General features: G+C 43.3%; 8 protein-coding genes across 17 annotated transcripts; 5 read left to right on the top strand and 3 right to left on the bottom strand.

Annotated features, from left to right (window-relative positions):
- Nucleotides 1–11,248: 11,248 nt before the first annotated feature.
- Nucleotides 11,249–25,421, bottom strand: gpat3 (glycerol-3-phosphate acyltransferase 3). Its single transcript, XM_063478925.1, has 13 exons — nt 25,155–25,421; nt 22,478–22,650; nt 22,299–22,365; nt 18,207–18,495; nt 17,711–17,785; nt 17,545–17,634; nt 17,356–17,449; nt 17,107–17,222; nt 16,519–16,574; nt 16,330–16,415; nt 16,102–16,230; nt 14,938–15,017; nt 11,249–14,354 (listed from the first exon to the last, which is right to left on the bottom strand). Exons 2-13 carry the CDS (start codon nt 22,619–22,621, stop codon nt 14,225–14,227), a joined length of 1,356 nt encoding a protein of 451 aa, XP_063334995.1. The 5' UTR covers nt 22,622–22,650; nt 25,155–25,421; the 3' UTR covers nt 11,249–14,224.
- Nucleotides 25,422–25,434: 13 nt separating this feature from the next.
- Nucleotides 25,435–29,577, top strand: abraxas1 (abraxas 1, BRCA1 A complex subunit). The gene is made up of 9 exons (XM_063478927.1): nt 25,435–25,602; nt 26,541–26,631; nt 26,716–26,752; nt 26,830–26,896; nt 26,964–27,160; nt 27,912–28,031; nt 28,108–28,192; nt 28,277–28,388; nt 28,956–29,577. The coding sequence occupies exons 1-9, from the start codon at nt 25,522–25,524 to the stop codon at nt 29,204–29,206; spliced, it is 1,041 nt and encodes a 346-aa protein (XP_063334997.1). The 5' UTR covers nt 25,435–25,521; the 3' UTR covers nt 29,207–29,577.
- A 639-nt stretch (nt 29,578–30,216) lies between these two features.
- Nucleotides 30,217–31,616, bottom strand: mrps18c (mitochondrial ribosomal protein S18C). The gene is made up of 6 exons (XM_063478928.1): nt 31,503–31,616; nt 31,355–31,407; nt 31,194–31,277; nt 30,874–30,931; nt 30,738–30,797; nt 30,217–30,339 (listed from the first exon to the last, which is right to left on the bottom strand). The coding sequence occupies exons 1-6, from the start codon at nt 31,561–31,563 to the stop codon at nt 30,263–30,265; spliced, it is 393 nt and encodes a 130-aa protein (XP_063334998.1). The 5' UTR covers nt 31,564–31,616; the 3' UTR covers nt 30,217–30,262.
- Nucleotides 30,938–45,610, top strand: helq (helicase, POLQ like). Of its 4 annotated transcripts, XM_063478921.1 has the most exons (19): nt 30,938–31,053; nt 32,578–32,778; nt 33,022–33,583; nt 33,689–33,867; nt 35,426–35,626; nt 35,701–35,773; nt 35,877–35,974; nt 36,414–36,512; nt 36,674–36,819; nt 36,903–37,142; nt 37,300–37,441; nt 37,890–37,994; nt 38,482–38,683; nt 39,186–39,343; nt 39,435–39,533; nt 42,897–43,070; nt 43,179–43,292; nt 44,624–44,758; nt 44,957–45,610. In XM_063478921.1, the coding sequence occupies exons 2-19, from the start codon at nt 32,602–32,604 to the stop codon at nt 45,038–45,040; spliced, it is 2,988 nt and encodes a 995-aa protein (XP_063334991.1). In that variant the 5' UTR covers nt 30,938–31,053; nt 32,578–32,601; the 3' UTR covers nt 45,041–45,610. The 4 variants fall into 4 exon arrangements, 3 of the variants coding, with proteins under 3 accessions (XP_063334991.1, XP_063334993.1, XP_063334992.1); XR_010094347.1 differs by lacking the exons at nt 30,938–31,053; nt 44,957–45,610 and adding an exon at nt 43,522–44,529 and having other exon boundaries at nt 32,258–32,778; nt 44,624–44,729; XM_063478923.1 differs by lacking the exons at nt 30,938–31,053; nt 44,957–45,610 and adding an exon at nt 43,522–43,629 and having other exon boundaries at nt 32,258–32,778; nt 44,354–44,737.
- A 699-nt stretch (nt 45,611–46,309) lies between these two features.
- hpse (heparanase) lies at nt 46,310–55,069 on the top strand. Its single transcript, XM_063480305.1, has 12 exons — nt 46,310–46,536; nt 47,468–47,598; nt 47,836–47,964; nt 48,036–48,209; nt 48,597–48,768; nt 49,249–49,296; nt 50,177–50,270; nt 50,353–50,459; nt 50,789–50,903; nt 51,267–51,391; nt 52,255–52,401; nt 54,075–55,069. The coding sequence occupies exons 1-12, from the start codon at nt 46,310–46,312 to the stop codon at nt 54,232–54,234; spliced, it is 1,629 nt and encodes a 542-aa protein (XP_063336375.1). The 3' UTR covers nt 54,235–55,069.
- A 2,693-nt stretch (nt 55,070–57,762) lies between these two features.
- ppp3ccb (protein phosphatase 3, catalytic subunit, gamma isozyme, b) lies at nt 57,763–78,519 on the top strand. 2 transcript variants are annotated; one of them, XM_063478929.1, is made up of 14 exons: nt 57,763–58,365; nt 63,222–63,419; nt 63,663–63,787; nt 67,503–67,614; nt 67,694–67,839; nt 68,529–68,668; nt 70,259–70,336; nt 70,470–70,564; nt 70,679–70,804; nt 70,895–70,972; nt 73,302–73,386; nt 75,281–75,378; nt 75,998–76,024; nt 76,833–78,519. In XM_063478929.1, the coding sequence occupies exons 1-14, from the start codon at nt 58,314–58,316 to the stop codon at nt 77,015–77,017; spliced, it is 1,545 nt and encodes a 514-aa protein (XP_063334999.1). In that variant the 5' UTR covers nt 57,763–58,313; the 3' UTR covers nt 77,018–78,519. The 2 variants fall into 2 exon arrangements, with proteins under 2 accessions (XP_063334999.1, XP_063335000.1); XM_063478930.1 differs by having other exon boundaries at nt 57,764–58,365; nt 76,842–78,519.
- A 1,200-nt stretch (nt 78,520–79,719) lies between these two features.
- Nucleotides 79,720–94,098, bottom strand: dmtn (dematin actin binding protein). 6 transcript variants are annotated; one of them, XM_063478931.1, is made up of 17 exons: nt 93,723–94,093; nt 89,665–91,341; nt 88,865–88,913; nt 88,439–88,519; nt 87,540–87,683; nt 86,821–86,877; nt 84,966–85,074; nt 84,591–84,635; nt 84,376–84,510; nt 84,187–84,284; nt 84,000–84,105; nt 83,851–83,906; nt 83,331–83,376; nt 83,067–83,074; nt 81,898–81,963; nt 81,327–81,407; nt 79,720–81,045 (listed from the first exon to the last, which is right to left on the bottom strand). In XM_063478931.1, exons 3-17 carry the CDS (start codon nt 88,871–88,873, stop codon nt 80,932–80,934), a joined length of 1,155 nt encoding a protein of 384 aa, XP_063335001.1. In that variant the 5' UTR covers nt 88,874–88,913; nt 89,665–91,341; nt 93,723–94,093; the 3' UTR covers nt 79,720–80,931. The 6 variants fall into 6 exon arrangements, 1 of the variants encoding a protein (XP_063335001.1); XR_010094352.1 differs by lacking the exons at nt 79,720–81,045; nt 81,327–81,407 and having other exon boundaries at nt 81,913–81,963; nt 82,917–83,074; nt 89,665–89,703; nt 89,922–91,341; nt 93,723–94,098; XR_010094349.1 differs by lacking the exons at nt 79,720–81,045; nt 81,327–81,407 and having other exon boundaries at nt 81,913–81,963; nt 82,917–83,074; nt 89,665–89,763; nt 89,922–91,341; nt 93,723–94,098.
- A 1,738-nt stretch (nt 94,099–95,836) lies between these two features.
- Nucleotides 95,837–101,030, top strand: pbdc1 (polysaccharide biosynthesis domain containing 1). Its single transcript, XM_063480881.1, has 6 exons — nt 95,837–95,955; nt 98,753–98,818; nt 98,994–99,053; nt 99,345–99,485; nt 99,583–99,694; nt 100,578–101,030. Exons 1-6 carry the CDS (start codon nt 95,917–95,919, stop codon nt 100,667–100,669), a joined length of 510 nt encoding a protein of 169 aa, XP_063336951.1. The 5' UTR covers nt 95,837–95,916; the 3' UTR covers nt 100,670–101,030.
- Nucleotides 101,031–106,594: the final 5,564 nt, after the last annotated feature.

Consider the following 106,594-nt stretch of genomic DNA (forward strand, 5'->3'; position numbering starts at 1 on the left):
GATGGGAATAAACCAGGTTTCATAGAAAGGAGAATTTTTCTCTCAGGTTTGCCGTGCACCACCCCGACATCTTCCCTCGCCACACTGTGTTGCGGTGGGAGGATTGTTTGGTGTGGACACGAGCGCTCGGGCTCCTCCAGTGGGGGGGCGGATGAGGTTGTTTGGGAGATGAGATGATATGTGGTTGTGTTTGTCCAGAGCTGAAACACAGTCTGATATCATCTCTCCGGCTCCCGGGCAGCTAATGTGATATTTGCTGTTGCCCTGGCCCCCAAATCCGGTGTCAAGCAGCAGATCTCATCTGCGATGTAAGACAATTTCCGCATATCTGAAAAGACAGTTTCTCCAGTCAATAGACTATAAATTGCACTTGGAAAATGGGATCATCTTAACTAGAGGTTATTCACTTTCCTCCCTGGGTGCAGAGGCTAACCCCTCCTTTTTTAATAATTTGTATGTTTAGATGTTTGGTCAATCTACCTTGCACTTGTAATGTCTCATCGGAGAGCCCATCAATCAACTCCATCCTGGCAGAAATCTCCTGCCACAATATTACACGTTATTAAAAGGATGATCAGAAGGCAGCTGGGTGTGCGCTGGCTGAGGCCCTCTTCTCATTTTCCGAGTGCACGGCCCCAGAATAATCTAGTGATTTATCCCCCACCTCCCTCCATCAACAAGTGCTGCAGCTCTGTGTCTTCAGCCATGAAACGCTGTTTACTCCAACCTCCAAGAGCCACAGGTATCATCATCTGTCCTACATGGAACAAAGACTTGTTTCATCTTCATTCAGCTTCACAGCAGCTGCTGTCAGGTGCTTATCTTACTGTTAAAAACCCTCAAAGCCATCATTAATTCTGACACTTGTGACTAGAAAGTGACCCACTGTCATTATTTCAGCATTTAATTCAATTCAATTCAATTCAATTCAATTTTATTTATATAGCGCCAAATCACAACAAAAGTCGCCTCAAGGCGCTTTATATTGTACAGTAGATAGCACAATATTAAATACAGAGAAAAACCCAACAATCATATCATATGACCCCCTATGAGCAAGCACTTTGGCGACAGTGGGAAGGAAAAACTCCCTTTTAACAGGAAGAAACCTCCGGCAGAACCAGGCTCAGGGAGGGGCGGCCATCTGCTGCGACCATTTAGCATACCTGCTGTATACCTGAGCATCAGTACGACAACAAGGCTGACTCAAACACGACAGCGGTGTGCCAGGAAGGCATTGACACAGTCTGCTATCAGTTTGTGACTGAATGTGCTCAGGTTGGCAATTAAATGCAATCTGTTTGTGGTAATACAGCGATTAACTGAGTAATCTGCAAAAAGCACAGCTCTGCTGCTGTCTGCATGCACAGAAATTCACACCTTTACAACCAAAGTCCAGCCGGGACCTCACTGATGTGACTCATAAATTTCTAAATAAATAATGACATAGCGGCTGCAGGACAGCAATTTAACTGCAAAGTGACGACCTGGCTGTTATACAGGAATACAGCAAGACTACTATATAAGATAAGATAAGATAAGATAAGATAAGATAAGATAAGATAAGATAAGATAAGATAACCTTTATTAGTCCCACACGTGGGAAATTTGTTTTGTCACAGCAAAAAGTGGACTGTGCAAAGTTATATAGCAAAAATGAGAGAACACTGGAATAGTGTGATGTGAATATGCTGAGTCCAACCCCCCATTGTAGAGACGCATCGCAGACGAGTTGCGCTCATTAGCGCAGTTTTCAGCCCTTTAGACACCAGTCGTGTAAAATCTGTGTGAATATTTTGTGCATTAAAAACATTTTTATTTTGCACCAACTGTGCAATTTCAATTCAATTCAATTTTATTTATATAGCGCCAAATCACAACAACAGTCACCTCAAGGCGCTTTATATTGCAAGGTAGACCCTACAATGATACATACAGAGAAAAACCCATTTCACTGGACATATTTGTTGCATTTATTTTTTCAAACCAAGCTCAAGTTTACAGAGCTGACTACTGCATTTGGGAACAAGTGCTCTCACAGCTCAAAGTGTCCACTGGTACTGAATAACTAACGATATGGAATCGGTAAATGATCCAGTGTGACCTCAAGGCTAGCCGCTGCTACGGGTCAGAGGGCGCTCTGAAGGGATTCTTCTGCCTCCTCAGGTGTGGTCCCACCTCTGCCAACAGGAGCTCAAACTGCCCCACTGATTCCTGAAACATGGACAAAGTGGTGTAATGGCCTTTACATAGACCGTGTTTATAAATTAAATGTCATATATTCTCTGCGATCATCATTGATGTGCAGCTTAAAATCTCAGCATCTAAATACGTAAGCCAAATATTACTGAACATGCTGAAGACCTCACGTTGGTAAATATTGCGATTTCCTCTAAAGCTTTGTGAGCTGACAGACGAGTTTAAGCTAAGCCTGACCCCATGTTTCAAAGACACTTGAGGGAATGGTCTTTACAGGTCTTTACTCACAGCGGCGCTCGGCTCCATTTTTCTGCTCTGACAACACAAGTTAAGAAACGCAATATGACCGTAATCATGGGTGATCCATAACCGGTAATTTCTAGAAAGATTTACGACCGATCTAACAAGGTTTTCAGTTAAACCGCAAAATATTGCTTTGATTAGTCAGCGTTAAAGAAATTAATGTCTTTATTTAAATGAAAATAAAGCCTTATCACGGTGGTATTTAAATAAGACAAACGATGACAGGACTTAAATAATGACTCTGTCTTTATGTTGGCCTTACATTAATATTGCTTTTTTATCTCCATCCAGGATATTAATAATGGAATACTGTGGGAATTAATACTTTTGATCATTAAGAGCTCAGAGCTGTGTGAGAGGGAGAAGTAAGCGCTGGGGTCGTCATTAATAACCATCATAAAACACTGAACCTGTGGCTCTTTGGTGCCTCATTGCTGATGATTGATCATGAATATTAATAACACCAAATGGCAAATAAATGGCATCGTTTAAATGCTTCATATATTACTTATCGAGGAGGTGCTTTGCACAAAGAGGTGCCGTATTTCATCCAACAAAACCGTCAAATATGCAAAAGAATATTTTACAATGAAGATAAAGGGGCAGGAAACACCTCCTCCCGACCACTTTGTTAATACTTAAGGAATTTAAAATATTCATTTGTTTTTGTGGACATGGATTCGAATAATAGGAAAGGAAGAGTTTAAACTGTTGGCTTCTTTTTAATATTTTAGGTGTTGGAGCCTTAATTTCAGTGTTTTGGCTGCTGCCATCTAGGCCTCTGAGAGAGTGACAATATTTAAATACCTGTCAAATGACATCTAAATAATCCTATAATTTCACTTGCCAAAACCATGGTTAACCTCACAGCAGCCATATTATTGGTCCGATGATGTCAATAAAAAAACTCCAAACGGCTCCAACAGGTCGAAGCTAGCAGACAGCTAGAAGCTACAGCCACCTGTCAGTCAAAGAGGCCACGCCCTTAATAATGCAAACTTTAAACCATAATGAACACACTGGTGACAAAAACAACACATTTGTTATGACGTAGGAAACATTTTTGCTTTCAAAAACAAATTGTTGTTTAAAGTAAATAAAAAGTAGGAGATTGATGATGCGCTGATGGAGTAAAAATGGATTTAAAAAGTGAAATCAAAGATGATAAACCTTTTTTATCAACTGATTTTCATGGAAAATAGAAATGAATAAAAGCATTTGAAACAGAAACAGAACGATGTCCAGCAAACAAGTAAGATCAAGTTTTCCTTTAAATTAAGCTGAAGTGATTCAGTCTGATTTAGATTAATATCAATCAACTCAAAGCTATAAGTTCGTATTATTTTCCAGATCGATTCATCTTTATTTGGGTTATGGTTTTGACTTTAAAATTCCAGGAAATGTTTTGACTATAAGAAAATGAAAACGCTCTTTCCTTGTAAAACAACAGAACATGTGACTTGCTGATGTTTCTAATGGAGCTGATGAGGGAGACAAATACAGTTTGTAACCCGACGTGATCGAAGCGTCGCGGTGAGAGTGGACATGAAGAGACTGTATCATCAATATCCTGATCACACACACACACACACACTCACAGCTGTGCGCAGGCTGACAGGAAGTGGTCATAAATAATCTAGACTAAGCACCATGAGCGCGGCCTTTACCTCCCTCCTGCACCAGCTCAGATATCGAACATGACATAATTCTCTGTAATAAAACCAAACGTTCACTTCATAAATTTGCATGATTTATATGGAAGCTGCAGAATGAATTCAGCATCATAAATATGCAAAAACATGAAAGCATTTTAATTTATTCTCATGTGATGGCGGGACTTAATTACTGATTGGTTTCCCTGAGCTCGCGCTCATTAGGAAATGTGCGTTAATGAAGTGAACGCCGAGCGTCTACCTTTTTATCCTGTGTGCACACAGCGGCAGTGAATCTAACTTCTCATACGCTTCCATTCTTTGCAGCTTTATTTAAACGCCGGGGTCACACAGCGGGCGTACATCTGACTTTAGCAGCTACAGCGAGGTAATCAGAGTCCTCTCACGCCATCGCTCCTCCTCCTCACTCTCCTCGCACACCTTCCTGGCTCTGTACAAACAGATACCTGTCACGTATGAGGAATTGGACCGCTCCTTAACGGATTATTTACTTTTAATGGGCGGGGGGGATGATGAGAAAAGCACTTAATATGTGCTCACACGAGGCGTGATGTATGGGGTCATCGTATCGCCGGCGGCACCGCCCCGGGTTGCTCGGCTGAAATAAATCTGGGAGGCTGCATGGCTCCGCGCAGCTCTCCGACCTCAGGTCTGCGCTTCTCTCACTGAAGCACAGAAAGGCTGGACGTCAGGAGCGCGTGGTCATGGACGTCAGTTTGCATCAGGCTATGACGGAGGCAAAAATAAGAAATTACAAATAATACACATCTGCAGGCTAAAATATGTCAGAGATAACGCAGAAATAAACATGTTTACGGCCTGATTTGAAAACTGGTTGATAATTTCACCCTGCATGACACCTGTACAGGTGTTTTATTTTCTACTTGTTTAAATTCACTTTGGTAAATCATCTGAAGATTTTACATGGTGTCGGATACAAAAGCAATTCTCAAAGCACAAAATGTTTTCATCTTTCATAATTCCGGGGACGGTGGGTTCATAGCTCACCTGTTTAAATTGTATAAGGCTGGAAGTTTGTATTGTTAGGGGCGTGGCCTCTTTCACACAGGGGCTGTAGCTGCTAGCTGTCTGCTAGGCTAGCAAAATACTAACAACCCGTCCAAAAATCTGAGCTCCAGTTGGTGAGTGAAACTCTGAAAAAGCATTGCGGCACCCAAAACTGAAGCTTTAAATTTTATATACATATATATGTGAGTGTGTATAATTCAACAAATTCTTGTTTGTCATGAAGAAATGCTTTTTTGTTATTTGTGGTGTTGTCCCTCTATAATCATCAAAATAAACCGCAACATGTAGTTTATGAAGCATACTTGTAAGGAGAGCAGTGTTAACATGTTAGCTAGCAGCTGAACGTCCTCCTGTGGATCATGTATTTAAATGTAATAATAAAGTAAAAACCAGCCGGGATATTAAATATGTATATGAAAGGTCTTAGATGTGATTACAGCCACATTAGAGTGAGTTATAAAGCATTTATTTTGTGTGCATATTGATTTTACAGTTAGTTCCTGAGCTCCTCTGCTTCTTTCAATCGCTGAGCTGCTTCACGTCATAAATAATGGACGATCCGTTGCCGCCGTGCCGCACAGAGAAAGCAGCTCTGCGGAGTTAAATGATCTGAGGCAGGATGAAAAGCACACAATGAGCAAGAGGGAGGGTTAAATGGCCTCCCGAGCGTTTGCCGGTGGGTCGGGAACTTTGAAGCGTCTCCTCACAAACTCACCTTAAACTAGTGTCCTGCGGCAGCGGCCCCTGACCCGGCCCCGCGCTCCCGACATGATTGCCTTTGTTCTGCGCAGAATATTTAAATGGCGCTCTAAAGCGGCGAGGAGCGTGCGGGTCTAACGAGCTGCCGCTGCTAAAGCTGCAAGCGGTGCAGGGTCACAGCTCGCCGCTTAACAAAGAACAGCGGTGCCACAATGAGCCGCACCGCACATTCACTGCAATTTAGCTTGAGTAATAGATGGGGGTCACGCCGGGTCACTTTCAATTTCCACTTCAGGCAGGGAAAAATGAAAACAACTCATTTGCACATATCTGAATAATTCAGTCACTGAGAAGCGGGAGAGATGAAAATAGGAGGAAGAAGAAAGAGACAGTGTTGCACGTGGCGCGGTAATGACGGCCGGCCTCGTCGCCGCCGCCGTCGCCGAGCATAAAGGCTAATGATGAATCCGACGGAGGATATGAATCCAGATGTAAGAATAAAGCGGCCTCGTTCAGGAGGCTGCGCTGCCTCTGCTCAGCTTTTAAACTTATCATAAATGTATTAAGATTGCAGCGGGCCATGAAACAGCTGTAGACAATTAATCTTGTGCAAATCTTATCCGAGGAATTGGTTTCTGCAGAGTAACATCTGCTGCGAGGGGCGATTATTCATGGGTGCTGCCGCCGCCGTGCTTCTTTATGCATGGGGCACAATCATTGCCAATGAAGTAAAAATTTATAGTTTTCCCTGTTCAGTAAAAATAACATTCAGCAGCATTAAAACATCATCCATCAACATTGTCCAGGGGCCCGGGGCCATCCCAGGCAGCCAAATTAAAAAGTATTCATTTTGCAGAGAAGTTGCAGAGCGTGCCGGCTGATTTTTTTTCCCCCCGCTCTGCATCGCTGCTGCTGCTCGGAGGGAGATTGGAGACGTGGTGGGGTTGCCTTTTTTTCTGGTTGGTGGAAGAGGGAGAGATGAACCTCGTTCCCCCGGAGACGTGATCAGGAAGTGCGAGCCGTGATGGATGACAGTCGGTGTGGACGTGCCAAATATGAAGTTGGGATAAAAATGGAGCAGCGTGATTTTCTTTGAAGGTTGTTTCTGTGAGAAGTCTCCACGTTCAGTGTCATCATCACATTTCGTGTGTATGAAATCACTCAAACCTGAAAAACACTCCCTCACAGCCAGCCCACTCATGCTAGATAGCAACTTTATTTAACGAAACAAGGGGAAACTATAAATATTATGAATATGTAAGGTACAGACGCTCAGAGTATCAGGGAATGAACAAATTTGGCTCTTTTTCTTTTAGTCCTCACATCGCAGAAATTCACTGGGTAAACTTTAAGGGCTCATGTCAGCATGTGGGACAGGCAGCTGCTCGGAAATGAAAGGTCTCCTCCTACCAACATTCAGAGACCAGTCCCCGTTTCTGTGCACCTCTATTAAATATCCTGAAATTATTGCATTATAAAAAAAAAACGTTTAAACACGTGGGGGGCAATGACTGATGTTTCATGTTTCCTTTCCTCTGTTTCTGTCCATGCTGGACTTTTTTAAGCTCACCTAACATAATTTGACCTCAGATGGCCTGAACCAGTAAAATCATGGGATATGGCTTAAGTAACAGAAATATATGAAAAATTTAAAAAGTCTAAAAAAGGTTACAGGTGAGACACTAAAACGAACAGGGAGAAGATGGAGGTGGAACTGTAACTTCTAGAGGGAAGAAGCTTTTTATGACTTTATTTGGGGCAAAATCAAAAATGTTTAACTGTTTTAATCACATGTGATTAGTAATCCTGTGCACTCTGTTTTTATGACCACTGAAACTGAATAATGCTCCAGATGATTCCCTGGAGGTGCTGAGTGCACAGACAGCTTCTAGAAGAGTTTTAAAATCTTAAAAACAAGCGAGATGTTCAGGCATTCAGTGTCTGAACGCCAACATATTCAGAAACCAATGGATATTTGACTGTCACAGGAAGGGGCAGGTCTGACTGTTAAACTGCTTACTCATTGGTTAATTACTAATAAGTGGCATGAATGAGATTTAAAACGTAGATTTTCATATGTATGACCTAAAACGGGTGATGACCTCAGCAGCGACATGTTTACAGAGGTCAGAAAGACCTTACCTGACTGACAGGTACAGACAGGAAGTCTTTTTCATTCTTCACAGGTTCTGTCCTTCTGCTTTTTTAATGTTTGAGTTATTTTAATTTTTGTTTCCTTTCTTCTTTCCCCATTTGGTTTCTGATCATTTTTTGGTGATTTCTGTTTGCCTTTTTGTTGCACTGGCACATGTTTCAGTTTGTTGGGTTTGTTTTTTGAGTGTTTGGTTTACTTTAGGGGGTTTGTGTAATTTTTTTGGTCAGTGCGTTTTGTGTCTAACTTCCTTTTTTTTGCACATTTTGGGAAGTCAGCAAATACACTGCCACGGAGTCTTCACGAGTCAGGTTCATTCAAAAACACGTGGAGTTGTATTTTATCTGCTTATTGCTTAACCCCATGAAGCTTTTTCATGGTTAACAGCTGACTGTAAATGCTGAATAAGGCAACTAAAATGGATTTTCATGTGTCATTTGAAGGAACATCAAAAGTTGAATGATTTGCTTTGTGCTGCCTGTGGAGTAGATCTGAAGTGAGACGGTAAACCTGATGTAACACAGCGTTTTAATGCCTAAAACTTTACAGAAAATGTCGATAATGACCGAGTGCTGCAGCAGTCATAGGACTGCTACTGTAATACGAATGGGCCGAATGCAGACTGATAGAGATCCTCTTCTTCATTCCCCAACTGTTGTAATCTCACAGATGGCAATATCATTTACAACAGAGGCTGCGAGCTGGAGCGGCGCCAGACGCTGTCTTAATTCAACTTTGATCATCTGTAACTCTGGCTGCCTGTCACTCGTTTGAGTTTTTAAACAAGGCAAAGCAAAAAATATTCAGGCAATCAATCCTTATAGATGTTTCCGGTAGTTATTTGGAAAAATAATTAAAGTTATTGATCAGTGGAGAGTAAAATGGGGGCGATTAAGGTCGAGTTACATGCAGAATTACCAGAGGACAAAAGATCCAGAAATGCTTGTCAGACTTGCTCATACAGGTGAAACAAAGCCACCTGAGGGGGGCGCTGCAGAGCTGATCATATAACAATACTTTAAAAGCGAAAACTAGAAAAAATTAAATACATGACAGTTTTGACACACTCCACTAGTTTTTTTCTACTTTTGTATTTGTATGATGTCATACAGAGCGGATAGCCCTAATTTGGTCACCCAAGGCACAGAAGGCCCGCCCATTTCCAGTTACCAGGGGCAGCCAGTCAGGAGAAAGTCAGTTTAAGAGGGAGGAGCTAAAACAGCTCGTTTCAGGTTAGGATGAACTGAAAGTTTGCACTGAGATGCAGTATAAGATAAAGATCGATTATTTTGAACTGTGAATCCTTTAAAACTAGCCAGGAATTAAAATGCAGAGCTGAAGTCGACCCACGGTAAAGTAACCTATTTGAATCAACTTCCACAGAGAGGTATGAACCATGTAAACTTTTTCACTATCAGATAGTACCTGTAACTTTAGTGATTCACATGGTTAGTCAAGCAAAAAAAAAAAAAAAAAGAGCTTTCTGTTAAATTAGAGAAGCAGTAATGTCATCAGTTCAAATAAAATATCCACAAGCAAACACACACACACACACACACACACACACACACACACAAAACATGTTAAACAATCACAAAAATACCAAAGACTCAAGGCCCAAAGAGGCCTAAAATGATCCAAACTATAGGAAAAAATCCCACAAAGACACAAAATGAAAAAAAACTAAAAAGTTCCAAAGACCGATGAGTAAAGGTAGACCCCCTCCCCCCAAAAAACACAAAAAAGTGTAAAATGAGGGCAAAAGGATGCAAAATAGCATCTTAAAGGTTCTACATCACTACAAAAACATGCACAGACCCAAAATGTCTTAAAAATTACCCAAAGCATACAAATCAACTACAAAAATATGAAAACATTAATTAAAAGGCTCAAAATCGTTAAAGAAAATTACATTAATAACATTTAAAAGGCCCACGAAAAGACACTAAATCACTCAAACATAACTGAAAAGCCCTAATAATGACCAAAAACAGAAATGGGGATGCAGAGAAACTAAATGATCATAAAGACACGCAAAATCTCTGAAATGTACTCAGAGACTTAAAAATAAGCCAAAAACAAACCCAGTGACCTGAAATGATGAAAAAAAATGACAGCATGATGGAGAACAGTTTTTTTAAAAAAGACATACAACAGCAAACATGGTGCAGGAGTGTGGTGTCTTCGTCAGTGGAAATAAAGATGGCGGTTTGTAAGCAGGCAGTCAAAGTGGAAAAGGACTGAAACTGATCTGAAGCTGGACGTCCCCCTCCATCTACCTGCCGTGGAGCCTGGCCTGCGTGGAGGAGGCGGCCATGTTTAAATCTCGACATGTATTGTTGGACATGACACGCTCAATTTATCATTAGTTGTGAGGGAAGAACGGATGAGTACACTTTCAATTTAGTTCCGCTGCTTTCTCCATTCATCACGCCGCTCTCATCATCCATCATCTCCACCACCGCCATCCACGGCAAACACACGTTCATAAGTTTAATGCAATTAATCTTCATGCTAAGATAATTTCATATTAATGAACCACGGCATTTATTTGATTATTGCTTTGATGAAGTCGATGGGCCCAGCGTCGCCGCTGAGCGTGAAAGTGGGAAGATTTGAAGTGTTTCCTTTGTGTCGGCGCTCTGCGGAGGTTTATGTGCGTTTCCCAGCGAGCGCCTTCTGTCTTCATACAACAAGCCCTGAGAAATTGGAAAAGTTGCAGCAATAGATAGGAGGTGACCTGGAAACAAAAGCAATCAAGGATAGAGGGGGATGTGGGCTCCGCGGCGGCTGCCATCAGCCCGCGGTTCAGCCGCACTGTCAATAAAAGAAGAAATACCTTTTGAGGCATGAGGCCGAGGGCAAAGAGGAGTCTGCAATTTCACACCTTCATGTACCCTGCCGGAGGACATTTTTCATGCGACTCCACCTCCTCACTCAGCGAGCGCCGTCAAAGCCTCACAGCAGATTGTACACATAACAAACACAGAGAAGGGGATTGGACGAGGAGGACGGCCGCCGTATCAACGCATGACGACATCATTATTTCCCAAACTAAATAAGCTGGAATTTAACCACAAATCAATCTACTTGAAGAACTTCAGACTCAATTGTAGCTCAATCACAGCAGCAAGAAAAAAATCAATTCTGACCAATTAATGCCTGTTTCATTAGAGTATGCAAATGAGAGGTGCCGTCAGAGGCTCGGTCTTACATTTCCCCCTAATGGACAACGCCGACACTCACAGGAAGCTGTCACGGTCTGCTCTCGGCCCACTTTCATTTTAATAATGACCACTCAGACACAACAACAACACAACAGCTACACAGAGGTACAGAAACGACCCGAAACGGCACCAAACCTGAGAAATTACTTCAAATGATGCAAAAAAACATTTTACAGAAGTAACATTCAGTAAGGCCAAATGTCTTTAAAGGGACTCTGTGTCCAAAAGAAGACACAAAATATAACCACGGACATAAAATATCTTCAACAGTGACACATCGGTAATGAGTGAACCCACAAAAACAACCACACAAACTGAGCACAGACACAAAAAAATCTTCAGGAGTCCAATAAGACCCCATCGTACTGAAAAATACAATTAACCCAGTCACACTCCTCCAGGTGTCCCTGTCACTGAGTGAAGGTGGAGGGGACCAGCATCACTGTGGGCAACTCCAGAGGAGACATGTTCCTTCCCCACTAAATAGGCCAGCTTTCATCCACTCCACCTTCCCTGCAGGGCGATCCTTACAGCTGGTTCAGGGTGAGCCAACCCTGGCCTCGCAGGGGAAGTCCTAGTCTCACCAGATGATGTCCCTGATCCAGGTGAGGGTTCTGGGTTTTCTCACAGGACCAGTTTGGGAGACTCAACCAAGTTCAAACTGCCCCCATTAAAACATCATGGAGGGACTACGCGACTGATTTTTCTACTTTGTAATTTTTGTACTATTTAATTTGGTTTATTGATATGGTTTTTAATAGTTAAGCAACACATTTTTTATGTTTTGTCATGCTGTGAAATGTAGAAATACTACTGTGTGCAGTAATTTGAGTGTGTCCATATAAAATAAGCATAAATAACCACAAAATGAAAATACTCATTACTGATGTGAGTAGCAGTAACTTTACCTCTGCTTATAATGATCTGTGCAGCAACTGTTTTTTCATACCTAATGATACTATGACGTACTAATAATACTGTAAATAACTGTGTTATGAGTAGACTCTCCGTCTCTGTACACTTTTACTTTTCTCATAGTTAACCTCAGAAAATGAAGTTGTCACTTTATTTTCCACAGAAATCATGAGAATATTGTTCCCATGATTTCTTTCATACCATGTGAGGCTCTGATATCCCGACGTCCTTTCCCGGCTGCGTGTCGTACCGTACGTGTTAAAGTGGGGTCGGAGCGAGTCCGGCTTCAGGAATCGATCGGCCCCGGGAGCTGGACCGGACCTCGTCTGCATCACATCCATCAGAGCGGCGGCACAGAACAGATGGCAGAACGATGTATTTAAAGGCATTACACTCGAGCTAATGGCGAGTCTTAGAGGGAACAGTCATTTACCCCTGTGAGTGGTCACTTCCCAGCACAGCGTCATTTAAAATGATGTCCGCCGCCCGATACACTCTCTTGGATTCAATTTGGAAATGTATTCATATTTACTCAGCGTACCTGCATTGCATTTGTATGGATCAGTCGGGGTAAACGTAAAACTGAGCAAATTGAATCAACATATTGGGACGGGGCGTACGTGGGGGCGTTAGCGAGCAGCTGGGGTCAGTGCGATGCCTTTTATGATGTCCCTCTGAAATCTATCTGAATCACATTAAATTGGATCTAAAGATGTGCAGACACATACATCACAGTAAATGGTGGTGGAGCAGCGCTCGCCAACAATCCCACCTCAACAATCGGGTTATGGGATCGGCTTTAGATCCTATTAATAATTCACAATCTTGTTAGGGGAGAACAAACATTTCTGTTCAGGCTATTCCAGCTGTGGGATTGTTATTCCAGGCGGTGGTGGCGGCCTCGGCGCAAGCACAGAGGCTGTGAAATGTAAGCCTGCCGTGTGTGGAAGAATAACTCCATGCTATTTCACAGTCTCTGCTTTCTTTATTAAAGCGCCGTCACAGTAAACACACCGCCCGCCCGCCGCCTCCCTCTCAAGGCGAGGACCTCAGAGTCGGCTCTGAAGGACAGACGCGGCCTCACGTGACTCATTTAACCTCCGCTAACAGGTGACAAAATATTAACACACGTGGAAATACTGGAGTAAAGTAACCTGAATACTTCGAACTCGAGTCCATTTCGCAGTAACCTTTAAATCTTTTTCCTCCCAAAACGTTTTGTCATTTATGTTTGTAATTAAAAACATTTTTGTATTATTCCAAATAATAAAATAATTACATGGATCCTAAATATTCTGATTATTTTAATAAAGAAAGAAAAGGTAGATTGATCTCTCACCTCAGTGAGGACCTCATCCCAAAGGCTGGGAGCCCTGCATTACATCATCTCTGATGTGGGCAAATATAAAAATAATCATAAAAAAGTTTGATGTTTGTTTAGTTTTCCCTCTGCCTTTTTCTTTCTTTTCATTTTACGGACTATTAAATATATATATAGGTTGTAATATTGTAATAATGTTTACTTTCTTTACTATGTCGATTTCTGTTTTAGACGTTTCTCAGATTCTTTTATTATTTTTCTTGTTACTGCAGAAGGGATTTGTTGAAAAATGTGGATTATTTATCTGTGTGTGTGTGTGTGTGTGTGTGTGTGTGTGTGTGTGTGTGTGTGTGAGGTTTCTGGTGTGTTGTGTGTAGACACACAGATGAAATTTTTCTTCGTCCATCTGAAAAATAAACAGTGAGCAAAAGTGTCAGTTTGGTTCAGATGTTTGTACAAAAGTTAAAATCAGACACAGCGATGATGACGTGATAAATCATCCTCATCTGTGTGATGAAGAGTTCAGTCCTGGCAGCCGACGATGATGATGAAGAGGAGGAGATGAGCAGCTGGATGGGTGATTGTGTTGTCTCATGCTGCCTCCTGCTGGTGGAGATGCTGTCCTGCACCCACAGTCTGATGTGGCATTCAGGTCTGTCCTGTAAAGTCTAAAATCAGACGACCGAGTTTTGCTGTGACTGATTGTTTATGATTGATCGTCTCTGCGGGTGTGTGTGGCACTGATGCCGTTCTGCCTGACGATGACCCTGCTGTACATCTTCTGCTGCTCTTCCTTATACGCGTCTTTCACCTTCCCTCGCTTTAGGCTTCCGTCCCTGAAATGGAGAAAAAAAAAAAATCAGGAAGGAAGTTTTCACTGAGAATCTCAATCCTGCAGTTTAAGTTTTTTTCCCACACGATTAACAGGAACTTCAAAATAGATTGAAAAACAGCAAAAGATGGTTTTCGACACAGAATTGATGCTTAAAAATGTTGTTTTGCAACTTTATGGATCATAAATATCATATAGTCATAACTTTGGGACTCAAACACGAAAAACTACTCATTAATTTATTATTTACAGTGCGTAATCATTTGCTCGTTAGTTTTATTGAGTCGTGCTGACACGTCACTTTAAATGAGCCCTTTTCTCTGTGAGCTTGCTCGGCTGAGAGAAAATAGTCCCTGCTGCTGAGGTGAAATCCTTCAGCTCGCTGTATGTGAAAGCAGACGTCGCCACGACTGACACCTACAAACCGGGACGAACAAACTAAATCTAATGTTCAGTGTTTGGATCAGAACAAAGTTGTTATTTCATCATTTAAAAAAGTGTTTTCTATCTTTAAACTGTTCTAATGTAGATACAAACTTCAAGTGTGATGTAGCTGAGTAACTGTACTGAGTAATCTGAGTACTCACCATGCTAGGTCAAGCAGTCCTCCCCGACAAGCAACGGCAGATTTCACTCTGTTGGCAAACTGGACTGCATCCTCTCCATCCTGAAAACACACCGCGGTCATGTTAGCTGTGATCACATGACTCTCACCATCTGTGTGTGTGTTTATGCTTCGGTAACACTGCTTTTAAAAGCCCAAATGGCGAGCAGCACAGCATTTAACTCCTCGTCTTCATCTGCAGAGCTGTCATCACCATCATCACCCTCCATCAAAAGAGACGTTGGAGGGCGATGATGATGATGCTCAGGTGTTACAGCGTCACCTTCCTGACACAGTGAAGCAGATGCTGCCCCAATCAGGTCAGAGTGGGAATTACAGCATGGGCAGATCACTGAAAATCAAAGGAAAGCGCTCAAACCTACAGACATCAGGCCTTCAGGAAGTCCAGACTAACTCTGAATGAAACAAAATAATTTACTGGGTTAACCCTCTGGGGTCAACAGACACTTTCTAAGGATAGTGCTCGTTATAACTTGCTGCTGAAAAACAAACAAAACAAGAAAAAAAAAACTTTTCCTATTGGTGGAAAAATGTGATGTGCTCCTCGTCTTATAGTGGACAGAAACTAATTTTTGGAGTGGCATAAGTCATTTGTGTGGCATCTTATTGTGAGGGTTATAGAAAAAACGCCTGAGGCACTGGCTGCATTTTTAGGTAAATGGTTGTATATAACTTTGTTGTTTGCAACTCTTGTGCATAGGTTTCTAAACAGTACAATTTCTATGCGCTTTGCACTTTGTGTCTTTATTGTGTTTCTATTTGAGGCCTTTCAGTATTATTGTGTGTGTGTGTGTGTGTGTGTGTGTGTGTGTGTGTGTGTGTGTGTGTGTGTGTGCGGTTCTCATCAGTTAACAGTTAATGTTTCCTATATTAGTGTCAAATGATTTATGCTCAGACATTTGGTGATGTAAACGTTGGTGGGAAGTTTGTTGGTCACAAGCAGAACGTCGATCAGCTGATCTTTTCTACCTGTTGTTTCCTGTGAGGTCATGTGACGGGTGACCCCTGATGGATTAATCAGTATGTGTGTGAAAGGTTAAAGGCCAAAAATATAGTTTAATTTCCCCACTCGTACTTCAGATGCCTCCCTGGGGTGTTTCTAGAGACGGTGACCTCCGAGGCGTACCTGTATGGTCATGGGTGGGAGGTACCACACATTGACGACGACTGCCCAACTGGTCATGGTGCGCAGCAGATAGCTGACCATGTTGTACTTGCTGCTGTTCCAGAAAGCATCACCGAAGCGAGGGTCGTACTGAGACACAAAGGGAGTGAAGGTGAGTCAGGTTCTCAAAGCCGATTGGCTCAGGTAAAACATTCTGTGGACTAATCGATCATCGTGCAGCTTTGCTACCTTGATGGCGATGGGATGGATCGTTCCTCCGATCTCAAAGCTGCCCTTCTTAAACATCATGACTGACGTGTTGTTGATACAAGTTCCTGTTACAGAGACACAGACAGACATTATCCCACCATCAAATCATGATTATCATTACCACCACCACCATCATCATCACCACCACCATCATCGTGTGACGCTGACCTTCAGGAAATATAAGGATGGGAAGTTTGGTCTTTGCTGCTACGTGAGCTCTGAGCCTGCAGAGAGGAAGCACACGTCAGTGAGTCATCAAACACGTCTGCATCAACACTTTCACTAAACAGCTGTAATTACAGATGTTCCCATTCTCTCGCTGTTTGACTGTAATGTGGTCATGTAGCCTGAGTGTGACCCTCGAGCTCGAGGCTGTGGTGAGCATTTAGTTCACAGGAAGTGACCCTGGACCAAATCAGCTGACTCATCAAAGCGTTACGCCACACGGCCACAGCTCGCCGAGGAGACAGCAAGGTAAACATCAACAGTTGATCATCAGCAGCTCGGCAGAGGATGAAACACACGCACAAACATACACACAGGCTCCTGATCCACCGGCTCTGACAGGCAGAGCCACGCTGAACTACCTCCTGAGCCAACGGAACAAATTAAAGGTCAGGGTGCTAAAAATGTGTGATCATACGGGCCGCACCCAGCTGTTAGTGATGTCAGAGCATCTCCACCATCATGGTTTGGAGCAGAAATAAAAACGTCTGACTCTGTCTGGCAGGTGAAATCGTTTACAGTCAGCCTCACCTGCTGGTCACCGCGTGGCGGTCTTTCATCTCCGACCTCTCAAACCAAACATGAGGGCACGACCTCACCATCGACCTCTGGATGACCCCCATCAGACCTCCATGAATCTGCCCCACCTGAGGACAACATAGCATCAAGACAACAGAACACACACACATGTACAAACACACAAAGGCACACCGACAAACACACATAAACACACACCCACGCACGCACACACCCAAGCGCGCTGCTGTCCACGACACTTACCATGGCATAGCAGCCGTCATTGGCCAGGATCACCACATCGATGGGCGTGGTGTGATTAGCCACGCAGATCCCTCCTTTCTGAGGTCGGTTCTCTCTGCAGAAAGAAACACGTGCTCAGATCGACAGGAAGTGCTCGACAGGAAGTGCTCGACAGGAAGCGCTTGACAGGAAGCGATGAAATGGACTGACTTGTTGTGGTAGCGGATGGTGGCCGACAGCGCCCGGGCACAGATCCTGTAGCAGGTCAGGTGGACAACTTCGCTCAGCCAGTACTTCACACTGAAACAGATGCACATGCTCAGTCTGTGCCTCGCCGAGGCAGTCACCAAAGGTGTGAACCGTGGAAGCGCCATACCTGTTCTCAGGCAGAAATCCAACCAGAGTCGTTCCGATCACAAGCCACGAGAGGCCGATGATGGCCAGAGCAATCCTGCAGAGACATGAGGAGGAGAAGGTGAAAATCCCCCTGATCAGAGCTGTCTCACTTTTATTCACTGAGAAGGCCTCAGAGAGACAGTAGCTCTGTCACCTGGTTTCTGAATGATGGGTGTAACCATACAAACTGCACATATACAGACTGCACTGCGGTGATGATGGTTTGGAGATAATTACAGCTAACTGCACATCTATTATCTGTTTTCTCACCAGTGATGTGTTACAGTGAGCAGCACTTCCTGTTTATTAGTTAAAAGCAGAAGATGTAAGCACTGGAGTGACCTGAGAGCACTGAAACGTGCCTCTGGCTGAATTGCTTCACCGCTGTGAGAGCTGCTGTTCCTGTTGCAAAGGCCAAGGATGCTGAAATCAGCGCCTCCCCGGGTAGGTGAGAGGTCGAGCTGTGACACACTGACCTGAGAGGGAAGAGGACACAGTAGCGCACGAACACGCCGATGCCCCAGAAGATGGTGAGGCGGAGGCTGATGTAGCGGAAGTTCTGGTTGGTGCGGGTCAGGAGGTTCCAGGAGGCCAGCTCCTCAGAGGAGAAGCGCTGGGTCACCTGGTCGTCCACGATGCTCTCCAGGCCCTTCTTGCAGAAATACAAGGCGTCACTCAGAGCAAACTCACCGCCTTCCAGAGACCGAGAACGCCGCAACTGCTCCATCTCCTCCTCCATCGAGCCCTCCGCTCGCTCGATGATCCCTGAGTCATCAGAGAGTTTCAGAAATAGTTCAGCAGGACCAGAGTTTAACAAAGACACAGTGGAGACGAGAGAGGAAGGAACAAAGAACAGCGCCATGTTTAGTCTCACTGTCTTTATTTGAGCATATATCATGTATTTTCATATGTTTTATCACACTCCTCCTGTCTCTGTGATTTTCTTTTAAAAGCCTGTGTGACTGTCTTGATGCATGATCAATCATCCAGGTAAGCAAATCTCAATCGTTGATTCTGTTCATCAGGATTCTTCAGGGGGAGAAACATTTCATCATCATCCAAGTGATTTATTCAGTCTCAGCTGACTCCAGGTTTCCAACCTTTAAACAGAACATTTGCATACTAACTGAAACTAGCACCACTGGTGAAAAATGGGCTGTGAGGTCAGTTTCTTGGTCATTAATATGCAAATTGTCATAACCATTAATTAACAACTACTGGTCAAAGACCATTCACTGAGAAGGCTCGTCTAGCACAGCATGAAAAGTCTAAGACCAGGCAGCAAAGGAAGTCTGACTTACTTGTTGCGTGTCAGAAACCACAGCAAATTATGGAGAGAGTCCTCAGCAGCGAGAAGAGAAAAGGATGCCACACCGAGGATGGGGACAAGTGGGTGAAAAATTTGTCTAACAGACAAGTCGCCCAAGCAGAGAAAAACATCTTTGCAAAAGGGCTGAACTTTGCTGTGACACCAAGACAAAATCCCAATAGTGGAACTGATCACAGCCCCAGAAACAGCGATTCGAAACAGCAACATTGCAGACGTGGAAGCAGAGCAACTGCGGACAAAAGTTGCGGCCTGTCTCAAGAATGCAAGTCCCCAGCATCCAACATCAGCATGGAGGAGAGGAAGGCACTCACATCACTTAGTAATGACAACAACATTATCATCCTTCCAGCAGACAAGGGTGGGTCCACAGTTTAGCTAAACCATAAAGACTATGATGACAAAACACTTATGATCCCCTGAAACAAAACCCAGGAAGTGGTTACAGGAAGAGGGTGAGAGATTGTCTGAAGCAGTTAGAACAAGACAATGCTAGTGACCGGACCTCATACCACAGGATATACCCAGGGGAATCTACACCAAGTCTGTCAACCCGCTGGTAGGCAGCTCTGAACACCACAGCCAGAATACCTTGGATTTTGTTGAGAAGGTGAGAGATGTCATTATGGAGGCAGATGAAACAATGGCTTCACACGTTGTTACATCTCTCTTCACTTGTGTTCCAGTCACTGAAGCAGTGGAGGTATTTTGTAAGAGATTACAGGATGACCCCAACCTCAGCAACAGGACCACTCTCAGCACCAACCAAGTGTTTTTCTGTTTTTTGCTCTTGGAACTGTGCCTTCATTATACCTATTTTGCATACAAGAGTCAGTACTACAGCAGAAACATGGGTGTGCCATGGGTTCCCCAGTGTTAACCAATTGGAGGTAACTTGTACATGGAAGCAGTGAAAAAGAGGGCTCTGTTATCCTAGCCTGGAACATCACCAAGTCATTGGTTCACATATGTGGATGACAGCTGGGTGAAAAAACAAATCTCAGGACGTACCACCATTCACTGATCACATTAACTCAGTGGTAGCAGGTTAGCCTTCTTAGACTGAAATTTCCAGCAGTAATGGAAATGTGCAAAAATTGTTCCACCCCAACGATTAGGTCACCCAGCACAAACAGATTACTATAAGATACATGGTAACGTATTGAGAGGATTGGCATTATTTATACGTCGGGGAAACCAAACAACCTCTGGCTAAGCGGATGGCACAACAATGAAGAGCTAACTCTTCAGGCCAGGACTCTGCAGTCTATTCACACCTACAGGCCAGTGGACACTCTTTCAATGATGAGGATGTACACATCCTGGACAGGGAGGAACGCTGGTTTGAGCGCGGAGTCAAGGAGGCCATTTACATGAAAAGGGAAAGACCATCTCCAAATTCGAAGAGGGGCCCTAAGGGTACATCTTTCACCATCTTACAATAACCATTGCAGCCTCCAAAAGTTGATTCTGTTCATCTGGACGTAGCGTTTTGTGGGAGAAACGTTTCGTCACTCATTCAAGTGACTTCTTCAGTCTCAGCTGACTGCAGGTTTCCCCAATCTTATAAACAGTACATGTGCATACTAACTGAAACTAGCACCACTGGTGAAAAATGGGCTGTGAGGTCAGTTCCTTAATCTTAACCATTGCAGCCATTCCCCAACTCTCTGTAAATGCTACTCATGGTCATAATAATGATCATGAAACTGACCTCACATTGTTCATCAGTGGGCTGGTTTCAGGCAAATTTACTGTTTATAAGATTGGGGAAACCTGCAGTCAGCTGAGACTGAAGACGTCACCTGGATGATGATGAAACATTTCTCCTACTGAAAACATCAACTTTTTGAGAACCAGTGTGATTGTTTCTATGTCGCTATGTGTTTTCATGTGTTTTGGGGGTCATTTTGTTTTCTGTGTGGTGGTTTTGTGTCTCTCTGTAGTTGTTTAGAGTCTCATATTTGTTTTGTTGTTGTCATGTTTGTGTGTCTTCCTGTTTCCATGTCTTTGTCCTTGAATTAACCCAGAGGGACCTGAATGACCTGGGTTTTTTTCTAACTTTGGTCACTTTCCTGTCCTTAAGGACGTTTGACTCTGTGTGAAAGGTTCTTGTATTTATTTTATTTTCTTTTTCTGATCTTGTGCCTCAGGAAAAGTTTGCAGTAAATCTGTGAGGCCTACAGGCTGTTAAGGGTTAAACCTCTGACACACAGCAGCAAAGCAGCAGTACCTGTGTTTGTTATTAATGTGTGTATTAGTGTGTGTTAAAGTGTGTGTTATTGTGTTAGTGTGTGTGTCTGAGTTTCTCAGGCTTCTGTTTGACCAGTGTTATGTAAGCAGCTGTTGCATCATCATCCTGAGACGAGCCATGTGCTTCTCTCCCTGACCTACAGCCCAACATCAGATGCTGCAGCTGACCAATAGGAAGCCCCCACCCTCAGCGCACAGCATCACGTGATCTGTGCTTGCAGCCCAAACATCCAAACAGGAACAGGAGCTGAAACACCGAGCAGCAGCACAGAGGAATCTCTTTCTGCTTTTAAAGTCTTGTACGCCACATCAGAACGGAACAAAAGTTTGATCAGTCATGAGATCAATGGGATTATTGGTTTATTTAATAAATACAGTTTCAATTTGACCAAATGTGATCATTAAAATGTTTATTATAGCGATTCACTGTTTAAAGCCTTAAAAATCTAATTTTAGTTTTTACAAATATTATTCTAATGTTATTAGAAATTATTTATTGTAAAAACATTATTATTTCTGATTTTTATTTCTTTTTTCTTTTTTTCAAAGTAATTTTTAAAAATTTCATAGTAGTTTATATTATTTCTTTTGACAATATCCAACAGCTTTGTACCTCATATATTATAAATATATGTATATATATTATGTATATATACATATATATTATAGTTTTTTAGTTAAAGTGTCTTTTTAAAATTAGATTTATGTAATTATATAAAAATGTTGTTATAAAACATATATACATGACATATACATAATTTTATTTTGATGTTTTTTATTCCCTTTTAAAATATTTTTCCTGTTTTTATTATATTTGTTATTGAGGACGATGAGTCTTTATCTGACAGCTTTTGCTGTCTGGTAGTTTTTACATAAATGTGAATAATCAAGCTTCTCTGATGATGTATTTCTACGTCTGATCATTAGTCATTATTTATTGATTCACTGACTGACTGAATGTTTTCTGCTGTGATGCGAGCGGACTCACCATTGGGCAGCGGTGCGGGTACACTGGGCTGCTCCTGGCGTCCTCTCTGGATTCGTATCGTGGCCCACTGCAAAGTTATTAGGACAGATGACCTCTGACCCCACTCTGCCACTGCTGCTCATTGCACAACTTTACACACATGTTGAGCATAGACACGAATTCCTCTGAGGACAGCTTACCTCAAGGAGTTTAACCAGGATCTGGATGTAGACGCTGGTGACACCCAGAGAGAGGCCGAACATGGCGGGCAGCGTGATGAAGAACACGACTACGAACATCCACAGCTGGAAAACAGCCACGGCCACGGTCCACAGGTCCTCCATTGCTGACAGCTTGCAGGTCACCTCATCATCTGCAAACAGGAGGTTAAAGGAGGCGTTACCATCATGTTCCCCTGAGGACGAACCAAAAACACTCTGACCTGCTCCCCATCACCTCCACCACAGTCAGCATTCCGTCCTTCTCCCCAATATACTTTCATTCTTTGACTTTCCAGAACAGAAGTAAATGATCATTGAATAGGAACAGCTTTATTCATTTCTATGCTGATGACAGTTGTTTACTAATCAGCTCCTTCTGCCAACAAAATTCTGTCTAACCTATCTACGGGATCTTCTTCTAAACATTTTAAGCTCCAGATTCTAATTCTGGGACCTCCTATTGCTCTGCATGATTCACAGCTCAAATTAATCTTTCTTTAACCTATTCTGGCCCCTCACTTCAACCCCACAAAAAAGGGGGGAAAAAACATTAGCTCATCAAGCTTTCTTCTGATTGGATGGCCATCATACAGATCCAAGAGTAGAAAAAACGGAAGCCATTTAACAGTTAACAGAGAAAATATTCACAATAATAGATCAATAATAAAAACTACCTGACAGGTAGAGTTTGATTTTCCTGAATTTATAAAATTGTAAAAAGTTTTTAAAACTATTATTTCAAGCAAAAACGTCAAAGAAAAATAATATGACATATAATACATAACAACTTTAAGGTACTTATGCTCAAGCATTTCTGCTTTTGTATTATTCTATAATACTCCAAACCTTTTCAGTTATGACTGTAAATTTATTTTGGGAGTTTTTATGATTATTATCTTTCTTTCTGACCTGCTTTTAACTAAATGTGCTAAATGTGCTCATATGTATAGAACAAAGTCTTATACATATGAAAAAATATTTTAATTCATATTACAGATGTTGCTGAACTGAAGTTATATTAATAGAAATGTTTTAGGTTTGTGTTTGTTTGTTTGTTTGTTTGTTTTTTTACCAACAAAACATCAAATATTTGATTGAATATAGGTTAAAAATGTGAATTTCATATTTGTCTGCTTTTAAATGAGAGTTTTGACTATTGCGTGAGAAAGACAAATAAAGCATTTCATTATATCACAGGCTGTTTTAAAAAACTAGTGCACATATTTAACTAATGCTTAATTAATACTAGAGCTGGGCGATAGAACGATAACGATATGTATTGCGAAATAACTTTTTTCGATAGAAAAATTAAACTATTGCGAAAGACCTCATCTCTCTTGCTCTCTTAAAAAAGAGAAAAAAGAAATCAGCCAATCCAAATTAAGTAGCGCAGAGCCGAACCAATCACAGCCGCAGCGTCACGTCACGTGACTTGTTACGTACAGCACAAGTGCCAAGCCGCACATGTGTATTTGTTTGGGAAGCAGCCAGCCGGAGAAGGGGGTGGGGGGCCAGCCGCATGCCGCCCGGGTAATGGAGGAAATGAGTGTGCCGACTAGAGAAAAATCAACCGAGGGCATGACCGAAGGTTACCGAAGAGAAAACAGATGATGGTTCCAATTCCGGAGAGATTGTCTAACGGAAGGGCCATAGAAGTTCCGTAGTGTGAAGGTATTTCGGCTATTTCAGAGTTATAACAGAGTAGCGGGCACTGTAAATTGTGCCGAAAGCAAGTCTGGAAATACAATAAACCGGTGCATGCTCAATCTCTGACTGAAAGCGCTAATTCGTCATTCGGCTTTTGTCAGACTAAAGTTTATTGTTAAGAATGTGCTGTTAGCATCTTTATTTTAAAACTGTTTGAAAAGCTAAGCTATACAACAAGGAGAGATTGAGAATTTCCTTTTAGTTCTCAGTTTATTTGATATTGACAAAAGTTAGTCAATTTTGTCTGTTCTTCTGTAAAACAAACTAAGATTTATTTTTAGAATTAATATTTTGTTTCTAAGTGGAATTGACAATTTAGTAGTCTGTTTTGTTTGTTCTATTTTGAAACTTAAACGCTGCCTTTTGTGTAGTTTGCAATATTTGCCTATTTATCTGAAAAAGTCTCATGTTCCTTAAGTACATCTACCCTGTTGAACTTATTATGGGAAATAAATATTTAAATTAAAACAAGCTGCTGATTATTTCACATTTTACTTATGAGCAAAGGCACATTTAAATCTTACAAATATAGTTATTTGGCTTATATCGTGATATATATCGTTATCGCCTGAAATGAAAAAAACATATTGTGATATGAAGAAATCTTATATCGCCCAGCTCTAATTAATACATATTAATGTGTTTACAGCCCTTTTAAAACACATATAACCCTTTAAACTTGTAATTTAATGTAATATAAACGCAACAAAATTTAATTGAGATAAAATTTAAAATGAGAAAATGACCATTTTGAACTCAGAATGAAATCAGTTGTTAACTACAGGTTCATATACTGAGTATAAAACAGTCACTCACAGCAGTAAATGAAGTAGTTTTAAAACTTTAGCAGAACAATCAGTTTAGCTGTTAAAACAACAATAACAACAACAAAGATTCAAAAATATGATTATTAAACAGCCTGCGGTGACTCTGGAAGTTTAACTCTTACCTGTAATCGAATATTTGTACGTTTCAAATCCAAAGTACCGTTACAGGAGTGAATTACTGGAGCTATTGTTCGGATAAAGGAAGTTAGACCCGTTAGTCCGACTATCTAAACTGAACTAACCCGGGTTACCGGGACAGGACCCCCACAGAAGGCCGTGTTTCAGTGGAAGTGTGCCTGGGAGCGAGGAGCGGCGAGTGGGTCTCTATCGTGCTGCTGTCCGGAGAAACTGAACCTTCAGCCCGCTGGTTTTATGGTTAGCTCGCTAACCAGCCCGCTCCTCCTCCAGCGGAGCCTGCTGCGCACGAAAAAATACGCAGCGTATGACTGCGCGTATGTGACGCGTCTGTGTTTGTGATGAAACGGCATCATGGCGGAGCCCACTGTCCGCTTGCCCGGGATCGTTTTAGCTTCCCTCATGTTTCAGCACGTTAACAGTGACTCCGATGTGGTGAGGAGCTCTTTTACTCGTCATTAAAACTGATGAATTCTTATTGACCCTTTGTGGGTGATTATGTAGTATTATTGTTAAGGAGGAAAGCTAGCAAATAGAGCAGACGCGCCAGGTGTTAGTATCAGGCTTTAAAGTTGATAAATTCGTATTTATTAGTTTAATTATTCGGATTTCAGCGTGTCGTTTGATGCAGCGAAGAACAGTTTGTCGTCTAAGTGAAGTCAGAACTCCCCCTGTGGTGTTTCTTCAACTTTTAAACTAGCTAACCGCGCTCAGGTTCCAAACAAACCGGACTCCATTCAAAAACCTATTAATTTAAAGGGAAACCAGGTCCTGGTAAGAAGTCAAACAGTGTAAAACATATTAAAATGCATTTTAATATTCAGGGAGGTCTGTAGGTAAATTCGGTACATCCATGATCCAACAAGGAACGATTACGCGAGTCGAGTTTTGCATGAAGCCCGAGATGTTACTGCTCCTTTTCAACCATTCCCGTCGGTGCACACCACACTCCATTCACAGATTTTAGGTTTCAATGTAAAACTGATTATTCTCGTGTATTCGTGCACTTTTAAACAGATCCCCAAATTAACGATGATCTGTTGGTAAATTCGGCATATGTTTAATCCAACTACTGAATCTTACTGAAGACATAATTTAATTGAAAAAATTGGTGCTCAGTTCTCGTCCACCACCATGTTTCAGAATACACCAGACTCCATTAAAAAATGTAAAGTTTAATGAAAATGTCTCCTGATAAGAAAACGTTAGCGTGAAACATAATCAAATACATTCAAGTATTCAGGGAGGTCTGTTGGTAAATTTGGCATATATTTTAATATTTATGTAAAAATACTGTAGCTGAAATGATTATATTCAGTAAACAAATGCTTATAGATGTAGGGTTTTTATATCTGGTTTTATTCATCCATCAGGAGGGGTTGATCCTCGGAGAGAGCAGGTTTGACGAGCAGGTCACCATCAGCGACTCTCAGGCCGATCACATCCACATCGAGGAAACATACAGTAAGTGCATCTCAATGAACTGTATAGTTACACGAGTACTACAGTTACTGGTACACTTTTAGGAATGTCTGTTTTCTCTGACAGACGTCCAGAAGCACATCGCCTGTCACAGACTGAACACGTGAGTGATGCATTGTGACGTAATCATGTCATTGTGTGTGTGCTGTGTTCTTATGTAAAGGTGTGTCTGTGTGTCAGTCTGTACAGCAGTGATGGACAGGTGAATGCGGAGGAGCTACACAAGCTGCTGGCAGAGAACAAGCAGGTGGGTGGGATGGGGAGAAGGTTTCAGCATGATGCGATCATGTGATTGACGTGTTTGGCTTGTGCAGGAGAGCGTGATCGGCTGGTACCGGCAGCGCAGGAACTCAGAGCAGCAGATGACCTTCAGAGAGAAGCTGGTGCACGAGAACCTGAAGAGCGCTCTCTCCAACCCTCACATGATCTTTGTGCTGCTGACTCCCACCAAGACGACACCTCCAGGCTCCACGTACAGGATGGAGTACTCTGCCTTCATCTCCCGCAGCAGGTGGCGCTCTGAGTATACCTGAATATCTTTATATCAGCTTGCTCTCTAGCGTTCTCTCTAAATCCTCTACAAAGACTCATCAGCTCATAGATTTTACCCAAATGTGGAGTTTGTGTTGTGGGAGGTTACTCCTTTAGTGACATTTGAAATCAGTCCACAGAGTTAGCAAAGGTGGGCTTTTTTTTTCCTTTTTTTTTTTTTAAAGTTATTAAATTAAAATAATCTACCCCGGGACTCCAGAACGATGCCCTGAGGAACACCATCAGAATCTGAGACTGCCAAACCTCTGTCTGCCTGAAATTTCCACATGAAACCTCTTAAGGATGATTTTTACTGTTAAAGCTGATCAACCAGATCACTGCCACCTGTTTGTGTTGGATGAATGTTTCTTAGTTTTATATAAAAAGAAAAGAAAAAAACCTCATTTTACTCAGCAGGTGCTGGCAACTTAAATATCAGAAGAAACTGAGTGTGAATGAAGTGATGGTAAAATGTTGTATAATTATTAAAATGCTCCAGTTGGCTTTTAAAGTGAATAAAAACAACTGGGAGGCATTCAGGGACACTGGTGAGGCTTTAAGGTCAGTCACAGAGGTCTGAAACATCTCAGCTTTGGGTGAAGCAATCAGGTCAGTTAGAGGAACGTTAAATGAAAACAGGTAGGTGGAGGCGGGTGGACAGCTCGGTGTTTCCACGTTTAACTGACTCGTGTCTTTTCCTTATGGTTTGTGTTTCTTCTTCTCCTGTGGAGGCACTTCATGAACATCCCCGTGCTCATCACCAACCTCGGCCTCCTCGAGCAGCTTTCTTACTGGAAGGTGTCAGCGCCGTGCTCTGCAGCCGGTTACAGCCTCACGATGAAGAAACACGGGTATGCCCCACCCACGCTGGCACGTTTACACCGTGTCCGTGTTTCTGCTGGCATAACTGAGATCTCTTTGTTTCAGGTCAAAGTTCTTCTGCTCCAGCGGGCTTCTGAAGGAGGTGAACGAAGTGAATAAGATGAACGACTCGCTGCAGGCGGAGCTGCAGGTGAGCAAAATTGTCAGAGCACCTGAACTTCCTGCCACCTCACTTCCTGTTTGATTCACTCTGCATCCTTCTGTTTGTGAACAGAAAACGTGCAGAGACGTGGAGGAGAGCGAACGCCTGGTCGAAATGCTGCAGACGGAGGTGTCAGCCCTGAGGACGAAGCTCAGAGAGAGGCAGCAGAGCGAATCAGGAAAAGGTTTCAGATTATTTTATCTAATCTCACACAGCAGCGGGATTAGATGAATTTACAGTATCTGCCTCTTCCCGACACCAGGCACAGACCAGCTCTGACACCAGAGACACGTCTCAGGATCAGCCCAGCATTTTAAAAACACTGCGTGCCACAACGCAGAAACTCTTTCTGTGCTAACATGTGGACAAGGAAAACTGAGAGTTAGTCTCATAATGTCAAAGGTGTTGTGTGATTTGTGGGCTTTTGATTGGCCAGTATTTCGTCGTGGTTAGGTCTATATCACTGCGTGTTGCTTTGGCGTGCTCTCCACAGACTGTGAAGTCGCTCTTTGCATTTTCATGGGGAGAATTTTTAGATTTTTTCATATTTTAAAAATTCTAACAGTTAGAAATTAAAATAATAATGATGAAAATTTGGATCGCAGTGATAACTAAAGTGGTAGGTGAAGGTGAAAACCCTGACAGGAGAGGAAAAAGGAAGTGCCAGTTTAATGTCTTTATTTAAAATCACGGTTGGCTGATGACCTGCAGTAAAAAAGTTTCTGAACTTTTGCATTTTCTCTGTGAACAGAAAGCGCCGCCAACCCCGGCGAGCCAAGGAAGAACCTGCTGCTTCAGGAGGCCGTCAGGGCGCTGCTCGCCTCCTCGCCGCTCTTCCACACTCAGACGCTCACGCTGCAGGGACTTCCTGTTCCTGACCACACAGACGACATTTCCATAACGACAGCGAGGGAGGCGCCACCGAGCGCAACAAACTGTCGTAAAAGGTTGAGGGAAATGCTGCCAGAGAAGGAGAGGAAACGCAGGAGGAGCAAGAGCTGAGTCCAGGATGTATCCAAGTTCTGTCGGATGTTTTTGGAACCGGTCTGTTTAAAAGAACTGTTATTGATAAAGTTTGTTTCAAAAAAGGACAGCAGTGGTTCTTTTTACCTGAGCAGGTGTAAAGTTCAGACTCTTCACGCTCAGATGGAGGACTGGTTTGATTTAGGCTTCCAGCTGTGACACTTTGGTGTTTATTCCAGATGTTTGGTTTTAGAGTCATCGGGTTTTTACCTTCTCTTTAGTTTCAAAGTTTTTGCCTGACCTTTAGTTGATCTCGCGCTCACGGTTTCACACTGCGTTTTATTTTTCACTGTAAAGGATGAAGCGTGCGTTCCATTAAAGGTCTGACCGTGTGTGGTCATTCAAGTTTATCTTCAGACTGCAGCAGAAATCATATAGCTCTGAATTACACAAACCTGCCTGTTTTTATTTTCTGTTTCATATAAATCAGAGGAGTCAAACATGTGGCTTGGGGACCAGAATCAGCCCACGACAGAGTCTGGTCCAGTCCAGGTGGTGGTGAGAACTCTAAAAACTGATGAAATGCGAGAAGTTTTCTCCCACAGCCGGTCTCACCGGCTCAATGAGGCCAGCTGATCGGCTGATTGTTCTCCATAAACACGAACCTTCTGGGTTTTACCGGCTCTGTATGAGGCAACGGGACTTCGGAGAGCCCGGGTTACGTTGGTTCACACATTTTCCTTGTTTTAAACTCCAGTGACACAAACTTTAAAAGAGAATCCAGGAAAAGAATATTTCAGTCATTATTTTATAGATATTGAATATTTTATAGACTCTGTTTAGTGTGATGCTTGAAGGTCTTCAGATGATGTCACAACCTTTCTGTTTTCAGAAGGTCCAAATTTAAAAAACAAAAAAAAAAAAATTAGCAAGTGTTTTTAAAGTGTTTACACTCCTTCACATTAAGAAACCGTGCAGAGGTGTTTACTCTGATGAGGACACGCTTCATGTTTGAAGCGTTGGCTCAAAGAAATTCACCGACAGCAAACTGACAGCAGAGAAACTTTATTTACACAGAAACACAGATGTTTCACACTAATCCAGATGTTTGATTCCACAGATGTTAGGGTCCTTCATGAACTGTGGATGTTTGTGCGTCACTGACATGAAACCTGCAAACAAAAGTTTATATTAACGGCTCACGTCTGTAGCTCAGCTCAGAGGGAAACGCTTCTTATATAATTATGTTAGAAATGTGGCGAAAATGGGAATATTTGGATTATATTTGTTAAAAGGCAAAAATATGAAAAAGAGGAAAAATGCAATAAAGCAGTTCATTAATTGGGTCATCAGATATTCATTTACTAAAAAGTCAATGTGAAAACAAAATATAGATTCAAATTCTGGATAGAAAAAGGAAAAGCTGGATGGAAAAGCCAGTAATCAGCCAAAAGTTTTGTGTCAAAATTCAATAATTTAGTCTAAAAACATCCGACAAAAGTCGGGATTAAAGTTGAGATCATCAAATGATGAAACAGAAGAATTGAAAGTTAAGATGCTGTGAACGTACCCATGGACTGAGCCTTCTTTATCGCCTTCGACACTTCTTTCTGCTTCCTTCCGCATAAACCTGAAAAAACAGAAGGAGGTGTGACCCAACCTGAAGATGATTTAATCCAGATGACCTGTTTTGGGCGAAGACTCACCTGTGATGTGGCGGCCATAGATCCTGCCCGTGTGCGGCGAGATGAACTGAGAGAGCAGCTGCAGGGCGACAAACTCAGATTAATCCACGACTGAGACTCAGTCTGACTTGGGATCAGGAGATCCTGTCACACACTTGGAGGAGCAGAGCTGCTGCTTCAGGTGTGCACCCAAGCGCAAAGGTCAGTCAGAGGTGAAGGCCTGATTTCTGATAAGCTTATTATAATCTTCCCGGTCACAGATATTCTGACAATAATATCACTCAGCGTGTTTCTCATTATTTAATCTGTGGTGAAGAGCTGTTTCTTCCCGTTTAACTCACCTGGATGTTTTTAAAGTCCACCGTGACGTCACAGAGGACGCAGCCCTTCTGGGGCTCTCTGTACGGGTTCTCCATGTTCACCAGCTGAAAAACACAAACAGATCTTTATAACCAAACTGAAATCAGCGGCGAGCATCCATCAGCCTGCACTCAGCACCCACCCCGTCCTCCGTCCGTCCGGCTTCATCTGCTGCGGCCGCGAAGCTCCGCACACCTGCAAGGGAGCAGCACGGCTAGACTTAGCATTTGCACCAGTAGGATTGGAGTTAAACTTTTATTTTTGTAATTAACGTGTTACGCACAACTCACCTGTGTTTCCATAGCGACACAAGACAGGTTTCCACCTCTGCAACTCCCTCAGACACAACATGTTGACCTAACACGGGACAAGAACCGCTTCCGCTGCAACTGAGAAATACTTCCGACCACTACCGCAAAGGCTGTTTGTGACTTGGATATATACTGTGACTGGACGATGTCACTAAATTTAAAATATAAACCTAAAAGAAGTATTCTGTCTGTTTTTAATATTTCACGGATTTCCACAGTCTAAATGTTTAATATTAATGAGATATAACGCTTCGCTTTGAGTTTTTTACGGAAAGGTTTAATCGTTACTCATTTCAAAGATAAACCAAATCAAGATAGAAATCACCCGGAACACATAAAGTCTTAGGAAAAGCAACCCTAAGCCTCAGATTAGCTTTAGTTTGTGCCACTTGTCAGCTTGCTATTAAAGTATGTTAAAGCGGTGTTGCAGTTTGTCTTTGAAACGTGACTGAAACCACGTACAGCTGTCCTAAAACTCCTAAACTATCCGAGGGGCAAACATCACATCTAATTACCGTTTCAAAACAGACTTACCCCGTTTTCAGTCGAAACTCAATTTTTCATCTATGGCGTCTAATTATTAAGGTTTGATAAGATTTCATTTTTTAGCATTTAAAAGCTAATCGAGATGTTTAACGTTTTGACACTTTTTGAACGACTGTAACTCAGAGTTAGCGCTTCGGTAAACCGAAAGCGGAAGTGATGGTGGCATTTCTCTCTCACTCCAGGATTAATGATAGTTATTTTGAATGAAGGATTCGCTGAGCTGCTGTAGATGCGCGTTTAGTGAACGTTAATTATTACTGGTGGTGTTCAAAGTTATTCCATGGACACAATTTTATTTATTTGAGCTTGTTTGTGATTAATTTGTAGTTTTTGTAACTGAATGCTGGCGCTTGCTAGCTAGCTGCTCACTGAGCCTGTGTGGGCTCTTTGGTGTTTTTAGGCCTCATCATTTAACGTCAACTTGTTTAAGGTGGCGTTTAAATGGCTGCAGCAGCAGGTTAGTGAAGTATGCGACAACTATAAGATGTTTATTGTGTTTCACATGTAGCCGCAGGGGTCTGCGCTCACAGGGATGAACTACGGAAGGCTGGAAGTCAAAATAAAACGAGTCTGTCAGAGGAAGAGGGCGCGAGACCACCTGAAAGCTCACCTGACACCTACCAGGAAGAGGGGAGGGGCTGTCTGTTCCCCGCTATGCAACTCCAACAGGAGGATCAGCAGCATCATGGCTGAAAGCAGAGCTGTGGAGGTACATCTTGCATATTGACCAGCAGGGGGCGACTCTCCTCAAGTCTGATTGCATTGAAGTCTGTGAGAAAATGAGCCTCCTTCTCACCTAATCTCTGAGCTCAGGGAACACCTCCCCGATGTGTTTAATGACTCAGTTGGTCATAGAGTAATCAGCCTTTCACTGGCAGAAAGAAAAATGATGCCCTGATTGATTAATAACCTGTTTGAAGTCCACGCTGATGGTATTCTTTTTTCTTGGCAGTACTGCAGCGACAGCGAGGATTTATTCGGCGACTATGACAGCATCTTAGGGGATTCGTCTGTCCTGGCAAAACTGGATGATGCCGAGCAAAATGAAAGGCTGCGAGGGGCGGAGCAACAACCAGAAGACGAGGATGTCCTCTCAGACTCCATCCTGGACGGCCTTGGAGATGAACCCTTCGAGGACCTACCGGCCAGCCAGCTGCAGTTTCAGGAGGAAGTTCAGGAGAAGGCGAAGAGAAGCCGACTCCAGGACAGAGACAAAACCTCAACGCCTTTCAGAGGACTAGCAAACGGAGAGGGTCCACCCAGGAGACCAGCCGGAGCGAGGAGGAGTGTTGCCGACCAGCTGAAGAGGACGATGCTTGGCAACGCAGCGGCTCCTTCTGCCGTTTCACGGACAGCGATGCTGAAGGAGGCGGTGGTTTCTGAGGAGATAAACGTCGCCATGCAGGCCATGGAGACTGTCTCTGCTGACATGCCTGACCTTGGGCCATTCTTTGGGCTTCCAAGCAAAGTGAAGGAGCTGATGTTTAAACTGAGAGGAATCCAGAGTTTATATGGTGAGATTTTTGTATATCACAATAAAATTGAAATATTGTAGTTTCTGCACAGAATAAGTCAAGTGAAGACATTTACAACCGGTTTTGTTTTTTGGGTTTCTTCAGACTGGCAGCAGACGTGTCTGAACTTGGACTGTGTTCAGCAGAGGAAGAATCTGATCTACTCCCTTCCCACCAGTGGTGGGAAAACTCTAGTGGCAGAGATCCTTATCCTCAGAGAACTGCTGTGCAGGAGGAAGGACTGTCTGTTCATCTTGCCCTACATATCGCTGGTGCAGGAGAAGGTACAGAAACCACAGAACATCAAAACATGTCAGAAAACTCTGTTTTGTCAATAGAATGCATAAATGCTAGTAGATGCTACTGAGCTGCTAATGGGTAATAGGCAAATGAGTAAAATTGATCGATGTTGTTTAATGTTCTGTAGAGAAACTTTCAGCCTGGGATTATTGTTGACGTTACTCTCACTCCTGAATACAAGCAAATGGTTAGCTAGCTTTTGGTTTCAGATATAAAAGTATATCATCTGCATAGAACTTGACATCAGAGGATAATAATATTTGTGTTTGTGGAATAAAAGAGGAGTAGAAGTAATGACTTTCTGGTTGTGTGGGATAACAAGCTTTGACTTAAAATATAAAATGATGAAACTTCATAAAACTTCTAAGCATAAATTTTTATTTACGCTTAGAAGAAATACAAATAGAAATCAGAAATAGAGCACTGTGGGGTGATACGAACTGCCATGGTAGTGTGGATTATCGATTTCCTTATGAGTTCTCATTGGCTCCACTTTGAGAGTCACCACCATCTTTAAGCACCATATCAAAGACATTACATTCACGCAATTTAATTACATGCAGTGTGGTCAAAAGTTTGTGCATGTTGGAGGTATTTTCCTTCTTTGTTGTGATCAGTGTTTGAGTCATCACTCAAAAAAGTAAAGGAAAAAAGTTATTACACTGAGCACTTTTCTTAAAAGTAATGCAGAACGTTACTTAATCACACCCAGGAGAAAGATATCCGTTACACTACTCGTTACTTTACTTTCATGTTACTCTGTAAAATGATCTGGAACACACTGTCTCATAATCACCAAATAACAATGTGAACTACAGACTACAGCCCCACACACCAACACAAACCCCTATCTTGATGAGGACACACGTCATCTTTCTCTTAGTATTTAGATGTGAACACAAAGCAAAGATGAAAACCAGCACAAAGAGGCTTTAAAGCGGTCGTCATGGTGATTCTATGCCACTTTAGAAACATGAACAGGTAGAAACGGCGGCTGCAGCCTGTTGAAGTTCAGCAGTGGCTGTCTTCAGCACAAGTGACGGTTCACTTTATCACAGTGCTGGTCTGGGGTCTGCATTCACTCAGCTTTAAAATCGCTCTGGGCTCTTGGTTAGCTTAGTGTTAGCATGCTGTCTGTGCAGGTGCTTGTGAAGAGCTGAAGTTGTGTTAACAGTATGATGCAGTTTTTTCTGTCCAGGAGCAGTCTCCACTTTACCATCACACTCTCATCCTTTTGTGCAATAAAAATAAAAGTCATATCCATCTCCACACTGAAGACTGCACCACTATTTTCCTCTGGCACACAAACTGAAATCAGCTGATCGTAGTGAGAGTGCAAGAACCGATAAGCAGGATCCATAGGCTGACAGACTAATGATTCCAAGGAATTGCACTCTCAATTTCTATCCCTAATCATATCATTATTATATTTATGTTCATAAGAAATAAAAGAGGATCAAAACTAGAGCCTTGTTGGACACCTTTCAGAGACATTAACAGCCTTCGTTTTGAACTCTTAGGGAGTACTTTTCGCTTTTCCAGGTGCGTGGTTTAGCAAGCTTTGGTCTGGAGCTGGACTTCATGGTGGAGGAGTATGCTGGCAGCAAGGGCAGGTTTCCTCCCGTGAAGAGAAGAAACAAGACATCCCTTTACATCGCAACCATAGAGAAGGCTCACAGCCTCGTCAACTCTCTGATAGAGAGCAGCAGGCTGGATAACCTTGGACTGGTGGTGGTTGATGAGGTACCTTCCAGTTTGGATCAAAGTTGTTTTATACGGCTGGAGGACATTTAACTGAGATTTAGTTCCTTCTGCAGCTTCACATGCTGGGTGACGGCAGCAGAGGGGCCATTATAGAAATGACTCTGGCCAAAGTTCAATATGTGAGCAGTAAGTGTCTCCTTATAGTCTCCATAACTCAATCCAAACTTTAAGTTAAAAACAAACTTCTCGCTTTTTGGGTTGTTGTTTTTTTTTTGTTTTTTTTTTCCAGAAACAACTCAGATAATAGGAATGAGCGCCACTCTGGGGAATATCAAAGACCTGCAGACGTTTCTGAGGGCTGAAAATTACACGAACAACTTCAGGCCTGTAAGTGATTGCCTCAAAGCTGCACCTGAACCTTATAAAACTGCTATAAAACCCTCGAGTGAACACTGACCCCAACTTCCTGCTTCCACAAGAACTTGCTCGAGCATAACACACAGATTAGTCCACCGCTGAAAACAGTTCCTGACACTGAGCAGCTGTTTGAGGGGCTCACTGAATGTTGTTAAAGTTGCTCATTAACTAAAATCAGGTCTGTGTGTCATGCAAATGCAACTCTCAGAATTAGTCACGACTTATGAGCTGCACATATGAAAATGGATGTGGATGAGCTGGTGATAGTCAGAGGAGACACTTGTGTTTCAAGATCATCGCATGGAACTGCTGGTTTCTATCAGCGGGGCTTCTTCCTGTCTTTTAAACTCATTTTGGGAGTTTGGGTAAATTGGCGCTCTGTGATTTATTATATTTTTATTTTTTCCAGGTTCAGCTGAAGGAATTCGTCAAACTGCACGACACCATCTACGATGTGGACCCAAAAGAAGAGAACTGCTTCAGGTTCTCACGTCTTCTCAATTTTAAAGTAAGTAAAAAACATAATTAACTCTAACAATACAGTGGAGGATCACACCAACACGCCGTGGCCACATTAATAGGTACAGGAGACATTTTTCCTGCAGTAAATTAAAGTTTAATGTCCTCCTCCTTCGTTTCCTTGGTGCTTGGTCTTTCCCTTTCCTGCAGTACTCGAGCACGATGCAGAAGATCGACCCGGATCACATCATCGCTCTGGTGACCGAGGTCATCCCAGCGCACTCGTGTCTGCTCTTCTGTCCCACCAAGAAGAACTGCGAGAATGTGGCGGCGATGATCTGCAAATATCTGAAAGAGTGAGCAGCAGCCACCGGGTAACTCCTCCCACTCTGCCTCCCATGCCGATCACTGACTCAGAAACCTTTCTCGACTCTTTCAGGGACTTCTTGCGGCACCGCGAGGAGGAGAAGGGCGTCCTCCTCAGAGAGCTGCGGGACAGCGGGAATGGCTCGTTGTGCCCGGTGTTAAAGGTCACCGTGCCGTATGGCGTGGCGTACCACCACAGCGGGCTGACATCCGAGGAGAGGAAACTGGTGGAGGAGGCCTACTCCAGCGGGGTCCTCTGCCTCCTCACCTGCACCTCCACCCTAGCTGCAGGGATCAACCTACCTGCTCGCAGGTGAGCCGCTCATTAAACAGCGTTTTCTCCTTCCTGTCACAGCAGTCAGGAGCTCACCTGCGTGTTCATGTGTACATATCAAAGCTTATGCACATTTGCTGCTGCTGAAATGATCTGACCTCTGTTTGACCCCAGTTTGACCTCTGTTTGCACACAGAGTGATCCTGCGCTCGCCGTACGTGGCCACGGACTTCCTGAAGAGGAGCCAGTACAAGCAGATGGTGGGACGAGCCGGCCGAGCGGGGATCGACTCGGTGGGCGAGAGCATCCTGATCCTGCAGGAGAAGGACAGGAACATGGTAACCAGAGCCGTGAGGGACTCAAACTGATGTCTGATTAAAACAGTGAGCCTAAAAACTGAAGCTTTCCAACAATCTTATGTCAAAATACTTTTCTTAATCCTCAAATATCTGAAATACAGACCTGCAGGCATAAAATCTGTTTTAGGTTATTAAAAAAACAAAAAACAAAGAAACATTAAATTAAAAGAATTAAGAGGTTTAAAAGCTTTATTAAATCATTGTGTGTGTTCATTTGAGGTCAGCAGCTGCACAGAAACCTATGTAATGTGTTAAAAACAATAAAATTAAGGTGGATATAATAACATAACAATAACTCTTTATGACTTCTCCACCACCTCCAACTCCTGCTAAAACAATCTGATCAGTTTCCTGTGAGTTATGACAAAATAAAAGCATTCAGTTAAACTAACAGATGTCAGATAATTCTGCTTTTGTGTGATTTCAGGCTAAAACACTGGTGTGTGCGCCGATGGAGAGCTGTTACAGCAACCTGATGCATGATGATGGAAAAGGCCTCCTGAGCCTCGTCCTGTCCCTCATTGGATTAAACGTAAATCCTTCTAATTCACTCCAAATCCGAGCAGATTAGCCAGCAGGCGCTAATCTCTTTTATCTCTGCATTATTATTTAATATCAAATGGTACCTCTTTAGGGTATGACTTTCTTTTCGCTTTTATTTTGAAAAACTAAACTGAATTAGTGGTTCATAAAGAAGCAGCTGATTTTTCTGTATCAGTGAATCTGTCGGTAATTCTGGTTCATTCTAGCTAATTCTAGGTTTTTGTTTCGTTTGGTTTGTGTCACTGATGGCAACATTGTCTAACGTCCACAAGCTTCCAAATATTCAGTTCACCGTATATAATGGATCCAAATATTTCCATATATCCATGTTTTTGTTGCTGAACTGGCCAATCAGGATGCCTGATCAATATTTTTACCTGCATGGCGACATCTCTCGTATCCCAAGTTATAAAAATAATCAGATCACAGCCTGGTTCAGCTGGTGCTACTGTCTTTATGACTCGCGGTTTCTGCAGATCACATCATCCATGGAGCAGCTGCAGGACTTTCTGCAGGGAACGCTGCTGTTTGTGCAGTGGCAGCAGCTGTGTGTGGGGAGGAGCCTGCTGGAGGCAGTGCAGCAGTGCGTGGATGTCCTGAAGGAGAAAGAGCTCATCACAGTAGACTCGCACAGTCAGAGTCTGCGGGTCACCAAGCTGGGAAAGGCTACGTACAAAGGTACCCTCGGCATACCTGTAGGACTCCTTACTTCCTGTCACATGACTCAGGACGTCATGTTTAATCATGATTCTGAAAATCAACAATGAACACAGAGTTGCAGAGTTTTGCTCCTGTTGGCTCTGCATGATGTTATAGCGAGAGAAATCCCTAATATGGTCATCTCAGACACACAGGACGCACCCACTTATGTTCATGAGGGGCAGCCAATAAGAAGACAGTTGATTTAAAGGAGGAGGAGTTAAAACAGCTTCAAACATGGAGGGTCATTTTAGCCTGGGCCGGCCACCAAAGATCCTGAGCAGGGTAAACTCGTGTCCCAGTCTGGTCCCACCGTGGTCCCAGTCTGGTCCCACTGTTTTCAGATGTTTCGATTCATTGGGCTTAAATAAAGTTTCAAAGATCCTTTTGTAAGGTCAGAAAACTGCGATGGTGTAGTTTTGTGTGTCTGTAGCTGTTATGATTCGTGACGATGAATTAAAGCATTCCTGGTGTTCTTCAGCCTCGGTGGATCTGACCTACGCTGAGGTCCTCTACAAAGACCTCTCCAAAGGCCTGGAGTCTCTGCTGCTCAACAGCTACCTGCACCTGGTCTACCTGGTGACCCCGTACGACCTGATTGATCAGTGCAAACCTGACTGGATGATCTTCTTCAGGCAGGTAAGCAAAGCCTGCCTCAGAGCCTCTTGGCCTCCTTCTCCTTCTCACATCTCTCACAAGCTGCTCTCTGCTTCGTCTTCCTCATCTGCAGTTCACACTGTTGTCTGTGGCCGAGCAGAAGATGTCAGCTGCTGTCGGCGTGCCTGAGAGTTTTGTGGCAAGAAAAGCTGCAGGACAGACAGTAAAGAAGGTAAGAAAGTTCAGACCACAGATTTAATGTTGGAGACGTTCAGGTTTTATTTAATCGTTTTTGAGACGTGACCTGTGAAATGTACTCGAACCTGACTGTAAAGAGAGAATCACAAACACGAACACGCATCCATGAAATCAAAGATGAAGACCAGAAGCTGCGCAGGTGAACGCAGAGTGATGGAGGAAGGATCTGGGTATGTGATGTGTGGCCGCAGGTTTGGAGGTCTGTTAGAAGCTCAGATTAAAACGCGCTGAACGCTTCCACACAGATTAAAGCTTCAGTACAGGATAAAAACATCCAGCTTCACTGTGAAATCTCACAGAGTGCTGCTGTTTCCCCTAATCCAGTTAAAAAAAACGAAACAAAAAAAAAAACTGGATGACTTTACCAAATCTGGATCAGCAATACTTTACCTGGGCGGCAGGCGCCAAATTCACCAACATAAAAGAGCCTTAACTATTTGAATTTTACTAAGAGCTATTTCATCAGCAGTAATTCATTATTTTATCCACAACCTTTAAAATTCTTTCATACAGGTGCTGCATGAAATAAACAACTGGGGTGGCTGTAGCTTAAGTGGCAGAGCAGGTCAGCCACTAATCACAAGGTTGGTGGTTCGATCCCAAGCTGCCTCCTGGGCTGCATGCCAAATATTCTTGGGCAAGATACTAACCCCATGTTTGCCTACTGGTGGTGGTCTGAGGGCCCAGTGGCGCCAGTGTCCGGCAGCCTCGCCTCTGTCAGTGCGCCCCAGGGCAGCTGTGGCTACAATGTAGCTTGCCATCACCAGTGTGTGAATGACTGAATGTAGTGTAAAGCGCTTTGGGGTGCTTAGGGACTAAGTAAAGCGCTATACAAATGCAGGCCATTTACCATAAACAACTGCACGACCACAAAAGAGCTGCTGCTGTTAGCAAGCAAAGCAGGTTGGAAACAGGAAGCAACTTTCTGCACTGCCGTTATGCTTTTACTCCCCTGAACCTGACCGGTCACAGGAGAAACTAAAATATGACCAGCAGAGGGCAGCAAACATCATCATCATCATCATCATTTATTTATTTATATAGCACTTTAAAAACACACCTGGTAGACTAAAGTGCTGTACAATACTAATATGCACATAGTAATAAAAAAACAAAAACAAAAATCAGTTACCCACAGAGTTAAAAGCCAGGGAATAAAAATAGGTTTTTAATAAAGACTTAAAAACTGGCACTGATGTAGCCTGTCTAATATGGAGAGGAAGGTTATTCCAAAGCATCGGCGCTGCAACAGAGAAGGCTCGGTCTCCTCTAAGTTTCAGCCGTGACTTTGGGACCAAAAGCAGCAACTGCTCAGCTGACCGAAGGGAACGAGTGGGGACGTGGGGCTTCAACAAGTCAGACAAATAAACAGGACAAACAAACATCAAGAGCATTGATTAAACTGTTCTCTACTGTGATGGCCTTTAGTATTCTTCATTCATAACACACAGCTCAGTTTAATGTAGATCTCATAGCTTTAAATTTAATGAATAAAAACGCAAATCCTGAATATTTATACATGTATATCACATGTATGAAATACAGTGCTCCATAAATAATCATCACTGTATGAAAATATATTATTATGTTAATATAGTATTTAATACACAGTGTAATGCAGTTTGTAGCACGGTCTATCAGTTCTAGTTTTCTTGTTTGATTAACTCTGGAGTTTTTATTTCATGTTTCCATCCTGAATCCAGCCCTCTGCTGGAATCACAGTAATCCTGATCCTGTTCCAATAAGCAACAAAAACTGGAGTTTTGATCTGAATTTGTTTTTTGTTTTTTAAAAAAGCTGTATTGGCTCATCTGATTTAATCTGATCATGTAATCCTGTTTTCCCTTTGAACTGCTGGATTTCAGGGTCTGATCTGATCTGATGGGATTAATCCTGCCAGATTAGTTTTGAACTGCCGAGCTCAGGTGTGATGTGTAGGGGTGGGTTTAAAAAAATCGATTTTCCGATTCAAATCAATTTTAGCTTGACTAAAGACGTAACCACAAAGCGCTGACATGCCGTCGGTGCTGAAAGCCGACATCTCACAGATTCTGAAGCTGGAGGTTTTGTCACTCTGACCAAAATTCACTGAACCAGCAGCAAAAGAAGATCCAAACTACACTTCACATTGTCATGAATTCTCTCTTATTTTTGCTGTTTTGCTTCCACCACGGTAAAATCACACTCCCCCCCCTGTATTTCAAGAACAGTTTACCATCAAAAATCTCTGTTTTCTGCATTATTTGTTGCTTATTACGCACCAGTCTACTGTCGTTTACAGCGCTGTCAGCCTCTGTTTTTTTGTTTGTTTGTTTTTCCAAAAATGATAACATCCAACAAGAAAGCCTAATTTCTGCTGTTCAATACCAAAGAAATGTAAAATTTTACAAATGATGCCAAATTGCAAAACACTTCTATGTCTCTAATTAAACCTCTATGACTTTGCTCTGCATCACTTCAGTAGCGTCGGGTAATGTTCATATGTTGATTCATGGTTTTCTTCCGTTTTTGTTCTACTGCAAAATATTTTTAAGGCGGTCATCTGCTATAAAAAGACAGGCCGGGAAAATCTCCATCATGTTTTTCTGTGTTTTATCCTCAGTTACTTTGACACAAAGGCATCTGCTGTGACGCTTACACCTCTGATGAAGTCTCACAAGTGTCAGTACTGACAAATGATCAGAATTATAATATTTCTGACTGTCTGAGTCAAAATTAAATCGAATCGATTATAGAAATCGGTGATGATACCCAACCCTTGTGATGTGACAGACTCAGGCCGTTCCCTTACTCCAGCTCCACCCTCCAGAGGTGGATGTTTGCACCTTAAAAACAGGAAATGTTAATGTTGTTTGCATGGCACAAATCAAAAGGTTAAAGGTCGTGACTTTTTTCCACATGCTCCTTTAAATGGTGAGGAAGTAAAAATGAGAAGCAGAGACAGACGTAAAGCACGAGCAGGCAACTGTGAATAATAATGACACAGTAAAGACACGTCGGAGGGGGAAGTAGAAACAGAGTCACTTCCTGTTGAGGGTCACAGACGTGCCTTTCTCAAAGGAGGTGAGTGGCGACCCGACGCCATCGTTTCTGCTGCATGTTGTTGTGATGTCAGTTTAATCGTTTCACTGAAACTTACTAACATCGAAAATCATGACTCGAGTTCAGCCTGGTCCGCCTGCTCCATGAACGCTGGATATGACAAGTGTGATCTTTGAATTTGACCTGACAAGTGGTGCAGGTGATGAAGGTAGATTATGATGACGTCATAATCTTTTTGCTCTCTGAACTTTGTGATCGAACCCCCCCGCTCAGCAGCGTGCTCTGTTTGTTTCAGGGCGTGAACTTGGCGGCGGTGAGGAGGATGTACCTCGCTCTTGTTCTCTTCTCGCTGCTGAAGGAAACGGACGTCTGGAGCGTCTCTGAGCGTTTCCAGCTGAGCCGTGGCTTCGTGCAGACGCTGCTCGGCTCCGCCTCCGCCTTCTGCTCCTGTGTGCTGCACTTTGCTGAGGTACCACTGGAGTTTACCCAGAGGTCATACCAAAATGGGCAGGCTGAAGGTGAGCCAGCAGGTGTGTCTCAGGTGAGATGGTGATGCTCTGATGTTTCTGTGTCTCAGGAGCTCGAGGAGTTCTGGCCGTTCAGAGCGCTGCTCGCCGAGCTGACGCGGCGCCTCAGTTACTGCGTGAAGGCGGAGCTTATCCCTCTGATGGAGGTGGCCGGAGTCCTGGAGGTGAGACATCTTCTTCACCTGCTTTCTTCTTCTTCTTTTTCTTTTTCTCCTCCTGCATCCTTTTCTTACTGTGTGCTCGTGTGACATCATTGAAACACGTTAAGAGTGATGAGTTTCCGCACCGTCACAGTTCGGGGTGATGACATCATCAGTCTGTTGTCAGCTTGGAGAGTTTACAAAAAAAAAACATGTTCTGTTGTTTTGTGACATTTTCCCTCTCTCTGCTCAGCGCACGTCAACACATCAGCGCTCGCATCCTCTGCTGTCACTCGATTCTACTTCCTGCCCAAGTGCACATTAGAGCTCCAGTAGACTCCCATGTCTATGTAATAAACACGTGAGTTTGTGGACCACAGGAAGTGGACCATTTCAGCAGTTACTTATCACATGAACACCATCTTCATCCACCTCAGCTCAGGTTTTATTTTGTAAAAGGGTTATTACAGCTTTAAGTTCCTTCCTGTCAGCTTTCATTGATCCTGTTAGCATCCATTCTTTCTTCTTCGTCTCTTTATTGATGTTTCTGAAAGCAGCCCTGGAGGTGTACCTAATGAAGGTCAGGGAGAATGTTCAGGTTCTGTGTCTTCGCTCCGTCATGTTAACGTGTTAAATGTCCCATCATGGCTGTAAAGTTTTACTTTATCTCACTGTGACGTAAAAGCTCAGAAGGATTTAGGCCACAGCTTTCTTCTCTGAAGATCGCTGATGCATCCGGCTCCCTCACACTTCACTTTATTAAACTCCGTTTAGATCACTTTTTATATTTTGGTTTAAAAACGCTGCAGAGGGGAGCCAGATGTTTCTCATGTCGGCTTATTCCACTCAGCCTGATTAATCAGATTCACTCTGGAGACGTTCAAACTAAAAGGTCACGTTTCAGGATTATTTGAACTTTATTTTGTAGACATATTTAAACTCGCTACAGGAAGTGCGTCCTGTGCTGAATGTGGTGTGTTAATGGTTCTGAGAGAGCATAAGTGCTGCTGACACCTCCGTGAGCAGGAGGTGGTTCAGGGCGGTTGTTATTCGGCTCACGGCCCGTCCCACCTCTCCTCTGCCAGATGTTTCGCTTTTGTCCCAGTCACCGCTGACTCATCGGTGAACGTGCTGAGCTGATGTTCGTGTCAGCAGGTTAAAGAGAAATGGGCGGCGCTTGCAACCCTGAGGTGTCCCATGCTCGACGTTTCTGAATCAAGGGAACAGTTTTATTCAACGTGAAAAGGTTTTTTTGCTTCAGGTGATTTTAAGTGAGAACCATCTGAGCCTCCATAGCTTCTCCATGTCCTCTGCCTCAGCTGAAGCTCTGACATCACCTCTTTTTTTTCCTGCAGTCGAGAGCAAAGCAGCTGTACGCTGCCGGCTACAAGACGCTGACTCACCTGGCGAACGCCGACCCAGCCGCTCTCTGCACAGCCATCCAGAACCTGTACAGGAAACAGGCCAATCAGATCGTGGCATCGGCCAAGGTGAGACTGTCCTCAGAGATCACGCCCACACGAGCTGATCACCGTACCTGAAATCGGCGCGAGTACTGATGGTGTTAAATGACTGATGTGATGCTCTGTGGAGCTGACAACACTCACAGTCGGTCTCCGTGTTTGATGACATTACAGTGTGAAGAAACACTGAAACAGGAAGTTTAACTGTGAACTTCTTTGTTTCAGATGCTCGTGAGTGAGAAAGCCGCAGCTCTGCAGGAGGAAGTGGATGAACTGCTGGCGCCGCCCTCTGACCTGCCACAGCTCTGACATCTTCTCAGGAGTTCTGCCCTCTTTGAAGACTTCTGATCTCACTGTGACATCATTTCTTATTAAAGTAACTGGGATGTCCTCGCCGTGTCTGTGTCAGAAGCTTCACTTCCTGTTCTCCTCACCTTCTTTGAGCAATTCATTGCGTTCTTATTTTGTCGTCTGTACTTCTTGTTATCACACTGAGAACACAAAGGTCATTTTCTACTCGTTAGAGAAGGTTTCAGCTTCACCTGAGCAGTGTGAGTGTGTCAGGTGAGCTCAAGTGAGTCTGTTTCAACCTTAGGTGCCATCAGCAGGAAGCTGTCAGCTGTTTTTGCCATGACATCATCATGTCTTCACCTCCGTCGCACACAGAATATGTCAGTCTGATGGAGGGCGACCTGCACCTGATGGTTCACTGCTTTGAGAAAACGACTCATTGCTGTGACTTTTCTCATTTTAGTAAATTTTAAACATTAAATATTTAAACTTTATTTTCTGTCTGTGTTTTTTGGGCATTTATTTATTCTGGAAACTGAAAATAATTTGTCTGCTACATCAGACAGCTGACCTACCAAAATAAAAGCATGTGTCATCAAATAAAAAATGTGTAATCTGTTTTTATTTGCAGTGGATTCATTTGATTTTTAATTTTAGTTTGTTTGGTTAAGTCGAACTGTTTCCATTTTTGATGATATATTTTTGACATTTTTATCTTATTTGGAAGATTTTGGTGTTCTTTAGATGTGTTCATATTTTTCAACATTTTAATCTACATTTTAGGTCATCTGATTTTTTTTTGTCTTTAAATATAAAAATATTTAAAAAGGTTGTTTTTTTTGGGGGGGGGGGGGGGAGTTTAAAAAAATCATGAATTCTGAGGACATAAATTTGAGTCTTTTGATTAATTTAATTTAGTGTTGGTTTGGGGGCTGTGGTCTCATATGTGTTTGTGGGACATTTTATTAATATTTAATTTAATTTTTGACTTTTTGTCATAGTTTCGTTTTTTTAAGCATTAAATATTTATGTGTATTTTTACTGAGTTTTGTATTCGTGGGATAGTTCATGCGTGTTTCTGTCACGGTAACATGTTCGCAGGTTTCTTCGTTTCTGGCTCGTTATTAGATGAATATTAATTTCAGGTCATTGATCACTGATTGATTGATGGAGTGTCGTCTCTCGTGATTCCTGGTGAAATGTTGGACCTGCATATAACTTCGTGGCTTGTGGTCCCGGTCGTTCTGTGTGCGCGCACGAGGACGTGAAACAGGAAGTGTGACAGACATGAGGCTCGCGCTGCTGCTGTGCGCGCTCTGCTGCACCGGGACTCTGGTATGCGGAACCGGAGGATCCCGGCTCCCTGATGGACCCCCCGGGGAGCCGGACCGGGACCCCGGTCTGGGTTTGGGCGTGGACGTGTCGGCCCCTCTGCGACGCGTGGATCCGCGCTTTCTGTCCGTGACCATCGACGCGAGTCTGGCTTCACAGGAGAGCTTCGTGTGGCTACTGAGGTGAGCTCTGACTCTAATCCACCGACGATTGTCCCGTTAAACAGGAGACACCGGGTTAAAACAGACGGGAGGTCAGAGGTCACAAAATCAAAAACTCTAAGTAACAAAACTTTCAAACTTTTGTTTCACTTTCAAATCTGATCCTGAGTCAGTTCACCTGAAACCTGTTAGCTCCTCCTCCCGCAGTCTCAGACCAGGTGAGCATCACTTGCAGTTCAAGTTTGGACTTCAAAAAATAAAAATCTGAACCTGATTTAAAAGGTTTAAAGGATTGAGAAGTAAGGTGATCCTGAGTCAATCCAGGTTTCACTTCTGTTTCCAGAGTGCGCATGGGAATTCCCAGAGTTCCTGTTTCAGCAGGAGCACACCCGAGAACCACAAACACTCTTAGATCTGAGAATAACCCTCGTAACCTGATCATCTGAAATAAAACTGCTGTAAATTTGAACTTTGAATCTCGACAGCCAAACTTAGATTCATGTTTCTCTGTGAATCCGACACGTTTGTGCTCCGGGAATAAACTCGAGCTCCAAAATCCCTTCTGTTTCAGTAACATGATGAATGTGAGATAATCAGCAGAGATCTCTGCATGTGGAAACCAGAGGTCACGAGTAAAATCATTTCCAAAGTCTCAAAACCAGGAAAGGAAATAAAGTTAAAGTCACATGTTTGTAGTCAAAACGGTTGACCAACTTAAAAACTATGACATCAGAGTTATTCTTCGTAATCCTTCAGGAGTTGTGACAACAAAATAATTTCAAAACTTAGATTTCAGATCAAAGATCAAAGTGAGACAGAGCTGGGGTCGTTTAAAACCAGCAGGTTTCGGTGCTTTGACCCGCGAATATTTCCGAGCATTCTTTGATGTGAAGTGCATGCTGCTGTCAGTGCAGCAGTGCATCATGGGAGTGACTCTGAGGTTTCTCTGCAGCTCTCAGAGGATGAGGACGCTTGCAGCAGCTCTGAGTCCGGCCTTCCTGCGATTTGGGGGGACGCGGCAGGACTTCATGGTGTTTGAGCCTCACAGGAGGCAACAGTGGGAGGAGCCTCAGGACGCTGCAGGTAAACACGATCACCTTGTGACCTCTCTGACATCACACTGATCTGGAACAGATTGATTTCTTTGTTTTATTTACAGGAAATGATTTTTTTAATGTGTCATGTGATTCTTTTGTTTTTAGTCTAAGTTCAGGTTGAAGACTTTTTCTTCTTATTCAGTTTTTAAGTGTTGAAGCTTTTAAATAGTTGAAATGTGAGTCTCTGACTTCCTGACCTCTCTGTGACCGTTGAAACTCCCAGGTGAGTCATGTGATCAGACTTTCCTACCCCCGTGGATGGAGGAGCGTCTGAAGTGCGACTGGGCAAAGCAGAAGCTGGTCCTGATGAAGGAGGACCTGCTGAGTACATACAGGAGCTTCTTCTTCACAGGTGAGTCCTGATGCCTGTCAGGCGTTGCCATGGAGATGCCACCCGTCCTCTGACTGTCGTCTCCCTCTCAGAGCTCACCGTGGACCAGCTGCATGCCTTCGCCAACTGCTCTGGCTTCCAGCTCATCTTCGGCCTGAATGCTCTGCTCAGGATGGCCGACAACAGCTGGAACAACAGCAACGCTGCCCTGCTGCTGCAGTACTGCCAGTCCAGACATTATGGGATGTCCTGGGAGCTCGGAAACGGTACGACTCCTTCTCTGATCAGCTGATAATCAATAATCACAGAGCCTCAATCAGCGTTTTTTCTTGAGTCTGTGACCTGCTTATTTAGGCCTGCAGATTTTATTCTGCCTTTTATTTTGAAATGCTGCTCAGAGTGATGTGTGTTTCCTACCACCTGATCAAACCCGTAAATCAGAGCATCAGTAACAGGCTGACACTGTTAGTGTAAAATCTTCTCAGGCTCCTTCTTCTTCTTTCTTCTGCTTTCTGTGATAATATCTGGCATAACGCTGCGGTTTCTTATCCAATGTTTCAGTTTCACTTCCTCGCCTTCATGTGGCGTGACGCTCAGACAGGAAGTCACCTTTCTTCTTCACATGATCTCTAATCAAGGTGATCTCTAATCAGAGCCAAACAGCTTCGAGAAGAAGGCCGGGATCCGGGTGGATGGGCATCAGCTCGGGCTGGACTTCATTCGTCTCAGGAAGATGATGTCAGAGTCCAAACTGTACCAGGATGCTGGGCTGTATGGGCCGGACGTTGGCCAGCCGAGAAACCACCACGTAGACTTACTGGACGGGTGAGAGGTCAAAGGTCACCGTACAGAGACAGCTCATGAAAAGTTTCTGCTGTCAACACAAAAGAACATAAAATGTTTGGAAAAAAAAAATTACATTTTTTTTTTCAATGAATTTTTTTCCTCACATGAAATTTTGCGTTACTAATTTTTGAAAACAAGACACATAATAAAAAAATGAACTTTTTTACTTTATTTCTCTCTGTTTTCAGGAATTTTATTCACTCTGCTCCTCCTCTGTCATGAGCTGACATATTCTGAAGTTTTCAGCTTTTTGATCTGATCTGATGTTTTAACGTCTCTCAGATACCAACGATGCAGACAAACCTAAAACTTTTTATTAAAGGGAAGCAGCTGATTTTTGTGCTCTAACTGAGTTACAGAGTCACATGTGAGCTTTAGTCTGCAGGAATAAGACAGAAAACAACTTAATTACTGAGCTGACGCTGCCGATTTATCCATGAATTCTTTTGACTGTTGCAGATTCCTGCAGACTGGAGCCGAGGCCATCGACGCCTGTACCTGGCACCAGTGAGTTCACCCTCACTTTATTTACTCTGAAATGTAATTTCTGAGTTAAGTCTACTCTCACAACATAATGCATGCAGTCACAAGCGACGTGCATAAAAACTTTGGATTTTAACTGTAAATGTGAAAATTGTCACATTTACAGTCATTTACAGCCTGAAAGCTTCTCTGTCCATCGGAGGAAATTAAAAGTTTATGCACTCCTACTGACAGTGAGATACTTTTCCCATGCTTTTATTGTGAAACTGCAAATGTACATATCAGTCAGAGACTGTTCAGAACAAATTATTTAGCATTTGTAACACAAATCTTGTTGCAAGGAAACAGAATGTCAAAGTTATTAAAACTTAACAAAATTCTAATATTTTTAGTCCAACCGACATTCAGTGGATATAAAGTGTCTGTATGCTCCCATAAAGACAACAAAACCAACATAAATCTGTCTCCAAATGTTTGTTTGAAGTCTCCTAATTTTGAATTTATTAAACCATAAATTCAGAAAATAGTTTTGGACTTATTAAGTTGAAAGTTGGTCATAAAGCATCAATACTTTCTTCAGAAAGTCCAAATTTCTGAATCATAATCAGACAAGAAGAGATTTAAGTCAAGATAAGATTATTATTCATCATCCACACTGACAGTTAGTTTGGGTGATAAATTAGGCTTAACAATGATCACATCATCCACAAACAGCTGAGCACTGGTTGAGACCAGCAGTGGTCCTAAACTCGAGCCCTGAGGCACACCTGATTTAATTTTAAAGGATATCAGTGACACCTCGGCCTGAAACACTGTTCTTTTATTCCCAAGCCTTCATGCTGGTTTACTGCTGTGAATGCTTCATTCATAACTCATAAAATAAACTTGTTCTGCTGTTTGTCAGTTATTACGTGAACGGCAGAGACACGTCTGTGAAGGACTTCCTGGATCCTGAAGTCCTGGACTCACTGGCGTTAAAGACCAATGAAGTCATGAAGGTAATGCTGTGCTGTGTGCCAGCAGCTCTGTGCTGGGTGTGTTCGGAGTTTCACCGGGTTTGTTTCTTCTCATCCGGCTCAGAAAGTGAAGCTGGCGTCTCCGGGGAAGTCGGTGTGGCTCGGAGAGACAAGCTCGGCGTACGGAGGAGGAGCTGCAGGACTGTCAGACACGTTCGTCGCAGGATTCATGTGAGTCCCTCATGTCTGCCCTGCTTTAGTCTTCTCTCTGAACATCATGAACGTCGTGTTGTATTCAGCCAGACCTTCAGTCAGACCTGAAACATAAAGCCATCATGAAGGCATTCTGGCATGAGCTCAGAGACCATTTCCTCGTAGTCTTCTAGACCTCTGGACCTCGTTGGTGTTTTTCAGACTGATTTCTTTCTTTCAGTAAACGATTTTTATTCTGCTGAATGTGTTTTTCTGTGGATGAACATTTCTGCTCTCAGCATCTCTGAAACACACTCAAATATCTCTGAGTCGCTGCTGAGATGTCTCCATGCTGGGAATCTGTGCAGGTGGCTGGATAAATTAGGCCTGGGAGCAGCGCTCGGCCTGGATGTCGTGATGAGGCAGGTGCTCATCGGCTCTGGGAGTTACCACCTGGTGGACGACAACCTGGATCCTCTTCCTGTAAGACAGAGTCAGGTTGATTCTCTCAAATATTCCAGCTACGCTTTCATGTTTTTTACATGTGCAAAATCATTTTAAGAGTTCCTCCTTCCTACACTCAGATTGGATGTTATTGCTTAATTTTGTCCACTTTGGCACATCAAATTAATTAAAAACATAAACGGACATGTTTAGCACAGACTCAGTGAGTTCATTAACTGATCATTTGTCAGAAAATGTATGTTAATCTGATCAAATCAGGACCTTCACACTCATACTGAGCGTTAACGTGGCTGAAATAAGCTACTGTTAGTTTATGTGCTCGATGCATTTCCAGATCTTCACAGTTTGTCGTTGTCCAGTAAAGATCGTGTCCTCTTTCAGGATTATTGGCTGTCTGTTCTCTACAAGAGGCTGGTTGGACCGGAGGTTTTAAAGATTCAAGTGCTTTCTGAGTTTGGCCGAAGTAAACGAGTGAGGATGTATCTGCACTGCACCAACAGGAAGAGGTACGCTTCACATCCTGCCCTCATACAAACACCGAGACCTCCCACCACCAGTAACCCTGCCATCCAGACATCAGGTGGACGGGATTTTCCTCCGGCCCGTCCAGCTGCTTATACAGCTGTATAAACAGCTGTTTATCAGCTGTATATACAGCTGTCTCTGCAGTGGTCTGAAATAGCTAGAAATAGCTAGCTCAAGGTAATGATGTAGTAAGGTATTAGCAGTTAGAAGTAACAGATAAATGGTTAACAGCTGCTACAGCTCCCTTCAAGCAATGTCCTGTACAACAAAATAGTTTCTACATAGAGCTGCTCAGAAAAAGGATTTCTGATTTCATATATTTATATAAATTTGTACTGTGAACATCAACACTTCTGAAACTGGACTCACTACAAGCCAGAGGAAAGAAAAACTCAGATTTTAAAGTGAACTGTCCTTTTAAGGAATCAGCTGAGCTTTGGATCTTTAAGGTTTATTTTTCCTATAAACCAGCAAAAACGTCTGGAAACAGAAACAGAAAAAAAGTTCTTAAATCTTATTTTAAATCTTAAAATAAGAAAAGACTGAAATTCTTAAATCGTTATTCAAAACTCCAGCAAACCTGAATTATTTGTCTTTTACTTCAGCTCAGGAACAAACGTCTTCAAACTAAAAGTGTTTATAGGAGGAAAAAAGCTTTTTATTTCTTGCTGTGTACACTGACACCAGGCGTAATTTCCTGGAGATTTCCTTGATAACAAAACATAATTTCTGCGCATGTTTTGCTTCGTGTGAGCAGAAACGAAGCTCATGCTTCGTTCTGTGTAGTTTGAGTTGAAGTGGAAGTCAAGCTGAGTAATAATGCTGCTGTTTTGCGTGTCTGCAGCTACAGACGTGGAGCGGTCACGCTGATGTCAATGAACCTTGGGAAGACGCCAGCGAGGATCTCGGTGCCCGCCGTCTTCTCCAACAGCACAGTGGAGGCTTTTGTCCTGGAGTCTGAGCAGCCCGGGGAGGAGGGACTCTACTCCAGGTGCCTGAATGTACTCAATGAAACCATTTTCCTCCTAGTTATAAATCTGCTTCGACCCCAAAGAAGACAGTTGCTGTTCACTAAATATTCCCGGCTCTGTGGAAGTGGAGTGAACCTTAGATAATAAGCCCCGCCCCCATTTTTACTGAAATGCACACGGTGAAGAAGCAACAGGTCAAAATCTGTAAATGAACACCTGATTCTACCTGAACATCAGGATTGGCCCATTGCAGATGTTTTATGTGCTGATGATACACTGCTCTGTGTGTCAGACGGCCCAAACTCTGCAAGCCTAAGAAGACATGTTCAGGTCATTATAGTCGACCTGTTCTGCCTCTCCTCACTTCCTGTAACTTCCTGTCCTGTCTCTGCTCTTCCTGTGGTGGAGGTTCACGATAAAGTTACAAATAATAAGCTCGGTGTGTGCCCCGTCAACTACCGTGTGAGAGGGAGAGCCAAACAGAAGAAAAGTGGCGTAAAGCCAGCCTTGTTTCAGACAAGGGCTGAGCTCTGAATCACGCAGAGCTGCTGTGCTGGAGTCAGAAAATAAAAGGATGGAGCTGATGTCTTTTCTCTTTTTAGATTTAAATTTTCTGTTTTTGTTCTTATGAATCTGAGTCTCTGAAACATCTGGATCTCCTGAACTCAGTGACAGTGAAACGGTCTAAGCTTAAAAATGAAGAAGAATCCAGCAAATGTTTTGATGCTGAGGAAGCATCAGCGGATCATCTTGCCTCAGCATCCAGTGAAACCTGCAGTCTTTACCATCTGCAGGGACGCCGTCTGTGTTTCAGCTGCGATGGCTGGTAGGTGTAGAAACCTGAAGACCAGCTCACATTTCTCTACAGAAGTGAGCCTCAACACTTCCTGAAAGCTACTTTTTAAATCCTTTAAAATTTTATTTTACTCAAGAAAGCAAAAAGAGGGGCGACAGTGAATCAGACGCTGGCTTCGGTCTTGTGACACTCAGATTCAGGTGTTTATCGAGTCCTATGAGAGCTGCTGAGGTCGACCTTTTGATGCTTTTGATCTGTGGCTTTGCTCTGGTTCAGCGTGCCGGACAGAAAGCTGTTGTCATGGTGATTTAATGCCACCTGAGAGCGAATCAGCTGATGCAGACAGCAGCAGGTCGAGGACAGATGCTGTTGATGTGTAACTCTCTCTCAGGCTTTTATCTCAGCTGTGCTGACGGAGGACGAACAATGGCCTCATAATTCGGGCTCAGCGGCGTGCTTCAAAAGAGTTCAAAGGTCACCGCCGTGAGTCAAAACCGGTCAGCATGAGTCGACAGTCTGACTCCAGTCCACCGCTCCACAGCACCTCAGCTGCTGGAGGCATTCTGAGAACAACTACATAAAAATCAAAAGCTTTACCTGATTTAACCGACCAATCTCAAACTAGCCCCATCCTAAATCCTCCTCTTATGGTGTTATGATCTGATTCATAAGCTGTGGTGGAAAATGATACCGGCATAAACCCGAAGAATGGTAACTAGGCCGATGACACCCCGCACTGCTGCAGTCAGACCACAAGGGGGCACACAACCCTAACACCTGAGGATCATAAACAGGATGAGTTATGGAGAAATGGGCAAAGATTAATATCTCAGTAATCTTTGTGTTTGACTCGTTGTGTGGCGGTTAGTTTGATGAGCTCATTTCCTGTTTCTGCAGGTCAGTGAAGCTGAACGGCGAGGTGTTGATGATGGTGGACGATAAAACTCTGCCTGAACTCAGAGGAAAACTTTTCCTGCCGGCTCACCACCTGCAGCTTCCTGCCTACTCGCTTGCCTTCTTCGTCCTCCCGGACGCCCAAGCTCCAGCGTGCAGCTGATGACATCACACGGAGAGCAGATCGTCCCTGGACACCAGCGTAGGCTGCTGTTTCCTCACACCGTGGACGCCTCAGTGTCTGATTTTTAGACAATACTGCCACTTTCTGATAATGTGTTTATTGATTCTCACTCATGACCAAACATCTCCATCTGTGTCTCCACCCACTCGTCAGTCACAGAGGCCACGCCCCTAATAATGTGAACTTTAAGGTCAATGAGGATGATGGATATGGAACAATATGGAATAAGATAATTAAATGTTTTTTAATAACAATTTTCAGAAACCAAAAGTATTTTTGATACGACTGTGTTTCAGGGTGTCATCAGTGAGGACGTCTCAATGATCTAATTAATCAAAAAGCACAATGCTGACGCCGCCTCTTCGCCATCATCGTCGTCAGCAGGCTGGAGCACGTCCTCCTGATGCTGCAGCTTCATGTTATCATGACAGCAAATGTGTCAGAGTTTAAGCAGCGGAGACAGTGCTGTCACCATCAGGTCAGACTGGGAACTGCAGTAGCGTCCTCCATCATCTTTATCCAGTCTGTTCATAAAAACTTCAGTAAAACTAGAAAAAGGTTTTGAAACTTTAACCAGATATATACATCTTTATAACAGATATTTTACACTGAAAATATAAATGTGTAACAGTTATATATCTATAAACTTAGTGTGAACTCTGCTAATGAAATATTTATTTCATGAAATCTTTCTGTTCTCTGCTGATTTTAAATTGGACTCTAATAAAACTAATGAACCAGTGCCCGACGCTCTCAGTGTGAGTGTGAAGCTCAGGACGCCTGAGAGGCCCTGCTCTGAGACCTGCTTATTAAAGGACACCAGATTCAGAGTTTGATGTTTGAACTTTTATTTGATGCAAGATAAAGACAAACATCACATTTCCTTTTTCATTTGTCCTGCTCCTCGCCGTGAGTGACGATGTAATACAAGGATTTGTAGTCCAGGTTTCCGGTGGCGTTGATGTTTGATGACTGAAACATCTGCTTTATCTACAGACACACAGGTATCGATGTCACGCCTGTCACTAAACATTTCCAAAGCGAGCCCGTTTCATTTTTACACTTTCATTCGCTCAGTGTTTTCACTTTCTATCACGGCCTGAATAAGGAGACGTTGGAGTGAGAACTCACTGGTCTTTGTGGCTGAAGCCTTTGTCATCGGGGTCGAACATTTTGATGCTCGCTGCAGGCACCGACCTGTTTCAGCGACTGCTGAAATAAAAATAAGAGTATATTTGCAGGGTGAAACACCTCAGAGCGATGGCCACCAGCAGGATTCTGTACTGTATTCTAGACGGTGTACAGAAGTTAATAACTGTATTACTAGATCATATTTAAATATATATAACTATATTATAGTAGATACACAGTAGTATAATTCTGTGCTGTATTGTAGATGGTGTAGAGAAGTGTAACTTTATTATACTACTGTTTACCATCTAGAATACAGTGTATTAACTGTATTACACAGAGTAATCAGGTTCGCTCTGTTATGTCTCTGAGCGTTTAGCTTCATTGATAACATTTCAAATTGTGATTTGTATAAAAAGCTTAGCTGTGAGAGAACACCTACCATCTCTGCTCGTCTCCTCTGATGCTGCTCTCAGTGAGTCTGATGATTTGGGATCAGAAGCTTTATATACAGCAGCTGTCCAGGATGCAGATGCCACACAGTGATAATCTGAACTGACCAGCCCTGTGGGGGTCGAGGTGGGAGCCTTTGGTCCTGCAAAGTTCCCCTTACATGGAAAGCGCTTGGTGAAAGCTCGGTTCTCAGGAGGCCCAACAAGTGTTTCTATTTTGAGTCAAACATCAGACACAGGTGGGGGAAGGCCGAGGCCACACCCGTCTCTCTTTTTATGGTAAATGGCCTGTATTTGTATAGCGCTTTACTTAGTCTCTATGGACCCCAAAGCGCTTTACACTACAATCAGTCATCCACCCATTCACACACACACTGGTGATGGCAAGCTACATTGTAGCCACAGCTGCCCTGGGGCGCACTGACAGAGGTGAGGCTGTCGGACACTGGCGCCACCGGGCCCTCTGACCACAACCAGTCGGCAACAGGTGAAGTGTTTTGCCCAAGGACACAACGACCGAGACTGTCGGAGCCGGGGCTCGAACCGGCAACCTTCTGATTACAAGACGAACTGCCAACTCTTGAGCCACGATCGCCCCAATTTTATTCCATTATTAAGTTCAATCATATTTTATATGATTTTATTTTGAGTTTCAGGTGAAAAAACTCATCAAACTCTGTGATGAAACTGATGTGACTTCCAGCCCTGGACAGACTGAGAGCTATTCACAGCTCTGTGTAATAATTCAATAATACATGTTTTATTTATCACAGCATTCAGAGCTCAGTTTTTTAAAACCAGTGAACCGGTGCCGGACGCTCTGTGTGTGAGTGTGAAGCTCAGGATCACCTGAGACGTCCTGCCCTGAGACCTTCAGCTCATTAAAGGACGCCGTGTGGTCACTGCAGGTAATGCCAGCAGTGACCACACGGAGGCGCTGTGGTGTTTGGCTTCAGCTCTGTGCTGCGCAAAATCCATCCAACAAATACAGCACGTGACGTCAGAAAACCAGCTGGTCGCTTCATCATCATCGTGAGGAAAATAAGACCGTGCTGCAGAGCAGGTGCCGAACTTAATTTAAAAAAAAAAAATCCAACAATTTTAAATGTTTTTATCCAACAACAGGTGACAGTGAAGCACACGTGGCTCTTTGTGACGTATTTCAGATCAGCTGAGTGTGCTATCATATTCAGCGTGTAACAGCATGTAATGCGCAGCACTTTTAAATATTACTGTGAGTGCGTTTAAAACAGACACTTCCTTGTTTTTCGCTTTATTTTATTGAAATGAGAATGAAAACTTTAAACTTTGAGAACGAAGTTTAGAATAAACACCAAGAAACATAGAAAACTTTCAGAAAACCATTCTTTAGAGTTCACTGTTTGTTAAAGACTAATATTACTTTTGTCACAATGAAACTGTGCTTTTTAAGGATAATATTTTTCTTCGTAAACAGTGTATGTAATTAAACATTTTTCCAAGACAGTGTCAGAGAAACTTTTCGGCTCGGGCTCCTTATTTTATATTACGCTTTTTTTAATGATTTTTTCCCCCTTTTTTTCATTTGTTTATTTTTAATTTTATCCCAAAGACACTGCATTTTAATTTATTTTGCCCCACAGACAGTGGTTATTCAATATTATTTTTGACTCAAACTTTTTATTTTCCGTAGTGTGTTTATTATTTAATTATATTTCTTAAATTTTTCTGTAGGGTGTATTTTTTTATTAATGTATTTGTATTTTTTTTATTCGTATTTTTATTAGAGATTATTATTATTTTCCGTACATTGTGTATTTTTATTTTATTTATTTATTCACACCGTAGACAGCAGTGTTTTTATTTATGCAGTTATTTTCCATTGACAGTGCGGTGCACGCGCTGAGTGGGCTCTGAAGGAGGCGCATTCATACCGCTTTAATACTACATTACCCACAACCCCCCGCCCGCGCTGAGCCATGTTGTAGGAAATCCGCTTGCGGCGGATTATTGTAATCCGACAGAGGGTCTGGGCGACACATCGGATCACGACAGGAAAAAACTGAAGCGCAGCGGCCTGGAACAGATGCACCTTGTCCGAGAATAACGGGATAAAGCCGAGACATGATCCGCCGCGCCGCTCGGTGCTGCTGAAGCCAGAGATCGGCGCTGCTGCCCGGGCCGCTTCCTGCCTGGACCGGGGGTCGGCATCACCGCACCGCAGAGAGGAGTAGGGCAGAGCGGAGAGGCTCCGGTTTGTCGGTGAAACGGACGCCCTCGCTCCCTCTTCCCTACCCTGGTCAGGTCTGACTCCAGCTCGGCTCGGTTCGGTTGCCCTGTACGCGGAGGGACGCGCTGCCGCCGCCGCTCCCAGCCCCACCACCAGCTAGCGCGGCTAGCTCGCTCCAGCTAGCCTGCTAGCTCGTCAGGAAGAATCGGTCCAGTTTAGTTCGGAATTTCTCCTGTTTTCCGGCCCGCAGCCCGCAGGGAGGGAGCATGTCGGCCAAAGACCAGAGCAAACTCTCCACCACGGAGCGGCCCGTCAAAGGTACGTGACTATCCGGCTTCAGAGCGCGTTCCTGGGGCAGGAAGTTGACGGGTGTCGGGGCTAATGGCTTCGCTAAATGTGAGCAGCTGGATGTCAGAGCCGCAGTTAGCGGTGACTTCTCCCCGAGCTGCCCGCTTTAACGCCTCTTCCATCAGGCAGGGGGAAACAGGCAGTCCGGCCAATCAATCAGCCCGCTAATCGATGCCGCGGCGGCTAATAACTTAGCCTTTTAGCTTAGTAGCCCGGAGCTCCAGATGTAGGTGTGCGGTGTGACAGCCCGCCGTCAAGCCACGCTCGATGCTTAGGTTCACGCGGAAAGTCCGCACGACGCCGCGGATACCTGGATCCTGTCCGCGGGTATACACCGCCCCGTGTGCGGCAGGCAGCTGGCCTCGTAATGGTTCAGGGGGTGAATAAACTGGCCTCATCAACCCCCCCGCCCCCCAATCTGCCCCGCTGTGTGTGTTTATGGAAAATTAGTTTGAAATTGAGGTTTGTGTGGAGGACTAAGCCACGTTCTGCTGCTGCGGTTTTTCTCTGCGGTGTTCAGAGCTCTCAGAGAGGCAGCAGCTGGTGCTTCACCGCTCTGCAGAACAAACACCCCCGAGACGAGCCCATCCGAGCCCGGAGGCAACCTCCTGCTCAGCATCACGGGCTCTCCCAACCCCAGCACACACGCCCCACATTTAAAGACCTATCAATTGAATTGAATTTATTATAATTTAATGAAAATATTTTTATTTATTTTTTATATTTTATAATTCAGTTCATCTTTATTTTGGATTTTTTTTCATTTATATTTTAGTTTTTTTTATTGTATCATTAGTGTTTTAGTTTATATTTGAAATGTTCTACCATTTAATTTCACAAATTATTTAGTTAGTTATGCTATGATTGTGGCGATTTCACAGTGTATAACCACATGATTATTATTATTATTATCAATCAGGAAAAAATATTAATAATATTAAAATGGTGGTGGATAGTGTCTCTCTTTACTTCTGCTTTTATTTTATTTTTGGAGTTTTTGATGGCACCTTAAAAAGCTGTTATTGGCCACTTTAGCCACCAATGAAATTATCCTGTTAGATTTAAACAGAACTTTTCATCTGCAAGAAGGCCCATGAGTCTGAGAGACACCGCTCCTCACCAACATCTACTGTTTTATAAGACCTGCTTATTACACAGTAGATGAATAAAATTATTAAGTTCAATGTCGTTATCATTTCTTCATGATGAAACAGGAAGTAATGAAGCTATTAGGAGTTGGCTCCAAACGGGCGGCGTTGGGTTGTGAACTCTGGTTCCTGTTGAATCACTGAAGCCTAAAATAACTTCCTGCTGCTCCGAGCATCAATGAATTTGAGAGTTTTTAGCGTGTTTTCGACTTGACTGTTAGGCCGGCTAATGTATGCTGATTGATCAGGAGCACTGCACAGATGGGCCATCGCTGGAGCCCAGTTTGGTGGTTGCTGGAGAATAAAACGGCTTTCTCTCTGAGTCATTGTGGTGTCGGGTGAAGCAGCAGGTGGGGTCATGTTTGATATGCTCACCGGGTTTGAGAAGCTTAGGAGGGCCACTGGTCATTACACAGACCTCCTTAACGCCGGTGCCGCCGCTCAGGAAGCCGACACGGCCGGCTCTGATTGGATTTACCTGCTCAGAATCACCTTTGATTGTTTATCTGGGAGCACCATCACAACAACTCTTCCAGGAATACCTGGATGGATTTCCAGATCCACTCTAAGAGTTTATCAGTTCGTTTTTAGAAGTCCAGAACCTTATCCTTCTGATAAGCTGCCCTGAGCACTCAGCCTCACTGTTGGTTTTCTCTGATGACAACCTGGTTGCTGTTTGGGTTAGGAATGGTCACAGAGAACAGCTCCTACTTGGATTCTGGGAATTTTCTTTGGGATGTTTCCACGTGTTGTTTGCAGCCCTGAATCAGCTCGATTGAATTATGTAATTACTTCAGGCTGAGCAGCGTGCTGCTGATGGCTGTAGTTCATCACAGCAGCCCAATCTGCAGCTTCCTGTTGAACCCTGTGTGTGTGTGTGTGTGTGTGTGTGTGTGTGTGTGCGCGCGTGTGTTCTGGCCTTTTGGCTTAGTTACCGATGGTAATCGAATCAGTCGGGCCGTCTGCCTCGCTCGGCATGTGTAATGATTCTGTCCTCATTCATGATTGATGGAGCCGGGCTGGAGGATGCAGCAGGATTGCTCTGCTGTCCTGGCCACTGTGATGGAGCTCCACCCTGGACCCCGTCCACTCCACCCACAGAGAATCGGGTCAGCACGGTCTCCAAAGCCTATAATCTTATGGTTATTCCATCAAACATCAAAAGGAAGGAAAATGCTGATCTGTTAAGGTGGTATGAGACTTTTTGGGGTGGGCCCGAACACGGAGTGCCGTCTGGGGCCTGTCCCGCTCAGGGGTACACGCCGACCCTCACCCTGTACGTTCGGGCGTTGTGCAGTCAAAAGGGTGCACATCTGCAGCACTTTAAGGGTCACATGAAGTTAGACAGGTATTTAGGTATTTACGGTGTGATTGGAGCTCAGTATGAGAGTCTTCACGTTAGTTTCTCCTTTCGCAGCTCTTAGCCTTGCTGTGGGTGCATCTCCTCACACGCAGAGTGGAGCAGAGGGAGGATGGGAAGGAGGTGGTAACCATCCAGGTGATGACAGAGCTGCTCCTCAGGTGTGACGCTGAAGCTAACAGGCGCTAGCGTTTGACCTCGATTTGTGGTAGATGCGTGAAGTCGTGCAGAGGTGTTCAAGTATGAACTCGAGGCAAGACTGAAAGTAACACACACACAACTGCAGGTTATTAACAGTAATGTGAAGCTGGCAGCCCGACCTGCTCTAACTTGTGTGGATGAGTCAGTTTGGGTTATTCGGCTGTGTGGGGTTTGTTCCTGAGCAGTTCCTTTTCTCTGTTGGTCACGTTAACATTGCTCGTTATCGATGGCTGCATCGGCTGCAGGAAGCTGTGAGTTCATATATATTCAAACAAGATGAAAATGAGCTCCTTATCTAACGAGTTCTCATTCTCGTCTGTGCAGATGTTTGCATGGCGGCGTTAATGTGAGACTCAGACTGAAGCCTTAGCTGTGATGGTTTGGCCTCAGACCAGTCCATAGACAGCACTGACCACCCCCTCCCCCCCCCATAAAGAAAGGGGGGGGGGGGGGTCTTCCATGTTTGGCATGTGGGCTTCAGTCCGTGGGTTCTGTCGTTGCTGTTGCTTGTGTTTAAATAAAGTTTCTTTGCACTCAGGTCTGATTCTGTGTGTCCTGCTGGTGTTTGCTCGCTGGCGGCACAGACAGAAACAAGTGGCCGTCTGTGCTGGGCCGGCTCGCTGCTTTGCTTATGTTTGACTAGCCGCGTGGCTTCAACAGCAAACAAAGCGCGGGGCGGCGGCAGCGCCTGAGTTTACTAAGCGTCTGAGCAGTTTCACTCTTCCTGTGTCCCTCCTGCTGATGGTTATTTGAATACCACTTCCTGCAGCGGTCGGCAACACCTCCTTTTCACAATCGTGGTTTTGTTTTTCTCTCTCTCTCTTCACACACTCCACTCTCCGAGTTGTCGGGCAGATAAATTTGTCTGGTGGGGACTCGCAGCTGCTTTTACTTCGATGAACCAGTTCACGAGGAGCTGCGACGTGATTGGCTGAACACGTGCGGCCTGGTTTGGTTTCAGCGCTGCGTGCTGATCTAGTGCGCCGTGCCAGGAGCGAGTGTTCAGGAATATTCAGTGTCTGCGTGATTGCTCCCGTCTTCTTAGAACTTCCTCTCGGTGCAAAGCTCGCATCACCATGTTTATGTCACCGCAGCAGTCAGGTGACCAAACAGCCTCTGACCTCACAGCAGGTGAACTGGGCGGTCGGAGCCGGTGTGGCGGGGAAAGGTGATAAAAACACAAAATACATGTTTGTGACCAATCACAGCGCACACTGACCCGCCTCTCTGACCGCACCGTCACTGAGTTCATGTAGACAGACAGACAGGTGATTCCAGGTCATAAATGTATCACATGACCTGGACCGTGCAGGTGAGAGCAGACAGTCATGTCATGTGTCCTTCTCCTCCTGCTTTTATATATTTTATTTATTCTTTAACTGTGATTCTGATTCCTGCTGCAGTGCAGCTGCTCGGGCTCAGCTGCTCAGTAACAGTTGTTACAGCAGCGGTTTTACAGCGTTGGTCCAAACACCTTTAACATCGCGGTGAAGGAACGTTAGTAACCGTGGGTGTAGAAGCTCGGCCCTGCCTGCTGGACTCTGTGAGCAGCGACGGGTTTTCTTGAAATAAGCTGCTTGGTATTTCCTGCAGGGCTGGGCCGTGCCGCCACACTCTGCTGCTTTGTGTTCAGGACGAGCCCCGACATGCCGCGGACACCTCACCGACGCTGATCTGCCTGTGGGCTTGCGTGGTTGGCTCTGAGGTGTGACCTGGATAAGTTTGGATTTGAAGTCAGTGGGCCTGCGCTTTGCAAACAAAGCTGCGGGTACCCGGGTGATCTCAGGTGTGCTGCAAAGGCACGTCGTGACCTCGCTGATGATAAGAGCAGTCCTAACGAGGCGTTATCTGAGCGTGGGAATGTTACAGCACAAGAACAGCCAGAAAACACCCGAACAGCGGACCAACCTTTATTAAAGATTACAGCAAGCGATCACCTGTCAGCAGGACAGGAATACGAGTTCCTGTTCAATATCATTAAATATCATCATTAAAAAGTAACAATTCTGTCCCTGAACGCAGCATGGAGCCCCTTTAAAGTAAAGGGTGAATGTTTTGTGTGTTCTGTATGAGGTCACAGTGTAACCGTGTCCCTTCTCTCTTTCATCTTTCTGCAGCCGTGCCGTATCCTCCTGGAGACCGCCTGACGGTCAAAGAGCTGTACGTGGACGGGAGGCCCAGTTTGGAGGTGCTTAAGGCCCATCTGGTAAAGGAGGGTCGGCTGGAGGAGGAGGCGGCCCTGCGGATCATCAACGAGGGTGCCGCCATCCTCCGGCAGGAGAAATGCATGCTTGAGGTGGAAGCCCCCATCACAGGTAAACCCTCGCCTTGACCCCGCCCACTCGGTATGTCAGCGACGTGCAGAGACATTTAAAGATGTCAGCTGAGAATTTATCACCAGCATGTTTTCCTCTTTGTTAGTGATGAAAGAACACGGTCTGCTAACGCTAACGTTACAGCTTTGCATGAGCGGCAGCTCATAATTATCCTCCTCTCAGCTCAGCCTGTGTCTGAAAGCAGCTGTAGTAACGCTGAGCTTGTTGTGTTTGTATGTGCAGTGTGCGGAGACGTCCACGGTCAGTTCTTCGACCTGATGAAGCTCTTCGAGGTGGGTGGGTCCCCCAGCACCACCCGTTACCTGTTCCTCGGGGACTACGTAGACCGAGGCTACTTCAGCATCGAGGTGCGTGTCTGTAGCTTCCTCGGCACAGGAAAGAAATGTCGTTTGTGCTTCTTTGTTGCCTTTTTATACTTTTTGTGCTCTTGTTTTGTGTCTCTTTTTCATTATTTTTTTGTTTTTTGGGTCACTTTGTATGTCTTCGGGTTGTTTTCTTCTTCTTTTTTGCTCTTGTTTTCGGTCTTTCTTTTGTGCTTGTCTTGAATCTTTTTTGGGTTGTTTTGTGGGTATTAGTTGGCAGTTGGGGCTTTCTCTCATTTATTCGTTGGCTCCTGCGTACTTATACCCGTCCAGGTTTGCTGTGCGTCTTCAGCCTTCTTGGGTGTTGTGGGAGTGTGTGCGGAGCTCGGAGTCGTCTTGTTTATTGTGTTGGAGTTGTCAGGATGTGTTGGTGCAGAAATCCTGGCGTGACATTTGGAGACTCGGCCCGCACGTCTCTGCAGGGCATCTTTAAATAGTCATGGGTAATAAAAGGCACACTGTTTGCCCCCTCGCCGCCCTGACTGCCACACCCACTCTTCCACACAAACACACCCTGCTAGACACATACACTTACACAAACACACACACTCAAACTCCAGCTGCGCCCCATCAGAGGGAGCACCGGGCGTCTTCTCGCATGGAGCTCCTGACATTTGTATGGCTGCCGTCGTGCTTCCTTGTTTGGGATTAGTGGACATCCTGGAGCTGCTCCTCCTCCTCAGCTCTGTCTGGACCTCAGAGACGCCATGTGTCATCGTCCTGTTTCAAAGTCACACTCAGTTTGCAGCAGCAGATGCTTGGCTGAACTCTGTTAAGACTCGTTTTCCAGACGACTCAACAGCCGCAGACCGAACGGCGTGCTGCGTGTCCCAACTCGGAGTCACGGCTGAATCAGCTGATTGCTCTAATGTCTTTTGTGTTTTTTGACCTTTTCAGACATTTAATTGGGCAGAAAAAGTCTCTCAGAAGTTTTAACTGCAGCTCAAATCTGAGTGTTTAGTCATACCACATGATCATGGCAGCACCACATGCTTCAGTTCCTGTGACGTCCAGCACAGGCAGCAGTGAGTCGGCCCCCGTGTTAAAACGTTGTAGCACAAATAAACATGTTTGCAGACTGATGCACAAACTGTTTGCTCTCTGGAGAAAAGACAGTTTTGCAGATTATCCATAAACTAAGAGGAACCTCATTTACTGCTAAAAATCTTCACTTTTTAGCCACAAACCAGAAATTCTTGAGGATAATTCCTCAATTTTTAAAATTAATTTAAGCAGTTTGAGGTCATCTCCTGTCTCTTTGAGGTTGTGTAGTTTTATTTTGTCTTGCTGTTTTCCTGCTGTTCTCTCCAGTCTCATCTTTCAAAGGCTGAATGGTGAAGCGTGCCGCTGCTCTTTTACTAACAAAGGGAACACGAGCGTAAAGTCACCCATGTCTGACACAAGCCGTGGCTTTACCAGCGCCATGAAGTTACATAATCGCATGTAGGAATGACAGCGTGCACGCAGCCCGACTCCAGCACTCGTTATTCTTCTCGTCTTCCTCTGCGCTCGGCTCAGTTGAACAGCTCGACGCCTTCAGAGCAGAAAAAACATTAAATTGAAACAGGTGGTGCACAAAAACACAGGAGGAGTGAGTGGCAGCTGAAAGGATCCGTGGGTTTGTTTGGAGGTTGAGGATGACGTCCGTCAGCTGCCGGTTTACTGCATGTCAGTGCTTCAGCAGCTCTTTCCCTGATGGAGATGAAGGTTTCTCCTTGATACTCGTATTCCCTCTGCACCGAGAGTTTCTGCTCGAGGACTGTCGGCCCCGGCCTGTAGCGATCAATAATGGCATCGACTAATCCCCCATAATTAATGAATCTGTCAGAGTCAGTAAACAGCGGCGGATCATCCCACAGCATCGGGCTGCTGTTAGTCATCTCACAGCCTGCAGACCGCCTCCTCCGCCGGCCTCCGCCTTCAGTCATGGCGGTGAACCGGGAATGATAATCCAACGTTATCATCCTGATTATTATGTCACATTCAGCGTAAACCTTTTATGTTTGCGCTTTATTTTCACCATGACGGTCTTGCCTCTCCCCACTTTAAAAGCTCACATCACTCACAACAACAGCTGGACTGTTTAACTGAAGGAGAATTTGGACCCAGGAGTGGTTAACACCATCAGTCTTAGAGAACTGTTCACGTGGAGTCATTTGATGGTGTTTCTCACTATTAACCCTGTGTGTGTGTGTGTGTGTGTGTGTGTGTGTGTGCGTTACTGCAGTGTGTACTAGGGCTGGGCCATATTATACCGTTCACGGTAATACCGGTATAATGTTAGGCAACGATAGGAAAATAAAATATCGCGATAGAATATGGGTCAAACGCGCATGCGCAGTGCCTTTTTCATACGCACATGGCCGATTGTTGAGTGAAACGGATGAACCAGAATTAGCTTGTAAAAATGGTGCCACTTCAGTGATGTGGAACTGGTTTGGTGTTTGTCCGTCAGATACACAACAAAGCACATTTTTTTTGTAGAACACGCAAGCGGCCGTCGTTATTGCCGTATTTGTCGGACTAAGGTGCTCGTAAATCTGGGAGTAATCTGGGTCCTAAACTGCCTCCGCTTCAGGTCCCGAAGTCAAACAAACACTGCAGCATCACTAAGAGTTAAAAACTGTCTAAATTCTTTCATCTTTAATAAAATGATCAGCATTGCTGCTTTACCAGGTGTAACTATGAAGTTTAAGATCCAGGCATACATGAAAACAGAATTTATTACATTTAACGGAGTTAGAAGTTAGCAGGAAGCTAGCGGAAGTTAGCTCGCTAGTTTCGCTAGTTACCTAAGCATGATATAGCATGTTCTGACTGAGAGATTTCTGAAAAAATTCAAATGTACAGCTCTGCTATCACTTCCAACATAAATGAAGACAGGAAACTAAACAGCAGTGACGTTTGTAAGGTTACTGAAGTTGGGCTAGCTGGTATACAATGATGTGCTACGTGATCGCTAGCGACACAGCTATGTTAGCATAACAAACAGTGAAGCTGGAGGAATCAAGGCTAACACTTTTCCACTCAATAAAAGTTAACGTGAAGTTTCCTGATGGTTAGAGACAAATGCAATCGCATAGCAGGATGCTGTAAACGGACCAAACTTTAGTCAGGAGAACAACTGAGATAATCCATCCACAATAGAAGGTTAGTCATTAATATAGTGCAACAACATGGGAATAGAGCAGCTGTGATAGAATACAGCATTAATGAATCAATGGTACAGAAGTGGAGGAAGCAAGAAGAATGAGTTGAATAAAGTTTGATTTATCTGACTGCTTTGTTTCGCTTAATGTGCCTTATAATCCCGTGCACCTTATGGTCCGAAAAATATGTATTTGACTTTTTTTATTTGGCACACTGCAGTTTAATGTTGCAAAGCAACTCTTTTTAACTTCAGTGGATATTATACATGGTTATGCTCAGGATATATCAGCCCATTTCTACTGGAAATGCCTTTTGGTTAAACTTTCAGCAAGGAATTTGCATTTGCACTGTTAAATTTTTATATAGCTTTAATGCACATAAAAAACAGCTTCTTGTTTAAGTGAAAATAAATGGATGGTGTTTTTTTGCGCTAGTAAAGTTGTGGAGTTGTATTTTGTCTCGCATCAATTATATCGTCAGTTATATCGTTATCGCAAATTTTCAAATATATATCGTGATAAATATTTTTGGCCATATCACCCTGCTCTAGTGTGTACTGTACCTGTGGGCCCTGAAGGTCAACCATCCCAACACCCTCTTCCTCCTCAGAGGCAACCACGAGTGCCGACATCTCACAGAGTACTTCACCTTCAAGCAGGAGTGTAAGTGTTTGTCCTCACACACCAGCATCAGAGACCGCTTATCTGACTGCAGCTGACCTTGGTGTGCGTGTGTTTCCAGGTAAGATAAAGTACTCTGAGCGTGTATACGATGCCTGCATGGAGGCGTTTGACTGCCTGCCTCTGGCCGCCCTCCTCAACCAGCAGTTCCTGTGTGTGCACGGAGGTCTGAGCCCTGAGATCACCTGCCTGGATGACATACGAAAGGTGAGACGTGTTACATCACGAAGGGCTGACAGCCAGAGTCTTCAGTAGGCACGTCACTGATAGTTTGAAGTTTTGCATTTTTCATCGATTTCTAATAATAACGTAAATGTTTGTAAATGTTTATAAACCACAAGCCTAAATCTGACTTCACTGAATTCTTTGTTTACGACATGTGCTGGCCCATGGCTGGCTTACTTGGGTCAGCCAATCAGAAGAAAGTGTGCTTTTAGGGAGGAGGGCCTTAGGAAGAGTGAGAGAGTTATTGAGAGAGAGTTTGGCTCTTGTCCTAAAAGGCTGATTCTGTTCATCTGGACGTAGTGTTTTTAGTGGGAGAAGCTTTCGTCACTCATCCAAGTGACTTCTTCAGTCTCAGCTGACTGCAGGTTTCCACAATCTTATAAACAGTACATTTGCATAATGACTGAAACCAGCCCACTGAAGGAACAAAGGGGCTGTGAGGTTAGTTCCTTGATCCTTAATGAGTGATGAGTGACAAAACATTCTGAAAATGCTACGTCCAGATGAACAGAATCAGCCTCTTGGGATTTACTTACCTGGATGATTGAGAATGCATCAAGATATTAGAAGAGCCGGCAGGCGAAGAATCAGAGCTGGAAACGATTTACTCTTCATGGCGGTGGTTTATAAACACATTCACTTTTAGAGTTTAAATTATCTGTTTTTTCCAGCTGGACCGGTTTAAGGAGCCTCCGGCATTCGGGCCAATGTGCGACCTGCTGTGGTCGGACCCGGGCGAGGACTACGGCTCAGAGAAGACCCAGGAACACTTCTGCCACAACAGTGTCAGAGGCTGCTCTTATTTCTACAGGTACAAGCCACCCCGCTGCCGCCCGAGCACCAAAAAGCAGAGCGCTCTGTTAATCCGAGCTGATTAAAGCTTTTACAAACAATGGCTTATCTGTGGATAAGTGAGTGCCGTTAAATCCGCTGTCACACAGATACTGAAAATAAATATTAGCATTCCCTGCTCTGTCTTAATATTTGAGCTGAATCTGCAGCGTTGACACTGCTCGGAAGTCACAGGGCGACGAAAGCTGCTCCTAAGCCTCTTTTATCCACCATTAGTTTGTTTCAGTAGCTCGACATTTACAGAACTCATTACAGCGAGCATGTTTGCGGCCGTCTGGCCTTTATTACCGAGTCAGCACACACAAACCTGAGCGAGCATCTGGGTCGCTTCAGACGGCGTCTCAGACCCACCACTGGACACGACTGACTGGGAGGATCCACACAGACCCACACCACTACAGGAAGTAAAGACGGCCTTACTTAGGGTGGAGGCCACATATACAGTGAGAGGAAAAATGTGACGCTGCATCGATTTTAACGTGAAATAATTCAAGAACAGAGGCAGCAGCATCAGATGTTTACTTCCCGTCTCTATTTTTAGGGTCAGAAAAAAGGTCTGGGGTTTCTTTTTTTCTTTTTTCTTTTTTGAAACGTTGCTCAATAAAAGTGCTTCTATCAATCACTGATACAGGAAGTGTATCCTTTATTAAAGTAAACAGGAATTCAGTAAACAGATAGCTCCCTGCAGTTTTTAAGACGGAATGTTTTCTTGCACTTCCTGATGCGGAGCATCGGTGACCTCTGCTGGAGGTTTCATCCTGTTAAATGGGAGTTTTTTCTTTCCAATGTCGCCAAGCGTTTGCTCAAAGGGTGTCATGTGATAACTGTGGGGTCTTTATTAAGCTCCCTGAGGTAACTGCTGTTGTGATGTGGTGTTACACAAAAATAAATTGAAATGTTCCTCAACTGTAAGCCTTGGGCTTCCATGATGCTGGTGGCCTCAGGCTCAGGCTTAAACTCAGGTTTAAGCGATGATTGTGTGACATCACCTGAACACCTGACCCATGCAGACTGAGCTTCATGAAGGCGCCTCCATCTTCTTTAATATGTGGTTTGCTGAATGAATCATCTTCTTGAACTTTAGTCAAGTGATGAAGGGGATGCATTTCTGGGCTTTGCTTTTAGTTGAGTGAGTGTGGATTAAAGAAAAAAAACTAAACAGGAAGAGTGTGTGTGTGTGTGTGTGTGTGTGTGTGTGTGTGTGTGTGTGTGTGTGTGTGTGTGTGTGCGCGCGCGCGCGCGCGCGCGCGTGTGGGTGTGTGTTGGGTATAATTTTCTGAAGTGAGCTGGCATTTCTGTGAGGATCTGATCCCCCCCCCCGTGTAAAGCCCCGACCTTAATTAATCCTAATTTTAGCGCTTTCAGCATCGCTTGTCATACTCCAGTTTGAGCAGCCCTCTTAGCTGTCATGGTAACTGCGGCGGGTTGGAGGAGGCGGTTCTGATGCTCGTCACATTCACTGAGATCACCTCCATCTGTGTGTGTGTGTGTGTGTGTCTTGTAAAAGTCGTTCTTTAAAACTCTTCTTCTTGTCGTGTTTGTGTTTCAGTTACCCGGCAGTCTGTGACTTTCTGATGAACAATAACCTGCTGTCTGTAATACGAGCACATGAAGCTCAGGACGCTGGGTGAGTTCATTACGGCTGTTTATAAACAAAAGTGTGTTTTCATGACTGTGTGTGTGTGTGTGTGCGTGTGCGCGCTCGTGGACGTTAGAGGAAGTGCAGTGTTTTTAAAGCACCGTCCATTTGTCTCCTGCAGGTATCGAATGTACAGGAAAAGTCAGACGACGGGGTTTCCTTCTTTAATCACAATCTTCTCGGCTCCCAACTACCTGGATGTGTACAACAACAAAGGTAAGAGGACCAGAGGAGGAGGGAAAACATGACAGCAGGAGGCAGGCTGATGGAGTCGCGATAATGAGAGTGTGTGTGTGTGTGTGTGTGTGTGTGTGTGTGTGTGGTCCTCAGCGGCGGTGCTGAAATACGAAAACAATGTGATGAACATCCGGCAGTTTAACTGCTCCCCTCATCCTTACTGGCTGCCCAACTTCATGGATGTCTTCACCTGGTCTCTGCCCTTCGTTGGAGAGAAAGGTGAGGGTCAAAGAGGAGGGAGGATCTTTCTAAAGTTTGCATTCTGTGATAACCAATCAGACATGCCGCCGTGTGTGTCCTCTGAAACAGTGACGGAGATGCTGGTGAACGTGCTGAACATTTGCTCCGATGACGAGCTCCTATCCGAAGCCGACGACACGGGCGAGGGTAAGAACGCCTTTAGCCACCCCCATTTAGTTTCCACACGCGCTCAGTAAGGCTCGACCTGCACGGACGGCAGTTTGGCACCTTTGTATTTCTTGTCATGTTAGGTTCACATGGTCACGAGGGTGTCACACATACCTCCTGCAGCAGGTTCACACGTTTTATTTTCACTGTCTTCACAGTGAATTCTGTGCGGTTTTCTTAGATAAAGTGCAGCTCGCAGCAGTGAGACAGGATATCAGACTATCCTTGAACACACGACACTGACCTCTGATGGCGGTGATAAAAACACGACTCTGTGCTGAAAGCTTTAGTTTTCTTACAGTCGAGCTGATGTAAAGTGGATCTGATTCATGTCTCTGCTGTTCCAGTGGGACTTTCATGGTAAAATATCTAATCATGAGCTCAGTCTGTGTTCAGTAATCTCTGTGAGCCCAAAGCTCAGCATGCACACTGCTCTGAACACTCAGTTTACCCCTGTTTTTTTTTTTTTTTTCTACTTTTGGATCTCTGTGATGTCATAGAGAGCAGGGCTGAGATGTTCTGGTTTAGATCAGCTTCACTGAAAGTGCTGTGTGCCAGCCAGATGGTGCTCTGGGGTGTTTTATTAGCTGCTGACAGGCTGACTGTGGAGGCCGGCGAGTCAGAGAAGCTTTTAAAAAAAGAAAAAAAAATGTCAGTAGTATCTGGCGTGTTGCCATGGCGACCTGCAGCGGGTGCTTAACACTGAATGTAAATGAATCAGATGCGTTGGGGCCCAGGGAGGAAGTGAAACCCTGAGGGAAGTCGATGTGTGGCGGCAGCTGTTAGAGCGAGTTTGGCTCATAACTGCGAGAGCGCAGTCGCTATTAGCCCCGCCCCCTCTGTGGTTGGCTGATTATTACTGTGATAATCTCTGCTAACAATGAGACGGTTATGAGGAAGATGAAGGAGATACCTGCTGTGGGGTTTACAATCTTACTGATTCAGGAAGAAATAAATGTTTTATTCCGTCAGAGTTACAGGTCAGCTCAGATTATCAGATTATTTCATCCTCTGAATTAATCATTAATGCTCAGAACACTTCAGCAGGTCTCTGAAAGGAAGACGACATTGAGCTGTGTGCGTGTGCATTAAACACTGAGGTTATCACAGCTTCCTCTAGTCTTGGATCTTTGTGATGTCACAGAGAGTCAAAGTTTTGTTTACCAGTGCAGACAATCAGAACATGGTTTCCTTAAAGGAAGATGAGCTAAAAAAGCTTGTTTCAGAGTGAGCTGAGGCTCAGGATCAGATACAGAAGCATTATTCTGAATTGTGCATCATACAAAGCTGCTCTACGAGTGTTCAGGAATAAAAACCTGGAGCAGGAAATGGGCAGAACTGTGAATCCACTCCGACAGCTCGATCAGTGTCGGCCTGAAGCTCAAGAAACTGAGGAAACAATTTTTTAAATAGTCTTTACTTGTGTGGACGGGGAACGATGAAAAAAGAGGAGCCTGTTGGGTATTTTTGAATGATGAGCTCTGGAATTAAAAAAAAAAAAACTCAGGAAAATAAACTGGATGAAATCTACTGCAGCAAACTGAGATTGAAAGAAAATGTTTTTAACTGTTAAAAGTCCAAAATTTATTCCCTCAATCACATTTACCAAAGACAACTACTTTTCTGGGGCGATTCCGGCCCCTGGGCCTTATGTTTGACACCCCTGGGAGGAATGATACGTTTAATGCTGATAATAAGACAATTAAAAATGAATTAATCCAGCTTTCCTGTTTAAACTTGAACTATAAATGTGTCATAATACTTTAAACTTACTGAAAACTCGCTGCATGGGTGACATGCTCGGGTTCATTGGGTTTAAATATGTCTGTGCATCATCTGTTTTCTCGTGTGACGGTTCACTGAATTTGTGAATTTTTAGACAAATTTGTATGCTCAAAAATATACTTTTCCTCTGCTCATATTATTATGTGGTAGTTAGAAGTTATTGATATATTCCCATCAGGTCATAACTAGTCTGCACATTCGGTGTATTTTTCTATGCATGTGACTTTTTTTAAAGTCTGTGTATTTGTTATTTCTGTGTACAAGTTACTTATTTCTGATTTAAGGCTGGTTCACACGGTTGAATTCTCCGACCCAGCTGCTTGGCTCTGAGGTTTTGCTCACTGTGTTCTGCAGATGTCTTGGTTAAATCCAGTTCTGCCTCAATTTCTAAAAACAGTCAGACTCTCATCTTGATATCCTTACGAACGTTTCGTCGACCCTGACAAGCTTCCGCAGTTTAGATCGAGTTCTTCATTTCAAATGTCACCAAACTTTTCAAGACTTTTTCCATTCTGCTCCTCAGGTGGCGCTCCGGCTGTCAGGAAGGAGGTGATCAGGAACAAGATCCGGGCGATTGGAAAGATGGCTCGCGTCTTCTCCGTGCTCAGGTGTGTTTTTTATTCCTGAAGGTTTGGGTGAAGTTTATACTAAAATGAGACTCTCTTTAACATCAGGGCCGTGTTTAGAAGCAGGAGAGGGTTTAAGTCCTTTTTCTGTATGATTTCTTTCTTTCTTTTTTTAATCGTCACTCTAAAATGTGGAATAATGAGGTTGTTGGAGCACGGTACTGAGAGTTTTGTTCCACTTTGATTTAAGGCTAATGAGTTTCTCACTCGTTTACATTTGTCCTCCTTTGATTCTGTGGAAGTGTGTCAGAATAATTTGTCCTTAAAGTGTGACTGCTCCTCTTCAGAAAATGTCTTGCTGTTATTTTAAGGCTCAGGAAAGCATCGCAGGCACCTTATCTCGAGTCCGTCTTTATGACTGAGTTGATCTCTATCAGCAGTTTAGTTCTACTTCTGTTTGCACTCACTTCTTAAACCGAGAACTTTGTTTCATTACAGCTTGGTGTCTTTTTACTGAAGTACAAATCATAAAATGAAAATTAGGACTATAATAAAATCAAATGAAACTCTCCCACACCCAGGATATCAGATATGATATAAAACCACAGATACAGACATGTGCAAAGAACAAAAGCCTGAAAAAACACTTTCAGGTGATTTCAGGTCAAGTTTAAACCAGTTAAGCAGATATATTGGCCCGTGTACGGGAATCTGAACAGCTCAGCAGTGTTTTATTGGACCTGCTGCTAACAGAAGCTCATTAATGCTTTCTAAACTAACAGGTTTAACAGATATCTGCACATGATTATTTAGACATCTTAGGAAATGGACAGTCTTTGGTACCAGAAGCGTTCTGAATTCTGATTGGCTTTGGCTGTAGTCAGGCGAAAAGTCGGTGTGGTTTGGACAAAGTCTGACTGACAAGGTGGGATTTTTTTTCACACCTGACCAACACAAACGAGGGTGTGTTTGCCTGATATTTAGACTTGGCTTCAGTTACTCGGGTTTGACCTAAACAAATATTATGTTTGAACAAATCAGTTTGTTGTACAGTTTGAGTAATTTAGTAGTTCGTTAAATGCACAAAAGAGTGACTGTTCTGTAGTAATATGTAAAAACATTTAGTTCAGCCACAAATGAATTCAACCCTAGCTTCTTCAGAGAACTGACATCAGCCGAGTAGAAACAAATAGCCGTGTGTTGTCTGGATAGAGCAGCACCTTTATTATGAAGTTTAGAAGGGTGAATAAAAAAATCTCAGCAGGCCAGTGATTGACCACGTCAGAAAAATGTGGCTCAGCAGATAAACTTTTATAGGAGGTCCTGTTTGTGAATGCTTGCATGAAGGTAGGTAAAGCTTTTATGTCATTCTTTATGAAAATCACTTCATGTTTCAGTTATTTTTTGCAAATACCATCGTCTGCAGTAAAAGACTAAACAGGTGACTTGTCTCCTGGTGGAGAGGAACAAGCTTGCCTCAGAAAACTGAGAAAGAGGTTTGCATGTGTTTGCATCTCAGTGTGGATGCTAATAAAGAGTACCTCCACCTAAGCAGGAGCTTAAAAAGGCTCCAAAGCTGGGGCTCTACAAACGTGCTTTGTTCCTAGTTTCTGCTGTGTGGCACATAGGAAACACACAGGAGGCTATGAAAGGTTGTGTGGAGCTTTGAGCTCTGGTTATATCATAAACAATAATCTGGAGAGCTAATCTGGTCAAATATTGGCGAACCAGGTCAGGAGGAGTCCTTGTTTCTTCTTTCAGGTTTGTTGTGCAGCAGTGACCTCCTCCTTCCATCTGTGCTGTCTCTGAAAACATCACGCCGTCATATTTAGACTTCCTGTCTGGAGGCTTTTGAAGTAAACTTTTAACAACTGTGCCTCATTGGTGACACGATCAGCTGACACTCTCTAATGATGTTGTGTTTGTGTGTCGGCAGAGAGGAGAACGAGAGCGTACTGCAGCTGAAGGGGCTGACCCCGACGGGGACGCTGCCCCTCGGTGTTTTGTCCGGCGGTCGACGGACTCTGCAGAGCGGTGAGTGCGAGCGCGGCCGAGCATCCCACCAAACACTAACCCAGAGTCCAGCTAACACTAACCGCCCCATGCCTGCACTCACACCGAGAGACTAACCGCCGAGAAACCGCCCCCGCCTCATCAGCACGTAGCCTGGTGGAAATGTCGAGTGGCCTCGATTCTCCTGTGACGGACCAACCTGTGCACATCTCTGCAGCACACTGGCCTTCAAAGACAAACGGCTGCAGGGAAAGCAAGCACATATCAAACTGCATTTACTTATTTTCATGGATTTATGGCTAATTATACTTATTAGGACCGATTGGGAGGCGCGTCACGTTTAGACGCCAAAATCGTCACTTTGATATGACGGTAGAGTCAGGCGCGGGTGGTTTGTCTTTGCGGGGCAGCGTGGCGTTTCTGACAGACCCCCGTAAACCCAATGAAGATGTTAGCTGTGCTCTAATCTCGGACTCTGTGGTCAGGATGGTGGGGTGGTGGGGGGTGGGTGGGGTTGTATGATGATTGACTCCATGTTAACAGGACTGATAACGTGACTGACTGAATGCATTGATATATAACGTTCCCACTCTCTCTCCATTGGTTTTTTGGCATGGCACTTCTACTCACGCTTACACAGCCACCGTAGAGGCAGAAGAGGCACGAGGTATGCAACCGACCCTCCGACTCTCTGTGTAACTGTCTGTGTTCACCCACTCTGAAATATGTCTGTGCTGTTGGTGTCTAATGTTCAACCTGAACCTTTTATGAGCTAAATGTGAGAGCTGATTATTGATCACCTGTTTCTTTGTCTTCATGCTGTCTTTGTCCTGTTTCAAGTAAGTTTCCTCACCTTCTCTTCCTGTTTTTAAAAGTGACTGTGTTTGTGCAGCGGGTCAGAAACAAGCCAGCAGGACAGGAAAAGTTCACACACTTACAAGTTATAAAATAAAAAGTGAAATATTTTAAATGATGTTACACGCTAATAAAATACTGTAGTAAAATACTAATTTATTACTAAAATTTGCTGAAATAAAAATGACAAAATGTTAAATAGTAAATACTAAAATATCTAAATAATACTAACATAATTTCCATAATTATATATTACTAATTAGAAATATCCTTAAAGTACAAAAATATTGCTGAAAATAATTTTGATTAAATGTTCTCTTTACATTTTACATTTTTGACAATTTATTTTATAAATTAAATGTAATTTGTTAAAAGTAATAGAAGTATTTTACTGAAATTTTAAAGAAAAATCTCAGAATTTTTAAAAAATATTTCTTAAAACTGGAAAGTTTTTTTACACAAATCATTGAAATGTGTCATAAAATATTAGCATTACGTGCAGACATTGAAAATACATTTTAAAGTAAAGCTGGACGGCGGCGTCCATCGCTGGCGGTGACCTTCTGACCCGGCTGTGCTTGACGTCTCCTCGTGTCTAACCTCTTCCTGTTTCCTCGCAGCCATTCAAGGCTTCAACCCGCAGCACAAGATCCAGAGCTTCGAGGAGGCGCGAGGGCTGGACCGCATCAACGAGAGGATGCCGCCGCGTCGCGACAGCAAGCAGCACGAGGCCCCGCCGTCCCTCAACAACCTGCCGGCGAGCACCGGACCCCCGGACAAGAACGGCACCAACGCTCAGGCCTAGACCCTCCCCCTCCTCTCCCTCCTTCTCTCCTTCCCTGCCTCCTTTCCTTTCCTCCCCTCTCTCCTCCCTCCGTCACGAGCGGCAGACGAGGCCGTTCAGTCCGAGCGACTCGCCGCGCTTTATTTATTACATCATCGGTTAAATATCGTAGATCCAGACTGAACAGGAAGAAGTCTCAGCGCCGCTCGATGCCTCCAATCAGGAGGCAGCTGGTACTCGATGCCACACCTTCGTATCAGCCACACCTCTTTTTCTTCTTTTTTCTTCTTTGGTCCGGGGAGGAAGTGACGCTCATTCAAACGCTGTGTTCGTGCCCACACACACACACACACACACACACACACACACACACACACACACACACACACACACACACACACAGATCCATCCTTTCTTATGCCAACGATAGTGTGACTGAGCTCCGCCGAGCGAGTATTTACATTTATAATATATGTATATTTTAATTGTTCCCTCTTTTCAATGTGATGTTTTTTGTTTGTTTGTTTTTGTTTTTTTTTATAACATAGACTTAGGCTTTAACTATCCAGGTGGGAGGGGGCGGAGCGAGAGTGGAGGGAAAGAGTTGAAGGTTCTGCTTTATTAAAACTGAGTTTCTGAGCTGAAGCTCCTAATTCTGGAAAAATGACTCGAGCCTCCTCGGCCGGTTGAACTTCAGACAGATCTGTTATATTCCAATATTTTGGGAAAGCCGGGAATGCGTCATGCTCCTGTTTTACAGGAGTGAGTTTAACATGTCCTCCACTGGCGCTCCAGCGCGTTTAAGTGAAATGCACCTTTACAAATCCATCGCAGCTCTTTGGGAAAATCGTTATAAAAGAATTCTATTAAAATCATTGGTCAAAAATATCTGAGAAAAATGGAAATGACAGCCTGAGAAAATATTTTAATGAATTAAAAACTTCAAAAGAGAATTCTGTCAAAAACACATGTAGAATATTCAAAAACAAATCAGAGAAAATCTGAAAATTATAATTTGTGAAACTTATCAGAGGGAAAAAAGTTTAAAAAAAGTGTACATAAATAAAATTCTGTTAGTAAATGGCTTGAGTGATGACGCACAATAAAGCTGAATCATTTAAAATGACGGCAGTCAGAAACCACCGATCCTCTTCGTCTCTGAGCTGGATGTAAATAATAACCATAATCATCAATAATGATAATTTACGTCAGTTTTGATTGAAATTGATTAATGAGACCGGCAGTTTTAGTAGAACAGAAGAGCCCTTCACACAAAGAGGAGGAGGGAGTTTCAGGTGTGCTTCAGGTGTGATGAGGACCTGCGTGGGTTTGATTTGACTCTTGATTTATTTTTGGTGGGGGGGAGGGGGGGGTGTTTGCCGGGCCTCATTTCTCAGAACATATCTCACCGAATGTACAGAGAGGAAAAAACATCTGGATGTTTGTCTGTAAGCAGCTGGATTTGTTCCTGCGAGGCCTCATCTCTGTAGACGTTTCACTCATTCAATAAAAACTCAACAACAGCTGCTCAGTGTGTGTCTGTGTGTGTGTGTGTCTGTGTGTGTGTGTGTGCGCGCGCTTTGGTCTCAAGGACGCCGTCTGTGTGCGAACGGGTCGCCGAGCAGCTGCCAATCAGAGTGCGGCGTGGAAGGTGGTCCTTTGTGCAGCTTTTATCTGTTACCAAGCAACGCAGACTCTCCACATCATCACCTGCTGCTCACTCCACATGAAGTAGCTCGCAGCCAGGCGGGAAAGGCTTACGATGATTCAAATTAATTAAAAAATAAAATATGGTGGCGGGGGCGTTTGGACTGCTCACAGCAGAAACCGTCAACAGCGAGCTGGGAGGTGTGACGCTGTAGTAACAGGAAGAGGCATTTCCAATCTCCTGTGACTCGGTCACACCTGACACAGCAGGAGATCTGCTGCTCAGACTTCTGGAGAACCAAAGGAGATGACCACAGGAGCACACAGAGGTGTTCAGATGAACTCTGACCTTTCAGGCTGTGTTTTCCTGCCCACATCAGTGAGCTCAGTGTAAATGATTTGACTCCCGTCTTTTTTTTAAATGAGTAAAAGCAAGGGTGTCAAACATAAGGTGCAAGGGCCAGATCTGGCTCGGGAAAGTCTTTGATCCGGCCCGCTGGATGTCTTTGGAAAATGAAAAATTATAAATGAATAAAGAATATAAAAACTTTCACTGTGAATGAACAGGAACTTTCTGTGTTAAAATTACTGCACTTTGCTGTAATTTTACACATTTATTTCTCAGTTTAAGCTCAAACAGTCGCGCTGACAGATTTCTTTCACTTCCTGCGACGGCATTTTTTTTCATCGTGTGGAAAAACTTTATCTCATGTTCAGTTAAACTTCTCACACTGACGGGGAGCAGCTATGAGTTCGACATCCCTGCTGGGGAGAGATGGAGAATTGGATGATGATGATGATGGTGGTGATCATCATCATGATGATGAAGGCAGAAAAACCCAAAGCTCCAGAGAGAGGGTGGGGTCGAGCCAGAGGTGGAGATCAAAACTGTGAGTGGATGATAAAAGTGGAAGCTAAGTAAGAACCCAGGTCTGAATGTGTGAATGCCTTGACACTGACGACCAGTCAAGTCCCAGAGCCGTGTGGTTGGAACTGGTTCCAGTCTGAGTTCTGGTATGCAGGTACGGAGGGCTTTTATGGTGAAAATGTGTGAAAAAAGACTCGAGAGACGGACATTACTCTGCAAGTTTATTGGTCTCCGTTATATCAGAGGACAGAAACAGGACTGCGAGGGACGGATGAGACGGCACAGGTGACACCAGGTGAGCTAGCAGGAACTGCAGGTGTGTGTGTGTGGTCTGAACTCCACGTGGAGTAATATTTAAAAACAGAAAAAAAAACTATACAGCCAAAAATATTTTCAACAAGATTTTCAAAATAAAACGCTTCACAGTAGCAGACAAATGCAGAAAAAATACAATCGTCCAATAAATAAAAGCTGCATGTGGTTAATCATACAATCAGCTGTTAGACCCGGCCCGCTACCATGAAGCTGCAGGACCACAATCATCACCACGAGCAGCCTGCTTCTCTGCAGCTGACAGAACAGGCTGATGGCAAGCTTAGAGCGCCCTCAGCTGGGCCTCCAGGGGAATTACAGCCAGCCTGAAGCAGCCCGGAGGGTTTCAGACTTCCTGAAGCCTCTGCAACTCCCAGAGCTGCTCTGTAGATTTGTGAAGGATCGTGGAAGAGCTGCAGGCTTCCTTCATCAGCAGAATGTGCTGAGCCCGTGATAACGGGCTGTCACTAAAAAGAAAGCTCTCTGAATAACGATCATGATCCTCCTGAATCTGAGGTTTGACTAACAGACCCAGGATATGCTGGAGATTGAGGTCTGATCTTTCCGCAAATCCTTATGAGGTGTCCATAATGACTTTCCTAGACCTGGAAATGATTGGGAAAGCTGTAAGAGGTCATTTTCATTTTTACTATTCCAATAATAATCCCATCTAACTGTCTAACTACAAGGATGAAAGTGAAGCAGCTTCATGTTAGCGTAACATCTGAAGATGGCGTGAAATCTGAGGGACCCGCAGCAGGTCCCTGACGTGGATCAGACCCGGAGCTGGGAATAATCCACGTGAGGAGACAGAGCTACAGAGATTACATGTGATGAAGATGATGAAGATAATGTGGTGACCTGTAAGCAGTGGTGATTATATGCGCGGCACAGGTAATCAGTGTATCGATTAAGGTTAGTCGCAGTAAAGGGTTAACCAGGACCGGTCTGCTCCTCGGCAAGCTTCCAGGAGCACGGTTAGTAAGATGGAGGACGTGTCGGAATGAGGTGATTGGCTCTGTGTGTGTCTGCTGATTGGATATTTTATTTGAACTCCTCCTACTTTAAAAGCTTCATCAAGTATTTGTTGGGATGAGGTCACTTCCTGTTAGAAAAGCGAGGCTTTCTTCTTCAGTTCATTTCGTTTCCACAGCGAGAGGCGTTCAAACTCGGCCATCGGCATCCTGAACACCTGCTCAAACTCCTCCGGGGACAGGTGCCGCTGACGGGGAGGAGAAGAAGAAGAAGTTAAAACCTCCAGTGAAGCAGTCGTGCTGCAGCGACGCTCAGACTGGGAGGACTGGAACCAGTCCCACCTCTGAGAAAGTTTATGTAAACCAGTTCTAAAGTTAAACTGGGACGCGCAAACAAGTCTGACTTCAAACAGTCAAATTGGGAAACCAGAGAAACCAGTGCTACCACAGAGAAGCTTCAACTGGGACACTGAGAAGGAGGACAGGAAATGACTACCCAGCACAGCGTCCCACTTCCTGTAATACTCACCTCAAGCCGAGTGCGGTCCACGCCTGGAGGCAGCTTACAGCGCCCTCTGTGGGTCACAACCAGTGTCTCGTAGGGGTAGATCTGAAATACACAGCATGCCATCAGCTGGAGGGAGTACTCGGATACTACACTGCAAAGTACACATCAGTGTAACGAGCCAGTAGTACCTGAGTTAGGAGTATTACAATGATATCAGAGACAGTACCAGTCAGATCTGATCAGTTGATTGTTCGCGTCAACTGATTTTTAAAATTCAGACAAAATTCAGACGTAAAATCATTAATCGAAGTGATTAAAAAGGGTCTAATTTTGTTCCTGGACCTCACAGAGCAGCTTTGCATGATTCACAGTTCAACATAATCCTCCTTTATCTGATCCTGAGGCTTGAAGAGCCCCTACCAGTTCACCCTGTCTGAATGTCTGAAATGCCTTGTTTTAACTCCTCCCCTTTTAAGTCAGCTCTTTTCTGATTGGCTAGAGCAGCTGTAAGATAAATATGCTTTATTTTGAACTGTGAATCATGCAGAGCTACTCTACCAGAGCTTCGGGATGCGAGCGTGGAGCGCCTCACCTTCTGCTCCAGGATGCTCGGCAGAGAGTTTCCTCGGTCCATGCGCTCCCTGCGAGTGTCACCATTCTGCACACACACATTTAAAATGCTCAGACAGATTTAACACGACACATGAAACCAACACGTTAATCTGACGCTTCTGTGAGCACAAGTCAGGAAGACTGTTTCTAAATTCTGGATTTCTCCATCTCTGGCCTGGAGCGTTCCAAACAGCCGGTGACAGGAAATGAAGCCAGTGGTATCTTTACTGAAGCTTTCCTCCATGGAAAACACTGAAGTTTTCTACAGTCCAACACGTTAAAGCTCGAGCCCAACAGTGTCTCTGTGAACATCAGCTGGATCGTGACATGTGGGCCATCAAAGCCCTCCTGCTCCTGATGGTCTGCGCCACATCTGCCTCATAGCGCTGTTTGGATTTATCCTCAACAGCTGCAGCGTCTGCATCACAGAACAGCGTCTGTGGCCCTGAGAGCTCAAATGCAATGCGACTTCAGAAAACATAGCAAATAATAAAATATCGCAAAATCTCACAATATGAAGCAGAACGTGATGAAAAGCTGCAACGGTGACAGTAAAACAAGCCGAGGATTGGTTGGTGCTGATTGAGGGAGAGATGCTATTCTAATCACATGATTCATGTACTGTACATGTATGTTTGCTATTACTGGTTCACCTGAATCACCTCTGTTGTGTTTTTTGCTTTTTTCAATTTGCTGGTGTTTTGACCTCTCTGGGCCTCCTTACAAACTGTCTATCAAAGAGACAAAGACTTAATGAGAGTGTTTTATAAGAAATAATCCAACAATAACAGACCAGTGAGGCTTTAGAGAGGCGTGAGACTGCAGGAAATACGAGGGTGGGGTTAGTCGCCCTGCTGTGAAGTTTCTGATTGGTCCACAATTCACAGTCACAAAGTGACCAGTGGTGTGCTAAAGTGGTAAAGAGGAGCTGATTCTTTATGTCGAGGTATGCAAAGCTGCAGGAACCTAAATTCAACCGTTGACCTCTGGGTGCCAAACCTGCAGTTCCTCTGACGACCACCAGAGGCTCCAACAGCGAGTCAGCGCTCATAGACTCCTTTATAACAGCTGTGGGGGCGGGGCCAGTAACGTGCTCAGGTGTGTCAGGGCTGTGCAGGTTAAACAGGTCATGCACACAGACATGCTTACCTGAGCAGCTGAAAGATAGAAGACACAACAGGAAGAGCAGAGGTTAGTACCGAGTGATGTCACTCAGGTGTGTCAGGCACAGTTCATCAGCACACTCACAGGTGACTCGTTTCTACAAACTCTGGTTGTTTTTGTTTCATGTGATGTGCGTTAGGCTCATGTGACCAATCGTCTGTGAGAGCTGCACGCTCAGAATAAACTCGTTAAACCAGCAGTGCCGCTGTTTTTTCTGATGTCATGAAAAAGGTGAGCGAGGACTCATACCTGGCCGTCCTTTATCGCCATCTGTGGAAAACTCTGCCGACTGCATCTGCAACACACAACCAGTCCTTTTCAGCGTTAAATTTACGCCACGGGTGGTTAAAGATGGGCGGAGCCACTGTGACATCACCTCCATCGGTGCAACGACTCATCAGCTAATTAATGTGCGGCTTCATACCAAAGCTAATCCTCCATTTTGAAACATCGTGGGACTGAGATTTAATTTTATATAAGTTTGACCCAACAAACACAAACAGTTGTTTCATACACGTCTATAGGAAAGAAGTGTTTCTGCAGCCACAGCTGTCGCCCCCTGCTGGCTGCTCAGGAAGAAAAAATGCTTCATTTGTCCAGAAGCTCCGCCCATGTTTGTTCGTGTTGTAAACACTTCAAACCAGATTCCAGTTTTAATTATTCATTTACTACAGTGAGATAAAAAAAAAGTCACTTAAAGTGAGTCTAAGTCCGGTTTAACTCCAGTTTCGGGGTCTCACTCTGCACCGTGTCGGGTGTGAGCACTTACTCGGGTCAGGCCTGATCCTGAGCGTGATGGAGACTTCGAGGCACCTGCTGACAAACCTGCAGGTAGAAGTGGACAGAGAGACGTCAGAGGAGCGCTCCGTGGTGAAAGTGGGGCATGTGAAGGCGGTGGTTGTGTGCGAGCGCTCTTACTGCCATGCATGTGCGTTCTGTCGGGCAATGACTGTGTCTTCCTCCTGAAGTGGACGGCTTTCTCCTTCTCCTCCTTCAGGATCAGACGGCCCAGGTTGGACTTGATCTGAGTGGTCACAAAACCGCGGGTCAGATGACGCTTTTAGTCAAAATGTGAATCTGGAAAAAGGGGGCCACGGTCACAAACCTTCTCCAGCTCCTGTTCCTGTAGCGTCTTCGCTTCTTCTGTGAGGTCCTCAAACTCATCTTCCTCCTGCAGCTCCTTCTTCTTCCGCCACTCAATCTCTGCGGGATTCAGCCTCAGAGTTACCAGTGACCTCACAGCACAGGTGTGTGTGTGTGCGCGCATGTGTGTGTGTGTGTCGGTGTGTGCTACCCATGGCGGCCAGTGAGGGTGGGCAGGGCCAGTACTCGGTCTCAATCTTGGAAGGCTGGTTGGGATCTGGCGGCTGGGCTGCGGGAAACTTTGCTGACTGGATGACGCCGCTGCCCTCGCCGTGTTTGTGAGCGTCTGTGGAGACAGCATGAAGTTGTTGAGTGATGAAGCAGTGACAGACACACACACAGTGAGGAAGAGGAGGAAGAGCTCACCCTGTTTGTAGATAGGAGGCTTCCTGTAAATGTTGGTCCCGTTATCTGAAAAAATGCATAAAAACTTTTTTTTACGGTTTCTCCAGTGTTTCCTGTCTTTTGTTTGCTGAAGACAGTGCAGAACTCTAAATATCTCGAATAAAAGACTAAAAGATAATTAAAGAATATTTTTGAGCTGTTTATCTGGCCGAACACATGAAATAAGCCAAAGTGGTGATGAAGGGTCAGAAATATGACGTTCACACCGGCTACGAGTCTTTAAATGAGTCTGCAGCTTGAGCGCACAAACTCAGACACACGGCCGCTTCGCCTTCAGGGTTGAGAAAGGTTTTAGGGTTAATGAGTCCTGACAGCCCTCAGGTGTGTGTGTGTTACCTGGTCGGTGGAAATGCTGCAGGCTCGTGCTGATCTTGCGTCCAGCCTGCAGCTGCAGCGTGGATCCTCCAGGAGAACCGCTCTCACTTTCTGCTCTGCGCCCCTTCACCTGGAAGCAAACAGAGTCTTTTAACCTTTAACGGCCTGACAGGTGAGCTCAGACCAATCAGTGAGTCAGAACGTCAGCGTGGGTCACACGATTGACCGTGAGGACTTTGATGTCTAAATCAAAGAGGCCCATAAAACAAAGCTGCTGTGTGGCGTGACCTCTTTGGCTGACAGGTGGCTGTAGCTTTTTAAAGGTGTAATCTGGATAAAAATGATCCTTTTTTTCCTTTGGTGGATGATGTAATCCAGCTCGTCCAGCTCATGTTCTTGTTCACACAAGAACTGGACAGGTTCACTCTGATCCCGTATAAACTTTTAGGGATTACCAGTAATTTAATTGGGGTGCAGGGGGCACTGAAATTCACTCAAAATAAAGGACCTTTAATTAATTATATTAAATATGTTAATTTTCATTGTTTTTGCTTTTTCACTGACCTGACAACAAATCACCATCATTTACAGAAACACTGTGGACGATGTCCTTAAGTCATAACATTTAAATAATTTCAAAGAAGGTAAAAATAAAGACTATTTACAATTTTTCCAATGTGATTTAATGAGCTGGATTTGCTTTAAGTTTTAATAATTTAATTGTCATCTACTATGATTGCATTTATCATTCTTAATTCAAAACCTTTTTTTAAACCAATGCCTTGACTTTACTTCCCAGCTCACACTTTTTTATATAATTGTTTTCTGTATGAATAAAAATTAAAGTCCTAAATATAAACATATTGCATGTATGACATGCAATGCACCATAAATAAACTTACAAAACAAGTATTTTAATGTAAGTATAGGACAAAGTTTGAAAACTGTAGTCCAGGTGCAAGTTTGTTATTGTCTTAAGTTTATCAGTTCTAGTTTTCTTCTTGGAATAACTTTTCTTTATTACATTTTTTTCTTTGTAAATTTTGAATCCGCCCTGGGATCAGGGTAATCCTGATATTTTGGAAGTCATCCTAATCCTGTTCCAGTGTTTTGAACAACACAAACTGAAGGTTTAATCCAGATAAAAAAGCTGGACTGGATTACTTGATCTTATCCGAACATGTAATCCTGTTTTTCCTTTAAACAACACGATTTCACTTTTGACCAACTGGACCTGTGGACCATGTTTGTGCTGTAAATGTATTTTTTACTAATTAAAGTTAAAAAAGGACCCAAACTGAGTGATTTCTGCACAGATGACCCGTCCTTTAAATCCGGACAGAAACGGAGCTCCTATTTTGTGTTGCCCCTCGCGCTCTGACTGAGGGGAGTTTCCAGCCGTCTGAACAGAGGTCCTTCTGTTCCCCGGCTAGCGAGCGTCACGGTTTCAACACTGCCGTGAAGACAAAGCTGAGATTGAAAGCTGGACGAGAACACGTACAAACCACTGTTTTCCTAAAAAGCCGAGGTCGCGAAGCACTCGAGGTTTCACAAAGGTCAACGAATGCTGTGGCACCAAGAACTGAACCACCAATCAAAGCTTGTGTTTGAGTCTTATCGACCACAGATGCAGGTCTACTCAGTGTCACAGGGTCAGGTTAACTTGAGTGGGTGGGGCTTTGTTCCAGACTCCAGGTCACCGGACCAGAGCATTAAAGAAAAGCCTGGCCTGAATGAACAGTTGGAAAAACGTAAGCACTGCCACTTCATTAAAAACAGCTTACATCCCCGTGGCCTGAAGGTGGAGAAGAAACCGGGATGGAAATGAATAATGGAGCTGGGTTATTACCACCAGCATGGACTGATGAGGTCTTACCTCAGGAGACATGGTTGGAGACAAGGCTGGAGATGTGGATGGAGGAGACAGAGATCTCTGCAGAGAACACAGATATGAACAGTCATCATAGGTGCTGCAGGAATTTAATAAAGTCCAACAGCTGGAGGCATCGAACAGGCCTCAGGATTACATTAGTGTCAGTAATGACCTGTAAACACACACCTCTGTGTGCTCACACACACACACACACACCTATTTTTTCAGCTGATATTCTTTTAATAAATGTGCACTCAATAATATAGAAAAAAACCCTGTATATTATGAAGAAAATTAAAGTTAAAATCAAAAAACTTATAGCATATCTATGAAATATGATCATTAAAAAGTAAAAGTTTCATCTGATCTTCCTTTAAGGATTATTCCAGATTATTCCTTTCCTCTGACTTTAAATATGATGTCAGGATTTTAATGACAGCATATCAGTGCCATCGAGGGGAAACAGGAAGTGATGTGACTCCAGTTTTTTTTATAATATTTATGAGAAAAGTGTTAAATTGGCAGGAGAAGCTGAAATGGAAACTGTCTGTTCTGATTTTGTCGGTCCCTGAACGCTGCTGTATCAGTGCTGTCAGTCGGGGTCAGAGGTCGGCTCATTTGACAAATGGACTAGCAGCAGTGTTTAAGTCAAATATTTCAGTTTCAGGGTTGAAAAGTGAAGCAATAACGTTCCTTAACTACTAAAGAATCCAAACCCGCACCTCTCTGCGTGGCGGGTCGAGTGGGGAGAAGCTCAGGTGGGGTTGGTAGGTCATCAGGTCCGGTCTCTCCACCTGCAGGATGGCTTTATCTCTGGGCAGCGCCGCCAGGTCTCTGTAGCCCACCACCTGGTCATTGACACGGGTCTGACAGAGGAAGTTCTTTATTTACCACGAGCACTCCAAGTATCATACTTGGAGCACTCCAAGTATCATCACAAACATTACTTAACCTCCTAGGACCTGGCGTCCACATGCGTGGGCATCACATTTTGGGTTGTTTAGACTAAAATACTAAATTTTGCTCTACAAGGGCCTGATATCCACTTACGAGGACATTATACTGCCATTGTTCTATCGAAATTTTAGACAAATATCCTCATATGTGGCTCTAATTTTTCTCAGAAACAAAAATCAGGTTAAAAAAGAAAATCTGGTAATTCTTTGTTTTTACATTCATCGGGTCCCAATCAGCTGAAATATCAAAGAGAAATGAAAAATGCCATGGAAGAGTTCGGGTCTTTGGAGGTTAAAGATACAAATACAAGTACTCCATGTATAAATGTGTTTAATTTTACTGGCTAGGATTACAGCTAGTTAACAGCCCGTTACTCAACGTAAAAATTCAACATTCAACATAAAAATAAATGAAGAACTAAAAGAACTAAAATCATCTGATCAGAGCTCAAATTTCAACAAACAAAAAAATCGTACATGCAGAACTTTGACAGTAAACGCTGCCACCTTGTGGTGAAAGTCTGCATTTTGCAGAGGTTTTTACAAATAGTACGTTTACTAAAAGTAGAAAATGTCAGTAAAATAAAGTAAATGTGTTAAAATCATGTTTCCATGGATGGAACGAGTAAATAAACATCTGAACGTCTGAGCAGGTGTGACGTTACCACGATGCCCGTCGCCGGAGACCCCGGGGTGCTCGGGCCCCTCGAGGACGGCAGGTTGACCGGAGTTACCCGTCCCTCCACCTGCCAAACAGCCAATCAGAAGAGACAATCAGGAAGTGAAAACAGTCCAGTTTATTGGCACCAGCTCAAAGAGCAGGTGAAAACCACAAACAAACCAGAAGGAGAAGAAGATCTGACTCGACAGCAACAACAGCTTGTTTCAGACAGATGATGGTCATGAAGGATTATTTTGAGCTGTGAATCATGCAAAGCTGCTGCAGTGAGAATACATCCACTTTAAGGTGTAAATGAACTTTCAGAGTGACAGACTGCTCACTGAGCTGAAGTCTCAGTGTGAACCTCATTGTGCAGCAATATTTTAGGTGTAAGTGTGGTGATGATTAAGCTCCAGCAGTGACTCATTACCTTCTGCATAGCTGCGGACACGAAAGTCGCTCCGACCTGATTTAAGCAGCTGCAGAGGAAAAACAGAGAGAGGGTTAGTGAACGCATCAGCTGCTCCAACGAACGAGCTCGACTCATCTGATCCAGAATCAGAGGAAGAGCAATTTCTCTCACAGCACAGCCTCAGACATGATGTCAACTCGTTTCCTTCCTGAAACCACTAGAAACATCCAGGAAGAAATAGAACAGGAGGAAACAGAGAGAAGGAAACAGAACAGGAGGAAGGATGCAGGAAGAAGCATCGAGGCATTCTGGGGACTTTGTTTCATATCCTTTGTTTCCTTTACCGTTGACATCCGATCAGCAGAGTTTTGAGACGATTTTTATTTTTATTTATTTTTTTGTTTTTCAGAGTTTTCGCTGCATTTTTAATTTTTTGTAGTTTTTATTTCTTTATTTAATTTCTTTATTTCTTAATTTCTTTATTTTATTTATTTCTTTATTTATTTCTTTATTTTTTTTTAAATCAAAAGTCTTTTAACCTTTAAGAGGCTTTTGTTGAAGTTTTTGGACAATTTTTTCAAAACTAATTTAAAATGCAGTTTCTGTTTGTTTTTCCTTTGATTTTATTTTGGTAGATTAGCTTTGTTTTTATTCTGTTTTATTTTTACTCTTTCTCTTTGTGTTATAAGATAAGATAAGATAAGATGACCTTTATTAGTCCCACAGGTGTGAAATTTGTTTCGTTACAGCAAAAGTGCCAAGTTATGTAGCAGAAATTATGGTTTCATGTTTTTGTGGTGTTTATTTTTTTGACTTACATTTCTCAGTTTGCTGTCTCCAGTAAGCTCTCTGATTGGCTGCGAAGAGTTTCAGAAAGTAGACACAGACTTGTGGTGATGTTTGGGTTGCCGTGGTGACTTCAAGACACAGTAAAGTGAATATCTGAATCTTTGTGTTGATGCTGAAAGTCTGACAGTGATAAACGAGCTCGAGTGTATATGAAGGTGCTGCAGCTTTGTGAGGATGTGTGACAGCGTCCTGATGAAGAGCGTTCAGCATTAAAGGTGTTACTCACGGCTCAGACGGTGTTTGGAGCTGCTGAGGACGGACGACTGCTGGAGAGTCACAGCGAGGCTGTCAGAGGGGAGGGGGCACACCTTCTACCTAAACAACATGAGAGCTGGGGGAGGATATCCTCCATCCTTCCTCTGACCGTCCCCCACCATCTCCTTTCATCTCGTCGCCCTCCTCCCTTCCTCCCCCTCCCCTCTGCTGTTTATCAGCTTGCCCAGCCGGGCGACGCCCAGCCGCTGCTAACGGCTGCTGTGGTTACGCTTGTCCTCAGAGTCAGCAGAGCAGCTTCACCCTCCCCCCCCTCCATCGCTGTCCAACCATAAAATCTGACACCAGATCAGTGAGAGGAGAGCGACCTCAGCTGAACTTGATCTGTGAACATGTGTGAGAGTCACAGTGACGGTTCTCCTCCAAACGTTACCCAGGAGCACGCTCAGATCCTCCCGCAGGAGGTCAAACAGTATAAACTCATCCAGCAGCTTTAATTTATCTTAAAGGCCGAGAAGAAACCTGCTGTAAACACCTGCTTCTGTTAACGAGCTCCTTAATTCAATTTATACAGTGCCAAATCAAAGCAATGGTTGCCTCAAAGAGCTACTGTGATGTAAAAACACCAACAATCAGATGAACACCTATGATATACTTGCCGATGGTGGAAAGGAAAAACTCCCTTTTAACTGGATGAAACCAGGATCAGGGAGGAGGGCCCATCTACCATAACCCAGGGGGGGCACTGAAGTTTAATGGTGGCCATGGCTTTGTTTTGATGAGCTCACAGAGTTTGTTTCTGTTTCTGCTCGTTTTTTGGTAATGATGGAGTCAGACCATGGGGTGAAGTCATCTCCAGTTGGACTTGATAAATCCCAGCTTGATCTTCTTGGAGTACGTCTGTACCATTAGGAAGAAGGAATCTCTAAAGGAGAAACCAGCCTCCTTCAACTCAGTCAGCTGACCTCTGACCTGACCACCTGAAGCAACCTCAGACCTGCCCACACAGGCTGGTACAACAGGCCCGAGGCATGGTGGGAGCATCACTTCTTACCCTGCTGTCCCCCTCGCTCTGAAGCAGGGTAAATCTGGATCAGCCCATGTGACCTTCTCCCTGTAAACTCCTTGTTTCTGATTGGCTACACTGATGCTAATGATTTCCTGATTTAAAAAAAAATCCAGTTTCAAACGTTTCCGGTGACCTCAGAGATGATGGTTCACCTCTGCCCTTCCAGGGTTTTTAACACGTCTGATTTCAGCTTCAGTTTCTTCATCACTGTTTTCTTTGAACAATGCACATAAGATCTCCTGGGGCCTCCTCTGTACCCAGGAGATGCTGGAGAGATTGTGTCTCCAGATAAGCTGGAGGAGGTGGCCGGAGAGAGGGATGGTCTGGGCTTCTCTGCTTAGGCTGCTGCCTCAGCCACCCGGCCCTGGATAACACAGCATTAATAACACAAAGAATGATTTATCCTAAACTTTTAAGGTGGACTCAGTTTCCTGTTATCACTGTTTTTGTTGCTTTTATACATTTTTAGTTGTTTTATTGTAATTTTATAACATTTGCTCTAATAACCACGTGAGGCCGCCTTGACTGTATCTTGAGTGTGTTTGCACAATAACGATGAAGGCCGTGTCTGAAGGATGAAGGACAGTGAGCAGCTGGAAGTGAAATGTTTAAACATGAAACATCTAAAAGCAGGCTGACTTTGATGAATTATTCTCTATTAATGTTTCCTGCTTTAGTTTCACTTCATTATGTTTTATGACATTTTATTCTTGCACCGAGCAGGTTCGGAGATTAGGTCGGTTTTTCCAGCAGGACTTGGATAGAAATCACTCGGTTTGGTAATGAGGAACTGTTGGGAGGATTTTTCACCACTGTGAAATCCAACAAAAACAATCATATCTTCACAAATACAAATGAAATAAGGACAATTAGGAGATACCACACACTGATGCAGACCCGATCAGGCTCCAGGAGGGACGCCCTCTGGAGCGCTCTTTTTTATTTTTCAATAACAGGGATAATTTTTGGACATTTTATTGTTTTATTTCTGTAGCTCGTGGTTTAAATCACTCTTTACTGCTTTTCTCTGCAGGAAGCTGAGGCTGCAGTTACAGCGGCTTGCTGAGTAAAAGTACTCGGTTACTTGACTGTGCTGAGTGTCTCTGAGGACTGACAGCAGGCTGAGTGCTCTGTGTGGCCGATAGTCTTATCACTGAGAGCTTTTATCTGCCATTAGCCTGAGCACACACACACTTAAACACACTTTACAGGCGCTGGGTGGATCCAGGCAGCGGCCTGCTTCACATCCACATCCCAGCAGCACACAGGCCGGAAACTCATAGACGGTCTGCAGCATGTCAGCCATGCTTTCACTGGTTTTCTGTTTGTTTTCTGTTCAAAAAGTCCAAATGTGTCATCTGAACAGAAAACAAACAGAAAAATGACTCAAATAATGAACCAGATCATGAAAACAGCTGCAGACCAAATACAAGTCAAACGAGAAACACTGGAAGGTTTATAACTGTGAAGCTACAGAAACACTCAGAAGGATCCACCACGGTGACTCTGTTAGAGGAGATCCTCATCACCACTCCGCCTCAGAGAACATCAGGTCTGAACCTGAACTCCAACCTGATCGGCAGATTCCAGGCACTGACTGAAAGCTTCTCCATCTAAAATCTGATATCAGATTTTATTGGGAGCTCTTGGACTCATGATCGTAAACAACCAGAACCAATAAACCAATCAGCTGATGAATCAACAGCTCAAATCTAAGGAGCTAAGGAGAAATCGACTGGACTTCTGTAAGTTTCCTGAAAATGTTTCAGCTCCCATCCCAGAAGCCTCTTCACTCCAACAGTTCAGTGATGATCAGTAAATGACTTCCAGAGACTGATCCACCTTCCTGTGAGAGAGCATTTCACCGATTCTGACGTTTTGTGGATTGAACTGATCGAGTTTCTCTGATTAATCACCGATAATAGAACTGATCAGTGCCAGAGCGTCGCAGCTGCTCTCACAGAGACCTCGGTGTCCAGGATCTCTGAGAGCATGAGGAATATTAGCGATGATGACGATTGGTCCTCAGCTGCAGGTGTTTGGGCTACGATTGGCCGAGGGTGTTCTGGCTGCTTCAGCGCAGCCTTAAATGTCCCAGATGTTAGCTCTGCTTTGACATCAGCACCACATCTGGCCCAAAGAGCAGCTGTTCTAACTATCTTTTCAGACAGCCTCATGAATCCCTGACTGACTCAGCTCCGCCTCTAATGGGCCAGGTGTAACTTTCTGACCAACAGCTGAGCCATGAATACCAAACACACCTGCAGCTCCTCTTAATCTGTTTGGAGGTAAACGCTGAGCTCCTCCTGCCTCCTCCAGGAGCAGCAGTAGCATTTTCATCATTCCCTCATGTTTTAGAGACTGAATCAACTGCTGCTCCCCTCCTGGAGGAGGCTTTAAACCTCCTCCTCCTCATCATAATCATTTCTCTTTATTTTCTGCATCTCACAGAAACCCGAAAAAAAACCCCATCAAAACATCATACCGACAGATCTCCTTCCTCCTCTAAGAGGAGCAGAGCCGGTTGAGGCCCGAAAACACACACACACACACACACACACACACACTGAACCTGAGACGCTGTTTTTTATTCCGAGCTGAGGAGCAGCGGAGGGATGAAGGAGCTCTGCGGTCATGTGGCCGATCTGAGGCTTCATTACGCGGAGGAAGAGGAGGGTGAGGAGGAGACGAGTGCGTCTGCAGCGACGCGAGAAAAACAGAAAAGCGCACAGAGGGAGATCTTACCTCCGAGCAGGAGAATCAGGCTGACCGGAGATGAGAGGAGAGGAGGCGCTCCGTCCTCACAGCCTCGACAGGAGGAGGAGGAAGGGTGGAGGGAGGAGAAAAAGGAGGAGGTGGCGGCTGGCTGGTTTTAAAGCCAGGGCTGGGGGCTGCTGTGACCCCAGAAGGAGGAGGAGGAGAAGGAGGAGGATGTTTTCCTGTTGCCCGGGTCGGTCCACTGTGGAGCTCCGCGGGGGGAGGAAACGTTTGTGACGTTCGCATTAAATAAAATCATAAATACGTAAAAACAGGAGCTCAGCACCGAAAAACCGAAGCTTCATGCTCCAACCAATCAGAAAGAGCCAGAAAAAACACCAACCTCACCTGATTTACCAAAAAAGACACCAAACAAGAAACATTTACAGTGATCAGAGGGAACTCCGTTTATCTGATTAACACGGGAAAATATTACGTCTGATTACAAAAATTACAGCACAATGTATCATCCTCTGTGGAAGCCCAAGTCTGCCAAAAGAGCAAAGCCACTCCCAAGTTTTTATTTATTTTATTATTTTTTATTTACAGAGGATATAGATTTGATTTATTTATTTACATCAGGTACATTTTTCAGATCAAATGTCCAAATGTTGGCCTGATGGTGTGAGATACTACCAGCACTGACAATAACAATAACATATTAAATATCAGTGTTCATACTCACATTACGTAATTATAGATTCATTTGAAAAAAAAAAATAGACAAATTATTATTATTTTCTATATTTTTTAATATTTACACATACATAGACACATATCATAATACTTTATCATGTGATATAGTGACAGCCCTATTTTTATAAAATTTTTATAACCACTCATACCCCACATCTTCAGGGTTGAGGAGTCAAATAACAGCATAATAATATTTTTAATCATTACAAGAAACTTAATTAAATTTTAAAATAATTACAACATTTACACATTTTGAGATTAAATTACTGTTTTAGGGGAAAAAAACATTTTGTTCAATGATATTACTGTTTTAATTTAAACAATTTTCATAAACTGTAAGAATATCCAAATTCTTTATTTTATAGCATAAAATGTAAAATAACACAATAATGATAATTCAAAATTATGAGATCATGTGATCTGAGACTGAAACATTGAACGTTTTAAACCACGATTAAATCTCTTTGTCAGTGTCTTTGTATTTTACTACTGTAATCATATTTTTCAGTTCATTGGTCCTGTTTATGTCTGCGTACCATGATAATATTGTGATTTAACATAAATTAGTTTAAATGTTACTCTGAATTTAAAAAACAAAAAACAAAAAAACAAACTGTTTTGGACCTAGAAATGAAATTCATTCAGTTACCACAGGGGGGCAGCACAGACTGCAGACTGTATTAGTGAGTAATTGCTTCAGATTGATCAATGTTATTTTTATTTATTTTTTTTAACAAATGAAATAAATTAGATAAATAAAACATTTAATTAAATATTTTCATATGTGTTCATTACATTTAGGAGCACAAGATAACACAAGATTACATATGAAGTAAATTCATAAAATATCATTAAAAATAAAAATGAGATCCATATAAAAATGAAAGCAAGCAGTAACAAACATAGTTATAAATAGAATTACATTTAGATATACAAGGTGAAAGAAAGAAAGATAGATTATAATTATAATTATTATTATTTATTTATTTTTACAAAAACATATAATCAATCATATAATTTCTAATCTCATTGATGGTTATTTTAAACGAAGACAGAAATGTTTAATATAACATTTACACATTGAATTTAATAAAGTAATTATCATATAAATGTTATATACTTTTCATTCAGTTTTATTTGTTTAATTGTTATTGATTAAATTTAATAATTAAGTAAAAAATAATAATTCACTGTTTTTCGTTTTGAGGGCAGTAGATAAATTTTTTTCCTTTTGTCACTCATTTTTTTCATTTTACCCTCTTTGGACTTCTTTAAATTTAATTTATTTAAAAGTAAATATTAACTGTTTTTAGCGCACCTCTGGCCCTTTAAATGTTGTGACGTGACGCGGTGTTAAAGTTGAGATCAGAGATCGTAAAAAAAGGAGATGAGTCACTGTTGATGAGTCGCTGGGACCCACGCAAGACAATGCGCATGCGTGAAGTCTCTGACAGTGGTCCATCTTTGATTCGTAGACGATCTTCGGATGGGAGACATGGCGTCAGACAACGGACTTGCCGCTCTGGTACGACTTTAACTGTGAAAACCCGCGCGTGTGTGTTCGTGTATTGGTGCTGTTTGTGAACTGATATAACGGAGACGCTGAAATGAGGCTGAGATACGCGCGGTTTATCGACGCAGCTCGAGATGGTTAGCTAACAGCTAAAGGTACCTAGCTGAGAGAATCACACGTGCAGGGAGCGATGAGCTCTGACCTTTGACCTCTGTGTTCAGCTCGCTCACTGATAAAATGTTTTGTGTGATAAAAACTGTAGAGAGTGTTAGGGCTGCTCGCCACGTGCAACACTGCTCTGTGCGTAACGCCGTCACGTGGTCAGTGTGGGTTTGTTTATTCCGGAAGTAAGAGACTGATCACCTGATTTCTGTTTGTGTTTATGAACCAAAACAGCTGAATGTTTCAAAAAATATCTAAACTTAATGCTCTTATTTTATTTTTATTAGCAGGAAGTTGATCAGAGGGTCGTGGTCACACAGGAAGTTCATCAATGTCAGGCTTTGTTTGAGTTGGCTCGTCTTATAAAACTACTGTGGTTATCAACTTTCTCTGTTAATATGGGCCCTCTGCATTCATTTGTGGCACAGAGAAGTAACATAAGATTTGAATTGCAGTGAATGATTTTGTGTCTGAGCATGCTCAGTTGGACTGCTTGTTTCTAAGGTGATAGCTGCACATTAGAGCTCTGAGACTTTAAATGGAACCAGTTTAAAGCTTCCTGTCCCACAGCCTGACGAAGGAGACGTGGAAATCAGATCAGTGAATGAATGTGATTGGTGAAACAGGTATCCTCCATCAGAGTGTGACCTGCTGAGGCGTGATGATGAACGTAGGGGGTGGAGTCCATGTTTGAAGCCTTCTCTTCTCACTTTTTTTAACGACATTGGCCGCTGTGACATCTGACTGCGCTGCCTGGTTATCGCCCAGGTCAAAGTCAGGACGTACAAAATAAAAATTCAGAGATTAAAAGTTAAAAAATTTGAGCAAAAAATCAGAAGTGTGAATTAAATCAAATCAATCAAATCACTTTTATTGTCACATCACATGTGCAGGTAACACTGGTACAGTACATGAGAGTGAAATTCTTGTGTGCGAGCTTCACAAGCAACAGAGTTGTGCAAAAATACAATAACGTAAAACAAGCAAAATATAAGAATGGCTAAATCTGAAAGTAATAAATATATGTACAATATATAAGAGTATATGCATTACTGAATTAAAACAATCCAAATGGTAAAAAAAAGTGTGTGTGTGTGTATCTATCTATCTATCTATCTATCTATCTATATATGTATGTATATATATATATATATATATATATATATATATATATATATATATATATATATTAGGGCTGGGCCATATCATACCATTCACGGTAATAATGTTGGGCAACGATAAGAAAATGAAATATCGCATAGAATATGGGTAAAACGCACATGCGCAGTGCCTTTGTTTTCATACGCACATGGCGTTAAAAGCATGGCAGCGACAGAGAATGAGAAGGGCGAAAGCGGATCGTTGAATGAAACAGATGAACCAGAATTGGTTTGTAAAAATGCTGCAACTTCAGTGGTGTGGAACTGGTTTGGCTTTCGTCCGTCAGATACACAACAAAGCACTATTTTTGGTAGAGCATGCTAGCGGGCCGTCGTTATTACCGTGTTTTTTGGAAAATATGGCACACTTAAAATCAATCCTTTGATTTTTCTGAAAATCGACAGTGCCCCTTATAATCCCGTGTGCCTTATATATAAATTCTGGTTGTGTTTACTGACCTCGAAACGATTTTATGTGGTACACGGCGCTCGAAAATCTGTCAAATGTTTTAGTATGACTTTGCTAAGCTACGAACCCGCACCGCTTGATGGATTGTCGGAGCATTACGGCTATCATAGGCAGGAGCCTCGCGGAGTGATACGTACTGTGCTTCAACATAATATTACCGTATTGTGTGTGTTTAACCTCTTTTTAAGTTTTGTGGATATTATACATGGTTATGCTGAGGATCTGTCGGCCAATTTCCACTGGAAATGCCTTTTGGTTAAACTGTCAGCAAGGAATTTGCATTTGCACTGTTAAATTTTTATATAAGTTTCATGCACATAAAAAACAGCTGCTTGTTTAAGTGAAAATACATTGATTTTTTTTTTTTGCACAAATAAAGTTGTGGAGTTATTTTGTCTAGTGTCAATTATATCGTTATCGCAAACTTTCAAATGTATATCGTGATAAATATTTTTGGTCATATCGGCCTGCTGTAATGTATATATATATGTATGTGTGTACAGGGGTGCACATAAGTGGTCCGCAGGTGCGCATGCGCTTTCAAGATAAAAGACACGCACCAGATAAGAAGTTGCAACGCGCGTTTGCGTACATAAGATTTTCTGGAGGAGGACAGACATTTGTTTAGAACTCTTAAAGATGTCGAAGAAGCAAGCTCCTTTAAGCAATTACTTTGGTGTTCCAACTTTATTTCTTCAAACTCAGTTCTGATTTGTGAAGTCACATATTAATTTCGTTTTTTTAAATTTCCTTTATTAAATCTTTACCATTTTATTCTGGCAGAATTGGACCTCCATACACACAGAACAGCATCAGAGTGTGAAAATGGGATTTATTTATTTTTTATTAATTTAAGTTTCCAACACAAACCTGTGCTCCACCTGTTGGTGGAAAACTTGAAGCTCAGGTGTTCCTGCTGACGATTCAAACGATCTTTATTGCTCAGTGTGTTTGATGACGCCATGACAGACCTTGATGATACTGGAGTGTGTGACAGTGTGTGTTTGTGTGTTTTCAGGGTGCGGAGGGAGCTGCAGCAGCTGCACATGCTCTGTCTCTGCCTGCAGAGGCTTATGGGAATGATGTAAGTTTACGTCATCTTCTTCTTCATCAGTCACTGTGTCCTTAGAAGACCTCACGTTAAACATGAAATGTGAAACAATTCTGCGGTGCTGTGAACACCTCGTAATTATTCCTGAATATTCCCAAAGAGACATTCCTGACAGTGTGATGAATCCAAACTTTTTTTCTCCTTTCAGCCGCGGCTCGAGGTCATGTGGGCAATGAAGGCCTACAACCATGCGGAGGTTTACTTCAATGTAAGTCCACCTGCTGCTCCACCCTTCACCACGTTAATGGAGCTGGTTATGACTCGTTATAGTTATTATTAGTTACTGGTTTGAAACCAGCACACGCCGTGTCTGCTCGAAGGTCAAAGGCTTGGTTATCTGCAGGAATGCTTCGCTTTATTAAAGACGACGGCGTGATATTCCTTCACAAAACCGACTGCCTTTATCGGACCTCAGCAGGCTGAAGATCACATGATCTGTATTACCAGCTGAGTGCTGTGGGTTATCACTATGAGGTGTTTGATTCCGTTCTGCCTTCAGCTCATCTCGTCGGTGGATCCAAAGTTCCTGAAGCTGACGAAGATGGACGACAAAATCTACTCGAGCTTCAGGGAAACCTTCAAAGACCTCGACGTAAAGCTGCTCAACGCAGACGACCTCAAGTCTGAAAAGGCCAAAGAGGTCAGTCAGCACCTGCCGTTAGCTCAGTCTGCTCCTCCATCAGTGCTTAGAGTCACAGATGCTGGGTGGATCAGACAGCTTTGGTTTGTGTTTTCAGACGTGGCGTCCATTCTGTAACCAGTTCGAAGGACTCGTCGAAGACTTCAACTATGGCACGCTGCTGCGACTGGACTGTGAGAAGGACTACACGGAGGAAAACACCATCTTTGGTAAACATTTAACTCACGACGTTTGTACTCAAGTACAAGTATCAACAACAAGAACAAGTCTACAAACTGAATCATAGAGACTGCTTTGCTTCATTTCATCTCTCCAAACCAGAAGTTCATACATCCTCTTGTCAGGGTCACTGTAGCCTATACCATTGGGTGAGAGGAGGGGTACACCCTGGACACCCTAGTCTAACACAGAGACAGACAACCATTCGCACTCACACCTATGGGCATGTCTTTGGACCGTGGTACCCAGTAGCAGAGTACCTGGAGAGAACCCACGCAAACACGAATATGCGAACTCTAGATAGAATGGTGATAAAGGCAACAGTGCTAATCACCGCACCACTGTGCTGCCTGTAGAATAGAATTAAACCTCCGTGTGTTCTCCCGAGTTTGGCGTCTTCAATCAGGCATGGGCCTTCTCCGCTTTGGTGTTCAATTTTAATAGAAACTTAAAAAAATGTAAACATATATACTGTGTACAACACACAGTACACCGTACTGTACTTCCTTCACATTTTAACTAGAGATACTGAGACATTTTTTAATGTATCGGTCCTAAAGTACAGATCCTGATTGATGTAGATGATGAGAAAGAACAGTGAAAATTTCTTACAGCTTAGAGATTTATGTTTCAGATTTCAATATGCTAAAAAATATCCAGAATTTTACAAAATGAATAGAAAATTGTTTGAAATATGAAGCTAAAACTCCACAGCACTTTTTATAAATGTTCAAACTCTGGATCTTAAGATTTTTTTGCAGATCTGAGACATTTGAGCAGAAAATAAGATTTGTTGATTTGAGACAAAATGACCCTTTTATTAAGAAACCCATAAAGGTGAGTTCTGACTGCCTCCTGTTTCTCTGGTTTCAGCCACCAGGGTTCAGTTCTTCGCGATTGAGATCGCCAGGAACAGAGAGGGTTACAACAATGCTGTGTTCAAGTCCAAAAGTTCAAAGAGCTAACCTGCAGTCAGGATCCCAGCACTGCCGACCGTCAGTGGAGCAGACGCCTCCGAGGCTTTGCTCGTTATTCCAGAAAAGTTTCCATCCGTGTTTATTTTGATGTCCGGCATTAAAATTTTTGATCGGATCAGAACCATTTCTACAAACTAGAAGAGGACCGAACTCTTTGTCACCAACGCTACCTGACCTGTTTGAAAGTCTTCTTCACAGTTCCTGAACATTTAAAATCGATGTAATGAACACAATGAATTTTGTATTTACTGTAAAGTTTCAAGTTTTTTTGTCCAATCATAAGTGGTTATTTTATTTTGTTAAAACAGAAATGTATCTGTCTGACCCAATAAAACCTGAGCTTCATTTCACCGCCAATCCCTGTGTTTAAACTCTGTTTTACCCCCCAAAACAAACAAGTGCCTGCTGGAGGGACGTCTTCATGAACGCTCTTTGAGGCCTCGCAGAGGAAACCTGAAGCTTCTGTAAACCTGATCTACTCTACACATGCAGGAGAAGGGATTCTTCCTGTTCCTTCCTTTCACAATCAAAGACATTAAGCTACTTACACACTGTGAAAGTCGTGGAGTAGTTGCAGATAGGGCTGGGCCATATCATACCGTTCACAGTAATATCGGTATAATGCAGACAATGGTCGTGTCCAAATTCATGGGCTGCCTCCTCCTGAGGCCGCATTTGTAGACCGATTACGTCACAGCGACGCGCCGAAGGCTGTCCAAATTCATAGGCTGTGTCCCAATTCAGGGTATGCACGCTTGAAGTACGCACACTACGCGTACTACGGACGGTGCGTACTATAAGTACGGGAAGTGCGGAAGTGAGAGGCTTGTGAAATGGGACGGTCGCGCTGTTCAGGTTGCCTAGCAACCATGATACTAACCGCGAGAAACGTGTCATACAGCTTTGTTTGACAGAAATGAAGGAGAAAAAAATGTTCTGTTGGTCCTTCATTTTTGTCATGACATCACTTTGATTAGTTGAGTATCTGAGGCTGAGACCACGGGACTGTAAAACATGATAGTTGGGCTTCATTTCTGTACTGAACAGTCATTAGTTAGTAAATAACAATCAGCTAATGTTGTTCATGAGACTAAAATCATCTCACTGTGGTAATGTAAATATAATATGGCCAATATTATATGTATTGTCAGATTATTATGGTATATATATATATATATATATATATATATATATATATATATATACACATACATATATATATATATATATATACACATACATATATATATATATATATATATATATATATATATATATATATATTACAGCAGTGAGCTTGAACTCTGGGTCAAAGATTAAAGTTGCAGTTATTTATATTACCTATCACCTTAAATCTTCACTCAAAGACAAGTATCTTTGACAGTGTATATACAGATGTATTATATATAAGAGACAAATATTGTTCGTCTAATATGTTGGCATTACTAAATTTGGCTCAATGCTTACATATATGTGTAAAAAGGAAAATGTACGAGCTGTGAAAACTGTTTCTGATACAATGAAGAGTAGACTGATATATTAAATATTCCTTTATTGGGTGAGAAAATCAGACCATGTCATAACTGCTTTAAGTCATACAGAATAGATATCAGAGCCGTAAACAGGCTGACTTCTGCTAAATGGGTCAAACTGGGCAGAAAGTAAACAAACACATAACATCCTTATAGAATATGATGTAACACTATAGATCAACTTACCTCAGAATATATAAAGCATATAAACAGTTACAGCAATATGATGCAACAAACACAACAGTACTACTAATCCAAAATACTCAAAGCTTCATAGAACTGAAACAAACATTTATTTTCAGCTCCATTCTGCTGCTGATACATACTTTAGGTTTCTGAATATTAAACTTGTTGCTGCCTTTCATAGTGTGTAACTTGAAGGCCCTGAGTACTTTCTCCCACACTGAAAACACTGGAATGATAAAATTATTTGAACATTACCTAATAAGACTGATTCAGGACAGACAATTAGTTATTTTAAACTTTTCTAGCAGTCCTTCACAAACAGGGAACAGTCTGTCTATTCTCTCCATCTGTCAGCTGCTGCTGGCTCTTCCTCCTCCTCTTCCTCACACACTGCTGAGTTTGTCCTGGTGGATCATCAGGGGTGCAAAGCCTCACAGATGATGTGCAGCAGTGGGTCCCTCAGTCTGTCCTCACTCTGGACACTTGCAGTTGTCACACATGGAAATCAAATGTGTGATAAGCTGCAGGATTCAAACACAAGTGTAACTTATAAATACATGTTCATACTTTTATTCCACAATCAGAGAGAAAGACTATGACTATGTTCTGGGTCAGGCTGTTGGCTAATCAATCACAGCAGGAATCTGAGCTCATCTCTGCACACAGAGCAGCTTCAGCTCTGGGATAAACTGCTCGCTTCACGTCCTTCTCAGCTCACAGACACTCATCCTGATATTTTCCTTGAACATTTGATGGCCCAGGATGCACCAGCAGCCACCAGGCCCAGGATCCACCAGCAGCCACCAGGCCCAGGATCCTCCAGCAGCTGCTAGGCCCAGGACCCTCCTGCTCCACCAGGCCCGGGATCCGCCAGCAGCCACCAGGCCTGGGATCCGCCAGCAGCCACTAGGCCCAGGACCCTCCTGCTCCACCAGGCCCAGGATCCACCAGCAGCCGCCAGGCCCAGGATCCACCAGCAGCTGCTAGGCCCAGGACCCTCCTGCTCCACCAGGCCCGGGATCCGCCAGCAGCCACCAGGCCTGGGATCCGCCAGCAGCCACTAGGCCCAGGACCCTCCTGCTCCACCAGGCCCAGGATCCACCAGCAGCCACCAGGCCCAGGATCCTCCAGCAGCCACTAGGCCCAGGATCCTCCAGCAGCTGCTAGGCCCAGGGCCCTCCTGCTCCACCAGGCCCAGGATCCACCAGCAGCCACCAGGCCCAGGATCCTCCAGCAGCTGCTAGGCCCAGGGCCCTCCTGCTCCACCAGGCCCAGGATCCACCAGCAGCCACCAGGCCCAGGATCCACCAGCAGCCACTAGGCCCAGGATCCTCCAGCAGCCACTAGGCCCAGGATCCTCCAGCAGCTGCTAGGCCCGGGATCCTCCTGCTCCACCAGGCCCGGGATCCTCCAGCAACCGCTGGGCCCAGGCTCCTCTAGCAAGGCACCAACAAGTAAATCGACAGTGACTTCAACGGGCCATCACAAGGTAATACCAATCTCACCATTTTCAAAATGCCGCCTAAAAAAGCAAACCCAGGAGTTGAAGAGGAGTTGGAGGAGATTAGGAAATCGCTTAATTTCATGTCTGATGAACTGAGCAAAGTGGCTAAACAACAAGGTATGCTACATGACCTAATGGATGAAATAAAACAACTAAAAAACTTGATAAAGGAGAAGGACAAGAAAATAGACGACTTGGAACGGCGACTCGAGGACCTTGAACAGTACACAAGAATGGATGACTTAGTCATAAGTGGACTGGAGACGCAACACCGAACCTACGCCAGAGGAACAGCTGGCGGAGGTAAAGACGGTGAAGATGCCCCGGTAGAGGAGCTGCAAACGCTTGAACAGCAAGTGATAAAATTCCTTCAAACGAAGAATGTAAGTATTCAGAGCCATCATATCGCAGTATGCCACACGCTCCCCAGAAAAGACAGTAAAACAAAGCCAGCAATTATTCTTCGGTTTGTGAGTCGCAAAACAAAGATTGAGTTACTGAAACAGGGAAAGAAACTAAAAGGGACCGGTGTGTATTTAAATGAACATTTAACGAAAAAGACTGCTGAAATTGCAAGACAGGCACGCAGCCTGAGAAAACAAAATAAGATACAAGCGACATGGACGAGGAACTGCAAAGTAATGATAAGACTAAATGGCAATCCAGAAGAAGCAAAAGTTGTGATGATAAGAGAACTCAAAGACTTAGAGCAATATAAATAATCAGGAATCTGCTATGGAATCTATTGGAAAAGTGACGATTGGATAATGAACAATGGGTATGGAAAGTGTTTCTGGCCTTATGGCTCAAAAAACAATGGAAAAAACAACAACAAAAATGACAAGTTTGGACACAGATTATAGGTTTCCATTCAGAGATATTGAAGAGGAAGACTTTGATTATGAGAAGGACTGTCAAGGAGGTTATTTTGCCACACACGCTGAGAAGATGAACTTCAAAACGTTTAACTATGCAGAGCACAACATGCATGACCCTGAAACTAACATTGACCCAGATAATCACTTCTACAATAACAATAATAGTACTTGTGAGTACTATACAGATGACCAATTTAATATGAATATTAAAATGGCAAATGCATTGTCGGTCATACATTTCAATAGTAGAAGCCTGTATAAAAATATTTCTAAAATTACGGAATGTTTAAGTAAGTTAAAAAAGTTTAATATAATTGCAATATCAGAAACATGGCTCGATAATGAGAAAGTTAGTGAAATGGGACTGGAAGGATACGAATTATTTACAATGAACAGGGTGAATAAAAAAGGAGGCGGTGTTGCTTTATATGTAGATAAAGTTTTGAAATGTAGTCTGATTGAATGTATGTCAAGCATCATAGATGACGTAATGGAATGTGTTACTATTGAAATCCATGTTGAAAAAGCTAGCAATATAATTATAAGTTGCATCTATAGGACGCCAGGATCATGCCTTGAGACATTCAATGAAAAACTTGGTGCTATGTTTAGCAACCTAAATGATAAAAAAGTGCAAATAATTTGTGGTGATTTTAATATAGATTTGCTAAACCCAAACGGACATCAGAAAACAACAGATTTCATCAATACAATGTATAGTAACTGCCTTTTCCCTGTAATTATAAAACTAAGTAGAATAACAATTGATACAGCTACATTGATAGATAATATATTCACAAATAAAATTGACCATGAAATAGTAGGTGGACTTCTTATAACTGATATAAGCGATCATCTTCCTGTTTTTGCAATTTTTCAAAATTATTTTGGGATTAAAACTAAAAAAAAGAATCAAACATTTGATATGATACGACATAGAACAACAAGAGCCATTGCTGCCCTCCAGGTGGACTTAAAGGAACACAATTGGAATGAGGTTTTTGCATATGAAGATTCAAGTAGTGCATATGATGCATTCCTATCAACTGTAATTTTACTATATGAAAAACATTGTCCTTTAATGAAAATCACTAGAAAGCATCACAGATCAAATAAGCCATGGATCACAAAGGGGATAGAAGATGCATGTAAAATGAAAAATAATCTATATAAGAGATTCATAAAACTGAGGACAAAAGATGCTGAAATAAAGTACAAGTTATATAAAAATAGATTAGTAAATATTATAAGAACAAGTAAGAAAGAATATTACCACACATTATTGGAGCAAAATAGAAGTAACACACAAGAAACATGGAGGATATTAAATAGTATAATCAAAAAGGGCTCAAAAAATAAGAATTATCCAGACTATTTTAAAAAAGATAAAGATATTGTGCTTGATAAAACTAAAGACATTGTAAATGAATTTAATGATTTCTTTGTAAATGTTGGCTTTAATTTAGCAAAAGAAATTCCAGAGTCAAGAAATAATAATGACCTAAATAAACATATTACTCAGAATGTGTCCTCCATGTTTATTGGTGCTGTAACTCAAAGAGAAATAATTAACATTGTGAAGACATTTAAAAATAAAAAGTCCACCGACTGTTTTGGTATTGACATGAAATTAGTTAAGAGTATTATAGAATATATAGTGCAACCTTTCGCATACATTTGTAATCTGTCCTTTCGAACTGGTGTGTTTCCCTCACAAATGAAAATAGCAAAAGTTATTCCATTCCATAAAAACGGAGAGAGATGTCAGTTTACCAATTACAGGCCAATATCACTACTCCCACAGTTCTCAAAA

Source organism: Pelmatolapia mariae, linkage group LG7, assembly GCF_036321145.2.
Source record: "Pelmatolapia mariae isolate MD_Pm_ZW linkage group LG7, Pm_UMD_F_2, whole genome shotgun sequence".
Lineage (NCBI taxonomy): Eukaryota > Metazoa > Chordata > Actinopteri > Cichliformes > Cichlidae > Pelmatolapia > Pelmatolapia mariae.

Excerpts from the sequence above, each read along its gene's own strand:
- dmtn (XM_063478931.1), bottom strand. Across the intron at positions 87,684-88,438 it reads CTCCGGCGACGGGCATCGTG|ACCCGTGTCAATGACCAGGT; the intron begins GTAACGTCACAC and ends TTCCTCTGTCAG. Across the intron at positions 83,907-83,999 it reads CAGAACGCACATGCATGGCA|GTTTGTCAGCAGGTGCCTCG; the intron begins GTAAGAGCGCTC and ends TTCTACCTGCAG.
- ppp3ccb (XM_063478929.1), top strand. The coding sequence starts at position 58,314 with ATGTCGGCCAAAGACCAGAGCAAACTCTCCACCACGGAGCGGCCCGTC. Across the intron at positions 67,615-67,693 it reads CTTCACCTTCAAGCAGGAGT|GTAAGATAAAGTACTCTGAG; the intron begins GTAAGTGTTTGT and ends GTGTGTTTCCAG. Across the intron at positions 75,379-75,997 it reads TCGACGGACTCTGCAGAGCG|CCACCGTAGAGGCAGAAGAG; the intron begins GTGAGTGCGAGC and ends ACGCTTACACAG.
- pbdc1 (XM_063480881.1), top strand. The coding sequence starts at position 95,917 with ATGGGAGACATGGCGTCAGACAACGGACTTGCCGCTCTG. Across the intron at positions 98,819-98,993 it reads CAGAGGCTTATGGGAATGAT|CCGCGGCTCGAGGTCATGTG; the intron begins GTAAGTTTACGT and ends TTCTCCTTTCAG. Across the intron at positions 99,695-100,577 it reads GGAGGAAAACACCATCTTTG|CCACCAGGGTTCAGTTCTTC; the intron begins GTAAACATTTAA and ends CTCTGGTTTCAG.
- abraxas1 (XM_063478927.1), top strand. The coding sequence starts at position 25,522 with ATGGCGGAGCCCACTGTCCGCTTGCCCGGGATCGTTTTAGCTTCCCTC. Across the intron at positions 26,632-26,715 it reads CCACATCGAGGAAACATACA|ACGTCCAGAAGCACATCGCC; the intron begins GTAAGTGCATCT and ends TTTCTCTGACAG. Across the intron at positions 27,161-27,911 it reads GCCTTCATCTCCCGCAGCAG|GCACTTCATGAACATCCCCG; the intron begins GTGGCGCTCTGA and ends TCTCCTGTGGAG.
- mrps18c (XM_063478928.1), bottom strand. The coding sequence starts at position 31,563 with ATGTTGTGTCTGAGGGAGTTGCAGAGGTGGAAACCTGTCTTGTGTCGC. Across the intron at positions 31,278-31,354 it reads CCGGACGGACGGAGGACGGG|CTGGTGAACATGGAGAACCC; the intron begins GTGGGTGCTGAG and ends TGTGTTTTTCAG. Across the intron at positions 30,798-30,873 it reads CTATGGCCGCCACATCACAG|GTTTATGCGGAAGGAAGCAG; the intron begins GTGAGTCTTCGC and ends CTGTTTTTTCAG.
- hpse (XM_063480305.1), top strand. The coding sequence starts at position 46,310 with ATGAGGCTCGCGCTGCTGCTGTGCGCGCTCTGCTGCACCGGGACTCTG. Across the intron at positions 46,537-47,467 it reads AGCTTCGTGTGGCTACTGAG|CTCTCAGAGGATGAGGACGC; the intron begins GTGAGCTCTGAC and ends GTTTCTCTGCAG. Across the intron at positions 50,271-50,352 it reads AGACCAATGAAGTCATGAAG|AAAGTGAAGCTGGCGTCTCC; the intron begins GTAATGCTGTGC and ends CATCCGGCTCAG.
- helq (XM_063478921.1), top strand. The coding sequence starts at position 32,602 with ATGAACTACGGAAGGCTGGAAGTCAAAATAAAACGAGTCTGTCAGAGG. Across the intron at positions 33,868-35,425 it reads TATCGCTGGTGCAGGAGAAG|GTGCGTGGTTTAGCAAGCTT; the intron begins GTACAGAAACCA and ends TCGCTTTTCCAG. Across the intron at positions 43,293-44,623 it reads AGGTGGCCGGAGTCCTGGAG|TCGAGAGCAAAGCAGCTGTA; the intron begins GTGAGACATCTT and ends TTTTTCCTGCAG.
- gpat3 (XM_063478925.1), bottom strand. The coding sequence starts at position 22,621 with ATGGAGGACCTGTGGACCGTGGCCGTGGCTGTTTTCCAGCTGTGGATG. Across the intron at positions 15,018-16,101 it reads TCCCACCCATGACCATACAG|GATGGAGAGGATGCAGTCCA; the intron begins GTACGCCTCGGA and ends GTGTGTTTTCAG. Across the intron at positions 14,355-14,937 it reads GGACTGCTTGACCTAGCATG|GGACGGAAGCCTAAAGCGAG; the intron begins GTGAGTACTCAG and ends TCTCCATTTCAG.